This window comes from Notolepis coatsorum, assembly GCF_963971535.1.
Source record: "Notolepis coatsorum genome assembly, chromosome: 15".
Taxonomy (NCBI): Eukaryota; Metazoa; Chordata; class Actinopteri; order Aulopiformes; family Paralepididae; genus Notolepis; species Notolepis coatsorum.
The window spans coordinates 40768454-40912632 of NC_140179.1; the positions used below are offsets into that span (position 1 = coordinate 40768454).

Consider the following 144179-nt stretch of genomic DNA (forward strand, 5'->3'; position numbering starts at 1 on the left):
ACTGGCCAGGTCGGCGAAAGAATTCCCACATTTGTGACAGTCCAGCGGTTGATGACTCTTCAAATGGATCTGTAAGTCCTCTGCTTTAGCGAAGCTCAAAGGACAATGGCTGCACCGTAGAGGGGCCCTCCGACCCTCAGTGACACAAACTTTTCCAGCTCTGCCTGCCGTCTCTAGTCTTTGCCCTGCCCTCGTCTTCATCTTCATCTTGTGCTCCTTCTCTAGATGCCGCCTATAGCTGATTGAGAGCCTGAAGGATACCCCACACCTACGGCAGTTGTATGTCTGTTTGCGATCAAGCCGAGCTCTCTGATGGGAACTATTCCCATTCAAATTCACGGCAGTTTCGTCGTCGGCGTCCTTCACGCCCTCCGACGCCTCCACAGGAGATGTCCGGAAACACTGGTGTGACAACTTCCCGCGGAACGATTCAAAACCGCTCCCGCATCTCAGACAGCTGTACGCCGCCGCCTGCTCGCACGCTGTCCTCTTGTGGTTGAGAAGACTCGTTGAGAATTTGAAACTCTCGCCACACTCGGAGCACTTAAACTGCCCCCCCTCCTTGTGGACATGAAGGTGGTTGACCAGCTGGTACTGGTAGGTGAAGTTCTCCCCACAGTGAGGGCACATGTAGGTGGTCGGGTGTCCGGTGTCCGATGTGTTGGTATTTAAACAACCCGACTCTGGAAGTTTAGCAGGAGCCGGGAGGTTAACAGGGGTCTCTGCCATTCTGTCTGTTGAAAGACAATGTGAGGAAAAATTTCAGTGGCAGAACTAAGCAAAGACCAATGTAAAATGTAAATGTCTGATGTAACGAAGCATTACATTTATCTCACCGTTGACTTCAAACTGTTGAAGAATCAAGTGACCTTTTAGTGAGCTCTTCAGAGAGTCAGAATCTGAGACAGCTGTAATGCAGTCATCTACAGACAAACTGGCACTGAAGAATGAAGACACCTACAGGAGCAGAGAATCACAAACATGAAGCCATGTTAACCAGGCTACTGCTGGTATGAACAACCAGGCTACTGCTGGTGTGAACAACCAGGCTACTGCTGGTATGAACAACCAGGCTACTGCTGGTATGAACAACCAGGCTACTGCTGGTGTGAACAACCAGGCTACTGCTGGTGTGAACAACCATTTAATTTAATTTCAAACCTTTATTTATACTCGTGAAAGCACTGAGGTTTCCCTCATTTACAGTGATGACGAGTTAACAAAGGACACAAATATCATAACAGTTAATAATTACAATGAATTACAATTACTACAATGATGGATTAAAAACAATTACATGATTCAGTACATAGGTCAAGTGCAATGCCTTTAAACTCCATGAATGACGGGAATGTTCCGAGCTTTAGAGTCTTTTGCAGGGTATTCCATGTGTATGGAGCATCGTAGGAGAAGGCAGATTTTCCAAGCTCAGACCGAACTCGAGGCACCCTGAGCACAAGCCGATCATTCGAACGAGTTTGGTAGGTGACAGCACTCCAGACCAACAAAGATGTAATATAAGGTGGAAGATTGCCAATAATTGCTTTGTAGATAAAAAGATACCCATGATAACTACGTCGCAACGAGAGAGATGGCCAGCCTACCCTCTCATATTTGTCACCCGTAATAAATCTTAGGGCGGAGTGGTAGGCAGAATCCAAAGGCCTTAATGTAGACGCAGACGCATGCCTGTAAATGACATCACCATAGTCCAATATTGACAAAAAAACAGCCTGTATAATTCTTTTCCTACAGAACATAGGAAAACTAGCGCGGTTTACGGTACAAGAAACCAATCTTTTGCCGTAATTTTGTAGCTAGGTTATCTATATGGAATTTAAAAGAAAGTTTATCATCCAGCCATATACCAAGATATTTATACTCACTAACTCTTTCAATATACAAACCATTTGCTGTTGTTAGGTGTAGCATGTCATAATCTATAACCCTGGCTCTAGAAAACATCATAGACTTGGTTTTACTAGCATTAAGCACTAACTTGAGCTTAGCTAGAGCATTTTGGAGAGTGTCAAACGCAAGCTGCAGGTTCACAATAGCTTCCTGAACAGTATCCGCAATGCAGTAGACAACTGTATCATCCGCATAAAGATGAGCCTGACAACCTGCTAGTGCTGAAAGACTAGAAACAATATCATTAATATAGATTGTAAAGAGGACCGGCCCCAATACCGAACCCTGTGGTACACCCTTAGACAATGGCAGGAAATCAGATTGAAAGTTACCTGAATTCACAGATTGACACCTTGAAGATAAATAGTCCTAAAACCAAGCACAAGCGGCTTTATCCAGGCCAATGCTAGCTAGACTATTCAAAAGCAAGTGATGGTCTACTGCAGGGCTATTCAACTGGCGGCCCGCGGGCCATATCCGACCCGCGGGATGATTCTGACCGGCCCGCCAAAGATTACATGATAATAAAAAAAATTAAATTAAATTAATTTTTTTTTTTTTTTTTTTTTACTTTTTTACTTTTTTCTTTTCATGTCAACGTTAACACGCACAATTGAGCCAAAAGTCACTCAATTAATGACAGATTTCATTGATAAATTGAGGGAAAACTTTGCAAGTCGATTTGATGAATTTGACATGTCCAGAGAATTGATGCATTTTGTCAGCAACCCATTTGCCAATGTAGCTGCTATTTCCACAAAAGGACAAGAGTTCCTTGCATCACTTCACATTGATGAAGGTCTCCTGCAACTTGAAATAATTGACATGCAAGCATCATCTGCTCTGAAGCAGGCACTTGAGAATGAATACACCACAACATTTTGGATAAAGTGTATTCATGTCAAGACATTCCCCAAAATAAAAACGCTGGCAATATCTGTGCTAACAATGTTTGGCTCAACATACACCTGTGAATCCAGTTTCTCTCACATGAATGCCATTAAAACAAGCAACCGTGCCTCCTTGACAAATGAGCATTTGCATCACTGTTTGCGGGTAGCTCTCACTTCCTATGAACCCTCTTTCTCTGCCATTGCCCAGTCAAAGAAGTGCAATCGCTCTCATTAGATGTGTGTATGTAGGCTAGGCCTGTCTGCCCCCCACCCCCCTGATGTTTGAGAGTTAAGAGTGGACAATAAGTGCTAATAAGATGCTGTGATTTGCTGTTGTTGCACAGACATGAAGCACTTTTTCATAAGCTCAGCTGCACTATAAATGTGTTTTTTTGTTCAAGTGTTGATGTTAGAATGTTCAGATGCACATCATGCACTTGTTTCTTTTTTATTTTATTTTTATATTGAAATGTTGAAGAGGAGATGTTGCAGTTGTTGCACAGTCATAAATGAAGCACTTTTTGCAGGAGATGTTGCAGATGTGGCACATAAATGAAGCACTTTTTTTGGAAAGTATACTACTTTTGCAATGTAGTTAAATAAAAGTTGTGAAAATGTGGTTGCGTGTTGTGTCAAGTGTACATATATTCATAGCACGGGGAGGCGCCGTGGCAGTCCGGCCCCTGGCCCCTTGGGTTTCTGACAATGTGGCCCCCTGAACAATTTAGTTGAATAGCCCTGGTCTACTGTATCAAACGCCTTTGAGAGGTCTACAAAGAGAACTGCACAATGCTTCCCATTGTCCAGGGCTGAAATAATGTCATTAGTGACCAAAGTAACAGCTGTAATAGTACTATGATTTGCTCTGAAACCTGATTGGTGAGTACTTAGCACTGAGCAACTTGAGAAAAAGGTTTTTAATTGGTTGTTTACCAAGGTCTCCAGTGCTTTGGCTAGGCATGATAGTTTGGAGATAGGACGATAGTTATCCATCTTATCCCTATCCCCCCCTTAAGCAAGGGGAGCACCTTGGCAGATTTCCACACTTGCGGGACTATGCCAGATGCAATAGAAAGGTTAAAGATGTGTGACAATGGCTCACAAATGACAGGGGCTGCCAGTTTTATAAAAAAAAGTCTAAATTGTCCACACCAGTAGAACACTTAGGGTCTATGGATTGCAAGATATTGAGAGTTTCACTAGATGAAAATGGCTGGAAGGAAAATGTAGGTACACACGAGGCATGATCGAAGATTGGGCTAGGGTCAGAGTCAACATCCAGTGGAGCCAGCCCAGTAGACAACCTGTCAAATAAGGACCCAGCCTCAATGAAGTGTTTATTGAAAGCAAGACAAATTTCCTGAGGATCCGAGATTTTACAATCAGCCACATTAATACACAATGGCAATGTAGCCGGGTTATTTTTTGACAGGTTTACTGCACCCCAGAATTTAGCTGGGTTAGAGTAGGAATTCGAGACTAAGTCTAAAAAGTAATCAGATTTAGCCTTCCTCACAGCTGCAGTAGTTCTATTTCTAAGTTGTCTGAAGGAAAGCCAGTCTTGCGTATCCCCAGTGCGTCTAGCACGTGACCACGCAGAGTTCCGCTCAGAAAATAATGCTGACAGCTCACTTGAGAACCACGGTGCCACCCTATCCTTAATCCTAGTCCTTTTATAAGGAGCATGTTTATCTACAAAGCAATTAAATGTCTTTATAAAAGAATCCAGTGCAGTTTGCACATTATCAGACCCTGCTAAACATAGACTATTATTAGTAGCAATGTCCTCCAAAAAGGTTTGGGGGTTAAAGATTTTAAGATTTCTCCTTTGAACAATACGCGGCCTTGATTTCAGCAGTTTTGTGGATCTAACACAGACCGTAGGACAATGATCACTAATGCCTAAATCAAAAACACCACTAGCAGAGATCCTGTCACATCTGTTAGAAAATATCAAGTCAATGAGAGTGGATTTAGCATGATCTTTAGGGTTTGGTCTAGTGCTCTCAGTAATCAACTGAGTAAGGCAGAGGTTACCACTCACCTCCTTCAGGTAACTAGAAGCAGCATTTCGCCAGTCCAAGTTAAAATCACCCAGCACTAGCCTCTCTGAATTAGAATATAATGACAGTATATCCATAATTTTATCAGTAGCACTAGCCTCAGCTTTGGGAGGCCTATAGACACCAATCAAAACTAAAGAGTTACAAGGCCCCAAATCAACCTTCAGCACAAGTAATTCGAAACACTTTGGAACTGTGATGGTATTCAATACTGAAACAGACAAACAGGATTTTACATACATTGCAACACCACCCCCTCTGCCAGCTCGGTCGCTTCTATATAAATTATAGTGCTGTAAAGCTGCAGATGAGTCATTGTCAGATTTTTTTAACCAGGTTTCCGATAAAACCAGAACATCAGGATCAGCCTGAGATACTAAAATGTTCAGATGGTCTAACTTATGTTGTTGAAGGAGGCTTCGTATGTTTAAATGGATTAGGCCAAGCCCTTTCCTATCCTTGAAGGCAGATGGGCTGTTCAGACTAACTGTGGCAGAGACTGTATCATTAGGTACAGAGGTTATGGGAACAGAAACCTGAGACAAGGGGTGTACATATCTCTCATTTTTAAGATCCACCAGGTTACTCCTGACCACACCCCTCTCTTCTACATAACTGCGCCTACCACGCGACAAACCATCACATACAACAGAGATATTTTTAGGAGTAGGTCCATCAATAGGGCTTTGATCCGCCTGATCCCTGGGAGTGGCTTTAAAAACATGGACACAAGGAACTATGAGATGGATTGGACTCACCCCATTTCAGGCCACATCCACTGTTCTATGTTTTCGGACCAGTTCCCTACTCCCACTCACTGCGGATCTCAGAGAGAGCAGCCGGGCTCCATTCCAGTTGGGATGAAGGCCATCCCTAGCAAAGAGCTCCGGACGTCTCCAGAAAACATAGAAATTATCTATATAGGGAATCATAATTAGGCAACAGTAACCCTTCAGCCAGATATGAAGTTCACGGATCCTGCTGTACTTGCCATCCCCATACCTAGGGGAGGGAAAGGGACCAGAGATAATGCAGGATTTATTAGATGACTGGACTGTGGAGATCAGGGCCCTAAAGTCCTCCCTCTACTGCTACGGCTACTGCTGGTATGAACAACCAGGCTACTGCTGGTGTGAACAACCAGGCTATTGCTGGTATGAACAACCAGGCTACTGCTGGTGTGAGCAACCAGGCTACTGCTGGTATGAACAACCAGGCTACTGCTCTACTGCTGGTGTGAACAACCAGGCTACTGCTCTACTGCTGGTGTGAACTACCAGGCTACTGCTCGCACAATAATTTAGTTTTGCGGTGCTTCGGCTGTGTGTGTTTCCAATGTTATACTCAGATCACTGTATGTTAAGAAGCGCCGTTTATATCAACTCACCTGTTTAAAGTTTGGGACAGGAAGATGCTCCTCTAGCTGAGACAGGAAGTCACACACCAGAGAAACAAGAGCTGCATCAAAATCAGGATGGAATTCTGCAACAAACACCTGTTACAGAGACAGGATGACCATATTAGTACAATAGTAACAAACACCTGTTACAGAGACAGGATGACCATATTAGTACAATAGTAACAAACACCTGTTACAGAGACAGGATGACCATATTAGTACAATAGAAACAAACACTGGTTAGAGAGACAGGTGGTACAGTAGTAACAAACACCAGAGAGAGAGAGAGAGAGAGAGAGAGAGAGAGAGAGAGAGAGAGAGAGAGAGAGAGAGAGAGAGAGAGAGAGAGAGAGAGAGAGAGAGAGAGAGAGAGAGAGAGAGAGAGAGACAGACAGACAGACAGACAGATCTCACCTGGAGAAAGTGTTGTCTCTCCTCTTGGTCTGTCAGTAAGCTCTGGAGGAAGATGATGAAATCTGCTAGAGGAGCCTCTGCATCACTGACCTGCAGAACAGTGTTGTTGACAGAGAGACATTCAAGGGATATCTCACTTTAGTAGAACCTGTAAAAAGGCAGCAGTCTAAAGCAGCATTTCCCAAACTCTGGGTCGCGGACCCGTCTTTATAATAATAATAATAAATAAAATATTTTTATAAATATATATATATATATTTTTTTAAGCTGGAGATGTGTTGATTCAGTTTGGCACCACATACTTATGTGAATCTGGGGTTTCTACTCTAGCATACCTGAAAAACAAATACAGAAACAGACTAAATGCTCAGCATGACCTCAGAATAGAACTTTCAAAAACCAAGTTGGGTAAATTTGCTGCTTGAAAACTTCAACCAGCCACATACCTCTCATTAGATTTCATTGTGCCATAGATTAAATATTATACCCCTTCTAGCATGATGTCAGGTCAGTAGAATTTTTAAATAAGTCAGTACTTTAATCAGAATGTTGCGCTCAATGTTGGGGTTTAAGGTTGAGGGACGGAGGGAGGGAGTAAGAAATGGAGAGTTGAAAAAGGGGTGAGAAATAGAAAGGAGAGTAGAACATGTTTGTTAATTTAAAAGTGTTACAAAATTGTATGTACATATGTTATGAGGTGGTGAGCAACTTAACATTACACTCTGATTATTGCTGTGATGTACTTTTACAATTAAATAAATACATTTCATATACATTTGAAATTCATGGTTTGTTGTGTTCTTTATCAGTATGTAGCAGGGTGGATTATCCCTGCTTCGTGGGAACGGGTGTGCACAGTCACTGGGTAGCGGGACACAGTAGAGCTCCGTCTGACTGCACCCTCGTCTTTGGGACTGGAGCGTCAAACTGGAGGCCGGCAGTGGGAGTGGATGGGGCCCGGGATTTACCAACCTGGTCTGGTACTCTGGTCTTCCTCGCCCTTCCGGGGCGGTTAGCAGTACTCCCCAACTCGCTCTCACTTCCCCCAATACCTCTGTTAACCCTCCCACACCTAGTGACTGAATTGTAAATAAGTAACTTAGTTCCTCCCGCAAGCAGTACCCTCCCTCGGTGACATTAGAGACCTTAATAGCTGAAGAGGGGAAGTGGGGTAGGAAGGGGTTAAGTGTGTTAACGTTACCCGCACCAAAAGGGTTAATATTAGGCTCAGGAATTGACACGCACACAAGACTCCCATCTACATTCTTTATCGTTATTGAATCACTGTTCAGCTACAAATATTTAATAGCAATGGGTCAAATGGAAGGTAATTCTATTATTACTTCAATTGTACTTCAATATCTTGCAACCACTTATATCGTACACCCACACCGTATAGAACCAGGTATTGCCGACCCAAATATAATAGACCCAGATATGGTAGACTTCAATGTGTTTGACTCATTACCCACGTCTGGGCTAGTACCAATAATAATACCTCTCTAAGGCTTTACTTATATGGCAGCGTTACGTTTACCTCCAAGAAGGAAATGGTTAAGTAGATGGGAAAGTAATATTAAAGAACATACACGTTATCACACTCAAAGAAAATGAAAAAGGTGGGCCCACTTTACCAAACAAAAGTCCTACACTAATGCCGGCATGTAATGTTCATGGGGTACCCCTATGAACTGTAGTTAGCAACCATTAGCTTCGCCCGTAGGCCGTGACACACTGTGTACTGTGCGATAGGATCTTGGTCACCGAAGTGCCAGTGTACTCAACCAAGATGGCGGCCTCGCCGCACCACCACTAGTCCAAGTGGTAAGATGGCGTCGAACGCTCTCGTCCCAGGAGCTAGCAAGCTGTGTTAGGCAGGGGGGCAGTAGCGGGCTGGAGGTGCGTGCTGGGTGATGGCAACCTCTGCTGGACGGGACAAACTCCCGCGCTAGGCGCTGACAGGCTGCTGACTGCCGGTGCTGGGTTGACGCGCTTTATAATCTGGTGGCTACTTTAACTGAAGCTACTCTGTGGGTCCTAGACAGCCCTCCTGCTAGCCGAACATGCAACAACGCACGGTGCCTCTAACCACCAGTTCTCTTCAGGCAACGCTTGCCGGGGACACCTCGCTGGAGGGGGTAACGTTAACATTAGCCACTTTGATATACCGCTTTCTTCTAGGATAACTCGCTGTATCACTAGGGTTATTCCGTGGGGATATTCAACACGCTACTACGCTTATATTTCTACTATAACCCGTAATATACTCAAGTCCATTACATTCACCCGCGTGTTCCACTACGGGGCTCTACAACGACACAACCATTCAGGTTCACGTCCAACGTCGAAGAGGCTGGTTCTCTCCACTTCCGTTTCAGTTGACTTGCTTCTCCTGGGCGCCTCCCTCCTGCGCTCCGCCTGCCACCGCCGCCCCCTGCTGGCACCGCCAACTAGCCCCACAGGAAGAACTGGGTGAATTGAATATGATTCAGTTTAGTGTTTATAATCCATATTCCAGCCGGTGAGAGAAGGAGAAACTCGCGTCATTGTTCAGGAGAATATCAAGGGAAACTGGTTAACATGTCTTTGTGCACAAAGGGGAGATAAAAGGCCAAGTCAGCACTTCTGAATAATAGTTGAATATTCAGGGTGCTACAAGTAGTTTATAAATGTATGTTATGGCAATTCATGATGTATTTTTGTAAGTTTGGGTCCCGGGGAAACACCAAATTTCTCTTTTGGGTCTCGAGCTGAAAAAGTTTGGGAACCCCTGGTCTAAAGTAATCTACAAGTAAGCTGGTGACCACTACTGTCCCTGTCTGCCGTCAACACCGCCATTCCTCCCAGGTGTCAGGCTCCTCATTTACTTCCATTCATGTAATTATTTATAAGATTCAACATATCGTATAAAGCCAGCCATATGTGAAGTAATCATGAATCAACATTATTTTGGCAGAATTTATTATTACTATAACTAACTAACTAACTAACTAACTAACTAACTAGCTAACTAACTAACTAACTAACTAATATACAACCGTGGGCATGGGCAATCGTTGGAGAACTAATGGCTGGAGAACATGAGAAGTATGACTCCATATTACTAAACACTGCATGAAGTGTGCTACTACTATATACAGTGATGCGTTGCTCATGGGACGGGGTTGCACGCCGTGCAACCAAAGTTGTGAGCAGAAGCGCGTGCAGTCGTGCACGCACATGCACGGATGTGCACGTGCGTGCACACAGGAATGCGCTGCACTCGACTGATGCGCCAACTCGCAGTACCCACCTGGCTACTTTGCTGTCGTCAGGTGTTACATTCCATTCCAATTAGGCACTGTATTTAGTCTGTCCTTATGCGAGGGAACATTTATGCGCATGCGCGGGAGCGCGCGTGCACATGGCGTCATTAGCGTGCGTGCAACCAGTGTTGATATGAGCAACGCAACACTGACTATATATACACCATGTATACTATTATTATTGTTAAGAGTATACTGACATTCCACTATTATTACTATGTTCTACTCTATTGTTATTACTATTTATATTATTATCTGTCCTGCCTGTACCTCCCGTCCCCCATGTTGCTATGACACCTGAATTTCCACAAGGGGATTAACCCTTTCACTGCCACACTACAGAATGTTAACCCTTTCACTGCCGCACTACCAAACGGTTAACCCTTTCACTGCGTCAATACACAGAGGGTTAACCCTTTCACTGCCACACAAAAGCCGGTGACCGTCGGTTGTGTGATTGTAAAGGGTTAATACACTAGATTTGACTTGATTGTACAAACTACATTCATCCAGACGTTGCCAGACATGGTGAGGCTTCTGTATTTACAAACCTGTGTGATTTGAAAGGATCCTATTCTGTCCAGGAAAGTTTGCAGATCATATGGATTCTCTACATCAAACTGCTGAGTCATGACCTAGTGAATAACAACACAGTGCAATACAATACATTTAGAAGTTAGATGAGAGAACAGTCTCTTTCACGTCAAGGACCCCCAAACTGACTGAACAACATGACACTCAGAAGTCAACTACATGTCATACTGTGTTTGAACCCTCCTCAGGGACTGAACAACATGACACTCAAACATCATACTGTGTTTGAGTATTTTTTTTTATCCTCTTTCTCCGCCTGATTTTTCTGTGCTTTTTCCTCCCATCCCAATTTAGTCGTTATGCCAATTCCCCCCTCCACTACCTGGTCGTTGTGCGCATGTGCCCCCTACTGGTCGGTCAAGGGAGCCCTGAGGTCTACCACATGCTTCCTCCGACCCTTGCGGAGACAGCCAGCGGCTCTCTTTTCACCTGACAGCGCGGACTCTCATTGGTGAAGTGTAACGCGTGGGAGGTCACGCTGCCTTCACCACTTCCTTTTGCTGTGCAGGCGCCCTGACCTGACCTGTAGGAGTCGCTGTCCACAATGCCAGATTACTACCTACGACTTCCCTCCCGCTAACTCAGCCAAACGAGTTAGTATGACGGCTGGCCAAAGCCGGAGGCAATGCTGACACCTGGATTCGAGACCGGAGTCTCTCGCATTGGTGACGAGCGCAATCTCCGCTGCGCCACCCAGCCGCATGTATGAGTATTCTGATGGAGAGTCCACTGTACACCTAAAAGCAAACTCCCATTCAAATATATTGAGGGGCATTGGTCTCTGCTTTGTTAGCAGGAAAAACTAAATAATTTGGTTTGAAAGCTCGGCGTTGCTAATAAACATTTAAAATAATTTTTATAAACTGGTCAACACTGCTCAAATGCGCCTGCTCAGGCACCCAAAGCCGGAAATAAAGATTGTTGACCAGTTTATAAAGATTATTTAAAATGTTTATTAGCAACGGCGAGCTTTCAACCCCTAGCGTTTGTCTGTCCGAAATCCTCGTGCAACTGTGAGTACCTTTGAAATTTCTCTGCGATACTTGTACGACGAGTGTTTTGATAGAGAAAAGCGAGACAGAGTTAATTGTGGTATTTTTCTATGAAGGACCAGGTATAAGGGATGGTGTATCCACTCGGTGCATCACATTGATTGATTGATTGATTGAAAACTTTATTAACAGATTGCAGAATGGGTACAATACAGTACAGCTCAATACAATTGTTAAGGGGATGCAGACCAGAGAAAGACTTTCGTCTTGTTTACATCAGGGTCCCCCCACAGTCCCGAAAGGTGCTAGACTGAGCCCTAAACCCAGGCTCTTAGGTCCAGAGGTGCGTTGCTCATGGGACGGGGTTACATGCCGTGCACACAGGAATGCGCTGCACTCGACTGATGCGCCAACTCGCTAAGTACCCACTTGGGTAATTTGCATATCAATAGCGCAGGTCGTCAGGTGTGTTCAAATACGTTCTCAGATACATTCACACAAAACTTGTGAATGAAATGTGTTACATTCCATTCGTAGAGGCAATTAGGCACCGTCTTTAGTCTGTGCGGATGCGAGGGAACATTTATGCGCGGGAGCGCGCGTGCACGTGGCGTCATTAACATCGTGCAGCCAGCTTTGAAATGAGGAACGCAACACTGCTTAGGTCCCCTTGAAAATGGGGGACCCTGATGTAAACAAGACGAAAGTCTTTCTCTGGTCTGCATCCCCTTAACAATTGTATGTATTGAGCTGTACTGTACTGTACCCATTCTGCAATCTGTTAATAAACTTTTCAATCAATCAATCAAAACGATCACAACACCAGAGGGAGCTCCACAAATCATGTTAAACCCAGATTCGGCTCAAACAAGGGACTAAACACGTTTCGCTATTATGCCGCATCAATGTGGAACGCCCTACCCAAAGCTGTAAAGGAATGTGAATCACTACCCACTTTCAAAAACACTCTCAAAGAACACCTACGGGAGACTGCAATTCGAAACTGGCCCCTACAAATGTCCTAACCCAGTTGTACAGTAAATGACCAAGTATGGCTTTGTCAGTATTTCAATGTACAGTGTCCCCCCCCTACCCAACCCCCCCCCCCCACCTCCAATGTACAGCCCCCACCCACCGACCCAACCCCACCCACCCGACCTCCCCCAATGTACAGTTTCTTTTTTTTTTAAACTTTATTTTTTAGCGTTTATCGCTTTTCTGGTCAAGCATGACCGACAGTTGTAGGGTGAAACGGGAGAGAGAGCAGGGGGAGACATTCGGCAAATGACGGCGAGTCCGGGAATCGAACTCGGAGTCAACCAGATCCGTGACGCAGCACGGAGTCCCGCGACGCAGCGCGGTAACATGGTGTGCTACTGGAGAACCCCCCAATGTACAGTTTCTACGTCAAATGTATATACACTCTTTTTCTGGACACTTTTTGTATCACAAACAGTACTGTATTTGCAAATCTGATATGTCATAAATGTATAGATGTAGCAGTAGGCCTACTGTCTATCTGTATGTCATGTATGTCATATATGTTATGATGAATTGAAAATGGGGGACCCTGATGTAAACAAGACTAAAGTCTTTCTCTGGTCTGCATCCCCTTAACAATTGTATGTATTGAGCTGTACTGTACTGTACCCATTCTGCAATCTGTTAATAAACTTTTCAATCAATCAATCCCTCTCACCTTAGCTCTCAGACCCAAGAGAAGAAGAAAGCCTCTTCCTGTCGCTCCAGACCTCTGGGAGTGCTCGTGTCACCAGAGACACAAACTCCTCGAGCTTCCCATAGTGGCGCGTGCTCTCGTTCTGCACCACCTGCCACATGCACGCGCACATCAGTCTCAGGGGAGGCACGAGCCGCTGCAGGCTCGAGGCTGAGAGCGGAGGATCTGGAGAAGGTGACGAGTCGACACAAGTGATTGATTGATTGATTGATTGATTGATTGATTGATTGATTGAAAAGTGTATTAACAGATTGCAGAATGGGTACAGTACAGTACAGCTCAATACATACAATTGTTAAGAGCAGCGTTGCGTTGTTATTATGGGCTGAGCCGCCACGCAGGATAATGACGCCGCGCGCACGCGCGCCCCGCGCGCATGCGCATATGTTCCCTCGCGCACAATAATACACTTTGTTTGTATAGCCTTTCATACAGAAACTGCAGCTCAAAGTGCTTGAATGAATGAATGAAAACTTTATTTAACAGATTGCAGAATGGGTACAATACAGTACGGCTCAATACATACAATTGTTAAGGGGATGCAGACCTGAGAAAGACGTTTGTCTTGTTTCCATCAGGGTCCCCCATTTTCAATTCATATAGACATATATGACATACATGACATACAGATAGTCAGTACTGCTACATCTATACATTTATGACATACCAGATTTGCAAATACAGTACTGTTTGTGATACAGAAGGAGTCAAGAAAAGGGAGTATATACATTTGACGTAGAAACTGTACATTGGAGGTTGGGTGGGGGGGGTCGGGTACATTGGGATATTGACAACCATACTGGGTAATTTACATTGGAGGTGGTTGGGGGGGGGGGGGGGGCGGGGGGCACACTGTATAAACAAGTAACACTGTACATTGAGGGGGGGGGGGGAGGAGACACTGTACACTTCACAACACTTCACAACAGAATTAAGACAGGCATAAAATGAGCACATAAAGTGCAGACATATAAAATCAGTTTTTCACATTAGGATCTAACATCCCAACAGGCAACCTTGTTTATGGTTTGATTCAGTTTTAATATAAATAATAAAAATAAAGAGAAGATTAATTAATTATCTACTCAGTCCCGAAGTTTGTGATGTAGATATGGAATGTCCCGGGTTGCTGCTGTTTGCAGAGTGTGTTGTTGTCCGGGGGTGAGTGGTGGTGGGTGGGGGGTTGAATCAAAACAGTTGTCAATTCGGAATTGACGGCTGTTTTGATTTGGCCCTTCGTTCGCCGTCGTTCACCTTTGGACGGCGGTGCACTCTGTGGGCAGCGGCAACTTGGGACGTTCCATATTTACATCACAAAGAGTCCCAGACTGGTTGAAGACACCAGCCTATAGCGGCTATTGTTATGATAATGCGAGGTAGCGCCGCAGGTAAACACAACGATCCGAGCCGAGCGCAGCGCGTTCTCGCGAGCGCGTGCACGCGCTTCTGCTCAAATCTTTAATACTCAGTGAGGTACCACTGAGTGGTACCCCGTGCCATGAACAACGCATGCCTGGTTAAGAGGATGCAGACCTGAGAAAGACTTTCGTCTTGTTTCCATCAGGGTCCCCCATTTTCAATTCATCATATGACACACATGACATACAGATAGACAGTACTGCTACATCTATACATTTATGACATACCAGATTTTCAAATACAGTACTGTTTGTGATACTAAAAGTAAAGGGGGGAACTCAATTCAGACTGGGTTTGTAGCAGCAAGCCTGCTCATTTAGCAAACATACAATTTGCTTGGAGGTCTCGACGTTATCTGACCACCCATAGTTGTTACATTCATTGACTTTGTAACGTTAGCAAACTACCTAATGCTAGGCATGCTAACCGTTCACTGTAGTCAAATTATTTCAAAATAACAAAATGGACAATGAATTTAAACGTTTACCAGCTAATTACTGACTATGTGGGTAATAATGACATTATTACCAACACTATACTAACCCATCTTTCGGGTTGTGTCTTTACAAAGAGGTCCTCCCTGTCTGGTCTTATTTACTTCTTGTCTTGCAAGCTGTTCCTTCAGTGAAAGTTGTGACACAACCCTGGTTATTAACCATAATACTGGCCCCTAGTGGACTGGAGCTTCAGAAGACATAAAAAAGCAAGGTCAAATAAAAAAATAAGTTCTTACTGTGTTTAATACTAGGTACTGTTCTACTATGGACTTGGGGAGTGAGGTTTCACCTTTGATTTCCCCCCATTACAACCACCCATTGAAGATCAAAACTATAAGTATAATAGTCAAACTGTATTGTGTAGGTTCATAATCAATAACAGATGTTATTTAATTATTATACTGTTACAACCAATAAAGTTAAATGATTTTTACTTACATTTTACTCGTTTCCATGGTAACTACTACAATACAATCACCAGTAAGTATGGGAGGCGGTTCGGGTCAAAAAGGGTAATGTGATTAATCGTTTTCGAAAAAATTAATGGTACTATTGACGACACCGTTTTTTTTTTTATATATATATAAAAATAGCTATTTATCCTCATGCACTTTTACAGCACATTGAGAAAAGCCACATGGCAATAAGGAAATAAGCTGGGCCCCATTTAAAATGTTTGTTGTCAAGTTTTTAGAAAAGGTCTATAAAACTGGCAGCCAGCAGAGTGGTAAGACGTTTTTATGGAACGTTCATCCAACTCACTCAAAGAAGTAGAGACTTAATCTCTTGAATTGCAGTAATGTCAAAACACTTCTTCAGTTAAACACAAATGTGAAGGTTGCCCAGCCCACCCATTAGCTCAAGCTATCGAGGAGCAAGACTCTTCAACTGTCTGTTGAGGAGCTCACATCTTCCATCAACTTTCTCTGCTGACATGCAAGACATAAAAGGTACAAATACAGCTACAATATGCTGATCCATGGTATATAACCTCAAAGTTTCTCCACTGACTTAATAGTCAGTGATAAGGCGTGCATGGTGAATACTTTTAATCAGCATTTCATCAAGTCTGGTCACATTTATGACTGCTAATTCTCCCTGCTCCTCTCTCCCTATACCCACTGCAAGAGCCGGGAATTCTTTGATCTGCAAAGCCCGGAACCTGCCATTTTTACTCCCACTGTCCCCCCCAGGGCTCCTACTCCTTTACGTAGCTTTTCCCTACAGACTGCTTCAAATGGTGAGGTTTTCAGAGTTGCTCAAGCTGGACCCAAAAAAACTGCAGGTTCTGATGGTCTTGAGCCTTTTTTTTGCTTGCAGCTCCCATCATCGCGGCTCCATTAAAATATCTTCTTAATCTGTCCCTCCTCACAGCAGAGATTCCATCAGTATGGAAAGACACTATAGTGTGTGCCCTTTTCAAAGGAGATCAGGCTGACCGAAATTGTTACAGACCCATCTCAATACTCCCCTGTATTTCAAATGTCTTAGAAAAACAGGTAAATAAGCAGCTTACTGAATTTCTGAATGTTTATAATATTTTGTCTGGTTATCAGTCTGGTTTACGTTCTGGTTTTGGCTTTGTAACTGCAACTCATAAAGTCATCAATGATATTTCATCTGCCCTCGACTGTAAACAACACTGTGCAGCTATATTCATCGATTTAGCCTAAGGCCTTTGACACAGTAGATCACCCCATCCTTGTCGACAGGCTTAGAAGTATCGGGGTCTCACTCCCTGGCATGGTCTTCTACATACCTCTCCGATAGGGTGCAAAGTGTTCATTCAGATCAACTCCTGTCAAAAAGGGTGTGCCCCAGGGCTCCATATTATGTACAACACTATTTTTTTCTAAACAATTTAGCCAGCTTTGTTGGGGACTCCTCCATTCATCTTTATGCTGACAACACTATTCTGTACACCACTGGCCCCTCCCCAGATGCAGTACTTATGCTGCTACAATCTAGTTTCAACAGCATCCAACAGGCCTTCTCCTCCTTACACCTTATGCTGAAAACCTCCATGACCAAGGTCATGTAGTTCGGTAAAAAGATTTGTGTCCATTTCACCTCCCCATATAGTAAGTTGCAAGCCAAGGTCAAACCAAAAATTGGTTTTCTGTACAGAATGCGCTCTTTAACTTTTTCCTGCTAGACTCACTCTGGTTAAAATTACAATTCTTCCCATTCTATGGTGGATCTACTTGCAAAACTACTCTGCAGAAGCTTGATGTTCTCTATCACCATCCTTTTTCACTACAAATGCCTTTCAGAACTCACCACTGCACTTTATATTCCTCTATAAACTGGCCATCCTTACACACCCATCGGGAAATACTGGTTCATGTTCATCTATAAAACTCTCCTTGGTCCGTCACACCCCTACCTGTGTAGTTTGTTGAAATGTGCGCCTGCCGTCTGCAACACCTGTTCTATGTACCTGTACCTCCCCTCCCCCATGCTGCTATGATGCCTGAATTTCCCCAAGGGGATCAATAAAGGAATATCTTATCTTATCTACAAATCTCATCCTGCCGGAAATCCCCAAAACACCCTGTAATTGGTCAATCATCATTTCAGTCTGCCACAGTAAATTGGAACAATTTACAAAAAAGTCTAAAACTGGACAATTTCATCTCCAAATCAGCTTTCAAGGATACCACCATAGAGATTTATACTGACCCTTTCAACTGCTCCTAAACTAGCACCTGTATCTGCCTGCCTGCTGTTCCGTTTGAACTTTGTATTTATTTTACCCCTGCCTCCTATCCCTCAAAAGGCTGTGCCTTTTGCCAGGTCGGCATTGTAAATAAGAATGAGTTCTTAATGACATACGAGGTTAAATTAAATAAAATGTAGCAGCATTAATCTTGGACCAGCCAACATTCTTTAAATGATACATTCATTAAATCAATCAATAATTTTTTGGGGGAAAAGCTACTTTTATTCCATACCTTTCTAAAAGCTCTATGGATGTTATATATGTTATATACAAAAACAATAATACATAAATAAAAAAGTATTACTCTGCATAGAAATGTAATTCATAGCACCTTTAAGTTACACAGGTGATCCAATTCCAGAGTATTTGCCAGGGACATTTGTTACAATAAGCATGACTGAGATTTATTGCGCCATTTTCAGTCCAACAATAGCATACATGACAAGTGAACAAGTAGGAGAAAACCAACAACTCTTTTTACCCAAGCTAGTTTATTACAAAACAAAACATAATGTGTCATTAGTAATGAATTCGGAATGTTATGTCTAGGCTTATTTACATGTTTTTTCCCAACAAAATAAAAACAAAGGGATGTGATGTCACAAAACCATAAACTGATTTCTAGGCCCGACTTGTAAAATAGTTTCTACTCTGAGGAATTACAATAATTGACTAGATTTAGCCCCAATTAAACCGACCCACAATATTAGAGTAAAGTCCTACATGATCCGTCTGAAGCTTTCCGCGTCTTTCCTTAAAGGTTTTAAAACTGAATATTTGTATCGTTATTACCTGCATTGCTTTTACCCTTTTTCTTATTCTCTGCATTGCTTTTATTCTGTCTAAATTATGAAATTATGAAATGTTCATTTACATACTGCTCACCTGCACAAAATAATATTTGGGATCTTCCTTTACATTTGCTATGGAACCTAAGCGTGTCTCAGTTGCAAGGTCACTGGCAAGGACAGACTCCTCTATATTTCAGTGGACATGTCCTCTCCACCTAGAGGGACAGGGGAGAGTGGGGTAAGACGAGCCAATATTTACTGTACATACAATGGCCTCTCAGCAAGGAAGAATGACAGAAGTACAACATCGACCCATTGTGAGAATGCATCTGCTGCATAAAAGGGCATGAAAATATGACTTCTGACCGCCGATTAACTGTTCATGCCAATTGGCAAAAAAAGGGGGAGTGGCCTTTAACAAAATGGCACATAACTTAATGGATTCATGCAACATGGCTAAGCTTTGTGGAAAGCTCCATCATGGGGCAAGGACACACACATAGCCACGCCCCCTTGTGTGTGTGTATGAATGTACATGTATATTCTACCGTGAATTTGTGCTTGTTCCAAGTAAAATCTGGACATAAGAGATTATTCTATCATCCTATTTGCCAGACCTGGATGGCCGGTCTACAATAGTGAATGTTCCCAATTGACTGACTGACTCCCCATCATTGAAACATGCATGCATGAGCATCGTCGTGGTCAGGTCCGGCTTAATTAGGCTTGCCTAGTCTGGTTTCAAAACAGTCTCGTCTTCATCAAGTTTACTTTTAACAATCTGCATTTTTTAGGTGTAAGATCATGAAATCCGTTGGCCAACTGTTTAATATGATCAACTACCTTCCTCTCGCTTTCAGATCCTTTTGGCCTCCCTGTATCCCAGGCTTCAACTTACCACATGACTTCTGGCTCTTTTCACCAAACAGCCACCATTGTGAAGACATTTGCTCTAAACAGTAATTCAGAGCTAATCTTTGGGTAATTGGTTCACATGTTGTCATACCTTGGTAGTCCATTAACATGTAGGCTATATATCTTCAAACACAAGAGTCATTACATCTGTCATAAATTTTCACTTTTAACTGCAAAAAAAGAAAAGAAATTAAAAACAAAGGTTAAGAAATTAAAAACATAAAGGTTGTGGAACAACAATGTGCTGATGACTTTTCCAATGTAATTATCTCCACCAAAACCTTAAAATTAAGGTTCTTAAAATTAAAAATTAAATAAGACATTTGAAATGTATGTTACCCTAGATACTGGGGGGGGGGGGGGGTCAACTAACCCACTGGCTCCTGAATTTCCCCAAGGGGATCAATAAAGGAAAATATTATCTTATGTTACCCCACTCTCCCCTATGCTAGCATGAGCAAGACTTGATGCCAAGTCTTGGTATGTAACCATGAAAAACATGGCATATAGCATTTGTGAACATCAATAATTATTACTATCATCATCATCAGGCTTCCATCATCTGCTTGCTCTTGTAGCGTTTTTTACTGGGGTATCCGCTAGTTTCTCTTGTGTGTATTCTCTCGTGTTTCCTCAGAACACTTTTGTAAGTGAACTCCTTGCCGCAGGTGGCACACATCCACGGCTTCTCACCTGTATGAGTCAAGCGATGGGCTTTCAGGTGAGAGACCAGCTTGTAGGTATTCCCACACTCATCGCAGCTGTATGGTCTCTCACTGCTATGTTTCCTCCTATGCACCGCCAGGTTTCCTACCTGGGTAAAAGATTTATCACATTCCTGGCATTTGTAGGGTTTGTCATTGGTGTGGATCCTTAAATGGATCTTCAGGCAGTGCTTGCTGGAGAATGTCTTCTGGCACATGGGGCATGGTAACTTGTTCGTCTTTTTGTCATGGTTGCGCTGGTGATTCTTCAAGTCAAACGCATATACAAAGGTCTTTCCACAAAGGGAGCACAGATATTGGCGTTCCCCTGTATGATAGCCCATGTGTCGCTTCAACAAACTGGGGGCAAAGAATCGCTTGCCACAACGCTCACACATGTGAGGGCGTTCCCTGGTATGCCAGTGCTCATGGTTCGTCAGTTTGAACAATGTAGGGAAGCTTTTGCCACAGTGCTGGCAAGGATGGCTCTCCTTGCTCGAGTGGACCTCCATGTGTCTTCGGAAATAGCTAGCTTGGGTGAAACCCTTGTTGCAGATGGTGCAGTGGAATGGTTTCATATTGGTATGCGTAAGAATGTGTCTATGCAGACCACACTTATGGTGGTAACGCCGACCACAGTGGCCGCAGCTGTAAGGAGGAAAAGAGATGTGGGTCTTCAGATGGTTGTTTAGTTGTCCCTGTGTTCTAAAGGATTTATCACACGCTGTACAGTGGAAAGGCTTCTCTCCCGAGTGGATACGTTGGTGATCTCTTAGCTGGGACTGCTGGGGGTAGCCCTTGTCACAAACCTCACAGGTAAATTTGATAGGTGGCGGCTTAACTGGCTTTTTCTTTTTTGCACTCGTAGCGCCGGTAAAAACAGGAATTGGTGGCAAGGCTGCAAGTGGCAAATTACTGGCAATTTGTGACACCCACTGGTGCAGCGTGACTCGCCGGGTCTGGGGTTTTTGCTGACCGTCCACAGTTTCAGCACTGGTAGTATTTTGTTGGGAGATGGACATGGGTTTTATCGACACAGGGACCACCTTTATAGGGATTGATTTGAAAGGCTGTTGTGGCTGCTCCTTCATGGACGTTAGTTCTGGTTTTGGTGGTGCTCCTGTTTTCACCTCTACAATTTGCTGACTCATGTTCACTCCAGACGTTGCTGCAGTGCTACTCTCAACCATTACCGTATCACTCTTCTGCACTCTTCTGGTGTTCTCCTCTACGTTGTCACCTCTTGTATCACCGTCTCTCTCTCTTCCGTCAGATGGGGTGTCGTCCCAGTCATCCGACATGGCTCCTGTATCACCTGGGTCGCTGAGGGAGACTGGGCTAGATGGGTTCAGGGCAACTTCTAACGGTTCTGGTGATTCTAGATGTGGATTAGGATTAGGTGAGACTTCAGGAGTACAGTGGTTTGTTGATTGTGGTGGTGGGTTAGGATTAGGCAGGACTTCAGGAGTAGAGTGTTTTGGTGATTCTAGAGGTGGGTTAGGATTAGGCAGGACTTCAGGAGTAGAGTGGTTTGGTGATTGTGGTGGTGGGTTAGGATTAGGCAGGACTTCAGGAGTAGAGTGGTTTGGTGATTGTGGTGGTGGGTTAGGATTAGGCAGGACTTCAGGAGTAGAGTGGTTTGGTGATTGTGGTGGTGGGTTAGGATTAGGCAGGACTTCAGGAGTAGAGTGGTTTGGTGATTGTGGTGGTGGGTTAGGATTAGGCAGGACTTCAGGAGTAGAGTGGTTTGGTGATTGTGGTGGTGGGTTAGGATTAGGCAGGACTTCAAGAGTAGAGTGGTTTGGTGATTGTGATGGTGGGTTAGGTGGGCCTGGAGGACTTAAGCAGTAGGAAAGAGAAGAAAGCACGCAGTCGCCCACATTGACGGATACAGCTGAAACACAAAGAGACAAGACAGTCCATTAACATTAGATATAATTCAATATAAAATGTTGCAGTGCATTCCATGATTTAGCAAATATATTTATATACTTTTCCATATTTATCACATTTCCCTCTGGTTACATCACTTAAATGCATCAGAAGACTGGTGGCAGGAGGGAGGAATCCCGGGTGCATTGAATATTCAGAGATGATCACCCAGCTGATGGGGAGAAAGGGAGAAAAGAAGAGACCTGGCTGTACTGTGGTTGGACCTCACCTCAACGCCTATGGCTCCATACCTCATATGCTGGGACCACATTCTAGTACAACAGTTTCAGTTGTTGAGATTCACCTCTGAGACAATCCATTCTGATTGGCATCGGTTTAGAGAAAGAGATCATCACCAGATGCACCATTTCAGTGATCCTCTTTGCCCCGGCCATGTACATGCAGGTCAAGTCAGTGGAAGTGAAATTCAGAGGAAGTATGCCCCCCCCACGCCCCCACGAGGCAGGATTATGACCTGGATCCAACAGCATGGCATCCTGCCACTGATTCTTTGGCTCTTTCAACTTTTCAAAGCTTCGGGAGGAGGGTCATCTGCAGGTGACTGGGCCTACCTTGGAGTCAGAGCAGCATGTACAGGCAGAATAATAAGCTGAGGAAGAGGTGCGAGTGGGGATGGGGGCGGTTTGAGCCTATTGAGGTAGGCTGCAGAGGTTTGCAGGTCACTCTCTGCAAGGCCTACAGTCTTCTGGGCATCATTGGTGCTCACAAGAGGATCTACCATTGAGAATTCTGAGGGGGCCTCAAAATGGCTGTGAATCAAGAGGAGCCATCATGGGTGAGGGATGCTACAAGCTGGTGTCTGATCAACTCCAGCTGGGTTGTCTGGATGAGAGTGTCTGATGAACCCAGGGTACATCACTGATGATGTGTCCATGTGCATCAGACAATGTTCATATTAATCAAACAACTCACTATGGACCTTTTTCATGAAAAAGAATATAGCTTCTTTAGCAAACTGAGTTGGGTTGAACAAGAGAAAAACCTCAGAACAATGATACATGAAACACAGTGAACCTGCCCATACAAGCGCTCATTGTCGACAGCACAACGCAGCAATGAATAGAATACCAAAACCAAGACAAAAAGAAGATACAAAAATAAAGCATAATCTTACATGTGTTCATCAGGAGTCCTTTGGGTGTCTGGTGTCTGAGGAGGATCTTCATGGCGTCTTGATTGGGGATCAGGTGTCCACAGGCCTCCAGGACAGACGACTCAGCAGTGATCATGGTACCTAACTGAGATGGGGGAGAACATGACAAGAAATAATATCAAGAGTCTAGGGCTGTCCTCGACGAAAGAAATTTAGTCAACTAATTGATTAGTTGACACTGTTCCCTTGGCAACAATCAACAAGAAATGACTGAAGGAAGTCTGGGTATTTCAGTTCCAGGTACCTACCTGTGTGAGGTTGGGAACAAGAAGCAGTTTCTCTAGTTTGCACACCAGGCCCACAATCAGAGCCTGCAGTCCTGTATTAAACGTTGAGCCGTACTGTACTGGGAACACATCCTGCAAAGATGAATGGATGACAAAGTGCGTAAGACAAAGTGTATAAAGAGCATAACTTTACGGTAGGGATGTCCGATATTATCGGCCGATATCGGCATTAAAATGTGATATCGGAAAATATCGGTATCGGTTTAATTTTTTTTTTATATAACCTTTATTTACCCAGGCAAGCAAGTAAGAACAAATTCTGATTTTATTTATTGTCAAAAGTATGCATAATGTTGTGTTAATTCCACAACAAGAGATATGTAATGTTAATTACCTGAAATTATTCCATTTTTGGGGGGGGGGGAAACCCTGCATATATCGGTATCGGTTGATATCGGTATCGGAAATTAAGAGTTGGACAATATCGGTATATCGGTATGGGTAAAAAAGCCAATATCGAGCATCCCTACTTTACGGTGTGCAAAATGTGGCCTTACAGATCATACATAGTTATATGGGTAGACTATAGGTTGAGGTAGGTAGTTATGATGACAGTGTAAGGCAGTCATTGGCAGTGAAGGCAGTAGATAGGTATAAATTGAGTATAGGCAACGGAGTTCGGAGTTTGTTCAGTATGGGGGTGCCTAGAGTATAGTCGATGGAGACAGTATGGGGGTGCCTAGAGTATAGTCGATGGAGACAGTATGGGGGTGCCTAGAGTATAGTCGATGGACAGTATGGGGGTGCACAAGGCTAAGGTGTGTGTCACGCAGTCACAACATCATGGTTTCTCTCCCATATGACTTGACACTCGGCTGTGTACTATAGAGGAGAAATGCCTTAAAAAAGAAAGTAAACCTTGAAGAAGCGTGTCCTCTCTGCAGGCTGACTAAGCAGGGTTTGGACCAAGATCATGAAGTTGGCTTCACATTCCTCCACTTCAGTATCTTTCTCCTGAAACACAGAACCGAAAACAATGAAGGAATTAAAACTTTACACCCTTGTACATCAATCATGCTTTGAGAACGGACAAACCCAAGAGATGGCATCATTGTTAGGATGTTCAAACATAATATGGTACTGTGAGCTCCAACATGAGTGGCGGCTCCTGTGAGAATGTGGGCAGGGTTTACAAAAGCTCCTAACCCCGTCCTCACTCTCGACTCCCTCAATCCTGTAAACCAGCATTTTTGCTTTCACTTGCTTTTGTTCTGTGTTGTGATGCCTCCCTACTCTGTTTCTTTGTTCTGTGTTGTGATGCCTCCCTACTCCGTTTCTTTGTTCCGTGTTGTGATGCCTCCCTACTCTGTTTCTTTGTTTTCTGTGTTGTGATTAGGGCTGACCTTCGATTTTTTTTGGCAATCGAAGCTTCGGGCTTTTTTTTTATCTTATGTTGTGGGACTTGTACAGCACTTTGGTAAACTTTGTTGTTTTTAAATGTGCTCTATAAATAAAGTGGATTGGATTAATGAATTAAGTAGCCCTGTTGTGAAGGGCCAGATTAAACCGAATATATATATTTATTTATGTATTTGTATATTCTCTAATATTCCCTGATATCCCTTGTATATTCCTTGTACAATATGCATTGAATATCCATTCTAGCCTACTGAACATCCCATAATAGTCTCCATTCTACTATTGGTCGAGACCTTGGTGCCAGGCTGCCATACCCCTCAGACCCAGTTCAAACGTACCGCTCGACATGTACGAACAAGTCCTAGTTCCGCGTAGGAATTTGGCTACCGCACCACTAATGGGACTATTTGTTCATAGTGCGTATATATACTGCGCTACTAAAGTAGGACTTTCTTTTCAGTCCAGTTTCTTACCCTCCAATAGAGTCACAGACGTAAAGCCTCCCCGCGATGCCACGTGTGGGAGTAAGGCCAAGTTCGGCCTACCATCGGTATTGAGACATCGTGTATATTAATATTTGAATAGTCATATTTGGCACTATATCGTCGAGTTGGACGTAGTCTATTAAGCTAATAATAGTCTGTTAATATATAGTGCTTCGTGCGGTGAGAATACTACCGTAGTCAGTACCCCATCGTTTCGGGCAGAGAACTGGCTGCTTACCCAGGGTGGTTGACCCTATGTGAAGCTGCACCCGAGGAGCCCCAGAGCCGACGAGCGAGTGGACCTGTATACCGGATTATTCTACCGACGACAGCCCGCCTTCCCAGGCACGGATTATGCTTTGGATACTTTGATTATTCTATGGATAAAGACCCCCGACACTACCGTGTGTTGGAACCCCCCCCCCTGGAGAGGACGCAAGGTGAGGAGACGCTCTGCAAGACGAGGTCTCTCCACATCTCTCCCCCGTGGACCGGAGAGAGCCGGCCCACAAAGAGTCCACCTGCTTTCATCTGTGGTCCAAGGATCGCCGGCGCATTGAACGGCACTACAGTGGGTTCACCTGGGATACCCTTGGCCGGACGAGGCAGCTGGATTCTACCCCCCCCCCTCCTACTCCTGTCGGCTTACAAGCGACCGGATTAACCCCCTCTAGTGTATCCAGCCTATAATCATTAAAGTATCATTGCTGTTATTCCTTAACTATTCCAGGTCGTATATTTACCACCTGCGCCTTCAGAGATTGGACATTATCTATTGATATACCGACGAATACTCCTTGCCATAAAAGTGCATACTATTTCAATTCATAAATGTAATTAAGTGATTAAGTGCTTATTCTACACACCATCGCTGTGTAGGAAATAAAGACCCGTTTCTAATTCGTACATTTGTGTTGGATCCGTTTCATCTACGTGAGAGTGTTCATGATAATATATTTATGCCGTGTACTGGGTGGCCGAATATTAAGTACAAAGGTAGTGGTAGTAAGTATCATATCTAGTAATACAGTCAGGGAATTGTACCCCTCAGTTACAATTGGTCCTTCGAGCCGGATGGTAATTAGTGTAATATTAATATAGTGTTATTAATATTGAAATGGCCTATGATGAACACTCCACGAAACGATCCTCCTAACCAACGCCCGCAGCGCGAACGACGGCTCCCTCAGTACTTAGAGGCTTACGCTGTCAGTCAACAACCTAGTCTTCTACTAACAGTAAACGCGGTAAAACTAGAAAGTAAAAGTATGTCTAACCCCAACGCCCAGACTACCCCGACCATAGAGGCCCCTACGGGCTCTAATGTAACTGACCAAGTTCACGGTGGGGACCAGTGGGAACCAGACATGACTTCACACCCCGCCAGTACTGAAGAAGTAGTCCCCGATGAGTCCCGGGAGGAATACAACGCTACCGAGAGAGAACTCGGCACGGAAGAAGACGGGGAGAGCACCGTGGAGATAGAGCTCCAAGGCTCCGCAAGGAGTACCCCGAGGGAAGGCTCCCCTATACAACCGCCTTCTCCCAGCGAGGCAGAGAGGACCCTACAGCAGGCATTCCTCGTCAGCCTGAAAGCCTCTACTGAACGCGATAGACTCCAGGGTGAACGCGATCGATTGCAGATACAGCAACGGAGCGAAGAAGAGCACATACGCCTGGAAATAAGACGCATTCAGATGGAAGAGAATGTGGCCCGAGACCGAGCAGACAGCCAGCGAGCAGCTGCTGGTGCTCTACGGGACGCAGAGCGCGACAGACAGCAAGCGCAACTAATAGAACAGCTGATCAGACGGACAACACCCTCTCCCTCCGCCAGAGGCTCCAGGAACTCGTCTAGACACACCTCCAGGGCGGCATCCCCTAGCCGAGTAAACAACCCTGAACTTGACCAACAGACGAGGTCTATACCCCCCACAGACCACCTCCCCCCACCGGTCCAAGCGAGACCTAGCAACCGGGAAGGAGCAGCATATCCTGTGGAGAGGCTAAACCAGAGACTACAAGCACTGGATGACCTAACTGAAGACGAAGAGGAAGAGGAGGAGAACCGCGCCCGAAGACAGCACAGTACTCTACCGGACCAGGAGGTCCGGTACAGCCCAGGATATACTCCCGCGGAGCTGCGCTACAGACCCCCGACTCTATACACGGGTGAGCACAACGCACGACCCGCACCGAGGAACAGCACCTGGACAAGCGGGCCATGGTACACTGCCGGTACCAGCCCATACCAAGGAGCGGGAGGAGACTCGCCTAGGAGGCCTCTCCCCCAACGCTCGCCGATGTATCCACAGTCAGCGTCATACATTGGCACGCCTATGGTACCCGACTTCACCCAAGAGAACCGGGCCCAGTATACAGAACTCCGCATGTGTCTGGAGACCATGTTGGTGGATGTATTGGATGAACGCCACAAATACGCCATCCTACTGCAGCACTTAAAGGTGCCCCGCGCACATAATATAGCGCTCGCCTACGCGACTTCCACCACCCCATACACAGCAGCGCTGGTAGCATTGGACCAGAGGTATGGGCGCATATGGGATTACGTGATCCAGGAGATCCGACACATCGACCGCTTACCCCCAGCAATAGACAATCGAGCACTGGACGACCTGTCCATCAGAGTGCAGTCCCTGGTAGGGATGTTGGGAGCGCAAAGAGAGAAGGGGAAGTATGAACTTTACGCCAACTCAAATGTGGAAAGGATCCTGGAGAAGCTGCCGCCCGCTCGTCAGGAGCGCTTTAGGCGGCAGAGGGACCACAGAGACCCGAATGGCCCCGAACCGAACCTCCTCGATCTAGCAGACTTCCTGGCGAGAGAAGTCAGCAGCCTACGGCTAGATACATTCGGACGGAGCACCCCTGGCTCCAGAGAGGGAACCAGACGACTAAATGATGGAAGATCGGTGACTGTGATGCACCAATCGGAGTCAGTACCGAGCAGCAGGAGCCACAGTACCCCCTCCAGAACGGAGAAGTGGAAGATAGTGTGCCCCTACTGTGAGAAAGAACACTGGCTAGCGCAATGTGACTCCTTCCCCAAGCTGAACGCGGAGGAAGCAGGTCAATGGATAAAGTCCAACAAGCGCTGTTTTCGCTGTGCGCGCTCACACATGGCAGCCGAATGCCGCTTAAAGAAAAGGTGCACCAAGTGCGATGGAGCCCATCTGGACATACTTCACGACAGTAACAGACGGCGCCCTTCACCTGCACCATCCAGCCGCAAAGCGAGCGTCATGTACATCGATCCCGCCAGCAGCAGTGGAGCCCGAGTACTCCTAAAAGTAGTGCGTGTGACACTAAGCTACCAGAATAAAGTCCTGGACACTTACGCCGTCCTCGATGACGGGTCAGAGAAGACCCTGCTGCTCGCCTCCGCTGCGGCCCAGCTAGGGCTGCGGGGAAGCGAAACCCAAATGACAATTCGGACAATAAGACGAGATTTGAAGACGATAAAGGGCGAGAATGTCTCATTCTCTATCGCAGCAAGCGGCCAGCCTGAGCGACGGTACCAGATTGCAGACGCTTTCACCAGCCAAGAAATAGGACTGTCGCGGTACACATACCCCGTCGCCAAGCTGATGGAGAAATATGCACATCTGCGCAAGTTACCGATCCCGCTCATAGACAATGCTATGCCGACCCTGTTGATAGGCTCCGACCATGCAGACCTCATTGTCCCGATAGACCGGGTTCATACCGGACCCCGAGGCTGTCCTGCAGCAGTCGAGACCCGTTTGGGATGGACTCTCCAAGGCCCGCTCGCCAAATCTCTCAACCGAAGTACAGCCACTAGATGTCTCCACTCCCGAGTCACAGAGGGAGAAACCGCACTCCTGCAACACGTAGAGCGGCTATGGAGCTTGGAACAAATGCCCTTTAAGAATGGAAAGAAAGACATCGCTCTAAAGATGACATTTACGCCATTCACCTCCTCGAGACAGGGACCAAGAGAGTCCCGGTCAACGGCGTGTTGAGATACGCCACGCCACTCCTGCGGCGAGAAGGAATGCCTACTTTCCACGCCAAGACAGACGCCATAGAACGGTACCTGCTGAACACGGAGCGGCGCTTAGCCAAGAACCCCGCCCAAGAGAGTGTATACCGCGCTGAGATTGAGAAGCTCATCACAGCGGGACACGTCACAAAGATGGACATTAAAGAGGCTGACCAGACCACTGAATCGTGGTACGTGCCCCACCACAAGGTCCATCACAACGGTAAAGACCGCATAGTATTTAACTGCAGCTACCAGATCGGATCCCAAAATCTGAATAAAGAGTTACTGCCCGGTCCCACACTCGGCCCCTCCCTACTCGGCGTTCTACTCCGCTTCCGCCAGGAAAAGGTGGCCATCAGCGGGGACATTAAAGGAATGTTCCTGCAGGTGAGATTAGTAGAGGCGGACAAGCCCCTGTTACGGTTCCTATGGAGAGAGAAGCCAGGAGATGAGCACCCAGCCATCTACCAATGGGAAGTCCTCCCCTTCGGAACGACGTGCAGCCCCTGCTGTGCGACATTTGCACTACAGAAACATGTAGCAGAGGACCCAGCAGCGGACGAAGAGGTCCGACACAGCGTAAAGAACAGCTTCTACGTAGACAACTGTCTACAAAGCCTTTCAACCCAGGAAGAAGCCGAGGCTCTCCTGATTAAACTCCGCGCCTCATTGATCAAAGGCGGCTTTGATCTCAGGCAGTGGGCCAGCAGCGATCCGCAAGTACTGCGCAGCCTCTCCTCCGAGGACAAGGCAGCCAGCAGCGAGACCTGGATGGCTACAATCCCGGGAGAAGCCCAGGAGATGACCCTGGGATTGGTGTGGCGATTCAAAACAGATTCGCTTCACTACAGACACAAGCCCCTGACTACGGAGCAGGGAAGGCCGGCGGCGGCGCCGACCACCAGACGGAGTGTGTACACAACACTCGCCCGACAATATGACCCGCTAGGATGTATTCTACCGTACACCACCAGGGCAAAAATGATTGTACGAGCATTGTGGGACAAGGACCAGGGCTGGGACGACCCCATTCCCGCACACCTTGCATCCACCTGGAGAGAGTGGGAGATGGAGCTCCACTCACTCCCAGGCGTTAATATGCGCCGAAGCTACTTCCCACCCAAGGTGAGGCCAAAGACATGTAAAATGGACTTACACGTCTTCAGTGACGCCTCAGAGGTCGCATACGGATCAGTAGCCTACTTGCGGGCCCAAGACCAAGGGGGAGAGATCTACACAGCATTTGTCCTCGCCCGCTCGAGAATAGCCCCACGCAAGCAACAATCTATCCCACGTCTAGAGCTCTGCGCAGCCCTAGCCGGAGCGCACCTAGCCACGCTCATCCAACGTGAGCTCACCATACCGGTGTCTAGAACAATCCTGTGGTCAGATTCCACGACGGTACTCGCCTGGATCAAATCGGACTCATGCAAGTACAAAGTCTTCGTGGGAGTCAGAGTCACCGAGATTCAAGACTTAACCGAAGAGTTAACCGGAGAAACAGAGTGGCGCTACGTTGATACAAAACAGAACCCAGCTGACGTCATCACCCGGGGGATGCCCCTGGATGACCTCACCCGTCGCAATACAGTGACGGCCCCGCATTCCTAAGACTCCCGGAAGGACAGTGGCCCATGCCTATCCCGAGGGAAGCAAGTCCAGAGGAGGTGGAAATTAAGAAGTCTGTGTTCTGTGGATTGAGCACCGTAGCCTCCACCGACCCTAACATAAACGATTGCACGTCCATAGAGAGTGCACAACAAAGAACATTCCTGCGGTACCACCCGGAGTGCAAGTCCCCCGCTGATATGTCAGCGGCTAACTACGAGGAAGCAGAATTGCTTCTACTGCAGCGAGCCCAGAGAGACTCGTTCCCCGATGAATTGGCCTGTCTACAGGGAGGAAAGCCCGTCCCATCCGACAGCAGATTAATTCACCTGGCCCCCGAGAGCGACGCTCACACCCTCATCAGAGTGGGTGGTCGCCTACGCAGAGCCCCCAATCTACCGGATGACATTAAATACCCGATCGTATTGAACAGCCGACACAAGGTCACAGAGCTGATTATAAAGAAATACGATGAGGATGTACATCACGCAGGAGCAGAAAGAGTCTTCGCGGAAATCAGACGTCGTTACTGGATCCTACAAGGAAGAGAGGCGGTACGACGCTTCCAACGAACATGTCTAGACTGCCGCAAGTGGCGCGCGCAGCCCAGCATACCAAGGATGGCTGACCTTCCTCCATGTCGCCTCCGAATCGGTGACAATCCATTCCACTCAACGGGTATGGACTGCTTTGGCCCGCTGCACATAAAGAAAGGAAGAGGAACCGAGAAGCGGTGGGGTATTGTATTCAAATGCATGACCACCAGAGCGATACACATCGAGCTTCTCCCGACCATGAGCACAGACTCATTCCTTATGGCCTTCCGTAGATTCATATCACGGAAAGGAAGACCGTCTACCCTATTGTCCGATCATGGGACAAACTTTAAAGGCGGCGAAAGAGAGCTGAGAGAGAGCTTCCAAGCTATGGGCCCAGAACTTAAGACCCACCTCGCTCCAGCACAGGTTGATTTCCAATTCAACCCCCCAAACGCACCCCACTTCGGTGGCACTTGGGAACGAGAAGTGCGCTCCATAAAGACAGCCCTGTACGCAGTACTTGGGGCCCAGACTGTGGCGGAAGAAGTCCTAATGACAGTCCTCACGGAGATTGAGGGAGTACTTAACTCGAAGCCCCTCGGATATGTCTCCAGTGATGTGGCGGATATCGACCCAGTTACCCCCAACACACTCCTGATGGGGCGGCTAGATCCCACATTACCCCAGACAATGTACCGGCCTGAAGAAGCGAACGGCCGACGAATGTGGAGGTACAGCCAAGTATTAGCCGACAAGTTTTGGAACAGTTTCCTACTGCACTACCTACCGTCTCTACAGACCCGCCAGAAGTGGGTAAAGGAGAGAGACAATTTGACAGAAGGAACAGTCGTCATGATTATTGATCAATCACTGCCCAGAGCTGTGTGGCCGGCCGGCCGCGTAAGCAAAGTGATCACCGGTGCCGACGGCAAGGTCCGAGCAGCTGAAGTGCTCGTCCAGGGTCGCACTTACACCCGTCCCGTGGCAAGGCTCATAGAACTGCCTCGACTCCCAGACACAATCGATGATGACCATGACCCTACAACCCTATGACTTTGTGAAGTTGACTGACCCCTACAGCAAACCCTTATGTGTAAATAGACAACGCGATTAATCTGTCTCCGTTTAACTGATTAGGTCTGGGACCTATTCAGGGGGTGGCTGTTGTGAAGGGCCAGATTAAACCGAATATATATATTTATTTATGTATATATATTTAATTGTATTTGTATATTCTCTAATATTCCCTGATATCCCTTGTATATTCCTTGTACAATATGCATTGAATATCCATTCTAGCCTACTGAACATCCCATAATAGTCTCCATTCTACTATTGGTCGAGACCTTGGTGCCAGGCTGCCATACCCCTCAGACCCAGTTCAAACGTACCGCTCGACATGTACGAACAAGTCCTAGTTCCGCGTAGGAATTTGGCTACCGCACCACTAATGGGACTATTTGTTCATAGTGCGTATATATACTGCGCTACTAAAGTAGGACTTTCTTTTCAGTCCAGTTTCTTACCCTCCAATAGAGTCACAGACGTAAAGCCTCCCCGCGATGCCACGTGTGGGAGTAAGGCCAAGTTCGGCCTACCATCGGTATTGAGACATCGTGTATATTAATATTTGAATAGTCATATTTGGCACTATATCGTCGAGTTGGACGTAGTCTATTAAGCTAATAATAGTCTGTTAATATATAGTGCTCCGTGCGGTGAGAATACTACCGTAGTCAGTACCCCATCGTTTCGGGCAGAGAACTGGCTGCTTACCCAGGGTGGTTGACCCTATGTGAAGCTGCACCCGAGGAGCCCCAGAGCCGACGAGCGAGTGGACCTGTATACCGGATTATTCTACCGACGACAGCCCGCCTTCCCAGGCACGGATTATGCTTTGGATACTTTGATTATTCTATGGATAAAGACCCCCGACACTACCGTGTGTTGGAACCCCCCCCCCCTGGAGAGGACGCAAGGTGAGGAGACGCTCTGCAAGACGAGGTCTCTCCACATCTCTCCCCCGTGGACCGGAGAGAGCCGGCCCACAAAGAGTCCACCTGCTTTCATCTGTGGTCCAAGGATCGCCGGCGCATTGAACGGCACTACAGTGGGTTCACCTGGGATACCCTTGGCCGGACGAGGCAGCTGGATTCTACCCCCCCCCCCCTCCTACTCCTGTCGGCTTACAAGCGACCGGATTAACCCCCTCTAGTGTATCCAGCCTATAATCATTAAAGTATCATTGCTGTTATTCCTTAACTATTCCAGGTCGTATATTTACCACCTGCGCCTTCAGAGATTGGACATTATCTATTGATATACCGACGAATACTCCTTGCCATAAAAGTGCATACTATTTCAATTCATAAATGTAATTAAGTGATTAAGTGCTTATTCTACACACCATCGCTGTGTAGGAAATAAAGACCTGTTTCTAATTCGTACATTTGTGTTGGATCCGTTTCATCTACGTGAGAGTGTTCATGATAATATATTTATGCCGTGTACTGGGTGGCCGAATATTAAGTACAAAGGTAGTGGTAGTAAGTATCATATCTAGTAATACAGTCAGGGAATTGTACCCCTCAGTTACAAGCCCCTTTCGTGACTGACAGCCAACACGGCTGTGTGATTTAATTCAAGGTGGATCGCTGTTGTCGTTTGAACAACTTCAGATTTCATGGGAACTACCAATCCCCCAAATCAAGAATGTTTAAGATGAATGAAGTAAGATTTTGATTATTTGAAATATGGCCTGTGTAGACTAAACTATGCACAGAATTATGTCAGTCTACAAGGTCCGGCAATGTAGACCTTGTAGACTCCACTACAGACCAATTATCAGTGAATGTTCATGCATTTTTAAGAAGGGCTACTTCCACAAAAAAACAAAACTCACCAAAACATCTCAGTAGCACCTTATCTAAATGTTCTATTTCATATATGGAGATTCATATTTATTTATGTATTGCATGCATTTCTACATTTTATTTCCTATTTTGTTTATTCATCCCAGTATCTTTCTTTCTTATGTGTGGAATTCTACAAGGCATTTACATTCACATTTACATTTAGTCATTTAGCTGACGCTTTTATCCAAAGCGACTTACAAGTTCTGTACGACAAGTCATCAGGAAGGGCACAACTCTATCAGCTGAGTAACAATATTCATCAAAGTGTTGCGTGTTACAGTGTAGGTTAGTTTATAAGGACAAGTGCATGACAGTAAGGTTAGTTAGGGTTAGATTTTTTTAATTTAATTTTTTTAAATTTTATTTCAGATAATGGTTGAAGAAGTGAGTCTTTAGTCGACGGCCAAAGATTGGACGGGATTCGGCTGTCCTAACTGGGGTGGGTAGTTCATTCCACCATTGTGGGGCAAGGACTGAGAATAGGCGTGTAGGTGGTGTATATGTGTTTGAGGATGATATCCTTCAAACAGGCAATAGTGATGATATAATTTGGGCAGTGCTGAGCTGGGTTACTTTCCTCCAGTGTATTTGTCCCCCGGACCCACCCAATGGCCCCATGCACACACACACAGAAGTATAAAAAAAAAAAAAAAAAAAAAAAAAAAAAAATTAATTATTTATTTTTTAGCTTCGATTTTTTAATGTTCGAAGCTTGTGCCATCGAACGAAGCTTTGAAGTATTTAACACTTTAAGTGCCGAAAACGTGTTTAGGCGTCTTTCCTAGCCATGCTAAAGTTGCAGAGGACGCCCTAACTCGTCTTTAATATCAATATTTCAAAAATCTGTGATCGGAATCATATTTCCCCTCTGCAGCCTTCACACACAGTTCTGAGCTCCTCTCAATCCTCTAGCGGTTCAAGAGCGCCATCTGGTGGCCGATCGGCAGAAGCGCCAAACAGGAAGTCATGTGGATGAAGTGGTGATCACCCATATTACTTCCGGGCACTCGCTATAGGTCCCGGGACTCGAGCTCGACACAATACATAGCGATCCGTTGCCAATAACTCGATAAACATGATGATTTGGACGTATATACTATTATACAACCTGGAAATGGACCGGGTATTTCGACATCCCATAATGGAAAACTGTCTACCCCACGCTGATCGCCCAACAGCCCGAGGAGACTGGGGTGAGTTTTAGCGTGTAATATTACCGTGTTCGATACTAACTGATCTGATGAACATATGACCCACATTAGATGAATGGTATAACGCTGCCCACGGAATTATAAACGCCCCCTCGCCCATCCGGTCAACATCAGATGACGTGTAGTAACTTCCAGAAGTCCGTCCAGTTGGAATTTTTTATATCGTGCCGATTGCTATCAAACTGTATTTCATCATCAATATAATGCATTTGGGGCTATAAATCACGTTCTGGAGAAAGCTGCAGAAAGAGATGAAAACATACTTATACCTTAGACCATATTTTAGTATGAATATGTGAATAAAAAAGTTTAACGTTGCTACACCATGAACAATACATATAGGACCTTGAATGGGCCCTAATAATGGCAATCTAGCAATATAATTTAAAAAGTTATAGCCCTGCAAAGAAGGGGAACTTCTCCATGTTAAATAGAGCTGGCAACGGATGGTATATCATGAATTTAGCCTTAGGCAATCAAAGTGTTAAGACAGCCCTAGTTGTGATGCCTCCCTACTCTGTTTCTTTGTTCCGTGTTGTGATGCCTCCCTACTCGTTTATTTGTTCTGTGTTGTGATGCCTCCCTACTCTGTTTATTTGTTCTCTGTGTTGTGATGCCTCCCTACTCTGTTTATTTGTTCTGTGTTGTGATGCCTCCCTACTCTGTTTCTTTGTTCTGTGTTGTGATGCCTCCCTACTCTGTTTATTTGTTCTCTGTGTTGTGATGCCTCCCTACTCTGTTTCTTTGTTCTGTGTTGTGATGCCTGCCTACTGTTTTTGTTCTGTGATGCCTACCTACTGTTTCTTTGTTCTGTGTTGTGATGCCTCCCTACTGTTTCTTTGTTCTGTGTTGTGATGCCTCCCTACTGTTTCTTTGTTCTGTGTTGTGATGTCTCCCTACTGTTTCTTTGTTCTGTGTTGTGATGTCTCCCTACTCTGTGTTTCTCTGCAGGAGATTGCTGGGCGGAGTTGGAAGGCCTGTCCTCCTAATAAATGTACACTTGGGCTTATGACTGTGCACAGGGAGACAGTGTGCACAGAGAGACAGTGTGCACAGGGAGACAGTGTGCACAGGGAGACAGTGTGCACAGGGAGACAGTGTGTGCAGGGAGACAGTGTGTGCAGGGAGACAGTGTGCACAGAGAGACAGTGTGTGCAGGGAGACAGTGTGTGCAGGGAGACAGTGTGCACAGAGAGACAGTGTGCACAGGGAGACAGTGTGCACAGGGAGACAGTGTGTGCAGGGAGACAGTGTGTGCAGGGAGACAGTGTGCACAGAGAGACAGTGTGTGCAGGGAGACAGTGTGTGCAGGGAGACAGTGTGCACAGAGAGACAGTGTGCACAGGGAGACAGTGCACAGGGAGACAGTGCACAGGTTTCTTTGTTCTGTGTTGTGATGTCTCCCTACTCTGTGTTTCTCTGCAGGAGATTGCTGGGCGGAGTTGGAAGGCCTGTCCTCCTAATAAATGTACACTTGGGCTTATGACTGTGCACAGGGAGACAGTGTGCACAGGGAGACAGTGTGCACAGGGAGACAGTGTGCACAGAGAGACAGTGTGCACAGGGAGACAGTGTGCACAGGGAGACAGTGTGCACAGGGAGACAGTGTGCACAGGGAGACAGTGTGTGCAGGGAGACAGTGTGTGCAGGGAGACAGTGTGCACAGAGAGACAGTGTGCACAGGGAGACAGTGTGCACAGGGAGACAGTGTGCGCAGAGAGACAGTGTGTGCAGGGAGACAGTGTGTGCAGGGAGACAGTGTGTGCAGGGAGACAGTGTGTGCAGGGAGACAGTGCACAGGGAGACAGTGCACAGGGAGACAGTGTGCACAGAGAGACAGTGTGTGCAGGGAGACAGTGTGCACAGAGAGACCCTCTGGAATCCCTGAAAAGATAATCACCTTGATAAGTTTGTTATATGACCATTTTGAATGCAGTGTGATCATTGACAACAAGACACCCTCAGAACGCCAATACTGTTTTAGGACTAAGATTAGACTTTATAACAGTAATGTCAGATCTGGCTTGATGCATGGCTCAGAATGCTGGCGTGGTGGTAAAGGAGACATGATCAATGTGTCCACAGCGGGTGCCTGAGGAAAACCTGCATCTTCTGGCCCAACAAAATATAAAATAATGAGCTGCACCGCAAGACTGGCTGCAATAGTGAGGTCCTTGAAATAAAACTGGCTGCAATAGTGAGTTCCTTGAAATAAAACTGGTTGCAATATTGTGGTCCTTGAAATAAAACGGGTTGCAATAGTGAGGTCCTTGAAATAAAACTGGGTGCAATAGTGAGGTCCTTGAAATAAAACGGGTTGCAATAGTGTGGTCCTTGAAATAAAACTGGCTGCAATAGTGTGGTCCTTGTGGTCCTCAGATGGTTACCCACTCAGAATGGTCCAGGACAGGATATCAAAGGTAGCATTAAGATGGACACCACCTGGCAAGCGAAAGCCTGGAAGACCAAAGAACACCTGGGCCCTCATTTATCAACAATGCGTAGAAAGTGTTCTATTTTCATTCCTACGCACGGAATTTAGAATGTGTGTATGCACAGAAAAATCAGGATTTATCAAACGTGCGTACACAGGTTCTACGCACACTGTGTTGATAAATACCATTTGTTCTACGCTCCGCACTCGTGCACGATTTTAAGTATTTGCATATAGAACCGCCCGTAATTAACCATATACGGTAATGAAACACCCCCATGAAATGTGGAAAAGTGGACTAAGCCGAGCGAAGCGTGTTATGGGAGAAATACGCGACAGGCTGACAGACGTGTACACGTACGGTGATGTCGGATATGATATCTATTAACTTCCTAAAGACCATTGCTGCCTGGGCAGCGCAAACACTAATAAAGACCGTTAACCACTGTTTGCCATTGGTGTCATTAATAACCATGCTGGAATATGACTGTCTTTTTTCGTTTCGTTCGATTAATACCCAGGGATTAAAGTTATCAGTCAATTTGATTCCAAATCGCGACGGATCTTCCGTACATTTTCTACCTGCATGGTTTAATATGATTTGTAGAGGCATACAATCTATTTTGATGTCGGTATTAGGTATAGCCTATATAAATTATATATGCATAGCCTACATTATGCAACAGTAATTTGCGCATAACGCAGCATGGCACAGACATGTCACACGGAGCCCCACGAAGCCTGCAGTAAACTAACTTCAAGTTTCAAGTTTCTTTAATAGTTGTCATACAGAAGTACAGAATACTTTCATACAAAATGCTTCTTACTGTTACGCTCCAGAGACTGTGCTAGACAAGATAGTATCAAATAACATAGTATAGCATGTAATTTAGAAGAAGAAAATGAGGTCACAGTGTTCGGTATAGACATATGTACAATGTTCTGAGTTACCATATAATATACAATACTATGCAGTGTACTAATGTACAGTACTATATAGTGCAAAGCAGAAATGGGATGAGGTACAATTTAGGTACAATTTACAGTAAGGTGTACGAGTTGTAGTGCAATCCTTCATCAATAAATATAAAGTGTGGGGAGTGGGTGCTACAGTGTGTTTGTTTAAAGTGGGTGTGTGCTATAAAGTGTGTGGAGTGGGTGCTACAGTGTGTTTGTTTAAAGTGAGTGTGTGCGTGTGGATGTGTGTGCTATGTGCGTTTGGTGGTTGTTGTTGTGTAGTGTTCATTGTTCGTTTAGCAGCCTGATGGCCTGGGGATAGAAGCTTCTTCTGAGTCTTTCTGTGCTCACCTTGAGACTCCGGTATCGCTTGCCTGACCGCAGCAGTTCAAAGAGGCAGTTGTTCGGGTGACTGGAGTCTTTAATGATTCTCTTAGCCTTGCCCTTGCAACGCTTGTTGTAAATGTTCTGGAGGGTGGGGAGCCCCCCTCCAATTGTGCGTTCGGCTGAACGTGTCACTCTTTGTAGTCTGCTTCGGTCTTGTGCAGTGCTATTCCCAAACCAGGAGGTGATGTTGCCGGTCAAGATGCTCTCTATTGTACATGAGTAGAAGTTCTTAAGGATCTTCTGACTGACTTGGAACTTCCTTAGGCGCCTGAGGAAGTAGAGGCGTTGTCGTGCCTTCTTCACAACACTGTCAATGTGTGTGGTCCATGTCAAGTCCTCGGATATGTAGGCTCCGAGGTACTTAAAGCTGTTGACTCTCTCAACCGGTGCCCCGTCGATGCTGAGGGGGCTGTAGTCCTTGACCCCCGACCTCCTGAAGTCCACAATAATCTCCTTTGTTTTGCTGACGTTCAGGGAGAGGCTGTTTTCCTGGCACCATCCCGCCAGGACCTTGACCTCTTCCAGGTAGGCCCTCTCGTCGTTGGCAGAGATCAGGCCCACCACCACTGTGTCGTCAGCAAATTTGATGATTGTATTGCTACTCCGCTGAGCCACACAGTCGTGTGTGTACAGGGAGTAGAGGAGGGGACTCAGAACACAGCCCTGGGGGGCCCCTATGTTGAGGGTGATGGATGAGGAGGTGCAGTTGCCTGCTCTCACGACCTGGGGTCTGCCAGTCAGGAAGTCCAAGACCCACTGGCAGAGGTCATAGTTCAAGCCCAGGTCCCTGAGCTTGGCTATGAGTATGGAGGGGACTATGGTATTGAATGCCGAGCTGTAGTCGATGAATAGCATTCTCACATAGTTCCCCTGCCTCTTGTCCAGGTGTGATGCTGCTGTGTGCAGCACATGGGCTATGGCGTCCTCCGTGGACCTGTTGGGGCGGTATGCAAATTGCAGGGGGTCCATGTTGATGGGGAGGGAGGAGCAGATGTAGCCCTTTACTAGCTTCTCAAAGCACTTCATGGCTATGGAGGTGAGAGCTACAGGGCGGTAGTCGTTGAGGCAAGCAGGCTTGGATTTTTTGGGTACAGGGATAATAGTGGACTTCTTCAGGCAGGTGGGGATGACAGCCTGTTCTAAGGACAGGTTAAATATGTCAGTGAATACTGGGGCCAGTTGGTCGGCACAGACTTTTAGGACACGGCCGGGGATGCCGTCCGGACCTGCTGCCTTCCTGATATTCACTTTTTTAAAGGTCCGCCTCACCTCATGCTCTGTTACCCTGAACACTGCGCCTCCATCAGCAGCCGACCCCCCCCCCCCCCCCCCATTGCCGTGGCTTGTGAGCTGGTGTTGTTATTACCAGCATCAAACCTCGCATAGAAGGTATTGAGGTCATTTGCTAAGGAGATGTCACTGTTCAGTTTGAGGGAGGCGCCTTTGTAGTCTGTCATCGTTTTGAGCCCCTGCCACATAGCTCTAGAGTCAGCTTGTTCAAACTGGAGTTCAATTTTATCCCTGTAGCGCCGTTTGGCCTCTGACACTGTCCTCCTTACGTTGTATCGCGCCACCTTGTGGTCATTCATGTTGCCTGCCACTAGGCCGTCGTTGTATGCTTTGGTGCGCTCTCTCAGAGCTTCACGGACGGATTTGTCTACCCAGGGTTTTTGATTTGGGTAAACTCTCATTTTGGTAGTGGGGATTGTTTCTTCCACCAAAGTACAAACATAGTCCAGCACTGTCTCCGTGTAGACATTAATGTTATGTGTCGCGGAACACATTCCAGTCTGTGCAGTGAAACGCAGACTGGAGCGTCTCCTCTGACGTCAAATCCCATTTCTGCACCTCTCGCGAGACTACAGGAGTACTTTTGATTCTCTGTTTGTACATTGGTGAAAGAAAGATGGACGCGTGATCTGATTTACCAAAGCCACTATCAGAATGAGCCTTGTAGCCACCTTTAAATTGCGTGTAACAGTGATCTAGGATGTTACCGCCTCTGGTGTTGCAAGTCACATGCTGATAGAAGTCAGGTAATACCTTTCTCAGATTGGCGCTATTGAAATCACCCAGCACCAAAATGGCGGCGTTAACGTTCGCCGCTTGTATTCTATTTACCTCGTCGTGGAGTCTGGAGAGCGCAACGTTGTTGCTGGCTTGCGGTGGAATATACACTCCTACAAGGATGATCGCCGTTAACTCCCTCGGGAGGAAGAAAGGACGACACTTGATGGTTATATATTCCACTTGATCGTTAATATAACTGTTGTCCTTGCATCTTTACGCGTATGAAAACATTTAATAATATTTATAGGCTATAGGCCCTCATTTGGCCATAGCCTATTCTCAAATGGCTAAATCTCGCTGACGGACCCAATGTATAGCCTATACAGGGATTAAAGAAAAAAAATATCTCCTGACTGAACTTTTTTTCATGCCAAGTCATATTCTTATTTTAACCTCCTATATATATTTATTTAATAGCGTTAGCGTTTTAAGGGAACTAGATCATTTTGAACATCTTTTCTATTGCCAGTTTGCTTTTACGTAATATCAATGCCGTTTTCAATTCATTAAATGAAACTGATTGCAAGGGTTGACTAACTTTGTCTATCGTCTATAGCTCAAATTCAGTATTGTGTATAGTTCAAATTATGTATTGTGTATAGTTCAAATTATGTATTGTGTATAGTTCAAATTCAGTATCGTCTATAGTTCAAATTATGTATAGTTCAAATTATGTATTGTGTATAGGGCAAATACAGTAAAACGATAGCATTTTAAAACTCTGTCCTGTAACATTTTATATGTTTAAAGAGAATGTAGCATATATCAGCCTATGATTTATGGTAAAGTCGATTCCCTTCTTCAGATGACTTTGGTATCTCTCATAAGAAGACAGGCACATGCTCATGCTCCTCAGTGCAGGGCTGATTTCCATTTTGGAGGCATTTTTTCTCTGTTGCCTTCATGTGGGACTTGATAATGGCTAAGCCTTCATAATTATGTCTCAATGTTCAGCCTGGCCCGGTCTTTTTCAATTATGTCATCCATGATGTTAAATGATCCTTCGACAAGAGGGCCAGTGAACAATGACAGAAGGGCCTTTACCAACTTCAAGTCAAGTCAAGAGTTTTATTTGTCACAGCATACAAGTATACAATGAAATGCGGGTGGTCTTGCCTGCAACGATGTGCAATACAGTAGTAACAACATATAATAGAATCCAATAAAACAACATTGTGCAATAAACAAGTAACATAGTAGGGCATATCGGTATTTGTACAGAAGTTATTTACAGAGCATGAAGGACATGCTAGGTCCTGTGGTAGTGCAATACACTGTTAGCTACGGATGAGGCACTGGGTCTTTCTGTACATTGCTATTTTATACCATCTCAGGTTATACTATACTATTTTTAAAGTGACCTTTCCTTAGTGGCCATAAGTGTGGGCGTGTGCAGCATGAGTGTGTGCTTGCTCATGTTAAAGTGGCTGCTAGTGTGTGAGCGTGTACAGTGTGTGTGCTCATGTGTGCTTGTGTGTGGAGAGTTCAGTGTTCAAGGCTCTGATGGCCTGGGGGAAGAAGCTGAGCCGAAGCCTCTCTGTCCTAGTAGCTGGGGTTCACAGGCGTCTGCCTGACCTCAGCAGCATGAACAGGCTGTTGTTGGGGTGGTCTGGGTCTTTCATTCCCTAAGATGGGGAATATCATCCCTCCTTCTGGCGTCTTCATGGCCAAGATCTTACTCCACCAGTCAACATCGATTCGTTCAGTATTCTCCTCAAAGTGTTTGGCCTGTGCTCCTAAATCTGGTAGGCTCGCACCTCTTCATTCAGTTGACCAAGCTCCTCAGATTTCACTGCATTTGGCAAGGACTTGGCTAAGGTGTTGAATGCAAATTATGTATTGTGTATAGTTCAAATGTAGCCGGTGTAGTGGCTCTGACTCCAGGAGTGGAGAAGAAGGATTTTAAGGCTGTAGCGGGTGTAGTGGCTCTGACTCCAGGAGTGGAGGATTTTAAGGCTGTAGCAGGTGTAGTGGCTCTGAATCCAGGAGTGGAGGATTTTGAGGCTGTAGCAGGTGTAGTGGCTCTGACTCCAGGAGTGGAGAAGGCATAATGCAGGATATGCGTTTTCTGACATGCGTTTTTCAGTATAGTTCAAATTCAGTATTGTATATACTGGTAGTTCAAATTATGTATTGTGTATAGTTCAAATGATGTATTGTGTATAATTCAAATTCAGTATTATTGTATAGTTCAAATGATGTATTGTGTATAGTTCAAATGTAGCAGGTGTAGTGGCTCTGACTCCAGGAGTGGAGAAGAAGGAGTGTAGTGGCTCTGACTCCAGGAGTGGAGGATTTTAAGGCTGTAGCAGGTGTAGTGGCTCTGACTCCAGGAGTGGAGGAGGCATAATGCAGGATATGCGTTTTCTGACATGCGTTTTTCAGTATAGTTCAAATTCAGTATTGTATATACTGGTAGTTCAAATTATGTATTGTGTATAGTTCAAATTATGTATTGTGTATAATTCAAATTCAGTATTATTGTATAGTTCAAATGATGTATTTTCTATAGTTCAAATGATGTATTGTGTATAGGGCAAATACAGTAAAACAATAGCATTTAAAAACTGTCCTGTAACATTTAGGACAATAGGAGCATGGGGGAGAAATGGGGGACCCTGATGTAAACAAGACAAACGTCTTTCTCTGGTCTGCATCCCCTTAACAATTGTGTGTATTGAGCTGAACTGTATTGTACCCATTCTGCAATCTGTTAATAACATTTTCAATCAATCAATCAAGCACTCGTGTTTTCTGACATGCGTTTCTACTACTGGATCTACTGCCTGTTCATGGTCTATGTATGCTGAAGGTCGGTCAGTTTAAAAGAATAAAAGTGATTAAATCTATTACTTGTGTCCTGTAACAAATATGTTTAAAGAGAATGTATGTTTAAAGAGAATGTAGCGTATATCAGCTTATGATTTATGGTAAAGTCTATTCCCGCGGGGATGAGTCATCTCCGTCAAAACATCTCCTGACTGAACTTTTTTTTCAGGCAAAGTCATTCTTATTTTAACCTCCACTGTATATTTTTATTGAATAGTGTTAGCTAAAAGGAAAAGACAGCCCGTATCAGGGTCTGACGGCACTACAATTACATTTTCATATCATAACAACAGGCTGAGACTCACCGGTAGAGCCGCCGCTAACGCTTCGATAAGCTTTGTGGTCCGGGCATAAATGTGTCCATAAATCCATTTAGTTAGATCTCATCCAACACTGTCTGAATGCATCTTGCGATTATTATACATTTCCGACGACGAACTATTAGCGCAATCCGGTCTCTCAAGTTGCTGCGTCCTGCCGATTGCTCGCAAATGACTATGCTTGGCGCGGCCGCGGTAGGAAAAAAATTCCCTTTTTCATGATATTTGACACCTCTGATATGCTCAGATTAAAACCCGTCACGACTCCGAATCAAATGATGGAACTCGGAATCAAATTGACGGATATCCGTCTCAAGACGGAACGCTTTAATGCCTGCCTATATCATATTCCTATATGTCTCCAAGGAATTGTAGGGCTCGGGGAAGAAAGGGAACCCCTGCTATAGCCTATCCTTTATAATGTTATAGGCTATTTTATTTACAGTAGTCTATTTATGATTTGTTTCCATAGCCGGTCTCAGTTATGCTGTGGCTGAGATGGGTCGGGATTAATGAAGCTGATTGCTTCTCGGCTATACGAATTAAAGCCACGATTGAAAATAATGTACATCCTTCTTGACAATAGCATATACTATAATAATATGAGAGCATACAAGAACAATGAATCTCACTGCCATGTAGCCTACGCCATGTATAGCCTGCCTATGTGATCAATAAAAACACGAACTTGAATTCCATCATCCATCATATTTATATGTTGTGTCTGTCCACTATGTTTGTTACTTTGTTCTTTTTTCCCCCTATGTAAAGCAACCTTGGGTCTCTTGAAAGGCGCTATATAAAATGAAGCTATTATTATTATCACGTCTGTGCGGGAGCTCACTAATAGACTGTGTTAGTCTCAGTGAAGTTTCAACGGAGGTCATCTATTCTAACCAACAAATTGAAGTAGAAAGCATTTCGTTGTGACCAATCTTATTTGGAAACATGACACAAAATAATAGTATTTAGCTTTTTATTTTAAACAATATTTAATCGCATTTGGAGGTGGGTGTTCTGCGTCTGCCTGCACCCCCCCCCCCCCCGTGCCAAACAAGCAGGCCAACCTCTTGTTCGCGCGTGAGCCCGTTATAATTACACTGTCGCTATTTTACAATTAACTATAATAAATTACGGGTCATACAGAACACGCCAGTGTTCGGAAGCTTATTTCCGCGTTGTAGTCTTCATATTCTACCGCTGGGCGCCAGGTACGCATGCTCTGAGCTGTGCGTATACACACAAAGTCAAGCACACGTTCAAATTGATAAGTCCCACACTTTGCTTAGAAATGATCGTACGCACGGATTACGCACATATCTGCGTATGCACCATTGATAAATGAGGGCCCTGGTGTAGAACAGTCGAAGGTGAGCTGAGAGAAATGTATCTTACATGGGGCAAGAAGACACAGACAAAAGTAGCTAAAGACCTAGCTGAATGGCGTTGAATCACTGAAGCCTATTTCCCAAACAGGAAGAAGAGGATTAAGTTAAGTAAGTAGGCTGGGTAGCCCATTCTCTCTCTGACCATAACTCTCTCCCTGCTAGAGGGTTTTCTATTGGTTTTGTTCACCACTCTACAACTCCCCACATTCTCACTCATCCACACATGCTTTACACAACTGATCTGCTAAACTCACACATCCCACAAGGTACTTTGGTTGTTAACTTTACTTAAATACTTTAACTGATCATTTTGGCGTGTGGTCTGCCTCCTTTGTTACAATCCAGAGCCATGTAACAGTATTGTTCTTGTCAGTTCGTTTAAGTAAGTGTATAAACGGCATTTCCCCCCCACATAACCCGGAGTCGGGTCCCTCCTTGTGTTGCAGCTTCTCGAGCCGACCGTAGCACACAGCTCGCAAGAAACTGATAAGACAGCTCCACTGTGCTTCACCCTGCATCTGTGTCACGCTGCATTCTAGGGATGGGCACGAGTAATGTTTTCCCAGATCGAGTACTCTCATTAATTACTCGAGTAGTGCTCAATTACTTGTTTAGGAAAAACTATTTTTAGAACACATCTTAAAGAGCATGGCAGCAGCAATAACAATGCACAGCAATATGCTTAATGCGTATTGAATTCAGTTGAAATAGCGTGTACTTAAGTAATTGATTACACCCATCCTTATTGCATCCCTATGAGGCTGAAGGGTTAGGCACATACCATGTCATTCTGGGTTCGAATCCAGTCTGAGACCTACATCGCAGCCAGGTCATCCCCACTCTCTTCCCAACATGTTTCGTGTTTCATTTGCTATCAAATATGAAGCAGAAATGCCCTAAAAGGTTGCCATTCTTACCCCCAGGGATGAAGAGACCTCCATCTTATTGATGAGAGTCTGAATGGTCTGAGAGTCTGGGTTGTCTTCTTCACGCAGCAACTCCAGAATAACCTACAGTACAGTGAATGATATGAGACATGAATTAGAACCAGAGCAGAAGGACCTGCTTTCAAATACAGTAGATCCTCCTTTATCCATATATAGTTGAGGAGAGCTTCACCAAGCAGGATTATGCAGCTAGACATAAATTAAAAGAATATATATATTAACTAACATTTTGTTCATGAATCACATTCCTAATATTCGAGTTTTGGCTTACTGGCTGATGAAATAGACAAACTTACCAGCCACCACTCACACGACCTTCATGCCAAATCTCAGCCTCCTAGGGCAAAAACTGTGGCCGTTACAGGGTGGGGACACTTTTGTGGCCCAACCAACCAAGATCTGTAGTGCTGCTGGTCGCAGCAAAAAATAATGCTCACCTGCGCTCTGAGCCCCAGAAGGAGCTGGGTGGTCTGTCTGAGGCTCAGGAGCTCAGGAACACTTTCAGTCACCAGAGTCACAAACTCCTCCACCTTGCTGTACAGCTTGATGTTCCTCTGGAGGATCACCTGCCATATGTAGGAGTAGGTGAGCTGAAGAGGAGACACCAACAGGCTCAAGGAGGCCAGGGGAAGAGAGCCCCCTGCTGGGAAACACACAACTCAACATTACACAACTTTAAAAAAGGCATGGATCTGTGCTATGCATTTTTACATCATTTCTTTTAAATTGTATCCAATATATCAGTAATGTGCACTTTGCATCAGTATTATGCAGAATTGGTAATCGAATTAGGCTTAGGGCATGCAACAGCAACTGTAAAGTAGGGAGTGTGCCTGTCTGTCTGTCTGTAGTCTGGTCATGGGGGAGAAGCTTGAGTGACTTCAGATGGGTAACAGGTTATAAACCTGCTTTATTAACGCAGTGACCAAACTGTTGTTAACGTTACGTTGCTCAAACTAGGAACATGACTCGGCATCTGGGATGGTATGGAGACGCCAGCCTCACACCAAGCACATCATTAGGATTGCCACCTGTCCCGTATTTTACCCGGGATTGGACTTCACTTGTGCCGTATAGTCACTGCTACAATACTCTGTAATCACCAGAGGGCACTTAACCCAATACATTTTTTGCCCCCTCGGTTTAAGCTTCATGTATCTATAGAAAAATAGGAAAGAAACTAAATTATTGGCAGAGATACATGTGACTATCGTTTAGCTGTTGTTTCAAGACAATGGATAGCACTGTTATGTTCATACGAGTCATAAGTAAGAGATTATGCTCATACGAGTCATATAAGTAAGCGATTCTGTTCTTACGAGTCACATAAATAGATTCTACTCTGACAACTAAGCTGACTTAGTAAATGCATAGTTAGTAAATAGTCTAAGGTGTAGGTTCAACATGTTGACTGTTGTACCCGTTAACACATTTCCATGGACACAGTTAACTTTCCATGGACTTTTTGTGTGGGAACCCAAATGGTTTGTGTTATTTCATGTCTGACTGGTAGGCATGCAACTGAGAAGCATGCACTTTACAATAAACCTATACCACAAAAAAGTGGTGTATTATGTCATTATGCGACTGTATTTATACATTGTTATCATTTGGATTATTCGTGTGGATTTGATGAATTTTCACTAAGTAGTTTGAACTACTTTTTCTAAGTAGTGTTAGTTAACCTATATTTATCTCGCAGGTAGCTTTGCTGTAGTTCAACTCCTTCCAATGTCAGGCAAGTAGCTTGTAAAATTGTGCGTTCAGAGTAGCTTCCCCAACACTGACTAATGTGTACTTTGATTTTGAAACAGTAGCCTTATAGATGAATGAATGAATGAATGAATGAATGAAAACTTTATTTAACAGATTGCAGAATGGGTACAATACAGTACGGCTCAATACATACAATTGTTAAGGGGATGCAGACCTGAGAAAGACGTTTGTCTTGTTTCCATCAGGGTCCCCCATTTTCAATTCATATAGACATTTATGACATACACAACATACATGACATTTATGGCATAGGGACATATAGGTATTTAGTACTGATACATTTGTGACAAACGGTATTCCAATATACAGTACTGTTACCCCTAGATCCTGACAGAGTATATACATATGATGGGGAGGGGACTGTACATTAGGGGGGGGGGGGGGTGGGTGGGAGAGAAATATACATACGGCGGGGAGGGAATATATACATGCGGTGGGGAGGAGACTGTCTATTAGGAGGTGGTGGGGGTTTTGGGCATTTACGGTGGCCAGTTTCGAATTGCAGCCTCCCGTAGGTGCTCTTTAAGAGCGGTTTTGAATGTGGGCAGGGATTCACATTCCTTTACAGCTTTGGGTAGGGCGTTCCACATTGTTGTGGCATAATTGCGAAACGTGTTTAGTCCCTTGTTTGAGCCGAATCTGGGTTTAACATGATTTGTTGAGCTTCCTCTGGTGTAGTGGTTGTGGTATTCACTGACCTTTGGGAAGTATTTTGACATGTACATGGGCACCCCGGTCGTATAGTGTATCTTGTAGACCAGGCCCATTGCAAGTTGCTGTACTCTGTCGTCTACTCTAAGCCATCCTAGGTTGTCAAAGTGGGCAGGGGTGAGGTGGGTTCTGGGGTTCAGGTCAAGTAGTAGTCTGACCAGTTTGTTTTGTGATGTTTGTAATTTTGTTTTAAGCGCCTTTGAGGTGCTTTGGTACCATGACATGAGGTGCACGCATAGTCATAGTACCCTTGAATGAGTGCTCCTGCCAGAGTCTTCAGGGTATTCTTGTTTACCAGAGAGGAGATCTGGTACAGGAATCTAGTTCGTTGGTTGACTTTTTTTATTACATTGGATGCCATTTTGTCACAGGAAAGATTTGCCTCTAGGATGGAACCCAGGTAGGTAATTTCGTCTTTCCTTGTGACAATATTGTCACCCACACTGTAACTGAGAAGCCGTCGGTCTTGTTGAGTTTGTTATTTGAACCAAAGAGAATGGACTCTGTTTTGCCCATGTGTAATGATAGTTTGTTATCAGCGAGCCATATGCAGATTTTGCCTAGTTCCGAGCTGAGGGTTTTTTCAACCTGCAACTTGTTCTTGTCAGAGACCAGCAGGGCTGAGTCGTCCGCAAACAGGAACAAGTTGCAGTCACAGTCTGACGACATGTCATTTGCATAAATTAGGAAGAGTAGCAGTACTGTCTATCTGTATGTCGTGTGTCATAAATATGTTATGATGCATTGAAAATGGCGGCCCCTGATGTAAACAAGACGAAAGTCTTTCTCTGGTCTGCATCCCCTTGTGTATTGAGCTGTACTGTACCCATTCTGCAATCTGTTAATAAAGTTTTCAATCAATCAATCGGTTGTTGTTATTTAGCCTTTTCGATGGTTGAATACAAAAAATGCCCTCAGTCTCTTCCAAGTTCCAACCTGGCACAGGGTTTGCACCACACCTAGGCGACACCATACCATACATGAAACTAGATTACCTTTACGGGAAAGCTTTACGTAAAGTTTGGGCATGGCCAGGCAGTTGGCTAACCGTTAGCTAATATTAACTGGCTACCGTTACCTAATGTTAGCCTTTGGCTAATTTAGCAACTTACCTCCTGCCTCCATGTCTTTATAATTTGCGAGAAGAAATTAATGCACAAATTGACTTATTCTTTTTTTAAATTCTCAACACCAAGTAATATATAATTAGTTAAAAGTCAAGGTAGCATTAGGACCGTCAAGCCCTGCAGATTGAAATAAAGGGTTTCCGGGTTCAGGTTGTTGTTAGGAAAATAAAAGTCTACACTTCCGGTTAATTTTATACCCTAAAATAAAAGCACGCAGTTATTCCTAGTGTAGATTTCAACTAGGGTTGTCAATATATATATAAAACAAACAATAGGGAGTTGCCACCCAGATAAAATTGTACTGTACATTTATAAAGATGTTAAATTAATGAAAATGTGATTTCCACATTTGTATTAGCATTATTATTTTTTATTAGTAAGTAAGTAAGTAAGTAAAGTTTATTTATATAGCACTTTTCACAGAGACAGCTCACAAAGTTATTTTGTATCTATACTGTGGTCCCGACACTATTTTATTACTATAATTTTTTTTACAATAAATGTTTATAATATGTAGTTATAGATCATACCTGAAAAATACTTCTGGATAATATAGGTTACACAGCTGACAGCTTAAATGTGTTGCTGAATTGGTTAGTAGAAGTAAGTCCCTGTTCCTTCAGATAAACAGTTCATGTTCACAGGTGTTAGGTGAATGTGTATATATACTCAGACATACTGTATAATAACAATACTTTCCTGTGTTTTGTGGAGTAATGAAGTTAATTACAAGATGATGAGCTATTATCCACACTAACCTCGTGTAATGCTAACCAACAACGAATAAGCTAAGCACAGTCTCACCTGTACTAATGCTGCTTCCTATGCATTGTGTTTGAAAATACAGCTATTACCATGTTGACAGGTTTCTTCTGTGGTTTTATTATCGATGTTCTCTGAATCAGTGCTTCCCAGACATTTTCACATAAAGGACCCCTTAAAGGTGCTGTAAAGTGGTTGTTGTTCAAATAAGTGTTAAAATAATAGCTCTACATTCCGATAGCTATCAATGATATATATAGTGTTTAGTCAGTACCATGGGTATCCCAGTCCTTCAGGGAGACTCTGCAGTAAGCACAAAATAAATGTTCTGGTATTCTGGTGGGTATGTTCCCACCTTATCCAACCAGGAGAGAGAACCCTAGATATTTTTACTTATTTCAAGAAGTCTAAATTTGTCTACTGCACTGGACGATTATTTTACTTGTTTCAGGCACATCATTTTCTTAAAAACAAAAATATTACTTGCAGTGTGGAGTTCTCTCTCCTGATTGAATAAAGTGGGAACAGGATACCAGAACATTTATTTTGTGTTTACTGCAGAGCGGAGGCACTTTATCCAATCAGGAGAGAGAACTCTACCCCCTTACTCTCCTTTGCAACTCTGCATCAATTCACATAGACTATATCCACAATGGAAATAAATTTAGAGAACATACATTAATTTAATTAGATATAGATATATGAAAGCACCCTCCTGATTGTGCCCCTCCAGAATTCTGGCTTGCAGGACTCCCTTGGCAGTCCCTCTAGTCTTGGGTAGATCTGTAAAGCAGAGACTCATTCACATGTGTGATGTGTCTTTCAATTTGATTACATTTTTTTTTTTTTTTAACTTGACCCCACTGTATAAAATGAGATATTGTGCTCCTCCCGGATTAGTAATTCAGCAGTGCACAAATACCACATTCTCAACACCCCCCCGTCAATGTGTGATTGGCTGTTTTAGTTTAATTAAAGTCGCAGATTTACCTAACATACAAACATAGACAAAATTAGAACATTATTTTTGGTCCATAACCCAGCCCTACTTTAACATTATGTATAATTTGTGTGGCAATTTTAACCCCAATGTTACTTCTGCCCCTATGTCCTTAATGTCCCCATGTTGTTTATCTCTATATCCTTATGTCTATATGATCTCTGTCCCTATGTTGTTTATGATCGCCATTTTCTTTATTATCTCTCCCTATGCCATGTTCTTTGTCCTTATTTACTGCTCTTTGTGGTCACTATGTCCCTACATTATTAATGTCCATGTTCCTATGTTGTCATGTCCCCAATGCCATGTTCTTTATGTCCCTATGCCATGTTATTCATGTCCCTATTTTCTTTCTCTATGCCATGTCCCCATGTTCTTTATGTCCATGTTCTCTATGCAATGTTATCCATGTCCCCATGTTCTCTATGCCATGTTATCCATGTCCCCATGTTCTTTATGTCCATGTTCTCTATGCCATGTTATTCATGTCCCTATTCTCTTTGCCATGGCCTCTATGCCATATTATCCATGTTCTTTATGCCATGTTCTTTATGTCCATATGTTCTCTATGCCATGTTATTCATGTCCCTATGCTTTCTCTATGCCATGTTATCCATGTCCCCATGTTCTCTATGCCATGTTATTTATGTCCTTGTTCTCTATGCCATGTTCTTTATGTCCATATGTTCTCTATGCCATGTTATCCATGTCCCTATGTTCTCTGTCATGTTCTTTATGTCCATATGGAGTTCTCTATGCCATAATGTTCATGGGCCTCTGCTCCCCTAGTTCTTTGGTGAAGGAACACAGGGTCAAAGTCACATAGAGATGATCCAATTCCAGAGTATTTTTCAGGGTGACTTGTTAGAATAAGAATGACTTTAAAGTGACACCATTTAACATTCAAATGTGAGACAACATTGTGATGAAAACAGGAAGAAAACCAATAGTTCTTTATTCAAGCTCAGGTGAAATGCTATTTCATTCACAGGCTTACTTAGTTTACATGGTTTTTCACAACAAAATAAGAACAATGGGATGTACATCACTAAACCGTACCATCTCACACCAATGTTGTTTGTGACTGTAACCCTTTCAAGGTAAGGCCTGATTTTAAAAGGTAAACTGTTTCAGAGATATTCTGTTACAAGAATATATTTGACAAGATTTTGCCTCAATTAAGTTGACCCACAATCAAGAATATTTATTATGTTGTATATTGCTAATAGTGTAACCGATGCATAACCAGTGTAACCGATGCATAACCATTAGTTTACTTAAGAGTCCCAATGTTTCCTATGATTCAGACCAACATGTTGTCTTGGAACTAGCCCCAGTGTATACCGTTTTATTTCAAGACACTGCTGCTCGTCTGAAGCTTCCTTGTTCACACAGAACCTGGCCTGAACCACGGGACTCTGTAAGTAAGCTAATGGTTATGCATCAATTACTACTGGCAAGTATTTCATACCACTAACTGTAAAGAAAATAATTAACTATCCCTTTAAAGTCCAACATGATATGTTCTTTCTCTGAAGCTTTCTTTCGTCTTTTCTTCAGCAAATCAATCTAGAATTTTAGGTTGGATTGAAAATATGATTTACCCTTGTATGGTGCACCTACGAGATCATATTAACAGTTTTAACACCTTAATTGAAATGTCTATTTACAAAATCTGCACAAAATAATGATTTGGATCTTCCTTTACATTTACTATGGAGCCTAAGAGTGTCTCAGTTGAAAGGTCTTCGGCAAAGAGGGACCTCTATATTTCAGTACTTCTTGGACTCGCACATTTTCTTCTTAAATGGAAATGTACAGGAGACGTCTCCTCTACATGTAGAGGGATATGCTGGCGTAGGACCTGCCACCAAGTCTTGTACATGTAACCATGTACATTCACTTTATCATTTCTGAACATCAACAATCATCATCATCATCTCCATCATCATCATCATCAGGCTTCCTTTTGAGGGAGGGCTTCTGCTTGCTCTTGTAGCGTCGCTTCCTGGGGTATCCACTAGTCTCTCTGGTGTGTATTCGCTCGTGTTTCCTCAGAACCCCTTGGTAAGTGAACCCCTTCCCACAGGTGGCACATGTCCACGGCTTCTCAGCCATATGAGTCAACCGATGGGCTTTCAGGTGAGAGACCAGCTTGTAGGTATTCCCACACTCATCGCAGCTGTATGGTCTCTCACTGCTATGTTTCCTCCTATGCACCGCCAGGTTTCCTACCTGGGTAAAAGATTTACCACATTCCTGGCATTTGTAGGGTCTGTCATTGGTGTGGATCCTTAAATGGATCTTCAGGCAGTGCTTGCTGGAGAATGTCTTCTGGCACATGGGGCATGGTAACTTGTTCTTCTTTTTGTCATGGTTGCGCTGGTGATTCTTCAAGTCATACAAGTATACAAAGGTTCTTCCACAAAGGGAGCACAGATATTGGCGTTCCCCTGTATGATAGCCCATGTGTCGCTTCAACAAACTGGGGGCAAAGAATCGCCTCCCACAACGCTCACACATGTGAGGGCGTTCCCTGGTATGCCAGCGCTCATGGTTTGTCAGTTTGAACAATGTAGGGAAGCTTTTGCCACAGTGCTGGCAAGGATGGCTCTCCTTGCTCGAGTGGACCTCCATGTGTCTTCGGAAATAGCTAGCTTGGGTGAAACCCTTGTTGCAGATGGTGCAGTGGAATGGTTTCATATTGGTATGCGTAAGAATGTGTCTCTGCAGACTCCACTTATGGTGGTAACGCCGACCACAGTGACAGCAGCTGTAAGGACGCCAAGAGATGTGGGTCTTCAGATGGTTGTTTAGAAAGCTGTGTGTTCTAAAGGATTTATCACACGCTGTACAGCGGAAAGGCTTCTCTCCCGAGTGGATACGTTGGTGATCTCTTAGCTGGGAATGGTGGGGGTAGCTCTTGTCACAAACCACACAGGTAAATTTGTTAGGTGGCGGCTTAACTGGCTTTTTCTTTTTTGCACTCTGCTTAGCGCCGTACCCCACTATCATGTCGCTAACAGGAATTGGTGGCAAGGCTGCAAGTGGCAAATTACTGGCAATTTGTGACACCCACTGGTGCAGCGTGACTCGCCGGGTCTGGGGTTTTTGCTGACCGTCCACAGTTTCAGCACTGGTAGTATTTGGTTGGGAGATGGACATGGGTTTTATCGACACAGGGACCACCTTTATAAGGATTGATTTGAAAGGCTGTTTTGGCTGCTCCTTCATGGACATTAGTTCTGGTTTTGGTGGTGCTCCTGTTTTCACCTCTACAATTTGCTGACTCATGTTCACTCCAGACGTTGCTGCAGTGCTACTCTCAACCATTACTGTATCAATCTTCTGCACTCTTCTGGTGTTCTCCTCTACGTCGTCACCTCTTGTATCACCGTCTCTCTCTCTTCCGTCAGATGGGGTGTCGTCCCAGTCATCCGACATGGCTCCTGTATCACCTGGGTCGCTGAGGGAGACTGGGCTAGATGGGTTCAGGGCAACTTCTAACGGTTCTGGTGATTCTAGATGTGGATTAGGATTAGGTGGGACTTCAGGAGTGGAGTGTTTTGGTGATTCTAGAGGTGGGTTAGGATTAGGCAGGACTTCAGGAGTGGATTGTTTTGGTGATTGTGGTGGTGGGTTAGGATTAGGCAGGACTTCAGGAGTGGATTGTTTTGGTGATTGTGGTGGTGGGTTAGGATTAGGCAGGACTTCAGGAGCGGATTGTTTTGGTGATTGTGGTGGTGGGTTAGGATTAGGCAGGACTTCAGGAGCGGATTGTTTTGGTGATTGTGGTGGTGGGTTAGGATTAGGCAGGACTTCAGGAGTAGAGTGGTTTGTTGATTGTGGTGGTGGGTTAGGATTAGGCAGGACCTCAGGAGTAGAGTGGTTTGGTGATTGTGGTGGTGGGTTAGGATTAGGCAGGACTTCAGGAGTAGAGTGGTTTGTTGATTGTGGTGGTGGGTTAGGATTAGGCAGGACCTCAGGAGTAGAGTGGTTTGGTGACTGTGGTGGTGGGTTAGGATTAGGCAGGACTTCAGGAGTAGAGTGGTTTGTTGATTGTGATGGTGGGTTAGGTGGGGCTGGATGACTGAAGCGGTAGGAAAGAGAAGAAAGCACGCAGTCGCCCACATTGGCTGATACAGCTGCAACACAAAGAGACAAGAGAAAGACGGTACATTAACATTATATGTACTTAAATGTACCATATTTAGCACATTTAAGTACATCAGTACAAGTACATCAGGAAATGTATGTATCAACCATTCCATCTTCCAAAACGGTGGCATCCAGGGACAGACTGGATGATGACCATGAATAGAGTGGCGACAACTGCAGAGACAGCATACAGCCACCAGGGTGGGAAGGGTGAGGAGGAGCGCAGGAGGAGCCAGGCCCAGAGTCACCCCACAGTACCCGGAACGTCAGACCCAATCAGAGTATCGAAACACTGGACGTGTTTGCCAAGTCCAGCAAGGAGAGGCGCCAGTTTGATAACGACATTGAGGTTGTCAATCCTCGAGGCAATGGTAAAGGGTAACATTGGAGACCAAAAGCTCCAAACTATGACAGCAATCACTCTCAGCCTGACGGAGAGGCAGACAAGTCCCCCTAATGCAAATAAAACCAAGATGTTAGTTGTTGGCCCCCATAATCAGAGAGGCCTGTTTGAGGACATCTCCCTCAAATTTTATACTCGTCATGTCTCTCAGAGCTCCACCATAAAAAAACTTTGAATAATTTTTTATTCCTCCCTCTCATTTAATGCACATATTAACACTTTTGAGTGCCAACCACGGCATAATTCGTTATTTCATGCCAACCGTTGAGTGGCAGAAACGAGATATGCCGTTTTTTTTAATAGTTATTTATTTTATTAGCGATTTCCATTCATATTTCATCAATCTAGCCTCACGTTACCAATGGCACTCTCTCTGAGCTCGAATTGGGAAAATACCGCCCCCTATCGTCTCTCCGGATGGTACTGCACCCCATTGGATTGGACTGAATGAAACGCATGGGAAAAAACGAGTCCGGATTCCACATTTTACTTGTCAGGCATGTAATCCGAGCCTATTGCAGTTATTGCCCACCATCAGAACAGCGTGGAATTATGTCTTTCGACCACCCAGCGTTGGATGAATAAACGCAATCGATATTTGGAATGGTGATCAGGAATTGGAATAATCTTTTTGGAGAACATCTGATCTGAGGTAAGGAATCTATTTGACCAGTCTTGGGATAATCAGAGCTGTTTTCACCTATATATCAACGTGTCCCGTATGTCTGTATGTGTGTGTGTGTGTATGCGATCAGGAAATAAGATAATCGATTTTTCAGCCCGCTTCTATAGCGTGCATAAGTACACATATACTATCGATAATCTAGCGTTTATTTGAAAACGATTCATAAATAGGCCGAAAAATGACAATGTGTTTTGTGTATTCCAGCAAAGGGCGATTCATGTGGAATCTTTATTTGTTTCTGAAACTTTCAAAAAACGAGCGTTTTTCAAAATGGTATAAAACGGAAATGAACCGATTAAAAAACAATCCATTTCGACAATGTTGACTGCAAACAAGTCATTGATAAGCGACGGGCAGATTAGACACATCGCCATAATTTAAGATATAGTTTATGCGTTCACAAATGTGAGCGCTCTGTCATTGAATAGAGTGTTGGCACTCAACAGGGTATCTAGGACTGGCACGGCTGGCACGGAAAGTGTTAAAAGTGTCACCAAAATTGCCTTCTTCCATCTCCGTAATATCGCCAAAATTCACCCTATTTTAACTCTGGCCGACGCTGAAACCCTAATTACTGTAATGCGCTTTTTTTCAGGCCTACCTAATTCAAGCGTCAATAATCTCCAACTTGTGCAAAATGCGGCTGCACGGATACTAACTAAAACTAGAAGATTTGATAATATCACAAAAATTTTGTCCTCCCTACAATGGCTTCCCATTCAGGCCAGATCTGACTTTAATAGTGCTACTCCTCACTTACAAAATTTTAAATGGGCTGATCTCACCTGGTCGGGGATAGACCCTTAGTTTAATCTGTCTAGTTCAGTTAGGATGTCTTACTTGCTCCCATATGGGAGATTTTCTAACCCGTCTCTCTGAGTGGATATATCGATATACAGATTCCAGTGACCGTTCTACCTCATACTGGACATGAGCACCACTGGTCCCATGGATCAGCTTCATACCGTCTTCTGTCCGACCTACAACGTCAAACCATACCTGCTCTACCTCAACCTGTTCTGACTAATTCTCCTGCCCCCCCTGAGCCATCGTCTTGCATCTCATCCTGTATACTAGTGTTTGTAGTCCTCTGCCTCTTTGTTCTATTTACTACTTTCATTTAATAATATTCTATTGCTACTATGTATGCATATATAAATATAACATGCTTATTACATGTATCTATTGCTCCTATGTCCGCTCACTGCAAACACGGTAACTCTCTAACCCCTGTTCCTGTCTCCCTGTGAGTGGATGTCTCGTGGTGATGGCCAAGGTGGTGGATGTCTCGTGGTGATGACCATGGTGGTGTGATCTTCTCTACATCGCTCCCATACTTCAAATGGATCAAAGCAGAATACATACATTCATCCAAATGGAATGACTGATATTTTGAGCTCCGAACCTCGACATTTAGCCTTCATCTTATTTTCATACCAGCGCCTGTTTCCCTATGCTTTTTCTTTCGTTATTGTTCTTAGCTCTATTTTATTACCATTTTTCAAAATAATTCTTATGTATCATAGTTGCTATTGCATGTACATATCGCTGCTGTCGGGACAAAACCTCATAACTCAATTTTTTTAATATTTTTTTTTAATATAAATCAACTCTGTAGATCATCCTCCATATGTGTGTGTGGGTTTTACAAAGTTTAAACAATGGGAAAGCATTAAACCGATCATCTGTCTAAACCTCCTAACTCTATTCACCCTCAAATCTGTGTTCGTTTTTTTCATCTGCTGAAAAGTTGGGTTTTTGGAGTTATGAGGTTTTGTCCCGACAGCAGCGATATGTGTTTTATTACATGTACATACATACATACCACTATTCGCCTGTTTTATTCTCCACCCATATATCATCCATAGCAATACTATATCATCACCGACATCCAGTTGGGGGATCCCCTTTGAACAGCCCATCTGAGGTTTATCTCCTCCACATGGCCTGTGGTGCTTTTTTCCTATTGCTAGGTTTTTAGTGAGTTGTTCCTCATCTTCATTGGGGAATGTCTGGGAGTGTCGCATATTTGGATTTTATGATGTTTTTTTTGTTCTTGATTTATTGTGATGTTTCTTCTTGACTTGTTCAAGAAGACTTGTACAGCCCATGGGGGCATTACCTTGTGATTTTGGGCTTTACAAATACATTTGATTTGATTTATGGATGACATGGTGGTAACTACAACATCAGCACCAGGGTGCAGATGGATCCTCCAGGGCCTAGAGAAGGGCATCATATGGGCAGAATTAAGGTCCCTGGTGCTCAAGAAAGGGACGGTGGCAGAGACGTTTCACTTCTCCTTGGGAAAAAGCCCAATTCCATCGGACTCAGACAAAAACATCAGAAGCCTGGGTAAGACCTTTTACTGCACCCTTAACTCTTTGGGCGCCATACCCGAGATAAGTCGGTTTATCTCGCCATGCGTTGAGAGCCATACCCGAGATTTCTCGGGTTTTGATCCTTTTCCTTTGATCCCCGTTCTAAACATCCAGCCGGAGCTCCCTGGCACAACGTTGGAATTGCAATGACGATCGAAATCCGCCAGCTGGCAGTATCGCCTACCTTATGAACATGCATGGGCCAGCTATTGTGTGTTAGTACCAGCCCCCACAGCCCCCAAACAACTAGGTACTCTTTGCGAGCAGCAGTGAGCAGGACACGTTCGACAATCGCGATTGCCAGTAGTGACGATAAGGTGCGTTTGTTGGACTAAGCACTACTGGTCAAACATAAAACAACTATAATCAAACCGACCGATGAGGAAACCAATTCGGCTCCGTGGGATAGTCTGGCCCGAGCACACAATAGTAACCTGGCTGCAATGCAATGGCGAGCGAACTATTGGATATTATGAAAAAGACAAAATGGATTATATGGATGATGATTATGGACGATAAGGTGCGTTTGTTGGACTAAGCACTACTGGTAAAACGTAAAACAACTATAATCAAACCGACCGATGAGGAAACCTATTCGGCTCCGTCTATAGTCTGGCCCAAGCAGATGAAGAAGACGGATGAGGGCTACCTAACGTTATATGTATTGATCCTGTTCTGATTCAAGACACTTTTTCTCACTCAAAGTGAGAAATGGATTACCTCTAAACCAAAAGGTAACGTCTATTTTACGTGTACTTTAATAATAATAATAATAATAATAATAATAATTAATTTGATTTATATAGCGCTTCTCAATGACCCGAAGTCGCTGACAGTAGTTATAGGAACATAGTAAAAACAAAGAAACAGAAAAGGAACAAGAGACCATGGGGGAAAGAGGGGAAAGCAGCATGAGATAACACAAAAAAAGACAAAGCGACAGGAACAGACATCAATCAGGTTGGGGGGGGGGGGGGGGGGGGGGGGGGGGGGGGGGGTTATGGGTGCGGGGGGTTGAAGGCTAGGGAGAACAGGTGGGTTTTGAGGCGAGATTTGAAGGTGGAGAGTGTAGGGGAGTCTCTGATGGACTGAGGGAGGGAGTTCCAGAGTCGGGGTGCAGTGCGAGAGAAGGCCCGATCACCAACGTTTTTGAGTTTGGATGTCGGGACAGTGAGGGAGGCAGTGGAGGAGGACCGGAGGGAACGGGTGGGGTGGTAGGGGAGAAGGAGATCAGTAAGGTAGGGGGGGGGCAGGCTATGGAGGGCTTTGAAGGTGAGGAGTAGTGTTTTGAAGTTTATGCGTTGTTTGATCGGGAGCCAGTGGAGAGAGTGGAGGACAGGGGTGATGTGTTCACGGGACCGGGTGTTAGTGAGGAGGCAAGCGGCTGAGTTTTGGACCATCTGCAGTTTGTGAAGGGAGCGGGAGGTGATGCCAGTGAGGAGGGAGTTGCAGTAGTCCAGGCGGGAGGAGATGAAGGCGTGTATGAGGGCTTCAGCGGCGGGGGGGAGAGGCAGTGACGAATTTTAGCAATGTTGCAGAGGTGGAAGTAAGAGGTTTTGACAATGTAGCAAACGTGGGGGTCAAATGAGAGGGTGGGGTCAAAGAGAACACCAAGGTTTCGGACTAGGGGGGATGGGGTGATGGTGGAGTCATTGGAAACTCCATCATAAAACATGCATTTATATGATCGCAGAATCGGATATACGACCCCCCCCCCCCCCCCCCCGGCTTTGTGAAGAAACAAGGTCATGTGTTTACCTTTGACCTGGCAATAATATAGGTTTCAAGTGAGCAGCCGCGAAATTTGCGCATACACTGCACAAAACACACTTTTTTTTTTTTTGGATCTTTTTCCCCCTCCTTTTTCCTCCGATTTTCTCCCATCCCAATGTTAGTCGCTATGCCAATTCCCAATCCCCTTCCTGGTCGCTGCGCACTTACCCCCCACAGTCGGTCTGGGAGAGTGGAGGCTATCACGTGCTTCCTCCGACACACGTCTAGCCAATCAACCGCTTCTTTTCACCTGGCAGCGCGGACTCTCACTGAGAGGGTGTAACGTGTGGAAGGATCACACTACCCCCCTTAGATCCTATCTGTGCTGAGCAGGCGCCCCGACCGAACTGTATGAGTCGCTGTTTACAACGACCCGGACCCACCCCGCCAGCTTTCCCACCCTCTAATACAGCCAATTGTATTAGTGTGAACGGCCAGCCAAGCTGGTGCCAACGCCGGAGCTGTGAGCTGGATTCGAACAGGCGAATCCAGCGTCTCCGGTGTTGGTGACGAACGCAATCTCCGCTACGCCACCTGACCGCCCCCGCACAAAACACACTTTATCTCACAATCTAGAAAACCAGCCTGGATTTTTGTGAAACGAGGCAATGTTTAGCTTGGAATTGTGAACGAACGATGGTATGTAGAAACAAACTATTTTTTACATGTTGGACTAGAAATAGTGTCTGTCAAATGAGCCATACTATTGTCTCCATAGCTATAATATACAATAGATCCACAAAGATCGTGAAAATGGTGAAGAAAAGCTGGCACCAGCCAGTATAGATGGGGAAAGTCGATGGCGCTCAAAGAGTTAAGAGGACACTGCTTTCATCCAGAAGACCAACCGGGACCTAGAGTCATGGCTGGTAGTAGCAGTGGAGAACCCAGGGCTGGATCTACCAGCTTGGGATCCTCCAATGGAGCAGAATTGTGGGGATGTGGCAGCAAGGTACATGGATGAAATTGGAGCAAGCAATGGGATCAACCTGGACTGAGCTCTGGCAAACTGAGACATCATGTGAAGTTCCAGTTCATCTATGATGTTGTTCCTAGACCCTTCTGCTGGGGCAAGGCTGATTCACCATTTGAATGAATGAACACATTTTATTTGTATAGATTGAACTGTTCACAGGGAAGAGGAAGGTGGGAGAGGAAAGGGACAAAGAAAATGAATCAAATATCTGTGTCCCCCTAAAAAATGTAAAGGGGGTCATCTTGACCCCTCCCAAGTCATCCTGGCTCAAACACTAACGGTAGGACCTTATCTTTTCTTCTTTGCAACCAGATTTTGAGAATGAAGGTGGTGACATTTCTCCATCTCAGCCTCATGTCTAGGTTGGCTTCTGTACCTCATGCTTGAGAGATTGATGTTTCTACAGAGCTTCACATTAAATGCTTGCTCTCCCTTGAGTAGTGTTGAGTGGCAGACTGCTGCACTGCTTGCAAGTAACCTTCCCTGGTTGGTCAGTTATACAATAGCAATCAGTGTTAGTGTGTTTCCTAGTGTGTTGACGTCTTTACAGCATCTCGCTCCACTCAACAAAACTGCTAACATTATCGATAGCCAATGAAAATCTGTTATGCAAGAATAGCAGGTCTGATAAATGTTGCTTTCGCGTTTTGCTTAGACCAGGTGGAAAAATAATCAAAACATACATAAAGCTCAATATTATATAAAAAATTAAAAAAAGATTTTTACTTCTTTTTAATTAATATTTTTGTATCATGATTTTAGGTCAGAAAAACCGTAAATCCGGTTTAAAACGGAGAAATCACATCCCTGATTATGCCCCTTGTACTTGAGAAGAGGAACACCCGAGCACATTCTCAGCTGTTCCCTGAAAGCCATGGGAGAAGACCGCTATCATTGGCACCACAACCAGGTGCTGAAGGTGACACATGTGCACTGTGTGCAGTGCCATCACCTAGAGCAAAAGTACCTCCAACCAGTGAGACAGGTCATTATGTTTGTAAAAGCGGGGGAGAAACCGCAGCCGCAGCCAAGAACATCAGCAGGGCACAGCTGGGAACAGCCAAGGACAGAGTTGAAGGTGGACCTAGGGTGGCAGCTCAAATGATTTCACAGACCATCACAGTGACCAATTTCAGGGCAGATGTGGTCCTGGTGTCTGGCAAGTGGTCATGCTTGTTCCCTGGGAAGACCAGGTGGAGGGGGCCAATGACTGGAAATGATGAGGACTTGGCGAATGAGTGCCGCAGGGAGGGGTGGTGTGCATGGTGCGTGCCTATTGAGGTAGGCCACAGAGGGTTTGCGGGTCACTCTCTGCAAGGCCCACAGTCTTCTGGGCATCACTGGTTGGGCATCACAGATGGCTGTGAATCAAGAAGAGCCATGGGTGATGGATTCTACAAGTCTTGGAGTCTGATCAGCCCCAGCTGGGTTGCTTGGATGAGTGTGTCCAGGGAACAAAATAAGCACCCGCCAAGCGCCAAATGCGTGTAGATTTAAGGTTTGGCGAGTAAAAATGAGGTCTGCCCGCCACCTGGCGTGTATTTCATATCGATACTCTTATTTTGAAAATCCTGTGCGGGTCTCATTTCCGCCCCAAGCGCAGCTCCAGTCATAATATCTATGGCTCCGGCAGCTAGCAACGTTCGGTTCATATGATACTCTTATTTTGAAAAACCCCGTAGCAACTCCGCGCGTCATATCCGCCAAGTCTGTGCTTCTGAAAGCAGAGCAGCGCTACACAGCAGTGCGCCTACACGACCCGAAATAAGTCTGTGGTGTTTTTTCTCACAACGGGTCAAATGCATCTACATGCTTTGCACAGTCGCCATTCCTTTATGCCCACATCGCCCGAAATTAACGTTTATGTACCATTACAATCACTACAACTTTAACGTAAGCTAACAAGGTAATCCTGATCAGAGGCAGAGGTGCAGAGCCATAGAGAACAGCAGACGGTGTGGACTGGGGAAAGGGAAATGGGGGCACTCTCCCTTTCCCTGTGTGTGTGCGCGTTTGGAAAGACGATGAAGTCACTAGTCAGGACTCAGGACAGGAGTATATTATAGTAAACTGAGGATTACTGAGGATGGACATATAATGTTGATATTCAAATATAAAAAAGTTTCGAGAGGAGTGGAAGTTTGAAGACAGACTAGACTACAATATGATGCGGGGGTGGTGAGTTGAAACAGTGTGCGTGAATGAATGAATGAAAACTTTATTTAACAGATTGCAGAATGGGTACAATACAGTACGGCTCAATACACACAATTGTTAAGGGGATGCAGACCAGAGAAAGACGTTTGTCTTGTTTACATCAGGGTCCCCCATTGTGTGTGTGTGTGTCCCAACCGACCCCACTTCTATTATGTTTCAATAAATTATTTGCATTTAAAACTATTAACGCTGACTCATTCCTTCAGTCCACTCAAAATTATGCTAATATTCCGTATGTTGTTTATGATATTAATTGAAAATAGCATATGAGAGTATTATAGTAATAACAACACATGGCGATATACTAAAAAGCTATAGTAAAAAATCTGCCTGGCTGGTAGTTTTTAAAATCTACCAGCCAAATGGCTGGTAAGTCAAAAAGTTAAGTTTGTTCCCCGAGTGTGTCCCAGGGTATATCACTGATGGTGTGTCCATGTGCATCAGACAATGTTCATTAACCAAACAACTCAAGTCTCAACACTTTGGATGCCACAGGTCCCGTGGTTTAAAAGCAAGCTTATGCCACCACCCACTTCAATGATAGAGCACTCGCATTTGTGAACGCATTTACTATAGCTTAAATTATGTGTCTAATCTGGCCGTCGCTTATCAATGACTTGTTTGCAGTCAACATTGTCGAAACGGATTGTTTTTTTTTATCGGTTCATTTCAGTTTTTATACCATTTTGAAAAACACTAGTTTTATGAAAGTTCCAGAAGATTTCAGAAGATTCTGTGATAAACGCCCTTTACTGTAATACACAAAACACGTTGTAATTCTTCGGCCTATTTATGAATCGTTTTCAAATAAACGCTAGATTATCGATAGTATATGTGTACTTATGCACGTTATAGAAGCGGGCTGAAAAATCTAATCTCTTATTTCCTGATCTCACTCACACACACACAAACCCCCACACACACACACAAACACACCCACACCCCCACACACACACACAGGGCCCACGTTGATATCTCTGTGAAAAAAGGTCTGATTATCCTAAGACTGGTCAAATAGATTCCTTACCTCAGCTCAGATGTTCTCCAAAAAGATTATTCCAATTCCTGATTGCCATTCCAAATATCGATCACGTTTATTGATCCAACGCTGGGTGGTCGAAACACAGATTCCACGCTGTTCTGATGGTCCAGAATGAATCCGATCGTCTCGGGTGACTTGTCTCAGAAGTAAAATGAGGAAGCGGGATTTCCCCCCTCCCCATGCTTTTCATTCAGTCTAATCCAATGGGGTGCAGTACCACAGGGAGAGACGATAGGGGGCGGTATTTTCCCAATGGAGCTCAGAGAGAGTTCCAGTGGTAACAGGAGGCTAGATTGAAATATGAATGGAAATCGCTAATAAAAAAGAAAACGATTAAAAACGAGATCTCTCGTCTCTCTGGCACTCAGCGGTCGGCATGAACTAACGAGAAATCTCGTAGCTGGCACTCAAAGTGTTAAACTTGCACTATGGAGCTTTTTTTTTTTTTTTATATCTACTTTTTCTCCCATTTTCTATTTTTCTCCCATCCCAATTTCATATCGTACAATTCTACCCTCCCCTGTCTCGAACGCTGTTTGGCCATGCCTCCCACAAGCCGGCTGTAATGTGGACGAAGCCATACATTGCACGAGTCCCCTCCGGTACTCGAGGTAGCAGCAGTCACATCTTTTCACCTGTACAGCGCGATCTTTCAGCGTCGGGGGTCTGCGCTTTGGAGGGACGCCGCCCCCGTCGCTTCCTGATTCTACTGCGCAGGCGCACCAACCGACCTGTAGGAGTCGCTGTCCACAACGTCCGATCCCCACCCATCAGCTTCCCACCCCCTAATACTGCCAAATGTATTAGTATGAACGACCAGCCAAACTGAATGCAATGCGGAGAGCTGGGCTCGAACCCAGCGTCTCCTGCATTGGTGGTGAGCGCCTTGCCCACTGCACCACCTAGCCGCCTCACTATGGAGCTTTTTCATGAAGAAATATAGCTTCTTTAACAAACTATATAATGGAGTCGAGCGACTTGGGTTGAACAAGAGAAACCCCCCCCCGAACAATCATACAGGAAACACAGTGAATTTACCCATACGACCTCTTCTGATTGAGCACATCCAGTGCTGCGAAATCCTTCACATGTCTAGAGCATGAACTGTAAATGAAACCAATGTAAAACAGTGCTCAAAGCTACCTTGCTTGATTAAATGTGTTTTTTTTCAATCAAAGTTTTATTTCATCCACCGTGGTTAAAAGGAGCACTTGACCCAAAAATGATCATTGTATATCAATACCCTGTGATGCCTTGGGGGAAATTGTGTCGCTGTCGACAGCACCACACAGCAATGAATAGAATACAAACACCATAACGAAAAGAAGATACAAAAAATAAAGCTTAATCTTACGACTGTTAATCAGGAGTCCTTTAGGTGTCTGGTGTCTGAGGAGGATCTTCAGGGCGTCTTGATTGGGAAACAAACAGGCCTCCAGGACGGATGACTCAGAGTCAGCACTGATCATTTTACCTAGCTGAGATGGAGAGATTATGACAAGAAATTATATTATTTCCTGTCCTCAACAAAAGACATGTAGTTAACTAATTGATTTGTTGATTTTAGGGCTGCACAATTAATACAAAATGGACCAAAATCATAAAATGGGCTAGTGCAATTTACAATTTATCGCTGTATTGGCCCTAATATAAAGACAATGTTTCCCCCCGCAAATTACACCTGAAAAAGTGACACTTTCTTGTCTGATCTAGCACTTACTTGGATGTAACAGGCAACACTGGCCAGTACACCATTTATCTGCCATTTATTTGTGAAGGATAAATCTACCGGTTCTGTGTGTTTGCAGAAGAGTTGCCCAAGTCTTTTGGATTACATACAAGTTCTGTTTAGAGGATTGCCCATTTAGCGAAAGGTAAGTAATTTAAAAGGTCCCCTCCACTCAGAAACACGTGTCTTCTACAGTCAACTCCTCTTGGAGGCATGACTTTGACTATACAGTGTGCTATTTGTAAATGGACTGCATTTATATAGTGCAGAACTTTCACCAGAGGCCCTTTTAACATTCTTCCACTGGAGGGGAAGAGCGTCTCTGTACTTCCGCAAATTCTGAGTGAAGCCTCAGACGTAAGATGCAACTAATCCTGCAAACCTACAGTATCATGGTCGCTATTGCCCAGCTGGCCACACTGTCATCCAGGAAATACTAACTGCTAATGTGAAACTAATATTATAAGTTGATGCATCTAGTGATCTGTGCATGAAAAAAGATTTCAGCGAATGGAGAAAATAAACCTAAATTACATCACAGACAGTTTCGTGAAAGTCCGCCATTTCCCAAATCTTGACATTTCCCATAACTTGCAGTGCCAGTGTCGTGTCAAATATGGATCACCTTGGGATATATATATATATTTTTTATACACTTTTTCTCCTCCTGTTTTTGTGTTTTTCTCCCCTCCCAATTTAGTCGTTATGCCAATTCCCCCCTCCCCTTCCTGGTCGTTGCTCGCATGTGCCCCCCACTGGTCGGTCTAGGAAACCCTGAAGTCTAGCAGATGCTTCCTCCGAGACATAGGAGACAGCCAGCAGCATCTTTTCACCTGCCAGCGCGGACTCTCATTGGTGAGGTGTAACGTGTGGGAGGTCACACTACCCTCACCATCTCCCTCGCTGTGCAGGCACCCTGACCGACCTGTAGGAGTCGCTGTTTACAACGACCAGAATACCACCCCACCGGCTTCCCTCCCGCTGACTCTGCCAATTGAACCAGTATGACCGCCGGATTCGATAGGCAACGCTGACAGCCGGATTCGATACCAGTGTCTCTCGCGTTGGTGACGAGCACTTAGTCCGCTGCGCCACCCAGGCCTCGGGATATATATATAACTTTATATAAAAAAAATCTAAGAACCAGAATATGGAGAAATCACATAAAATCGAATTAAAACATATCCTGCGGTTGACGTTTTCAGATTCCATGACTGAAGGAAGTCTGGGTATTTAAGTTACAGGTACCTACCTGTGTGAGGTTGGGAACAGGAAGCAGTTTCTCTAGTTTGCACACCAGGCCCACAATCAGAGCCTGCAGTCCTGTATTAAACGTTGAGCCGTACTGTACTGGGAACACATCCTGCAAAAACAGACGGAAGACAGTTTGAAAGTGTATAAAGAGCATAACTTTAAATGTTTTCACCTTTCTCCCATCCCCAAAATGAGTCGTTATGCCAAGCGACCACATGCCTCCTCCGATACATGTGGAGCCGCCAGGAGTTTCACTGGGAGAGGGTAACATTGTGCAGAGGTTCACGCCATCTCACCCAGATCACCTCCCAGCTGAACAGACCGACCAGTCGCTCATACCAGGACTCATACCCCACCGGTTTCCCACCCGCAAACACTGACATCGTGTTTATAGGGACGACTGACCCAAGCCGGAGGTACCGCCGCCAGGAATTGAACCTGGGTCTCTGTGGTTATAGGAGAGTGCTTAGACCTCTACACTACCCAGCCACCTCTAGATCATAATTTGATCACATGGAAAACATGACCTTTAAAAAGGTAAAATCTATAATGCTGTCAAACAGCAGCCTCTAGGCAAAAGAGCCCCTCTTGGTATTGCATTTTTTGTTTTGGTCTGACATGTGGATTGGACTTGAATGGGGTTAGGGGAAAATAGAAATTCACATTAGGCAGCATGATTCACATTGTTTTAAATAGTTAGCATTGAAGAAGAAAATGTCTGGGTATATTCACACACTCAACTCGGGGGTGGTCCCCACCTCCCTAAAACAAGCCAGAGTCACGCCCCTCGTAAAAATACCAACCGTGAACCCCACCGTCATAGGAAACTATCATCCTGTCTCTCTTCTCTCCTTCCTTTCTAAAACACTTGAACGTGCTGTATCCAACCAACTTACTGCTTATCTCTTACAGAATGACCTCCTAGACCCTAATCAGTCTGGCTTCTGGACTGGCCACTCCACAGAAACGGCCCTCATTGCGGTCACAGAGGCACTTCACTTAGCAAAAGCGAAAGGCCTCTCCTCTGTCCTGATTATCCTAGATCTATCTGCAGCCTTCGACACAGTCAACAATCAGATCCTCCTCGCGGCCCTCGCAGGAATGGGAGTGGCTGGCTCTGCGCTGACATAGCTGACATCATACCTCAATGACCGCTCCTACCAAGTGTCATGGAGAGGGACCCTGTCGGCCACTCGCCCCCCAGGGCTCGGTCCTAGGACCCCTTCTCTTCTCCCTCTACACTAAATCACTGGGTAACATTATCACGTCTCATGGCTTCTCGTATCATTGTTATGCCGATGATACTCAACTCTTCCTCTCCTTCCCTCCCTCAGATATCCACGTCTCTGAGCGGATCTCAGCCCGTCTGTCCAACATCTCCGCCTGGATGACGACCAACCACCTCAAACTGAATCTAAGCAAACCAGAATTGCTCCACCTGCCGGCCAAATCCTCCCCCCTGACCGACCTTTCCATCACAGTCGAGAATGCAGCTGTGACCGCCTCCCCGACCGCCAAGAACCTTGGTGTTGTCCTCGACGACCAGTTGAACTTCTCTGCTCACATCGCAGCGACAACCAGAACCTGCAGATTCCTCCTGAGCAATGTCAGAAGGATCCGCCCCTTCCTGACAAAAGAAGGCACCCAACTCCTCATCCAATCAACAGTCATCTCCCGCCTCGACTACTGCAACGCACTGCTCGCTGGCCTCCCGGCCACTGCCACCAAGCCTCTTCAACTCATTCAGAACGCAGCGGCCCGCCTGATCTCAAACCTACCGAAGTCGGCCCATGTCACCCCACTTCTTAGGGACCTGCACTGGCTCCCCATTGCTGCACGTATCCGCTTCAAGGCCCTCGACCTAGGATACCGTGCGGCAAAGGGAACCGCTCCCGCCTACCTCCGGTCAATGGTCTCTAACTACACACCCTCAAGACCCCTACGCTCTGCATCTTCTGGCCGCCTCAGACCTACTCCTATCCAAGCCCCGGGAGGGTCATCAAAGAGATGCCGCCTATTCTCAGTCCTTGCCCCACAATGGTGGAATGAACTACCCACCCCAGTTAGGACAGCCGAAACCCGTCCAATCTTCCGCCGTCGACTTAAGACGCACTTCTTCAAGAGACAAGAACAAACTGCAAGGTGTTGTCAACCTTAGCTCAAATTATCGGCAGAAAACAAAGATCCCTAATGCAGTTTTACAATGCCCAAGTGCTCAAGAAAGCACACAAAATTATTGATGACCCCACACATGTCCTTCATGTGTGTTTTGACCTGCTGCCCTCAGGAAAGCGCTTTAGACAGCCTGCCTGCAAAACAAAGGAAATTTGGGTTTGTACCAGAGGCCATTCGACTGGTGAATGGCCACAGTACAAGGAAAGGTCAGTTTACAAACGTGCACCCTTTGACCCCTTGATTTTAATATTTGACGAAAGTACACTTTTTATACCGACCAAATCTATTTATTTATTTATCTATTGGACTGACAGATCAACAATGTAGGGATCCCATTCTGGCAGTGTCATGTCATTTATGCTTTGAAATGTCATGTATGTCTCTTGTCCCTGTTTTGTCCTGTTCTGTCTTGAATGTATAGGAATGCAATGTGATATCATGCCTTAAATTGCCCCTTGCGGGACTAATAACGTTTTTTTTAATTGAATTGAATAGAATTATCTGAAATAATAATAATAATAATAACTTTATTTGTATAGCACTTTTCATACAGAGGTTGCAGTTCAAAGTGCTTCACAACAGTAAAAAATACAGGCATAAGCGAGCATAAAAAGATAGACGGGTAGAATCACAGTGTTTCACATTAGGATCTAGCATCCCAATAGGCTCTCCGCTTACAGTTTTCAGTAACACAAATAGTAAAAATAGTTTAAAATGATTCAGTTTAAAAATAGTCAAAAAATTATAAAATAGAACGGACATAAAAAATACAGGCATGAGCGAGCATAGCAAGATATGGCAAATCACAGTGTTTCACATTAGGATCTAGCATCCTAATAGGCTCTCTATTCAGTAATACTCCTGTAGTTCATGAACAAATAATCACAGTGTTTCACATTTGGATCTAGCAAATAATAAGAATAAAATGATTCAGTTTAAAAATAGTCATAAATAATCCTGTATGCATCGTTGTTTAGTGTGTATGTGTGTTTATTGTGTTGTGTGTGTGTGTGTGTGTGTGGTTGTACTTCAGCTACTACTACTCTACAACTACCACTCCAGGACACAGTTAACCTAGATCTACAACGCTACTCTACAACTACCACTCCAGGACACAGTTAACCTAGATCTACTACCACTACAGCTACTACTACTCTACAACTACTACTCCAGGACACAGTTAACCTAGATCTACTACTACTCTACAACTACTACTCCAGGACACAGTTAACCTAGATCTACCAGGACACAGTTAACCTAGATCTACAACTACAACGCTACAACTACTACTACTCTACTCCAGGACACAGTTAACCTAGATCTACTCTACAACTACCACTCCAGGACACAGTTAACCTAGATCTACTACTACTCTACCCCAGGACACAGTTAACCTAGATCTACCAGGACACAGTTAACCTAGATCTACAACTACAACGCTACTACAACTCGGTGTGTGTGTGTCTGTGTGTGACTGTGTGTGTGTGTGTGTGTGTGTGTGTATGTCGGTGTGTGTGTCTGTGTGTGTGTGTGTGTGTATGTGTGTATGTCGGTGTGTGTGTGTGTTTGTGTGTGATTGTGTGTGTGTGTGTGTGTGACTGTGTGTGTGTGACTGTGTGTGTGTGCGTCACAACCCGCAGTGTTTCACATTTGGATCTAGCAATAAATAAGAATAGTTTAAAATGATTCAGTTTAAAAATAGTCATCAGTAAGAAGTAAAAAGTGCAATAACCGACACATGAATTTGATAGGCAGTGTAAAAGAGTAGGCAGGGTAAGAATAAATACAAGTTGTGTCAGGATATCCCTGATGTTTCCTCTTGCCACTAGGTGGTAGCAGATATCTATCAGTGAAATGCCTGAGCAAAGAGATAGGTTTTAAGCTGTCTTTTAAAGATGTCTAGCAAGTTGGCTTCCCTGATGTTTTGGGGTAGTTTGTTCCATAGTTTTGGGGCATAGTTGATAAAGGCTGCATTACCGATCCTCTTTTGACTGCTTCTGGGAGCCTCTAGTAGTCCAGCAGCTGATGATCGCAGTGTTCTTGCTGGTGTGTAATTTATTAGAGTGTTGGCGATGTAGCTAGGTCCCTGTCCATTTAGAGCTTTGTATGTAAGGAGAAGGACCTTAAAGTCAATTCTAAATGTTACAGGAAGCCAGTGTAAAGCGGCTAGGACTGGACTAATGTGCTCTCTCCTTTTGGTTCTAGTTAGCAGTCGGGCTGCAGAGTTTTGGATTAGCTGAAGCCTCTCTGTGGTTTTCTTAGGGAGACCTGTGAAAAGTGCATTACAGTAGTCTAACCGGCTAGATATGAATGCATGAATTAGCTTCTCAGCATCGTTCTGATTAATAAATGGTCGTACTTTTGCTATATTTCTGAGATGGAAGAACGATGTTTTCGTCACTTTGCTAATATGAGAATTGAAGTTCAGTTCTGAATCTATGATAACCCCAAGACTAGTGACCTCAGATTTGATCCAAGGGGTTAGTCCCCCCAGGTTCTTTATTAATGTTTCTTTTTTAGTTTTGGAGCCGATAATTAGAATTTCAGTTTTGTTCTCGTTTAGTTTCAGGAAGTTCTTACTCATCCATTTATTTATTGACAGTAAGCAGTCTGTAATGGAGCTAATCGCTGTATCATTTGGTTCAGCAGATATGTACAGTTGTGTATCATCCGCATAGCTATGGAAATCTACATTATGTTCTCTGATGATATCACCCAGCGGTAACATGTAAAGGGAGAAGAGTAAAGGACCTAAGCAACTCCCTTGTGCAACTCCATAGTTGTTGTCGTATATATCAGACATGTGATCTCCTAGTTTAACATAGAATTTCCTCCCTCTGATGTATGTTTTAAACCAGCCCAGCACATGGTCTGAGAAACCGACATGGTTTTCAAGACGATCGATTAGAATATCGTGATCGATTGTATCAAATGCTGCACTGAGATCCAACAGGATAAGGATGGAGATCTTATTCTCGTCAGAGTTTAGTCTGAGGTCACTGATTATTTTTGTGAGGGCAGTTTCAGTGCTGTGATATTTTCTGAATCCTGACTGAAATTCTTCTAAGATGTTGTTTTCTTCAAGAAAGGAATTTATTTGAACTGAAACTATCTTTTCAAGTACTTTACTAATGAATGGTAGGTTGGATATTGGACGATAATTTGCCATTTCATTACTATCCAAGTTAGGTTTTTTTAGTAATGGCTTTACAACTGCTGTTTTAAAGGCATCCGGGAAAATACCAGTCCTAAGGGAAGTGTTTATGATATCTAGCACAGGGCTTGAAACACTATTAAATACCCGTTTGAAGAAAGCTGTAGGTATAGGGTCAATGTCTGAGGTGGAGGAGTTACATTCTGAGACAGTTTTGCAGAGTACATCTAATGTGATGCATGTGAAACTTCTCATGGTTACATTGCACGGTTTGCCGCAATCAACTTTATTTCCATCATGAGTAATGCTGGCCCTGATCAAGGTTATTTTGTTGTTAAAGAATAGTGCAAGTTCTTCACACTTAACCGTTGATGACTGAGGAGGTGTAGGGGCAGTGTTGAGTAGTACATTAATAGTGGAAAAGAGGATTCTGGAGTTTCCAGCATTTTCTGTAATGATTTTAGAGAAGTAATCTTTCCTTGCTAAGCGGATGGTTTTATTATAAGCAGTTAAAGCATCTTTGTATATATCACAGCATATGGTGGTTTTTGTTTTTCTCCATTTTCGCTCCGCTGCACGACATTTCCTTTTTTCTTTGTTGACCGTATTATAGTTTAACCAGGGCGAGGCTCTAGTTTTCTTCTTTTTCGTTTTTAATGGGGCGACAGAATTTAATATAGATGACATTGCATCATTGAGATTTTCTACCATTTCATTTAGAGAGCTGTCATGATTGTGTGGTTCATGTAGTCTGATAAGATCAATGAACTTTGATTCAGCTTTGTCGTTTAGGAGCCTCTTTTTAACTATGATTTCTTTTTTTGTTTTAGTAAGGGTTATTTGAGTATCAAAAAATATACAGTGATGGTCGGAGAGAGGTAATTCAGTTATTGAGATATTTGTTATGCTTAGCCCAGTTGTTGTTATAACTAAGTCTAGTGTATTCCCAAGCCGGTGAGTTGCATTTGTTATATGCTGTATTAGGTCAAAGCTATCCAGTAGATTTTTTAGTTCCATAGTTTTGGAGTCTGTTTTCTTATTAAAATGGATGTTCAGGTCTCCATTTAGGATCACCTTATCATATCCGGTAACACATAGTGAGATCAGTTCAGAGAGCTCCTGTATAAATATTGGTGAGTGTCTAGGCGGGCGGTATATTGTGACAATAATAGTTGATTCTGTTTTTAGTTCAATGGCAAGATATTCCATTGACATGAACTCGCCTAGTTCTGTGATTCTAAACAAGAGTTTTGAGGAGAAGATTGCTGCAACTCCTCCGCCCCTTTTATTTTTTCTGGGTATTTGAAAAAAGTTATAGTCTGGTGGACAAGCTTCTATCATTATTGATGTAGCTGTGTCATTATTTAGCCATGTCTCTACTAGGCAGATGCAATCTAAGTTATTTTCTTTAATCAGATCATTTACTAAGAATGTTTTATTATTCAGTGATCTGACATTTAGGAAAGCTAATTTTATTTGTTGGACTTCTTTAGAGGAGGTCTGCTTTGGTTTGACCGTGATGGCCCTGAGGTTAATAGCAGGTAAACGCATTGGTGGCGTATATTTTTCACCATGCCATTGGCTAGTTATGATTACTTGTATGTTTTTAGAGATGGCATGGTAATTGTGCTATACTGTACCGTACTGACTGCACTGTGCTTTCGGGGACATTTGATCAGACGAGATGGCCTTGTGTGATATGGGGGGGGGGGACGGGGATGGGACGTCTTGTGCTGTACTTCGTGGTGAGATTGTGTCCTTCATGACTATCTCTCGTGCTGGTGTGAGCTTAATATTCTTGGAGGCCATCAAGGCATGACGCATGTTTGCTGATAGGAGCTTTGAACCTAAGCGATTTGGGAAGAAGCCATTTCTTTGAAAACGTTCTGGGTTATTCCAGAAAACATTGAAGTTGTCAATGAATTTCAGGCCGTGTACGAGACATGCAGCCCCTAACCATGAATTAAAATTTAGGAGTCGACTGAATGCTTCCTGTCCTCTGCGAAAGCATGCAATTGGTCCACTGATGGACACATCAGTGTTTGTGTACACAGACTGATGTTTGTCTAGTGTGTTCATTAAACGTGTGAAATCGTCTTTCAAAGTCTCTGTGCCAGTCTTCTTTCGCAGGATGTCAAACGATCCAGAGTGAATGACAATTTTTGTTATTCCTGGTCTGATTAGTGTTGGAAGTTTTTCGGCTAGCTCTTTCACAGTTGTATTGTCTAGACAGATATTTTCTGTGTTTGCCATCTCCACATACCTTGTTATGGAATCTCCAATCAGTATGCAGTCTATTTTCTGTGTGAGGTTAGCATTTTTCTTTCCAACAGTTTTGGGGCCGTTTGTTTTTGGGCTAGGCCTAGTCTGCTGGTTCTTTCCACAGTCCTGTGGCCTTGGTGAAGCCTCGTTAGCCTTCATGTTAACGCTGGTCCCGTACCTTCGGCGTTGGCTACCGCGACGTTCTCGGCGCATGATAGTCTCTTCGCTGTTAGCCGTTCGCTCGGTCTGGGTCGTGTTTGCCAGCCGTGTCGCTAGTGGCTCTGTTTTCCTCGTCGTCTCGTCGTTAGCGTGTGCTTCGCTAGCATTAGCGTGAGCTCCGGCATGCCAGCTGTTTGCTTCGCTAGTGTTAGCGTGAGCTCCGGTATTCTTGCTATTAGCGTCGTTAGCGTGAGCTCCGTTACGCTCGCTGTTTTCTTCGTTAGCGTTGTTAGCTACGCTTCTATGTCTCTTTGCCTTGGGTGTTGATATGCGTGTTTCCGAGAGTAGGTTGAAACTATTTCCTGGCGGTACCGGGGGTGAGGTCCTGGATCGTTTATTTCTCCTTTTATCCTTGTCGGTGATCCACTGCTTTGGTCTAGCTCCTTGGTTGTGCCAAGGACCGTCTTTTGGGTGGTGCTGTTCTGTAGTTACTAGCATAGGCCAGTTCTCAATCATGGTATTGTTGGCTATATTTGTAGTAGCTTCATAAATAGAGTCAATGAGTTGCTCATCCTGCTGTATTTGGTACAGGGTAGAAACCCGAGCCTCCAGCTCTACAATCCTCTTTCTCATCTCCAAGCAATTAGTACATTCTGTGGGAGAGCCGAGTCCCGGCATCTTCCTTTATTTCTTTTCAGGTTAGGCTAAGCTGAAGCTAAGCTAGGTACTTAGCTGGTGGTGGTGGTGGTGATGATGATGATGATGGTGGTGGTGGTGGTGATGGTGGTGGTGGTGGTGGTGGCATGGGGCAGTTCCGTTGCCCTGGAGCTGTGCTATTACTCACACTGTCGTCTTCCGTCTCGTTAAAACTCAAAATAACAAGGAAAACCTTCCTCGTCTTTCATAAATATCCTTGCCTTCCGACATAGTCCTTTGTGTGTAGCTGATAAGACGGCTCGCTATTCCTCCCACGGAGAATCTTGCTACTCCTTTCGACTGTGGTAAAAAATCTGAATAGATAAGAAGATTCACAGTTCTGGAGAAGTACCATAGGAATTGGGAGTTAACGTACAGAGTAATTAAAGTTGAAAGGGCTGTAATAAATCATTATAATAGCGATAGGCAAAAGCAGCGGAGCGGAGCGACAGTAAAAGCAGCTTGCTTTGCTGAAGCAGCTATTTTGTTGTATAATATAAAAAGAAAAAAAATAACTCTAACCCTAACTAACCTTACTGTCATGCACTTGTCCTAATAAACGAACCTACACTGTAACACGCAACACTTTGATGAACATTGTTACTCAGCTGATAGAGTTGTGCCTTTCCTGATGACTTGTCGTACAGAACTTGTAAGTCGCTTTGGATAAAAGCGTCAGCTAAATGACTAAATGTAAAATGTAGGCAGCTTGATTCACATTGTTAGCATTGAAGAATCTCTCCCTCTCTAATAACAAACAGCCCAGAGCCCCTCTCCTAGCTGAAACCTGCCCACTTTATCAACCAAAAACACACTTGGTTCACGCCCCTTTCCAAGATGGCTGCACGTTTGTGAGTTGTGAGTTTGTCTCTGTTTTTACCTTGTCTAATGTCGGCTAAACTGGATTAAATTCCCAATAATTTTGTCTGGAAGAAACAGTGGTCTACATGCTGCATGAAAATCAACCTCTGAGATGGACTACGTGCTTACTCCTAAACTCCTGCTTGCTGCTAATGTAGCTGAGTCACTGTAAACAGAGTTAGGCTACCAGCTACCAGCCACCACCACCACCAGGCCAGCCCCAGGCTACTAGCTACCAGCCACCATCACCAGGCCAGCCCCAGGCTACCAGCTACCAGCCACCATCACCAGGTCAGCACCAGGCTACCAGCTACCATCCACCATCACCAGGCCAGCCCCAGGCTACCAGCTACCAGTCACCAGGCCAGCCCCAGGCTACTAGCTACCAGCCACCACCACCAGGCCAGCCCCAGGCTACTAGCTACCAGCCACCACCACCAGGCCAGCCCCAGGCTACTAGCTACCAGCCACCACCACCAGGCCAGCCCCAGGATACCAGCTACCAGCCACCACCACCAGGCCAGCCCCAGGAAACCAGCTACCAGCCACCACCACCAGGCCAGCCCCAGGATACCAGCTACCAGCCACCACCGCCAGGCCAGCCCCAGGATACCAGCTACCAGCCACCACCGCCAGGCCAGCCCCAGGATACCAGCTACCAGCCACCACCGCCAGGCCAGCCCCAGGATACCAGCTACCAGCCACCACCGCCAGGCCAACCCCAGGCTACCGGCTACCAGGCCAGCCCCAGGTGTAGTGAATCCACAGCCTAGCCGCCACCTGGCCACAGCAATAGCCTAGCCACCACCAGGCTACACCAACAGCCTAGCCACCACCAGAGCCAGCTAGTTTGCCATTGCTGTTGCTAGCTAGCTGCTTGGCAATCAATAACATGTCACCACCAGGTTACCTTGGAACGACCGCAACGCTGCTAGTATTCTTCCTATTTTTAAACTGTACTGGAATATATCCACACACCCAGAAGAGCTGCACATATGGAAAACCGGAGAAACACACTGGGTATGGACATGCTGTACTTTTCAGTTTCCTGATTAACCATGACAGAACCAGTAACAAACGCAAGTCCAAGTTTTACACACAGTCTATTAATGCAAGCAAACTTATCATCATACTCTGCTTTCACCAACATCCTGGCCCCTGTGACAACGCAGAGACTGTGTTAAACAGCGCTGCCAACACAATCACCAGTGCTAGCATTCCAACACACAGTAGTACCCTGCAATTCACCTGGCCAATCCAATTAAATAATAGTCAGACAATTCTGAACAGCTGCCAGCCAATCCTAAAACATTGGCTCAACATCCTCCACCTACCCCCACCTGTATTCCGCTTGCTCACCGGCACTGGTGGACAAGCATCAGCTCCGCAGCAGTGTCCGGCTACCAGCGTCTTAGAAACCCCCGGGCCCCCAAGTACTGGCAACCCAGCGGCCAACACTGAGCTGTCACCCCACATCTCCACTGCCAGAGGAGACCCTGAGGTAGCACCTAGAGGTAGAAACCATGTACTGAGAAAGCACCGCAAGACTAAACTATTTGGTACCCTAAACCAGGCCAGAACTGTATGGGACCCCCTATGCAAACCAAAGGGTTTCTTTTGTGGTCACCTCAACATTCGTAGTGTTGGTAATAAACGCGAACAGCTAGAGCACCTCCTACTTGATTCTAACTTACATTGCTTAGGTCTGAGTGAGACATGGCTAAAGAAGTCATCCCCTGAAGCCCTAGTATCCATGCCAGGCTACAATGTATTTAGGAATGACAGGAAGACTGGGAAAGGAGGTGGGGGAGTCCTACTGTACATCAGAGACACAATTGCCTGTAAAAAACTGGAATGGTCCACTGACTTTGAATGTGTTGGTGTAGAATCTGTTGGTGTGGAAATCACTCTCGCTGAACAAATGTCATTTACCCTGATATGTCTCTACAGAAAACCAGATGCAAAAGTTGAGTTTTACGACCAGTTAAAACATGTCCTAAAATCATGCAACAAGGAAACAATAATCATAGGTGACTTCAATGTCAACTGGGACAGTAAACAGGCTAGAAAGAACTTAAAACAATCCATGGATGCCCACAGCTTTGAACAAATAATCAAACAGCCAACTAGAATTACCAAAACCTCCCAGACCAAAATAGATCTAGTTTTCACCAACCAACCGGATAGAATCACTAAGACCAACAACATGTTGACCGGTATATCTGACCAAAATTTCATCTGTTTCACCAGGAAACTCAATAAAACTCGCTTTCTAAAAACATCCAAAAAATCTGCCACCTCATCAAACTACATCCCAAAAAACCTGCAACAGAGCTTTGAGGATGCAGTGAAAAAGCTTGACTGGCAGGAGATACTATCCTCCAATACCACAGAGAAAAACTGCACTCTCTTCACAACAAAAATCAAGGAGACGATGGCCTCCTTCTCTAGGAAGGGGAGCCAAAAAGTCAAAAAACAAACCCACCTCCCATGGCTAGATCACAGCTGCAGACAGCAATTGAAAGACAGGGACTCACTCCTCAAACAGAGCTTAAAGTCTGGACTGTCTATCGACAGAGAGATTCACGCATGCTAGGAACAAGGTCACACAGACCCTCAGAAAGGCCAGAGCAAACTTCTTTATTAGTATAATTGAAGCAGGAAAAGGGAACGGCAAAAAAATCTGGCAAACCTTGAATAAACTCCTAGGCAAACACCAGAATCGGGAAAAAGACCCCCTAGAACTGAATGTGAATGACATACTAGTTAAAGACCCCACAGTACTGGCATGCACCCTCAACGAACACTTCTTAAATAGTGTTCTAGACAGCACCAAACACTTTGCCCCCTCCAGTATCCTACCAAACCCAGTAACCAACACCCAGCCCCTCTTTGAACTGGAGGAGATAACAGAGCCTGAAGTGAAAAAGATCATTCTGGCTCTGAAAGGCTCCAAAGCCAAGGACGCCTACGGGCTCGACACTGATTTCCTCAAAACATACTCTGATGCACTCATTAAACCCATCACTCTACTAGTGAATCAATCAATCACCTCCAGGGAAGTTCCATCATCCTGGAAGATGGCCATGGTGACCCCTATCTTTAAATCTGGCAACAAGGCACTGGTGACCAATTATAGGCCCATCAGTATACTTCCTGTCATATCCAAAGTTGCAGAGAAGTGGGTGTCGAATCTCATGACTAAACATCTCGACTTGGGCCCCACCCCACTTAACCCAATGCAGTTTGGATTCCATGCCCTTCACTCAACAGAGTCAGCCAACTGTCTGTTTGTTGAAAAGGTCAAGAGTGCACTAGATAGCAACAAGTATGTTGGTGCTGTCTTCTTAGACCTTAGCAAGGCTTTCGACTGTGTCAACCATAATATCCTCCTAACCAAACTAACTCACTTCAATTTCTCAGCTGCTACAATAGAATGGTTTAGATCCTACTTATCAAACCGAAAACAATGTGTCACGGTCAATGGCGCCAAGTCCCCATATCTAGACAACCCTGTAGGTGTCCCTCAGGGATCAATCCTTGGGCCCCTGCTATTCTCCCTGTATATCAATGACCTGCCAAATGTGTGTCCCGAACTCAATGTACAGATGTATGCCGATGATGCAGTCATCTACACACAGGGCAAGGACATAGAGTTGATTACATCCAGGCTCACATGCGCACTAGACAAGGTACAATGCTGGCTAAACAGCACCTGTCTCCTACTTAATGCGAAAAAGACTGTGTGCATGTTCTTTAGCAAGCGTCCAGAAACCATCAAGCGGTCCAATGTGTTCCTGAGGAAGGAGGGAAGGAAGGAAGAACTAGAACTTGTTTCCCACTTCAAATTCCTTGGGGTCATCTTGGACTCAAACCTGACCTTTAAGAAACACAAAGAAAGTGAGGAACACCATCAACTTCAACATTTCCAACTTCAAACAAATACGGCCCTCCCTAACACTTGAAGCCGCAAAGACATACCTACACTATATGGTCTTCTCTCACATTGAATATTGCCTTCTAAACTGGTCATTTACTGGGGCCACAGCCATGAAACCCATAGAACAACTCTACAACAGAGCATTGAAGGTATATGACAGGAAACAGTACTCATACCACCACTGTAAAATCCTGGATAAGCATCAAATTTTAAATTTTGAAAACCTCAGACGTTATAAAAGTTCCTGCTTTGTATATAAATGCCTGCACAGATTAGCCCCTCCCCCTCTCAAGGAGTTTATCCACGAGAAAAGGAACACTGGATTAGCCACTAGATCAAACACCAGAGGGGATTGTGAGGTCCATTTTAGAAAGACCGCCTTCAGCAAAAATTGTCTATCGATAAAGGGAAGTGGAACATGGAACAGCCTTCCGGTCCCCTTAAGGGAATGTCCCACCCTGTCCACCTTTAAGGGCCAACTCAGGAAATGGCTGTTAGACAGCCAAATATGCACTCATTAGGGATGTTAGTGATGTTGTACTGACTGAATGTCATGTTAGTGTGGTCATGTCAGTGATGTCAGTTTTTATGAATGAACGTTGTATGGTCCGTTTTGTGTTTGTTTTATGTTAGGACTACGGGTGGAAATTAGCCCTGTGCTATTCCCGGCATATTTACGTCCTTATCATGCTGTGATGTTATGCATACACATGTAAATGATGTTCATTAATTTGCATTGTCCTTAATAAACAAATCTTAATAAAGGAGAAATGCATAGAAAAAAATTAAGTAAACCTTGAAGAAGCGTGTCCTCTCCGCAGGGTTTCTAAGTAGGGTCTGGACCAACACCATGAAGTTGGTTTCCGATTCCTCCACTTCAGTATCGCTCCTCTGAAACACAGCATTGAAATAAGATTTTACTGCTACACAATAGAGCAGAGTCATGAAAAGAATATACACACAAAACTGTAACAACGGCCTGTAAACTGTTAGGGATTACATACGTTAAGTATGGACAGAGACCTGAATAACAACATCATGGGTGACCAGAGGCCCCTCGCATCCACATTTCAATTGTTGCCATCTGGGCAACGATACCACCGCCCCTCCATTTACTAAAGATAGATCCAAGTTTTCATTTGTTCCACAAGGTTCTTTAACGGGCAATACACTAGCACTCTATCCCCCTTGACCTTTGACCTACTCCTTATATAGAAGGATAATAACAAGTAGATAATCCATATATATATGCATGCGTAAATGGCACTGTTGTGTGTTGGGAAGCATTTGAAAAGTTGAGTAGTCTCTCTAAATTAAAAAGGAATTTCACAGTAACATTGTAAATTGTAATGGAAACACTGCAGGCGTTCTATTATATCATCTGTTTTGCATGTGTCAATAATGTAGGCATAGGCCTAAGTGTTTATTTGCATATTGAGCGTGGAAGCGAGATCCAATCACAAGTCATCACTCGAGACTCATGTGGAGACTAATAGAATAGAATAGGTAGAGAGCTGTCCACCTGAGATCAGACCTTAATGCCAGGTAGAAACAGCCTCAACATCGCAGGTCATCCCCCACTCTCTTTCCTACATGTTTTGTGTTTCATTTGCTATCAAATATGAAGCAGAAATGCCCTAAAACAAATCTAAAAGAAAAAAGAAAGGTTGCCATTCTTACCCCCAGGGATGCAGAGACCTTCAGCTTATTGATGAGAGTCTGAATGGTCTGAGAGTCTGGCTTGTCTTCTTTACGCAGCAACTCCAGAATAACCTGTAGTGAATGACACGAGACATGACTTAGAACCAGAGCAGAACAACCTGCTTTCAAATACATTAGATCCTCCTTTATCCAGATATAGTTGAGGAGAGCTTCACCAAGCAGGATTATGCAGCTAGGCAGATAATTTAAAAAAATTAATATTTTGATCATGAATCACATTCCTAAACCTTAACCCTTTTATTTACTGTATATAAGAAATATTGTCAAATACAAGCAGGAAAACTCTTAAAGGGGAACTATTTTACTATTTCTTTCACTATTTGGGCACTTTTACACAATTCCTGTGAGTCTATGGAACACCTCTGTAATTTTTTTTTTTTTAATTCATTGTTTTGCATTTCTAATCAACTACTCAAAAACAGCATTCTACCTCAAGATCTTAAGCCGTTTTGAGGCTGGGAGGCCACGTGGTGCTGCAAGGGGCCAACCGTGCACATTATTATGCAGCTGAGACATCTGACATCACAGATCAGCACATTTTCAGATGACTCAGTTCAGTGAGGGTGAATATTGAGAGAGGAGAATTGGAAGAATGCGCCAATATGAGAATTAGAGACATAGATCATATTAATATAAGTCCACATAGCTATGAAACAATGCTAAACACTGAAAAAGGCCATTTATAAGATAGTTCCCCTTTAACAATATAGAAAGAGTGATGTGGGGCTGGTATGGGCACTGATTACTTCATCGGATTTTGATGAATAAAGTCCAGATTTTTTTATTAGGCAATTAAGCTTGATGGTGACGCTTGTTTCAGGGGATGACATCAGCAAATGTAATTGTTGTCAAAAATGTAAGTTGATGAAGTGAGTTTCTGTAATCGTTCAGCAGAAACTCTGCACGATGGAAACAAGGTACAGATTAAAAGATCTATTTTGGAATTGTAAAAACTATTTGATTTAAATTAAATAATTCAATATGGGTTTTTCAGGTCATTTTCCCATTGTGTGGGTAAACCACATGATTTATACAATCTACGAGAAGGAAGAAGGGAGATGTTTGTTACATTTATCTGATACATTTATTTTAATTGGTAACTTATGCACATATAGTGCTGTGACAAACTGTCAAAAAGGGCTTTCGTTTTTGAGATACCCCTACCAGAGGTAGAACAAAACACCAGCATGTTTTTCCTCATCTCTAAGGTCTCCCATATATGAAATGGATTCTTGTATAAAAATATTTTACTGCAAAACTTGTTAAATTGATAGATTGTTATACACCCCCAAAAGGAAAAAAGAACCAAAATATAGCCTGGCCGTATGGGAGTTGAGACATATACACTCATGTAGATTAATAATACAAGCTCCAATAGCTTTCAAATTTGACATGGTAGCAGTCAGACAGTTGCTTAACCTAATAGAAAAACCTGGATGTGAATATCTTTACGCATGTAGGAAATATATACCCATGTACACATACTTAAAATAAGCGGAAATGTAAACAATTTATATCTATGCAGAATGTTCTTATTTACTTTGTAGTAGCTCTGCCATGGATCGTCATAGAAACACAGATGATGGCTTTTTCGGAAAGGTGTGGTTGTGCTGAATCCAGCAATGCCACATGTGTAAATATAGCATGCATGGTCAGGGAGTTATCAGTAAATGTATGAAGTGTGCTAAATGAAAGAAAATTAAACATTGACATAATGAAGTCTTCAGTCCAAAGCCCATTATCAGTGGTGAGAAGCATGTTGACAAATTCAATGTTAATGCAAAGTAAAGTCACTTGAGGTAATGTTCTGGTCTATAATGTTAATATATTTATGATACATTTAATAAATTATACATTTTATGATACTTCATATGGAAACAAAGATCCAATTGAATCAGGTTGAAATAGAAATAGAACACCTTTATTTCAATCTACTGCGTTCCCCCCTGCTGTATTCACTGTACACACATGACTGTGTGGCCAGGTTCAGCTCCAACTCCATAGTGAAGTTTGCGGACGACACATGGTGGTGGGGCTGATCTCTAACAATGACGAGAAGGCCTATCGGGAGGAGGTTGATGAACTGGCACGCTGGTGCCGGGATAACAGCCTACTCCCGAACAGAGCCGATTGTGGATTTTAGGAGAATACAGCAGGTGACACACATGCCACTGCGGATAAATGGGGCTATCCTGGACAGGGTGAGCAGTTTCAATTACCTGGGAGTCCACATCACAAAGGACATATGGTCAACACACATAGATTCTGTGGTGAAAAAGGCGAAACAGCACCTCTATCACCTGAGACAGTTAAGGAAGTTCAGAGTATCGGGGAAGATACTCCATTCCTTCTATTCCGGGGCTGTAGAGAGCATTCTGACTGGAAACATCACTGCCTGGTTTGGAAACAGCACGGCACAGGACAGGAAGGCCCTCCAGAGAGTGGTGCGTTCAGCAGAGCGTACTACAGGATTGCACTACCACCCCTGCAGGACTTATATAACAGGAGGTGCAAATCCAGAGCCTGCAGAATAATGAAAGACCCCCACCACCCCAACAACAGCCTGTTCAAGCTGCTGCGGTCAGGCAAGCGCCTACGTACACACGCTACGAGCACAGAGAGACTCCGGCTCAGCTTCTTCCCCCAGGCCATCAGAACACTGAACTCTCCACTCACAAGTACACATGAGCACACTAGGGGTGGGAATCACCAGTTTCATCATGATACGATACGATATCGATTCTTTGGACAACGATACGATATTTGCCGATATCACAAAGTCTCTCACGATACAATACGATTAGATTAGATTCAGGTGCTTGCAATCGATATGAGATGATATCATATGCCCATTTAACACAATCGGTAACATTTAGATCAACTAAAAAAAGGTAACGAAAATATCATTTGACATTTGTATTTTTGAGCTCTTCCAGACATTTAAAGGAAAATCAATCTATTGTTTTTAATACAAATAGACCTCCTGTTCACTGTAAAGTGCCACGTTTTGATATATTGAGCTTTAAAGGGGAACTATCTTATAAATGGCCTTTTTGAGTGTTTAGCATTGTTTCCTAGCTATGTGAACTTATATTAATATGATCTATGTCTCAAAATTCTCATATTGGCGCATTCTTCCAATTCTCCTCTCACAATATTCACCCTCACTGAACTGAGTCATTTGAAAATGTGCCTATATGTGATGTCAGAAAGACACCGCTGCATGTTAATGTTCAGGCGAAGACGACGCTGCGCAGTGGTTTAGGAGCCCAGGCTCAAAACAGCTCGAGATCTTGAGGTAGAAAAATGCTGTTTTTGAGGACTTGATTAGAAATACAAAACAATGAATAAAAAAAATATATATATTACAGAGGTGTTCCATAGACTCACAGGAATTGTGTAAAAGTGCCCAAATAGTGAAAGAAATAGTAAAATAGTTCCCCTTTAAACTTTAAGCTCCATTTTTTGGAACTCAAAACTCACAACCTAAAACCCCTCCCTACCTCCCTCTCCCAAACCGTTCCTACAACAATTTGTTGATGTTGCATGATCATGTATAGGCCTACATTTATTATGTATTATATTGTTTATGTTTAAATAACATTTAAACATCAAACTCCTCTGACCTCATCTGGTCTTTCCTAAGACGCGCGCACACACACACACAGAAAGGGAGAATGCTATGCTGTAACGTCTACACACACGGAGCTACAGCTGTTGTTCTTGGGCGGATATGAGACTCGCCACAGGATTTTCAAAATAAGAGTATCGATATGAATCGATCTTATTACATTGCATCGATCCGATTCGATCGTTGATAATTACATCGATGTATCGATCTGGATCGATGTATCGTCCCACCCCTAGAGCACACACACACATGCTGCAACCGCTTTAAACAATCACTTTAAACAAAATGTCACTTTAAAGGAATGAAGAATATAAAGGTCAGAACAGATGTGGTTCTTGTATAGTATAGTTTAGATATAGTAAGTAATACATAATGACGGAGTTAAAATTGTATATTGTATAGTAGTACATAGGAACCAGTGCCTTCTCAGGAATTTAGCATGTCTATTTTTATCATGCACATCTTATGTCTTACCTGTTTCTTTTTCTATGTCCATTTTATTATTGTATTATTGCACAATCGTTGCGGGCATGACCACCGGCATTTCACTGTATGCCCTGGTATGTATGTGACAAATAAACCTCTTGATTCTTGATTCTAGCAACACATCACAGTCACTCATCCACATTATCATCAGTGACAAATGGATCATATTTGGGTAGCCCACTGAAAGACATTGGCATTTGCTGGCATCATTGCAGTTTCCATCTTTACAGTACAGGTGGGTGATGTCTCGAACTTCCTTAGGTGCCGGTGCTTTCTGGAACATAACAGGTTCAATGGTCCCATCTTCTCTGAGCCAGGTTGCGATACCTCAAGCTGCTTGTGGTATCGCAACCTGTGAGGGCGTGGCATGCAGGTAAACACTCACAAAGTGCTGCTCCAAGCTTCTGATCGATGGATCTTTCCTTTGGGCCATGTCCAGAGTGCATGAACACTGTTGAGGATCCATACATCCCTTTGCTTGAATAGTACACAAGCAAAACCAGTACATCTGTTATCATCACATTTGACAATGAGACGAGAATGTGACTGTGCAAAGTGTATTGCATGTAACACCAATCTTGTGCAAGGTGTTGTCAACCTTAGCTAAAAAATTATCGGCAGAACACAAAGATCCCTAATGCAGTTTTACAATGCCCAAGTGCTCAAGAAAGCACACAAAATAATTGATGACCCCACACATGTCCTTCATGTGTGTTTTGACCTGCTGCCCTCAGGAAAGCGCTTTAGACAGCCTGCAAAACAAACAGAAGGAAATTTGGGTTTGTACCAGAGGCCATTCGACTGGTGAATGACCACAGTACAAGGAAAGGTCAGTTTACAAACGTGCACCCTTTGACCCCTTGATTTTAATATTTTTGACGAAAGTGCACTTTTTATACCGACCAAATTTATTTATTTATTTATCTATTGGACTGACAGATCAACAATGTAGGGATCCCATTCTGGCAGTGTCATGTCTTTTATACTTTGAAGTGTAATGTATGTCTCTTGTCCCCGTTTTGTCCTGTTTTGTCTTGAATGTATAGAAATGCAGCCATTTGTGAGATAATGCTCAAATTGCCCCTTGCGGGACTAATAAAGTTTTTTAATTGAATTTGAATTGAATTGTGTCAGCCTCCTCCTGGTCACTATAAAGATATGATCTGGTGAGTGTGTCTGGAAAAGGATCGCAACGTTAATGGGAAAGGAAGGCATCAACTGCGTTTTTTATAGTTTTACAGATACCATAAACACTCAAAGACCTTGAAAGGCAAATAAGAGACACCATCCAGCAGACCAACACATATTATCACAGGACAATCAAGTGTTCCTAACTACAGGAAATACCTGCGGATCAGTGGGAACAAGGCTGCTCTATGTAGCTTTTTCAGCAACATAACCAATACAGGGCCACAGAGAATCCCTTCAGAGAACACAGTATGCCCTCCTCCTGTATGGCCCAAAAACAATGGAGAATGGACGTCCTTGCAACAACCTGGATGAGCAGAGGTACACACTAGCATCTACCACAGATTCATCAGCTGCAAATCTACCCCCAACAGAAGATGCCTTCCAGCAACATGTGTTGAGAGCCTTATACCAAACAGTAATTACAGTAAAAACAGTAAAATTATAGTTGACTTCCGGCGCGGGGAGGCAGTCCACCCTCCTCTGTACATAAACGGCCAGCAGGTGGAGAGGGTGGACAGCTTCAAATTCCTCGGCATCACCATATGTGATCATTTAAAATGGGAAGTTAACACCAGCCTCATAATTAGCAAAGCCCACCAGAGGCTCCACTCCCTGCGCCAGCTTAAAAAGTTTGGCGTGTCCAGGGAGGCGATGCTCAGTTTTTATAGAGCCACTGTAGAGAGTGTCCTTACCTTCTCATTGACTGTGTGGTACGGAAACACCACCGTCCATGATAGGGGACATTTAGAACGTACTGTACGCACAGCGTCAAAAATCATCGGCTGTGAGCTCCCCTCTGTGGCCTCCATTTATGCCACACAAATCCGGCGGAAAGGGGAAAAGGTGATCAGGGACCCTTCTCACCCTGCTTACGACCTCTTTAACCCCCTTCCCTCTGGCAGAAGACTCCAAAGTCTCAGGTGCAGGACATCCCGTTTTAAAAACAGTACATATCCCGAGGCTGTCAGTCACCTGAACTCGAGTACAAATGTACAGGCACTTTTCACAACAAGGGCTAGCACCAGCCAACATGCACTTTAAGGCAATATGCACTTTAAAACTGGTACACTGAGCAATTTATTTTAGGTATTGTAGCATTTTTTCTTTTTAATTGTTTGTGTAAAACTCTTTATTGTGGGGATTGTACTCTTGTGTTTTTATATTGTATTCTTGTGTTTTTATATTGTACTCTTGTGTTTTTATATTGTATTCTTGTGTTTTTATATTGTATGTTTTTAACATTGTCTGTACTGTACGTGGCACCAAGACAAATCCCAATCAACAGTGTTGAAATGGCAATAACGTTTCTATCCATCTATCTATCTAATGTGGCGTCACAGCCATCTGGCCAAGCCTCTTCTCTGGAACCCAGTTGGTAGAGGGTGGAGGCTCAGCGAAGATGGGACCATTGAACCTGTTATGTTCCAGAAAGCACCGGCACCTAAGTAAGTTCGAGACATCACCCACCTGTACTGTAAAGATGGAAACGGCAATGATGTCAGCAAATGCCAATGTCTTTCAGTGGGCTTGACTTGCACTGAGTTTAGCTCTTGCTTTCCCTGACTGCCCAAATATGATCCATTTTGTCACTGATGATAATGTGGATGAGTGACGGTGATGTGTTGCTAGAATCAAGAATCAAGAGGTTTATTTGTCACATACATACCAGGGCATACAGTGAAATGTGGGTGGTCATGCCTGCATCTGTCATAATCTGGACTTTTTGAACATTCATCCTCTGGCACCATCGTGTGCTCATCGGCGGTACCACGCCGTTCTGGACTATTTGTTATTGTCATCGTTCATTTTCATTCTATCACATGTCATAGCCTCTGCCTGGCTCACAGCCTGGGCCCTATTCCCCGTACCTGGTTCAACTAAGTCGATCAAAAGTCCCATTATCCAGATTCAATTAACCCGATGTTTGAATCCGTGCTTTCCCTGTTCCTCGAACCCTGATTCAGTCTCATTAATTCGAACCATACTTGATACTCAGGATAATTGCGCACGGCCGCCTCACCTGAAAAGACAGCAAGTATCGATCGCAGAAATCCTGATTTTCTAACGGCATTGATTGATTGATTGATTTAAAACTTTATTAAAAGATTGCAGAATGGGTACAATACAGTACGGCTCAATAGCTTCGCAGACAAGTTAAATGCATAATCTATAGGCTAATGTCAAGTCCCTCATTACCCCAATCAATCAGATTATATTTCTTTAAATGTGCTGCTGGCAGTAGGCTTAATGGAATGAATAATCAAATGAGATCTTGCTAGCGAAAATAATTAGTTCAACTCTTTCAGAATAAGGATAAAAACAAGCCCAAATAGTATATCTAATTGATACTAATTATATTATGAGGATATCTGTACTGTATGTGCTTAGGTATTATATATTATTATATGTACTATATAAATACATGGTTCCCAAAGAGAGGCTTGGAGGGAGGCTTGCAGTTACACTATTCAGGTTTTAATGACTTCCGGTTTGAGAACGAGATGTAGCGGTCACGTTTGGACAACGCTCCGCTCCCGTTAACGTTAATTTCACTTCAAAACCTTATTTGTACAACACTAATGTGTTTAAACCTCATCGTATATATTAAATAAGACCTTCTACTAATTATATCAACAGAAAGAAAGATTCAACATGGGACCAAAGAAAGAGAAAGAACCTGGAAAGAGACACGGAGTAGACAATATAACGGCCCCGGCTGTGACTTGCTCCGCGAGGGAGATAGCAGCGGACAATATAACGGTCCCGGCGATGACTTGCTCCGTGAGGGAGATAGCAGCGGACAATATAACGGTCCCGGCGATGACTTGCCCCATGAGGGAGATAGCAGAGGACAATATAACGGTCCCGGCGGGGACGAGCTTCGTGAAAGGGATAGCAGTGGAAATTGAGAAGAAAATATCCGACAATACCACCGCTCCTGCCAACGCTCCTGCAACCTCAACCGATACAGACATGGAGAATACACCACCCGATTTCGAGTCTCTGACTAATCTGATAAAGGACCTGATGGATAAAGCGGACGTCAAGGCTGACGATTTTAGGTTATATATCGAGGATAAATTCGAAGAGTTTAAAACGGCGGCTGCAACACAAACCGAGCGTATTACAGCAGTTGAAAACACTGTGGATGAATATACACTGAAAGTGGATGAGAACAAGAATGCTCTTCATGGAGAAATAATGGAGCTAGCGAGGGAGATGCAACAGGGGGACAAAGAGCTTTTGCAGAAGATACATGACAACGAAGAGAAATCAATGGAGAGGCTGCTCGATTCCGAACGTCACTATCGTAGATTTAATATCCGTATTGTGGGATTGGATGAATCAGTCAAATGCACAGACGACACATTTCCAGCAGTGTTAGCTGAAATTCTGGGTAAAGAAATCCTCCCCACAATACCGTTAGTGGATCATTGTAACAGAATCGGTACCCGGGACCCCAGCGGCAACAAGGTGAGAGTTATCATTGCTACTCTGCGTAAAACAGAAATAAGAGACACGATCATCAGAGAGGCACGTAAGCAATGGGGGAAACTGAAATATAAAGATAAACCAGTGTCGTTCTACGAAGATTTGTGCAGGGAGGCTATAATCCGACGAGCCCCTTACAAGGAAGTGATGCAGAAGCTCTATAAGAAAAAACTCCAGCCCAGCCTACGCTACCCAGCGTTTCTTTCCATTGTGGGGGAAAATGGGAAAAGAATCGGGATACGCTCGCCTGAAGACGCCGAAGATTACATGAAGGAAACACAACATGATACCAGCCCCTCGGGGCCGGGCACATCATCGGCCCGTCTCAGATGACAAGCTTATTCATCTCTTTTTCTTATTTTTTTTATTTTTATTTGGATGACTTTGCCATGGCTCAGACTTCAAAAGCGGCAGCAAAAAGCCTGTTGACAACATTGAGGTACAAATAGTTTAATACGAAACGATAGGCACTATCTTTATAGATTTCTGGTTTTTGTGCAGGCAATATTCTGACGTTGACATTTTGGAACACTCTGGATTCTTCTTTCGATCGTTCAGTGTCATACTGGAATATACTGGAATACACTGGAATGACATAACTCTTGGGTAGGAAGAATAATCTGGAACATAACATCAGTTTATACAAGTCATGATCAGTGGCTAACTTTCTAGAATACACTGTACTCCTACAATGAAGGCCTGTGAACAATAACATTCGGTATGTATATGCACATGAACCAGATATGGAAGTTCAATAAACCCTCATAACGGTTTAATGCCCACACTTGTCGGGGGACGAACTGCATACAAGGATTTAAAAACCTCATTTTCATCTAAAGGTATAAGCTTGACAAAGTTATTTTAATATTTTAAGCAATTGCTCCATTACTTTAGGGATTTATATAATTGAGTTCTAAAAATCTCTTTTTTTTCTCTTTTTTCTGTAAGGTTCCAACATATACGTGTTAGTAGAAGGTTCAAATAAATATGCCAATTGAGGTATATTTTTCATTTTACATTTTATTTTTATTACATTAAAGGGAAGGCGCTAGACCACGAGTGACATTCTATTAAATTAGAATGAAAGTTTTAGATCCTATGGCAATTAGCATAGGAAAGTTAAGGTTAAAAGGCTCACTTTGGGCTAACCGGTGGTGTAAGGGAGGGAGTTATACGCGAAGGTTGTGTCTAAGGAACACAGCCCTGTACGACTCTCTGAGGGAGGGGGATTTAGGGGTTTATTTGTATATATGTATGTTTTTAAGCTCGGCTCTCAACGGGACCTCAATAGTTGGATGTATATCCATGGTGAATTCGCACTCCAGAAGCATTACCAACAATTACACAACAACATGTATAGATTATGGCTAGTTTGAATATAATGATCTGGAATACTGGGGGAATAAATAATCAACATAAACGCAAAAGCGTGCTCACACTGATGAAAAACAAACAGGTTGACGTGGCTCTTCTAAGCGAAATGCACATTTTAGTGGAAGACAAAGCTACGTTAGCGGACAACATATATCATAACATTAGTCACTCTTCCTTTGGAACGAGATCCCGTGGAGTTGCTATAGTCGTGAAACGGAAGTTGAATATTGAATTGAAGGAAGTATGGTCTGATACAGATGGTCGGATAACCATAGCTAAAATTGTATACAGGAATAGGAAAATAGCGTTGGTAGCAGCGTTTCCGTTAGCCTGTAATTACCGGTATTTGACCGGCAAAATATGTTGAAGTCCGAATATTTAAATCTCTCCGGTCATAATGTCCGGTGAAAATAATTCCTCTAAGCACAATTTTATTATTTGAATTGTATTAAAATAGGCTAAAATTAAATAGCCTATGCGATGAACGAAACAATCATTACATTTGTTTCATTGTTGCTTCACTCTGATACATTTTTTCTCTTTCTTTTTTTGAGCCTGTCTGGCCACCATAACGACAAACAGGTATACGAGCGAGAGAGAGAGAGATGGCCAAACAAGCTACTTAACAAATATTTCATGAAACCAAGCACTAGCAGGTCTAATAATAATGACATTGACAACGAAGATGAGTCTTCTGAAGTCACAGAGACCGCCGATGCTCCCGCGGAAAAGAAACAGAAATGTCGAGCGTTCAGGCGGCGGCCCGAGTGGAAAGTTAAATTTTCCTGGCTGAGGTACGACATTATAGTCTAGTAGTCTAGCCTCTATGATGTACGAGAGATAACATTGATTGAACGTACACAAAGTACACTATTGATTGAACCACAAAGAGCATCCCCAGTCTGCTGCTACCGTTGCGAGCCTCGCAGACGTCCACCTGTTCCAATGGGGATCTATCAAAGTCGAACCAACCAGACGACCCGCTGTTCTCGCAGGTACAAAACGGATAGGCACAGCGAGAGACGGGGTGAGCGAGTGTTGACATTTTTTAATCATATGCAACTGTTGGTTGACTGCCGTGTCACATAGTAATGCATATTATTGATTATAACTAAATGTAGGCTATGAAATCAACAAATGCGTTACGAGCATGTGGCTCGTCCTCTCTGCATGTGGCGACGAGCTAGCAAACGAGGCAATGTGATGATCAACTACAGTTTGCTGTGTGTGAAGTTGAACATTATGATATGTGACGTGTCTGATACAACGAGGTGAAGCGATGTCGACTGTGTGTGTGATGTGTGACAGCTGCTGCAGCCGCGAGCCTGCGGGGCGGGAGCTTGATGCTGGATTAGCGTATCGCACTAACTTGGGAGGCGATGGATAGTAATTTGATTCTGCAAATCAATTTCTCATTCTTCGCTTGATGTAATTAATACAAATGTCCAATATAACGGAATTCGTTAGCTCATAAAAATGTGATTATAACAGACTGCTGTTTAAAACTCTGACCGGAATTTCTCGAATATGTCCGGGGATAGAAATCTTGCAGGACACCCAGACCGGCACGAATATGTTCTAACGGAAACGCTGGTTGGTAGCGGTATATGCCCCAAATTTGTACGAAGCTAACTTCTACGCTACACTTACCAGAACAATGTTAAACCTTCCTGAATACTCATTTATAATTGGCGCAGATTTTAATGCCATTTGGGATCCTGGGGTGGATAAATCTTATCCCACCTTTTCCAATGACCAGAAAAATTCATCTAATGCGTTAAAGGATTGGTCTAAGAAGAATACAGGTGTAAATGATCTATGGCGATCACTCAACCCTACGACCAGAAAGTACTCTTGTCGATCTGCAAGACATAACGCACTTTCCAGAATAGATTATGTTTTTGCATCCCAGAGACTATTTGATAACTATGACGTGGAAATGGTACCCAATGCAGATCACTGGGTCTCATTCTCGAACGAAGTTACGACAAAATATTTAGTCTTAGCCAGATTTCGGCCTATTTAAGACATACTAGGGCTGGGAGTGGGAGTCTTCAAATTTTCCTGAGATCTTATTTGAGAGCAGATCTAAGAGTGCTGAGGAGCACACTTAAATATGCTCTCAGCCCACGATCAAATCTCATGATTGATTGACTAATTTAAAATGTTATTATAACTTGACAGACTGTGTTCTCATAGTGATTCCTTCACGTCAACGCTACAGGCCTCCTTGGAATTAATTACTTAATCATAATTAAAATAAATATGACAATATTTGTACGATAAGAAATTACGAATTTGATGTCGGAAAAATAAATAATATGGATTCATCTGATCACAGGGCAGCTGGATTAACCATATCTGAACCAGTTTATTTTGGACAAATAATTACTCAGATATTCAAACACAATTATGCAATTATTGTGAAATGATTGAAAATAATAATAATTTAATGCCTTCTGTGGAATTTGTATTTCTTATTTGTTACACATCTGTTTTAATGATTAATTATATACATTTGAAAGAATGCAGGTCAACATGCAATGTATCCCATTGATTGGTATACAATGGGTCAGACCTTTGTTTGATTGATTGATTGAAAACTTTATTAACAGATTGCAGAATGGGTACAGTACAGTACAGCTCAATTACATAAGGGGATGCAGACCAGAGAAAGAATTTAGTCTTGTTTACATCAGGGTCCCCCATTTTCAATTCATCATAACATATATGACACACATGACACAGATAGACAGTACTGCTACATCTATACATTTATGACATACCAGATTTGCAAATACAGTACTGTTTGTGATACAAAAAGAGTCCAGAAAAGAGAGTACATTTGACGTAGAAACTGTTGGAGGAGGTTGGGTAGGGATGGGTGGGGGATAGACTTACACTGTACAAGCAAAACTGTACATTGGAATATTGACAAAACCATACTTGGTCATTTACTGTACATTGGAGGGGGTTGATATAGCTATAAACCTGCATTCCTTCGAATATATCATTAATCAATTAAACTTATATTGAAATACACTAGCCTATACACCAACACTGAAATGACAGTGGATAAATAAATAAGAACTAAAGCTAATCGGTGGAAATAGACTGCATTAATATTCCATAACAAGTCTTGTGTGCGCCTACGAATGAACAGTAGCCTATAGGCTTATGGAATAATAAGCCATACTGCGTTCATTCATTACGCCCGCCGTAGGCTATATATATTATGTCATTCATTCATTCATATACAGTACTGCGCGCGCGCGCGTGTGTCTGTGTGTGCGCGCGCGCTGCGTCAGGTGTGTACCGCAAGCTGTATATGATGCCAATACATTAATCTAATCTAGTTTTGATGGGCGCAAGCGTGATTACGAAACCTAGCCACATTTCTCGGAGACGCTCTCTGATTGGCACTGACTGACGCTAGGTTTCGTAATCACGCGGCTCGCAAAGCACTTCCGCCATTCCATTTCACACAGCTGCGTCACCAGTTGCCTTATAAGGAACTATGGAGGCGGTGTTTTGTATGCAAATGAGCTGAACGGGAACGCGCTTTGGAGTTTACGACAGAATGCCATTCTCCAAGCAGATATCAGATCACTGTTATTTACTCCTAAAAGGATCATTTGGTATACTGTCATCCCGAGCCCCAAGATGGCGATTTCACTCGATATTGCTGAATAACAAGGAATTCATTACACAACTCAAAGAAGCTCTTTCAGTATTCCTACTGGAGAATGCAAAATCGGTGCCGGACCCCAGAATATTATGGATGTCGGTAAAGGAATTGATCAAGGATTTTACCGGGTGCTTTTCCTCCAAAATACGCAAGAATCGTTGCTCAAAACTGGCAGGGCTGGAAACGCTTTACTCTACGTTATTTTCTTCCTTACAATACAACTACTCGGTTCGACTGGAAACTCAAATTAATGTGTTAAAAAAAGAGATTAATGCCATTTATAAACAACAATCTGAAGTACAAATACGTAGCACAAGACAACAGCATTACTCTCAAGGTTCTAAACCAAGTCACCTACTAGCTATGCGATTAAGAGTCAACGCAAAATGTGCAGATATAACTACAATTAAAGCACAACAAGGACTTGTGACAGACCCTAAAAAAATCAACGAGACATTCAAAGAGTTCTACTCCAACTTGTATAAATCAGAAACGACCTTCGATCAAAACAAAATGGACACATATCTTAATCAAATTAACCTCCCTAAACTATCAGAGGATGACACTAAACAGTTAGAAACACCCATCACACTAGATGAACTCAGGGAGGCCATATCTGAAATGCAAAGTGGTAGGGCTCCTGGAAGAGACGGTATCCCACCAGAAATGTACCTTTCATGTTGGGACGTAATTGGACCCCTATTACTTAATATGATTTTATAGTCAATCAAGGAGGGGAACTTCCATAAGAACGACAATATTGCACTCATAACAGTCCTCCTTAAAAAAGACAAAGACCCCACCGACTGCGGTAGTTCTAGACCCTTAAGCTTCCTCGGAACCGATATCAAACTGTACTCTAAGGTATTAGCCATCAGACTTCAAAAGCATATGACGTCTTTAGTTCATCCGGATCAGACTGGCTTCATAAGAGGCCGCTATATCTAATTTTATGTTGTTATGTTTATGTTTAAAAAATAATAAAAAAAATAAAATATAAAAAAAAAGAGAATGCAGAAGAAGATTGGACAAGCCTCATATACGAATACTACATATCTATGCCGTTATACACAGAACGCGATCACGGACGACGGTGTTGACAATACCAGTGAACATTCTTGTTAAAGTAGTTTGGAGATCTGATGCAAACCTTGAATTATTGTAAACATTCAGTGTTTTTGAGCAACAGCAAGTGTTATTAAGGAGCAGTTATTGTGTGCTTTGGTTAATAAACTTGCACGAGAACCAAAAAAAAAAAAAATGTGCATGATAAAAATAGACATGCTAAATTCCTGAGAAGGCACTGGTTCGGTTCCTATGTACACTACTATACAATATACAATTTTAACTCCGTCATTATGTATTATTTACTATATCTAAACTATACTATACAATAACCACATCTGTTCTTTCCTTAAAGTGACTTTTATATTCTTCATTACTTTAAAGTGACTTTTCCATTTAGTTTAAAGTGATTGTTTAAAGCGGTTGCAGCATGTGTGTTGTGTGTGTTGTGTGTGTGCTCATGTGTACTTGTGAGTGGAGAGTTCAGTTTGGGGGATGGAAACATATAAGCTTTGCTTCTTCCATCTCCTTTTCAAACAGTGTATAGTTTTGGCTGTTTTATTTTTAAACTTTTGGGGGGGGGGGGGGTTCCTCTTTTCCCATTTCATTTATTTTCAAATGTTGTTTTGCCGGACAATGGTAAATGTAGCCAAACTAACACTGTGGTTTGAAATAAAACGATTGAATCTTGAATCTTGAATCTTGAATCAGTGTTCAGTGTTCTGATGGCCTGGGGGAAGAAGCTGAGCCGGAGTCTCTCTCTCTGTGCTCGTAGCGTGTGTATGTAGGCTCTTGCCGCGTCTCTACAATTCGTAGCCGCATTTCTGCAGACCCCTCTCTGATTGGTTGAGGTCATTTCTGCAGACCCCTCTCTGATTGGCCGAGCGCGCGCATGCGCATGAGCCGCGACAAGCTCCTCTAGCCAGGAGTCGAAACTCTGTTAAGCTCCAGAGAGAGAGGCTGAAAACCCACGGTTGTTGCCCGACGGATGGGAGCCGAATCCCGGATCAGAGATTTCTGATGAATAGCCCCAAAACATGGAGGTTGCGAACTCAATTTATACGCATGGAAGGGGTGGACGGTATAAACGGTATACGGTATAAACGGTATTAATTTGCTCTACGGTATGGATTTTGACTATACCGTTTAACCGGTAGAGCAGCTCTAAAATAGCAATGACGTCATGTAACCACAGCGCGACTATTTCAATCGCATTTGCCCCTAAAAATAGATAGAATTAGTCATAGATAATAGATATGTGCAAACTGGAAAAAGTTATTTAGGAGGCTTCGCGCAGTGGGCGTGTCAACACGCAATTGTCATTTCATAATAAACACATATCACCGCGGCGCACAGCAAGTTTCAATTTCAGTTCCTGGCATTTTTAACCAGTGGAGAAAGGTAAGATATTTCCCTATCGTTTTTCTTATATGAATTATTCTACGTTAATAAAACATACCTGGTGATCAACTACAGTTTGCTGTAAACATTAGATATGTGTGTAGTGTTATGATAACGACGGCAGCAGCGGGAGCCGGGAGGAAGGCGTGCAGCAGTGGATTTGCGAATAGCATGCAGCTGCAGAGCCGCAGAGCCAGTGGCTCTTTCAGGTCTGGTCACAGGCCCGTCAAACAGCGCCCCCCCACCCTTGCGCCGTCTCTAAGCATTTTGTGTGTCAATTTGTTGACACATGTGTCAATTTGTTGACACAATTGTCAATTCTTAAAGCTGAGGATGAGTGGCACTTTTGTCTCAATTCTTATTCAATTCAATTCGCTCTGCAGCTACATATGCTTCTAGCAAAATCCAGCCCCGCTGTTTGCAATGGGAGCAGGAGTCTCGACTCGGGACTTATTTTATTTGGAATATAATGACTTTATACGCAAAAGTAGCCTAGTTTTAAGTTAAAATATTATAAATCTACATGCCTTGAGGATGTCATTCTTTATATAGCCTGCCTATCAGGCAAAAAAAATTATTCTAACAGAAACACTGATACCGTGATATATACCGTTACCGTCTATGCTTCAAATTATACCGTGATATACATTTTAGACCATACCGTCCACCCCTACATGGAAGTATTGATTACGCCATAACGAATCATTAAAAAAATATACCGTTAACTGGAATATGTTGTGTGTGCCTTTACACATATGTTGGATAGGATTATGTAATTGGTTTGTCATTAAAAACCAATAATAATCGCTCGCCGGCTTCGCTGACCAGAGCTCTCAGATTCAAAGTTTTAATTGCAGCCTGGAACATACATGTTTCGGAACCAATGTGTAACTAGACAGTTACAATATAACATTTATATTAATTAACCCAGTTAATGCCTTAAGAGAGAGTCTGGTGGTCAAGTGCTACGGAAATGTTGCGTCTTACTAATAACAGATTTGCGTATAACGTTATTTCGCGTGACTTCGCGGTTTATTCATAACGTTATGCACATTTCACAACACAGCCAGCTGTCAGAAACTGTACATTGTAACGTTGTTATTTCGCGGCCTGCCCATTTGATGTTCCCAAATCATATTCAGAAAGTATCACAGAGACTTCTATTGACCAAGGAATTAGTTATTATTAGTAAGACACAACATTTCCGTAGCAATTGACCACCAGACTCTTTCTCTTAAGGCATTAACAAGGTTAATTAATATAAATGTTATATTGTAACTGTCTAGTTACACATTGGTTCCGAAACATGTATGTTCCAGGCTGCAATTAAAACTTTGAATCGGAGAGAGCTCTGGTCAGCGAAGCCGGCGAGCGATTATTATTTTTAATTTTTTTTTTATCCACCTTTTCTCCCATTTTCTATATTTTCTCCCATCCCAATTTCGTATCATCCAATTCAACCCTCCCCTGTCACGAACGCTGTTTCTTGCCTCCCACAAGCCGGCTGCAATGTGGACTAAGTCATACATAGCACAAGTCCCCTCCGGTACTTGAGGTAACAGCAGTCGCATCTTTTCACCTGCGCAGCTCGATCTCTCAGTGGTGAGGAGTAACGCGTGGGAGGCTCACGCTGCCCCAGACACTTCCTGATTCCACTGCGCAGGCGCACCAACCGACCTGTAGGAGTCGCTGTCCACAACGCCCGATCCCCACCCATCAGTTTCCCACCCCCTAATACGGCCAATGTGTATTAGTACGGACGACCAGCTAAACTGAAAGCAAATGTGGAGCGCTGGGCTCGAACAGGCGAGCCCAGCGTCTCCAGATTTCGTGGCGAGCGCCTTGCCCACTACGCCACGTAGCCGCCCTGCGATTATTATTGGTTTTTAATGACAAACCAATTACATAATCCTATCCAACATATGTGTAAAGGCACACACAACATATTCCAGTTAACGGTATATTTTTTTAATGATTCGTTATGGCGTAATCAATACTTCCATGCGTATAAATTGCGTTCGCGACCTCCATGTTTTGGGGCTATTCATCAGAAAACTCGGATCCGGGATTCGGCTCCCATCTGTCGGGCAACAACTGTGGGTTTTCAGCCTCTCTCTCTGGAGCTTAACGGAGTTTCGACTCCTGGCTAGAGGAGCTTGTCGCGGCTCATGCGCATGCGCGCGCTCGGCCAATCAGAGAGGGGTCTGCAGAAATGGTCTCAACCATTCAGAGAGGGGTCTGCAGAAATGCGGCTACGAATTGTAGAGACGCGCTCTTGCCTGACCGCAGGAGCTTGTACAGGCTGCTGTTCTGCAAGCTCTGGATTTGCACCTCCTGTTATATAAGTCCTGCAGGGGTGGTAGTGCAATAACCGTAGTACACTCTGCTGAGCGCACCACTCTCTGGAGGGCCTTCCTGTCCTGTGCCGTGCTGTTTCCAAACCAGGCAGTGATGTTTCCAGTCAGAATGCTCTCTACAGCCACGGAATAGAAGGAATGGAGTATCTTCCCTGATACTTTGAACTTCCTTAACTGTCTCAAGTGATAGAGGCACTGTTTCGCCTTTTTCACCACAGAATCTATGTCAGGGCTGTACTCTAAGCTTTTTCACTAGGGGCACACTTGCCCCTAAATGAGAAATTTAGGGGCAAAAAATATTTTTTTTAGGGGCAAATTTTTAAATAACAATTTTACCATTATTAAAAAAATATGTTCCTCCTGCCTCATTACTGTGGTCCTTTTATTTAACATTTAAGTGCGTTTGTTTTCAGGTTTGTATCTTTTATAATGAACCAACTGAGAAAGTGTGTAAATCACTAATAGAACAAAAACAACAAACTGTGTGTGTGTGTGCGCGCGCGCTTGTGTAGTGCTCCTTGAATGAGATCACCACAACACACACACACCATTGCATTAATCAGGAGGACAAGAAACTCTGCATACATTTGTTTCACAATGAAAAGTGCTTTAGAAATCAAATGAATTATTATTGTAAATAACCCCATGAAAGGTTTATTATTTGTATGGGTAATTACCTGCTTCATATTTGTGATGTTACTGGTTTCAGTGTGTGCCTAAAGTGATCAATGTGTTGGGCCGTTTATAGAGATCTATGCCAATTAATGTTTATGTATATCCGGGACTTTTTTTAATAAGAATTGAGAGGTATTTGTATATGTGACCTTTATTTTGAAAACCGTGTTGCGACGCAACCTTATTTACATTTGCGCTTTTGACAGTGAAATGTTCAGTCCAACTTAGCTCGAAGGAAAGACTAATCAAAAAGGTTTAATTGACCCGTATGAGGCTCTTACGGTAGGACTTTGATTGTTTATAGAAGTGGAATGTAATACTATGCTAAACGAGAAATAAACAGTGATTTTACCAGCAGTAAAGTTGCAAGCCACTTTCATTTCATATACGGGGAACCGTGACAATTATTAGTATTATCTTATTTGCATATTGTCTCATTATTAGATAGATAGATAGATAGGTTGATATTTTATAAATTAAGTAGACAGTATTTCACATCCTAATAGTGGGCTACTACTACTCACCTAATGCATGGCTGAACCTGAACGTTAGAAGTGTCCGTGTCCCCGTCAATCAATCATCACATCATCACATCATCACTCCATTGTTCTTGCAGAGCAAAATTAGCGTCTTAAATGTATTGAAAGGAGGTGCTTCTTTGGCGATGCAATAGCCCATATTGAAAGGAAGAGAGGCCACATTCAGTTTCGTTTTGCTAGGAATTATGGGATTTGGTGTTGGATGTATAGACTACACAGACAGGGACCTGGGCCCTCATTCATCAACGTGACGTAGAAAATGTTCTATTTCCATACTTAAGCACAGAATTTAGAATGTGTGCACGCACAAAAAAAACAGGATTCATCACACGTGCGTACACAGGTCCTACGCACACCTGTCATGATAAATATCACCTTGGTCCTACGCCGAGGCTCGTGCACACTTTCACGTATTTGCATACCAGAACCGCCCCGATTAACCATATACGGTAATGAAACACCCCCATGAAATGTGGAAAAGTGGACTAACCCAAGCGAACTCTGAGAGACTTCACTTGAGAGCGAGATTGATCACGAGGTCCAACCGAACTTGAACGTATAATCTTCGGTGCGCCGGGAGCCAAGGATGTTGACTGACCCAGTCCTGCTACAGAACCAGCACATTGACAGAAATAAATGACAAGAGATGACCCGACATTAAGCACTGTAATGACTGAAATTAAATCAATTTCAGCACGCCAACTCTGCGCTCTACAATGCCTATTGTGTGCGCTCGTCATGAGCCCGTGGTTCTGATCAGAGTCATTATGGCTTCAGTGGATAACCCTGATCTACATTGTGATGTTTTAGATACCCCAGTAATAACATTACAATTGAATTAAATACAATTAGGCCTGAATGAGACTCCGGCCACCGGCACATTATCAGCCAAAATGCGCGTTTATTGATGGAGCAAACTCTGAGAGATTGTTCACAGAGGCGCTGCCGAACCAAGATATAATATGATGTGTATAATATAATGTGTGTAGAGGCATATGATACAATCCATTTTGTTGTTGGTATTAGGTAGCCTATGAATTACATATAATAGCAGCCAGCCTACATCATGCAACAGTAACTTGCGCATATATAACACACAGCCCTGCGAAGCCTGCATACAGTAAACTAACTTGATCATTAATCTAGCTGTTGTATCTTTACGCTTATGAAAACATTAAATAATATGTATAGGCTATAGGCCGCCTATATTCTCAAATGGCTTAATGGCTATCCGAGTCCTCGATATCCTCGCGGACGGACCAGTATGTATATGATCATATCATATTCATATCATAGTTTACTCTATCAGCCTACCAGCATGTAATACGTTCTTTGTTAGAACTCAACTCGTTATTATTTTGCGCATAGATTGCAGAAATACGGGAACGTTTTGATTTAGGCTTTGACATTGTAAAACTAAATAAGTGAAATTCTGTAATATCACCCACACGATATATGCTCTGTGTCCAGAGCATGTATGCTTTTCATTCATAAGACACATTTATTGCAAGGGTTTTGTATACACATATACACTCAACAAATAACCTCTGTCTGTTCTAATTGCAATGCGTTTTTATATCGTGGGTGTTCATATGACTTGTATTCTGCTTACAGCTTCGGGGTTCCACTTATTACGTTTAACAATGGCAAAGCCTTTTAAATATAATCAAAACGTTCCCGTATTTCTGCAATATATGCGCAAAATAATAACGAGTTGAGTTACGCAGAGCACAGTCAGTGCTTATTTCCGCGTTGTGAAAATATTCTACCACCGGCGCCACCTACGCATGGTCCGACCTGTGCTTAAATATACGCACAAAGTCAAGCACAAGTTCAAATAGATAAATCCCACACTTTGCTTAGGAATGGTCGTACGCACGGCTTAAGCACATATCTGTGCGTAAGTCAAGTTGATACATGAGGGCCCTGGTCTTTAATCGCACGATAGACTACAAGTACCAAGTATATAGCGTGACCCAGATTCACTCCACACGCAAATCTTTTTTTTCACTCAGGCTATCGGTGATCGCAGTAAGTTCATTCATTGCCGACAGATTCTTTCATAGCACCACGACATTGTGTCGCACTGTACAGCCTTGGTTGTAGGCTAATGTTTTTTTTTTTTTTTTTTTTAATGTATCCAATTTGTATGGATTCATTTAGGAGTGAAATGCAAATGAAGGGTTGAAATCACAACTCGCAACGTTGCTCCCAAATAATATTTCCAACTCGCAACGGCCAAATTAAGGGGCAATTTGCGACCATCTCGTCGCAGTGTACAGCCCTGTATGTGTGTTGACCATGTCATGTCCTCTGTGATGTGGACTCCCAGGTACTTGAAACTGCTCACCCTGTCCAGGATAGGCCCATTTATCCACAGTGGCGTGTGTGTCACCTGCTGTATTCTCCTAAAATCCACAATCAGCTCTTTGGTTTTACCAATGTTCAGGAGTAGGCTGTTATCCCGGCACCAGCGTGCCAGTTCATCAACCTCCTCCCGATAGGCCTTCTCATCATTGTTAGAGATCAGCCCCACCACCATGTGTCGTCCGCAAACTTCACTATGGAGTTGGAGCTGAACCTGGCCACACAGTCATGTGTGTACAGTGAATACAGCAGGGGGCTCAGAACGCAGTAGATTGAAATAAAGGTGTTCTATTTCTATTTCAACCCGATTCAATTGGATCTTTGTTTCCATATGAAGTATCATAAAATGTATCATATGAAATGTATAATTTATTAAATGTATCATAAATATATTAACATTATAGACCAGAACATTACCTCAAGTGACTTTACTTTGCATTAATATTGAATTTGTCAACATGCTTCTCACCACTGATAATGGGCTTTGGACTGAAGACTTCATTATGTCAATGTTTAATTTTCTTTCATTTAGGACACCTCCTACATTTACTGATGTAACTCCCTGACCATGCATGCTATATTTACACATGTGGTATTGCTGGATTCAGCACAACCACACCTTTCCGAAGAAGCCCTCATCTGTGTTTCTATGACAATCCATGGCAGAGCTACTACAAAGTAAATGAGAACATTCGGCATAGATATACATTTTTTACATTTCCGCTTATTTTAAGTATGTGTACATACATATTTCCTACATGCATAAAGATATTCACATCCAGGTTTTTCTATTAGGTTAAGCAACTGTCTGACTGCTAGCATGTCAAATTTCAAAGCTCTTGGAGCTTGTATTATTAATCTACATTAATTATATGTCTCAACTCCCATACGGCCAGGCTATATTTTGGTTCTTTTTTCCTTTGGGGGTGTATAACGATAAGTACAAGTTTTGCAGTAAAATATTTGTATACAAGAATCCATTTCATATATGGGAGACCTTGGAGATGAGGAAAAACATTATTGTGTTTTGTTCTACCCCCGGTAGGGGTATCTCAACATTTTGGGGGCATTGTCACTAGGCATTCCTGTATTTAGGGGCTATAAACCAAAAACACTTACATTCACTGCTAAACACACTGACACCAATGGACAGAAAAAAGCATTGCTCACCCGCGCTCTGAGTGCCAGGATGAGCTGAGCCGTCTGTCTGTAGTGTCTGAGGCTCAGGAGCTCAGGAACACTTTCAGTCACCAGAGTCACAAACTCCTCCACCCTGCTGTACAGCTTGACGTTCCTCTGGAGGATCACCTGCCATATGTAGGAGTAGGTGAGCTGAAGAGGAGACACCAACAGGCTCAAGGAAGCCAGGGGAAGAGGGCGCCCTGCTGGGAAACACACCAAACAGACAACTTACAACTCAACATACTTTAAAAAGGTATGGGTCTGTGCAATGGTAGATTTGAATTTTTTATTTTTACATTTTTATTTCATCAATATATATATACAAATGTGGACTTTGCAGCAGTATTATACAGAATTTGTGATAAACAGTTTGAGAAGTGCCTTTGAGCAAGGCACTGAACCACAAGCAACTCTAGGGGGCATGCAACAACAGCTTTAAGTGGGGATGGGGTTGTCTGTCTGTCTATTCCAGGGTTGCCACATGTACGATAATTATCATATTTGTATGATAAATGTTCCCCCTGTATGATCAATAATTTCAAAAGTCACATGAAGTATGATCATGTCATCATAAGTCTCCGGCCAAACAAATGTGACTGGGATTATCACAGAATATTAACAGATTGCAGAATGGGTACAATACAGTACGGCTCAATACACACAATTGTTAAGGGGATGCAGACCAGAGAAAGACTTTCGTCTTACTTTACATCAGGGGGGGACCTTTTCAATTCATCGTAACATTTATGACATACATGGCATACAGATAAACAGTACTGTTACATCCAGACATCTATGATATACAAGATATACAAATATGCAGTACTGTTTAAGAGACAGAGTTTCTAAAAGAGAGTATACATTTGAGGGGGAAGAAACTGTACATTGGAGGGGGTTGGGTGGGGGTTGGATGTTTACAGGGGCCAGTTTCTAATTGCAGCCTCCTGTAGTGCTCTTTGAGAGCGGTTATGAAGGAGGGTAGGGATTAGGGCTGGGCGATATGGCCTCTAAATGATATCGTGATATTTTTTGCCATATCGCGATACACGATATATATCGCGATATTTTGACATTTCCTCTAAAGCACTTAAAAATGCTTGATTTAACCCTTTGATGCATACAGTCACACCAATATGATGATTATAATAAGTCCCTGCAACATATGTTTGCATTATCAAACCATGAAGATGCTTTAAAAAATAATTTAATGGAAATGTACTAAGAGTAGTCTACTGACACACTAATACAAAAAATTCTTTACATCTAAGACCATTTATATAAAAACTCTTGGGTGCCTTTTTTTTGCACAGTACTGTGTTTTCTATCCACTTTAGCCAAACACACACATATATGTATATATATATATATACACACACTACTGTGAGAAAATAATAATCACACACAAAGGTATAATGGCTTATAGCAGACTTAATGATTTTAGAATATTTCAGATAATGAAATTAAATGTTTATATCATCAACTATCCAGTTAGTATTTATACTGTCTGTAACGTTTGGCTACTTTAAATCATTGAATGTAGAGAGAGAGAGAGAGCGAGAGAGAGAGAGAGAGAGAGAGAGAGAGAGAGAGAGAGAGAGAGGGGGCGAGAATGAACAAGAGAGCCAGCCCCCCCCCCCCCCTCGGGTTTTGTTCTAGGTTCGCGTTTTGATCGTCTAAGCTGCCGTAGGTGATGACGTCACACTCGAATGTAAACAGGAAGAGATGGAGATGGAGACACACGGAGATGGAAATTGGATGATATACAGAAACGAATAACCAATAAATATGAAGTTATGTTTAAACTTCTGTTGTCAAGCGTTGTCAATATAACCCACCCCCTTTCCTCACGAATGGAACTAGTCTTGTGGAGTCTGCTTTGACCATTTTCCAGGGTTAGCAGCTATCGCTAGTTAGCTTAGCATAATCCTAATGGATACCTTGGTTAGCAGCTACCGTTAGCTCATTGCTCGTGTCAATTAAATTGCATGTTATTAAAGGTCCGCGCTGGTCTGTCTAATGAAATTACAACCGCAACATTATATCGCACTGTACATCCCTGACTACACTAACGTTAGCCTATAGCTCCGCCGTCCCTTCTCGAGGAAAGCACTGCAAGTGTTTCTCGGCCGCGGGCGGCGCCATATAAACTAATACTCGAAGTTCGCGATATAGTACAGTACTACATCTCGGGTAGAACAATCCGCGATACATCGAGTATACTCGATATATCGCCCACCCCTAGTAGGGATTCAAATTTTTTACAGCTGTGGGTAGGGCGTTCCACATTAATGTGGCATAATTGCGAAACGTGTTTAGTCCCTTGTTTGAGCCGAATCTAGGGTGAACATGATTTGTGGAACTCCCTCTGATGTTGTGGTATTCACTGACCTTTGGGAAGTATTTCGACATGTACATGGGTACCTTAGTGGTGTAGTGAATCTTGTAGACCAGGTCCATTGCAAGTTGCTGTACTCTGTTGTCTACTCTAAGCCATCCTAGGTTGTCAAAATGGGCAGGGGTGAGGTGGGTTTTAGGAGTAAGGTCAAGCAGTAGTCTGACCAGTTTGTTTTGTGATGTTTGTAATCTTGTTTTTAGTGCCTTTGATGTGCTTTGGCACCATGAGGACGTGCAAGCATAGTTGTAGTACCCTTGAATGAGTGCTCCTGTTAACACATTCATGGCCAACCACGTATATATACGTGATTCGGCGCCATGCTTAAAGGGCCAACCACAGTCGTATATATACATGATAAGCTTGTTTTTGCTTTTATTGCATTTTAATAACCTACTCAATGTCACGGAGCGGCACTGCAGATATACCCTACTCTTGAGATTCGGAAAAGTGCATTACCGGCCAGATCCTGGCAGTGGCGCTGTCTCGAGAATGCAGTGTTCCCTGTTACAGACCGGTGTCACTTTTTTTTTCATCATCTGTGGACTTTTCTGTTCGCCTAAAACTATGCCTGTAGCCTGTAGCCCGGAATACTTTTCGCGACGCGGAATTCAGTATGCAGTAAAGGAATATAGCATCAGCCAATGGACATATCGATCTACCAGATGGCATTCAATAACTGGGAAATCCTTTTTGGGATCCAACCGGCCACAGGTGAGAGCTATTTTACGTAAATGTCATGCTGATCAGGCCTTGTTATCATAGCCAACCAGCTGTGTATGATGCTTAGGGATGGGTACCGAATTCGGTACTTTTGAGGCACCGAACCGAAACACGTCGGTACTACCGAGTATCGAATCAAGTGAGAAACCGAAAAAAAAAAAAAATTGTATTCTTTTTTTTTTACTTTTTTTTTCTTCATGTCAACGTTCACACGCACAATATATGCTTACCTAGGATTTGACTTGATTCAACAACAAAGCAGTCGGAGCAATGACAAGCCGAAAACTGTCGAAATTGTAGTTATTTGAAGTTTGGATTTTTTTTTTTACGACTGAGGTAGGTAAATTAAATTTCTTGAGACTAAAGTACCGAAAAAAGGTACCGTTGGGTACCGGTATCGGTTCAAATGTGAAAGGTACCCATCCCTAATGATGCTACAATAACGAATGCGGTTATTGGTAATCAATAATCAGAAACGACGTGCCCCCCCCCCCCCCCCCCCTTTCATGCATTCATGGTGGACCATGATACCGATCATATGCATTTTGATTTTTAACTCTAGCTTGTGTATGGCCGAAACGCCAATCGATTTAACGTTATTAGCTATTAGCCTTATAATTAGCCTTGCAGGAAATAGCCTGCCCTAGACCAATCCCATATAACGCTTATATTCATGACGCTATAAAATGGGAACGTATTGATGACATTTTTTTTCTTTAAGGCATATTGAAGGGAAGGTTTATACTATAGTGTCAATTGACAATGAGAACATAGCAATAATTTAAAATATAGATTTAGCTCTACAAACACCCTCACGCATAGTTAAACATTGTTATGATAAACTGGCTTTATAGAGTGGGCCTGTCTAATCCCTGTGGCCGTCAATGTGTTAAGAGTCTTCAGGGTATTCTTGTTTACCAGAGAGGTGATCCGGTACAAGAATCTTGTTCGTTGGTTGACTTTTTTTTATTACATTGGTTGCCATTTTGTCATAAGAAAGATTTGCCTCTAGGATGGAACCCAGGTATGTAATTTCATCTTTCCTTGTGACAATATTGTCACCCACTGTAACAGAGTGTAACTGTTGGTCTTGCTGAGTTTGTTATTTTATCCGAAGAGAATGGACTCTGTTTTACCCAGGTGTAATGATAGTTTGTTATCAGCGAGCCAGGTGCAGATTCTGCCGAGTTCAGAGCTGAGGGCTTTTTCAACCTGCAACTTGTCCTTGTCAGAGACCAGCAGGGCTGAGTCGTCCCATTATTGCTGGATTATGAATAGTCCCAAAAGTGATTTACCTTGGAATACTCCTTTGCCAACTTGCTGTACTTTGCTTGCAGGTCTGCAGCCATTATTGCTGGATTATGAATAGTCCCAATTTTAGCCACGGTAACGTTAAGCTAAAACTAGCTCTTCAGGCTTCAGCTAATGCTAAATAACACCAGCAAGCAAAACACATCAGAGCTCCCCATCACACTGCTCTGTCGGGACGATGGCATTTAAGAAAGTATCTGCTGTTAAAATGACAAACAGCATTGACACTTTAATTCACGGTCGATTAAAAACACGTTTGTTTTATAATGCTCACTCTCAGCAGGAGGATACCGCACGTGATAAATTACGTCATATGGTATCGGAGCATAGAATTGAAGCGTACTCGCCGATACCAGCATTTTAGGCTGTATCGGAGGCATTTCCGATACTGGTATCGGTATCGGAACAACTCTAAACTATCACTGATCGGAACAACTCTATATTATCACTGATAAACTAAAACCAATTGCTTTTAGCTTGTCAATCAGAATGGAGTGATTGACAGTAGGGCTGGGCGATATGGAAAAAAATCATATCGCGATAACGATATGATAATTTTATTTTATTTCTCGATAATTATCGAATTGTTATAAGTATAAAAAGATTTTTTTTTTTTTTTTTTTTTAAACAACAGATGTATGTTTATTTTGCAGCAATTCTTTGTCATTGCCGCCATCTTTAGTGTTACATCCCCTCACACTCCAGTTCTCAGGCTGCAGCTGGTTTAAAAGCTAAAGTAAACCGGCTTCTCTGCTGGCTGTGGCTCCAGAGGAGTTGAACAGTTCTGGCTCTGCTAGTTTATTTTCGATCTTTTGGCGCTTTTTTGGTGGACAAACCACCGCACATGTGCACTGTGACTCGTGACTGGAGTCTAGTTCTGCTAGCACACATAGCCTACTGTGTACAGACGGTTTCAAAATGTATTTTAAATTAGAAAGCAAACAAAATAAATGGACAAGAGAAAAAGAAATCTGAATTTGGTCAGTATTGTCATTTGGACAAGCAAAGCCATTACTTTAAGTTGCAGGCAAGAAAGACAAGTCTGTCCACTGTCTCTGGTTTTAAAACTGCCCTGTTGCAGGTTTAAAAAAAAAAAAAAAAAAAAAAAAAAAACGATTTTTTTTAAATTTCGATATTTGATATCGATTATTAAAATATAACGCGATATTTATCGTTATCGTTATATCGCCCAGCCCTAATTGACAGTGTCGAAAGCCTTTTGGAAGTCCAGCATGACCATGCCGCAGTATTTGCCCGCGTCCACCTCTTGTTTGATGTGGTCGTTCAAATTGAGAAGGCATGCGTCAGTGGAGTGGGATGTTCTGAAGCCAGATTGGAATTCGTAGATTCGATTTTTTTCCACAAGGTACTTTTCAAGCTGTTCATAGACTATTTTTCCCATGACTTTCGAGATGGAGGTAACAATAGAAACAGGGCGGTAGTTGCCTGGGTCTAATTTGCTGCCTTTTTTGTGCAGGGGGGGTCACTCTCGAAATTTTGAAGTCTTTGGGGACGTGTCCCTGTTTTATGAAGAGGTTTATTATGTGTGTGATGACTGGGGTGATGGCGGCTGCTAAGTCTCTAAGGAATTTGGAGGGGATGTTGTCATGGCCAGTGGCCTTGTTAGGTTGGAGGGCGCTCAGTTTTTTTAGTACCTCAACTGTTAACTTGTTACCATTTCAAGTCGTCTTTGCGGACCCCTAGGTTTTTGTAGTAGGCTAGGATGTGTTCTACCCCAAAATGCCGAGTGGGAGGGTAGTTTATTAATATATTATTATTAGTGTTGTGGCTATGTTTGTAAAGAAAACGTGTTAAGTATTTGGCCACATCCAGCTTGTCTGGAGTGTTTTCTGTCTTTATGTTTGTAAATCTGGTTTTTAGTTTTTTGCTGCAGCCTCACATTGCGTGGCTTTGTTTTGACAGACTGCCTCACATTCATCATTACATTGGCTGCTCATTTGAAGAGAGTTTGTATGAGAGATAGTTTACTGCTATTCTGGGCTATTGTTCAAAAACGTGCAAAAATGAAACATTTATCCTGTGGATTGGGTTGACTAATACATTGTTTCATTATTACAATGTTGAATACCAACATTTTAAACCCAAGAGAGACATGGGCTGGTTACTTAACATGAATGCACTGTTGTCACTGCTTTTTGCTGTGGCACAAACAACATTTATGCCAATCATATTGGTTGTTTATGTTTATAAGATTGTTTCATAATAATTGACAGGACTTATTATTAATTATTTTATTTTAGTTACATTAGTTACTTATTCACGTCCCATTTGCCTAGCTAATTTTAGTTCTTCCTAGCTGTCATTGTTTATAGGGGGAGACATTTGTGTAACAGACGTAACAAACTAGATTCTTGTACCGGATCTCCTCTCTGGTAAACAAGAATACCCTGAAGACTCTGGCAGGAGCACACTCATTCAAGGGTACTACGACTATGCGTGCACCTCATGGTACCAAAGCACCTCAAAGGCGCTTAAAACAAGATTACAAACATCACAAAACAAACTGGTCAGACTACTACTTGACCGTCCTTACCCCCAGAACCCACCTCACCCCTGCCCACTTTGACAACCTAGGATGGCTTAGAGTAGACGACAGAGTACAGCAACTTGCAATGGGCCTGGTCTACAAGATACACTATACGACTAAGGTACCCATGTACATGTCAAAATACTTCCCAAAGGTCAGTGAATACCACAACCACTACACCAGAGGAAGCTCAAAAAATCATGTTAAACCCAGATTCGACTCAAACAAGGGACTAAACACGTTTCGCAATTATGCCACATCAATGTGGAATGCCCTACCCAAAGCTGTAAAGGAATGTGAATCCCTACCCACATTCAAAACCGCTCTTAAAGAGCACCTACTGGAGGCTGCAATTCGAAACTGGCCACCGTAAATGCCCAAAACCCCCACCACCTCCTAATAGACAGTCTCCTCCCCACCGCATGTATATATTCCCTCCCCGCCGTATATATATTTCTCTCCCACCCACCCCCTCCTAATGTACAGTCCCCTCCCCATCATACTCTGTCAGGATCTAGGGGTAACAGTACTGTATATTTGAATACCGTTTAAGTCACAAATGTATCAGTACTAAATACCTATATGTCCCTATGCCATAAATGTCATGTATGTTGTGTATGTCATAAATGTCTATATGAATTGAAAATGGGGGACCCTGATGTAAACAAGACAAACGTCTCTCAGGTCTGCATCCCCTTAACAATTGTGTGTATTGAGCCGTACTGTATTGTACCCATTCTGCAATCTGTTAAATAAAGTTTGCATTCATTCATTCACGTTCGTCTCAAGGAGGTACTATCATAATATTTTACCATCGTCTGAAATTACAAATGTACGCCTATTTGTTATTTTAAACCTCTGGGACGATAATGTAACATAATTTAACATCTGGTCTAGAAGCTTGAGTGTCTTCAGATGGGCAACAACAGGTTATTAAATATTATTTAATACAGTGATGACAACAGTTAGCGTTACGTTGCTCAAACCGAACATGACTCGGCAGGGAGGAGCGTCCGCCGTCCAGAATCAACACACCCAGCACACCACTGTCCAACGAGCCCCGTTCACTAATGCAACATAAAACGGGATCCCGAATGAACATAATTATCATGTTGCCGTATCAGGATAGGTTCTTGTAAAGTGTGGGTTCATTGGCACCCTGTCTGAGCAATCTATTTTAAGTGTTAGCTAGCGTTAACGTTAACTGGTCAGCGTTGTTAGCTAACTTTAGCCTTTGGCTAGCTTAGCAACTTACCTCCAACCTGCAATTCTTTAACGTTACTCATTTCCTTAAAGTGGTTTACAAGAGGAAATCAATGCACATATTGAATTAAGACGTTTCACTCCAAACACGTAAGTTATAACCAGCACATAGCTAATGGTAGTTAGCATTATAACCATCAAGCCGTGCAGATTGAAAAGAAGCGCTTCCGGGTAGTTGTTAGGAAAATAAAGGTCCCAGTACTTCCGTCTGACTTTAAACCGCAAAATAAAAGCATGTATTATTTTCGTGTAGAAATTCAGCCTAATTATATTTCTGTTAATTTATCTAATAATAATAATTAATTTAATTTATATAGCGCTTCTCAATAACCCGAAGTCGTTATCTATAAAAAAAATATATATGTTAATTTCACATTTGTATTAGCATTATTATGTTGCAATATTATATTTGTACTGTGGTCCATCTAGTCTTGGGTAGATCTGTATGGATTCAAAGAGCCCAGTTACATTTACAAGATGTATGATGATGTGTCGTTCAATTTGGTGACTTTGTTTTAGGGTGCAAGCCAGGGTTAAACCATATAGTATTGATGGTTTGTTAATCAGCTTCCACCACCTCAAGGATTATAAATCTTTATGCAATTCGGCATGCTGATGACCAGCAAAGGTTACGCAATGACACAAAACAAAACTCATTGTTTGATTGATTGATTGATTGAACATTTTATTAACAGATTGCAGAATGGGTACAATACAGTACAGCTCAATACACACAATATGGTGGCGCTATAGACCTGGGGCATGATGTACCACTGTGATTTGCAGCTGCTCTGTGAAGTTCAAACTATCAGTATTTACGGCCATTACTGGCCCCTGTAAATGTCCTAACCCAACCCCCTCCAATGTACAGTAAATGACCAAGTATGGTTTTAACTTTTGTCAATATTCCAATGTACAGTTTTGCTTGTACAGTTGTACAGTGTTCCTCACCCACCCCTCCTACCCAACCCCCCATCCCACCCACCCACCCAACCACCTCCAATGTACAGCCCTCCCCCCACCCACCCAACCCCACCCCACCTACCCAACCTCCTCCAATGTGCAGTTTTTACGTCAAATGTATATACTCTCTTTTCTGGACTCTTTTTGTATCACAAACAGTACTGTATTTGCAAATCTGGTATGTCATAAATGTATAGATGTAGCAGTACATCTATACATTTGTCGTGTATGTCATATATGTTATGATGAATTGAAAATGGGGGACCCTGATGTAAACAAGACGAAAGTCTTTCTCTGGTCTGCATCCCCTTAACAATTGTATGTATTGAGCTGTACTGTACTGTACCCATTCTGCAATCTGTTAATAAAGTTTTCAATCAATCAATCCATCAATCAATCAAAAAATTCCTTCATGCTGATCGGGGTGTGTGTGTGTGTGTGGCGTGTTCCGTTGGTTGCGATCAAGGCACGGAGGGGCGCCCCCCTTCATGCATCCATGATGAAACATAATACCGATAATCTAAATTTGATTTGAGAACAGTAGCTAGTCCAGGGAAGAAACGATAACGCGTTTACTAGAATACACGTTGCCGGCCATTACGAAGCATTTCCACCCTGAAACTACACTCATATTCACGACGGTATTAAACGGAAATGTATGGATGGTAAAATGATCTGTTTTTTGCATCTTGATCGGAAGAAACTCAATGAAAATCGACTATATTATTAGATCCATAGCTATAATATATAATATAGCTTTAGGCCTGCAAACACAGCCACGTATCCCCATGTTAAAAGGCGCTGGCCTTTCAACAGTAACAGTAAACAGCGCCATCTGGCACTGAAAGTGTTAATATGCGTCTTTGTTTACGGTTTGATTATCACTGATACAAAGTAAAATAGTGCAGTACAATAAAATAGTTAGTCAAATAGAATAAAATAATGCAATAATGCATTGCAATAAAATAGTTATCATCGTATCTTTTCGGGAGGCCGGTAAGGAGTGCATTACAGTAGTCGAGTCGGCTTGAGATAAAGGCATGGATCTGGTTTTCAGCGTCCTTTTGATTTATAAATGGCCGTACTTTAGCTATGTTTCTAAGGTGGAAGAATTATGTTTTTGTCAACTTGCTGATTGTGATTTACAGCTTAGGTTTGAGTCTACCATAACACCAAGTGTTGTAAATTCCCCACTATTTGTTATGCTGTGTATTGTTATTTCCATTTAGGCACTTCTTTGATGGCCCAGGGGCCCTATTATTTATAGTCAAGCATCTCTCTGGACAGCCCAGGGGTCCTAATGGGTTTAAATACAGCGGCCATCTTGCCGCCCATGTGTTCCATTGCTGTCTGCTTTCCTAGTGAGAGAGTGCGTTCATGAAATAAGTAAGTCACCAATAGCCTACATATATAGTGCCTATGGTAATGATAGATACATGTCATATGTAGCCTGCCTTTTACTTGTGTTATGTTTGGTCCATGCGGCCAATGCTAATATGCTAGATAGCATCTTTTCAGTTGTGGGCATTCTGCCAATTACTTGTGTTATGTTTGGTCCATGCGGCCAATGCTAATATGCTAGATAGCATCTTTCAGTTGTGTGCATTCCGCCGTTTACTTGTGTTATGTTTGGTCCATGCGGCCAATGCTAATATGCTAGATAGCATCCTTTCAGTTGTGGGCATTCTGCCAATTACTTGTGTTATGTTTGGTCCATGCGGCCAATGCTAATATGCTAGATAGCATCTTTCAGTTGTGTGCATTCTGCCGATTACTTGTGTTATGTTTGGTCCATGCGGCCAATGCTAATATGCTAGATAGCATCTTTGGCTGTGTGTGTTCAGGTTATGATTAATAAGTATGTACCTCTGTTAATTATTGTGTGTTCTGCTTATCTGTTGCAGAACACCACTCACTCAATCTTTGATTGCTCCATCCAGCCCTACGACCTGGATGGAAAGCACTCTTGAGATATTACTCAACAACAGAATCCTTAATAAAATACGAAAGGACTGTTCTCTGTGTCTGCGTCCGCTCTCTGACCGGGGTGTGCCGTTCTGGATGAAGTGGCTCCAGCAAACCTTGCAAACAAACATTATATCTTCAATATTGGTCCTTCGAGCCGGAGAACTTCACCCACAACAGCGCCATGGACACGCAGAGCACAGCAGCAGATGAAAATGGAAGATGAGGAGGAAGGCTGCGACAGCTTCCAGCACACCTGCAAGGCTATCTGGTTAGCTTACCACAGTCCCTCATGCCTAATACTGCACCGCCTCTACCAGATGACAGCGAAGGTGCCACCGCACAGCAGCTGCGGTCACTCAGCCTGCAGACCGAGTTTGCAGCTACAGGTGACCAGCTCCACACTGCGCTCGGGCCCCCTCCCTGCCTCTCATTGCCGGGAGCAGTAGATCAGACTCGACACGGGGACCTATCACCGTATGCTAACACCCGGCCTGACCAGCGGGAAGTGTGTGTGGGGCTCACATCGCCATCCCCATCAGAGCAGAGCCACCACAGTCGGAGCCTAACAGGTGGCACCTCTGACGCAAGAGGACCTTGCTCTACCATGCCCCTACGCCTTCCACCACCATTGTCACATCGTAGTCTGAGCGTCCCACCCAACCGCTGCCACTAATACCGCTGCTGTGCCCAACAACTGCAACGTTACAGTCTCAAGCCACAACCTGTACACCGGGCCAAAGGCAGCAAGCCTATATGTCGACTCAGTCTCTACCGCCGGCAGTAACCTCCGCACCGCTGTTCGGGGCAGCTCCGAGTCCCCCAGCCCCCACCGCGATGAGTCTGGTCATGCCACAGTCTGACTTCCAGGTGATGCAAGCAGTGGGTCACGTGGGCCAGCAAATGCCAACGGTACCAAGTCACCAGCCTACCTACCGGTCAAACCAGCCTGTGTCATCAATGGTGAGGAGCAGGCATGGCAGCACACCAGCGGCCGCACAGACCCGGTATGAGTTTACGCCGATGAGATCTGCATATCCAGCGTATCAATATACCACAGCTACGCCTGCACAGCCTAACTATCAACTCCAGACTGCAACAGCGCTCTACCCTGCACAACGGTTGCCCACTGCAACTGCTCTCCAGCCAGTGGGCCAACATACAGCAGGTGCACCTCAGCAGTCTACCCATCAACTACCCTCCTGGACAGCGGCATGTTCACCATACACAACCGCTGTTGCAGCAGCGAGGGCATATCAGCCTCCACCAATCATCACTGCTCAGCAAGTGTACCAAACATTGCCGCACCAACTGAGCCACCATCCACAACCAGTGTATCAGCCTCAGCCTGCTCCATTGATTCAGCCAGCCTATCAGCTGGTGCATCCAACACCCGGTCCAGCACCCTATTATCATGTAGCAGTTCCACCGGTCCAGTATGTCCGTCAGGCCCAGTACACAGGACTACAGGATCCATACGCTCTCCAGCCTCCCAGGCAGCCAGTCCCTGTACCTAAACTGCCTAACCTGGTCCATGACAGCGAGAGAGTTCACAGACCTTAAGATGGCGCTGGACCACCTGCTCGATGCCCACACTGAACTTTCTGAGCACTACAAGTACCGTGTACTTATGGAGCAGCTGGTTCTAGATGAGGCTAAGCTGATAGCCCAGTCCTGCAGGCATTATGCGCAACCCTACACCGCCGCCATGCAGGCCTTGCAGCGGCAATATGGACAGCCATATCAGCTTGCACAAAGCGAGATTGCCACACTACTGAACGCTCCTGATCTCAAAGCAGGAGATACCAAAGCTTTCCAGAGCTTCGCCCTTAGCGTCGACTTGCTAGTGGGAATGCTCACATCACTGGAAGGACCTAACGGGATGGAAGTCAGGTCGACCGGCCATGTGGACCGGCTCCTGTGTAAGCTCCCTACGCAAGTGAGAGATGGCTTTGTGGAGCACCTACAGGCTCGAGGTCGCCTCGACACAACCAGCCTAAACCCGTACGACCTTCGAGACCTCGCCGACTGGCTCAGGGTAAAGGCCGACGCTCAAAGACTGTCGGAGAGAATGGCACAGCGCCATCGGATGGAAGGGACACAGTTCCCTAAGAGACAAGCAAGTTCCCCTACCCAGACCTCGCAACCAGCCTTTCTACGTTTATCATGGCTCCGACAAGCCTGAACAAGACAGCTGTCAGCCTGCTGAGACACCTCGATCAGAAGCCAAGAAGCAGAAGTTCAAGAGGATGTGTCTCTTCTGTAGGAGTGCCGAGCACTACCTATCGCAGTGTCCAGACATTGTCCAATGCTCGCCAGGAAAGGTTGAGGAGTGGATAGCAAATGGCAAACGTTGTCGTCATTGCGGTCGTACCAGCCACGAGCAAGATGCCTGCACCTTGAGGAAAGCATGCAGTGAGTGCCAGGAGGTCCACCTCAGAGTTCTCCACGCCATTGCCAAGCCAGGCCCCCGCTTCTACCTCATCACACCGAAGGAGGGCGCCTCTCTCTCCAACTCCAGACGAGGAGGAAAGGTGTACCTTAAGGTGGTACCAATCGTCATTACTAACGGAAGCAAGTCACTGCACACTTATGCGATCCTAGACGATGGAGCTGAACGCACGATAATACTGCCAGCTGCAGCTCGACACCTGGACCTTAAAGGCGAAGCGGAGTCCCTCGCACTGCGGACGATTCGCCAGGACGTGGCTCGCCTCACTGGCAAGTCTGTAGATTTCCATGTGGCCTCCCTGACTCATCCTTCTGAACAGCACCTGGTGAAGGGTGCCTTCACAGCGGGTCGATTAGCCCTGTCAGAGCAGTCTTACCCTGTGACTGCACTTCAGGAACGCTATCGCCACCTGAGGGGGCTCCCATTGCAGGACTTCAGTTAAGTGCATCCACTACTGCTAATTGGTGCAGACTGCACCCATCTGATCACATCCCAAGAACCCATCAGATTCGGCCCCAAAGGTGGACCCGCAGCAGTCCACACAGCGCTCGGCTGGGCACTCCAAGGCCCAGATGGTCTTGCGTCGCATGCTACTTCATGCTACTTTACCTCTCTCAAGTCTGCACCGGACGACCTCTATCAACACGTTGAACGTCTCTGGCAGCTTGATGTGCTTCCATTTAGAAGCGAAAAGCTAGCAGTAAGGTCCCGTCTGGACCACGAGGCTGTGGGCATCCTGGAAGCACGCACTGAGAGGGTGAAGGTTGGTGACACACTCCGATACGCCACGCCTCTGCTCCGCGTAAAGGACGCGCCGCCACTGAAAGCCACTGCCGAAGCAGTCATGCCAATACTCCGTAGCACCGAGCGATGACTGGTAAAGGATCCAGCCAAGGCTAAAATCTATGGAGCAGAGATCCAGAAGCTCATCGATGGAGGATGTGTTACCAAGCTGGGTAAAGAAGAGGTGACCAAGTCTGACGAGTCATGGTTCATCCCCCATCACCTTGTCCACCATAATGGGAAGGATCGTCTGGTCTTCGACTGCTCCTTCACCTGTCGCGGCCTCTCCCTCAACGATCAACCTCTTCCAGGCCCAACCCTCGGACCATCGCTCATCGGGGTCCTCCTGCGATTCCGGCAGTACACCGTCGCCATTAGTGGGGACATCCGAGCGATGTTCCATCAAGTTCAGCTGCTACCTGAGGACCAGCCACTGCTGCGGTTTGTCTGGCGAAACCTGCAAAGGGAGGAGCAACCGGATGTGTACCAATGGCAAGTCTTGCCGTTTGGGACCACAAGCAGCCGCTGCTGCGCAACATTTGCACTGCAGAAGCATGTCAAAGATCATGTGGAGGGAAACGAGGATATCCTGCAGTCCATAGAGAAGTCGTTCTATGTGGACAACTGTCTCCAGAGCCTTTCAACGCCAGAGGCTGCCAAGCACCTTGTGGACAAGATGCGGCAGTGTCTAGCCTTGGGAGGATTTTAGATCCGGCAGTGGGCGAGTAACGTCCCATCCGCGGTCTCCCATCTGCCCTCCACCGCTAGATCGGACAGCACAGAGCTATGGCTTGTAGAGAAGAACACTGACACCCAGGAGCCGGCCCTGGGCCTACGGTGGCATTGTCCAACTGATCAACTTGGCTACAAGTCCAAGCCTTTGGAGAGTGAGATTCCCACCATGCGCTATGTATACAGGGTGCTAGCCCGCCAATATGACCCTCTTGGAGCCATCATTCCCTACACAACACGGGCCAAGGTTATAGTCCAGAGACTGTGGGCTAAGAAGAGGGACTGGGATGACCCAAATCTCCCTCCTGACATCCTTGAGGCCTGGTTACGCTGGGAAAGGGAACTCCCTGACTTGGCGAACATCTCCCTACCGCAAAGCTACGCACCGCTGGAGGCCGCCACAGAAGCCACAGACTACACTCTCCACATCTTCTCTGACGCCTCTGAACAGGCGTATGGCTCGGTAGCCTACCTCACAATGAAGAGTAATGACAGAGTCCACGTCTCATTTGTTATGGCAAGGTCTAGGGTGGCCCGAAAGCGTCAGCAGTCGATGCCACGGTTAGAGCTCTGTGCAGCGCTGGCAGGAGCCCAGTTGTGCTCCCTGATTCATCGGGAGCTCACCCTAAGCATCTCCCAGACCTTTCTCTGGACTGACTCTACCACAGTCTTAACCTGGCTGACATCAGAGTCCTGCAGGTTCAAGGTGTTCATGGGAACCATGGTCTCCAAGATCCAAGACCTGACAGCCCTGCACACCTGGCGCTACGTGGACACAGCCAACAATCCAGCCGATGATCTCACCCGCGGCAAAACCTTAGCTGAACTGGCGGCACCAGTCGGTGGATTCAAGGACCATCATTCCTCCGTGGTCCACCCGACAGATGGCCATTGCTTCCCACCTCTACAGACCCAGAAGATGCGGCCGAGCTCAAGCAGAGTATCTTCTGTGGCCTCACACAGATTAATCCGGCATCCCAAACACCCGATGTCTCGCAGTTCAGCAGCTGGACGGACCTGGTCAAAGCCACCCAGCAGTTTCTTTACGGGGCGGCGGCCGACTCCTCTCTACCTTACCCTGACCTGCACAACGCCAAAGTCTTCTTGTTGAAGGCCAGCCAGGCGGACTGCTTCCCCGAGGAACTTAAGTGTCTCAGAGCCGGAAACCCAGTACTGCCCAGTAGTAAGCTCGGTACGCTCTCACCAGAGATGGATCATACAATGGGTCTTCCTCTACCGACATCCACCCCATAGTTCTCCACCCTGGCCATGCAGTGACAAAACTCCTCATCAAGGATGTGGATGCACGCCTACTCCACCCAGGGCCCGATCGGGTCTTTGCAGAAGTCAGGCGCCAGTACTGGGTCCTGCGGGGGAGACAGGCCATCAAACATCATCAAAGGACCTGCCCAGAATGTAGGAAGTGGAGAGGGAAGCCGGTGGTTCCAATGATGGCCGACTTACCTCCTGCCCACTTGCGGATCCTTAAGCCGCCATTCTTCTCGACAGGAATCGACTGCTTCGGGCCATATACCATCAAGGTTGGGCGGGGCACCAGAAAATGTTGGGGAGTCATCTTTAAATGCCTGACCACTCGCTGTGTCCACTTAGATCTGCTGAGTAGTATCGACACCGATGCCTTCCTCTTGGCTTTGAGACGATTCATCGCCCGGAGAGGCACCCCCTTTGAGATTCTCTCGGATCAGGGGACGAACTTCCGAGGTGCAGAAAGGGAACTGAGGGAGGCATTCGCCTCGATGGAGCCACAGCTGCAGGAGATACTTGCCAAGAAAAGGATCAAGTTTCAGTTCAACCCACCAGCAGCTCCCCACTTTGGTGGTGCCTGGGAACGTGAGATACAATCCGTCAAGAAGGCTCTGCAGGTGGTGATCGGTACTCAGCCTCTCCAAGAAGAAGTCCTGCTCACTGTTATGGTCGAAGTGGAAGGCATCCTCAATGCCAAACCTTTAGGATCCGGACCCTGTGACACCAAACATGTTGCTGATGGGGCGGCGGGACGCCTCCCTGTCACAAGTGTCCTACGCTCCGGACCTACTCACCAGGAGACGGTGGCGGCATTGCCAAATGATGGTGGACCACTTCTGGGTGCAATTCCTCAGAAGCTACTTAACATCCCTTCAAGTCCGCCAGAAGTGGCGACAACACACTGATGGTCTCCTCTAGGACACCGTCGTGATGATTGTCGACCCTCAGCTGCCACGTGCTCACTGGCCCGTTGGGAAAGTTGTCAGACTAAATGCAAGTGCAGATGGATGCATCCGGTCGGCTGAGGTCCGAGTTGGAGACAAGACGTACCTACGACCGGTAGCACGCCTTGTCCAGCCGCCGACTGTGGCACACGATGTCGACAATCCATAGACCTCGGTAGCCACTTAGGGAATTTGACTGTTTACATAATAGCTATGCTATTCTTGGAGCGGCTGTTGTAAATTCCCCACTATTTGTTATGCTGTGTATTGTTATTTCCATTTAGGCACTTCTTTGATGGCCCAGGGGCCCTATTATTTATAGTCAAGCATCTCTCTGGACAGCCCAGGGGTCCTAATGGGTTTAAATACAGTGGCCATCTTGCCGCCCATGTGTTCCATTGCTGTCTGCTTTCCCAGTGAGAGAGTGCGTTCATGAAATAAGTAAGTCACCAATAGCCTACATATATAGTGCCTATGGTAATGATAGATACATGTCATATGTAGCCTGCCTTTTACTTGTGTTATGTTTGGTCCATGCGCCAATGCTAATATGCTAGATAGCATCTTTTCAGTTGTGGGCATTCTGCCAATTACTTGTGTTATGTTTGGTCCATGCGGCCAATGCTAATATGCTAGATAGCATCTTTCAGTTGTGTGCATTCCGCCGTTTACTTGTGTTATGTTTGGTCCATGCGGCCAATGCTAATATGCTAGATAGCATCCTTTCAGTTGTGGGCATTCTGCCAATTACTTGTGTTATGTTTGGTCCATGCGGCCAATGCTAATATGCTAGATAGCATCTTTCAGTTGTGTGCATTCTGCCGATTACTTGTGTTATGTTTGGTCCATGCGGCCAATGCTAATATGCTAGATAGCATCTTTGGCTGTGTGTGTTCAGGTTATGATTAATAAGTATGTACCTCTGTTAATTATTGTGTGTTCTGCTTATCTGTTGCAGAACACCACTCACTCAATCTTTGATTGCTCCATCCAGCCCTACGACCTGGATGGAAAGCACTCTTGAGATATTACTCAACAACAGAATCCTTAATAAAATACGAAAGGACTGTTCTCTGTGTCTGCGTCCGCTCTCTGACCGGGGTGTGCCGTTCTGGATGAAGTGGCTCCAGCAAACCTTGCAAACAAACATTATATCTTCAATACCAAGACTTAACTCACTCAAATACAGTTAGCAGCTGGATAGACTACAGATGGAAATTAGCTCCTGATAAATCTGGTGCAAACATATTTTCATGTAATTGTCAAAAGAAAAAAAAAATATTATTATAATATATATATATATTTTTTTTAAAGTAGATTCAGGGCTTTTCAGAAAACATTCGGGTCCTGGGTTCGAACCCCAGCAGGGGGCCTTTCTGTGTGGAGTTTGCATGTTCTCCCTGTGTTCACGTGGGTTTCCTCCAGGTAGCCTACTCTGGTTTCCTCCCACACCATAAAGACATGCATGGTAGGCACGGACTACAGATGAAAACGTAAGGTTATGTATATAACCAAGTTCTATGAGTTATGGTGACGCTCAGCATCATACTGCACTGTACTTCACTTCGTGCACGCGCACTGAATAAAAAATTCCACCATGTACCTTTACATCCCAATATTCGTCTGGCCACACCCCCATCCGCTTACCTTCATAAGCAGGTGTGTGTGGTCACCTACTCGCCTCCTTCCCAAACTTTCACCACAAGGCGAGATCAAGGGCCGCAGCGGCGTCTGATGCTGAGCGTCACCATAACTCATAGAACTTGGTTATATACATAACCTTACGTTCTATTTCGTTATGGCTTTCGCTCAGTGTTACAAAGGGTCAGATTAAACCGAATATATATATTTATTACTTGAGATATATTGTATAATATTTGTATATCGTCTGATATCCCTTTCTATTCTTTGTATATATACACGGAATATCCCTTTACCTAGGTACAGGCCAGACCATAATATTCGTTCTCCTATTGGACAGCGACCCCTAGGCGCCAACGGCCATACCCCCAATGGCAAGTTCAAAGCCACCGCCAAGACATGTCTCAACATGTCCAGGTTTGCGCAGTAATACGAGACAGAACTGAGGTTGGCACTAGATTATTCACCTTACGTATAAATACGTCGCAGGTGGATACAACAGCACTTAGACCAAAACGTTGAAGCCTTCACCACGATACAACGTGCTGTGAAGTGGGCCTCTTTGCCCCAAAATAGAGCCTTGAGAACCGTGTGCGAATAGATAGCTGTCAGAGTTTAACGCTGTATCGTCGAGTTCGACTTATTCTATTGTGAAGTAATAGTCTATTATTTATAGTGTATCGTGCGGCTACCGTTCTACAGTGACCAGCATTACCACCGGTTCGTCGTACTCTAGCTAGTGCACTTATCCAGGCTGGGCGGCCTAAACTCGTGCCGCCATCCGAGGAGTCCTAGACGAGAACCGTTGGATATGTACACCAGAGAACCTACACCGGCGAATGCAGAGCCTTTTCCGGCTGGATTATATTGCTTTGGTACTGTGGCTGCTGGAGCAGAGAACCGTCTACCCCACTGCTGTGTGGGATCTACCCTGTGAGGAGCACCATCGAGCCCGCCTCTAGGACCACAGAGGCTGGCTAGCTTTCATCCATGCTGTCGTGCATACTGGAGTATAGCTGTTGCTTTGTCTACGGACCAAGGGATTACTGCACTGGCTCCTGTATCTGGAGCCTCGTTATTCCGCGTTGATCCAGACTTTGCTCCCGAACATTCCTCTACCCTGCTGGCTTACAACCGGAGGGAACCCCTTAGTATCTCCAGCTGACTACGAGTGTGCCTTATGTAATTCTTATGCTACAGGTGGCGTCAGTTATACCCATCTTACTATGCTCATGGACTTACGCTCTTGACTTACTTAAGTGTTCTTCGCCTTACAAGCACAATCATAATTCTCAATCTGTAACCTATCGTTGCTGCTCTAATAATAAATACCTCTAAATAGAACTTTCTTTGTCAAGCCGTATTCTTGTGTGGGTGTTCACCAGATATACCGTGTACTGTATGGCCAGTAATTAAAGTACATAACTAAGTAGTGGTTTAATGATACCATACTCTCAATACAGTCAGGGAATTGTACCCCTCAGTTACAATTGGTCCTTCGAGCCCGATGAATATCAGTGTAATATCTAAATATAATATTGATATTAACCATGGCCAGCGGTGAACACTCCACAAACGGCTCTCCTAAGCTAGAACGCCCGCAGCGCAGACGTCAGCCACCTCCTTACCTAGAGGACTACGCTGCCAGTCTAATACCTAGCTTTATACAGACGTTAAATGCGGGAAAAGCGGATAGTAAAAGCATGTCAAATCCTAACGACCAGGCGACCTTGCCAGTAGAGACCCTAGTGGGTTCTAACGTAACTGACCAAGCTCACGGGGGGGACCAGGAGGGACATGACTATACCCCCAGACAATGTCAACGGGACGGTCCCCAGAGAGCTCCAGGATAAAGAAAGCGCTCCAGGGACGGAACCCGACCCACTACCTGAAGAGAAGCGCGTCCACGAGATAGACCTCGGGGCGCGCCAAGAGAACAGATCTCCAACGAGCACTGTCAGAAGCCGATCACCTCCATCAGTGTCTTCCCCCAGCGAAGCGGACAAGATGCTGGCGCAGGCATTCATCGCCACCCTGGCAGCCTCCACTGAACGCGATCGACTCCAAGCACAGACGCTTAGCGAGCGCGAACATTCTTCCATGGAACAAGAGCGCCTCCGGGCGCAACAACTAAGTGAGCGCGAACACTCTACCATGGAAAGAGAACGCCTGCAGGCTCAACAACTGAGTGAGCGCGAACAATCTGCAGACCAACGAGAGCGCCTTCACGCGCAACTCCAAGCGCAAGCCCTTAGTGAACGCGAACACTCTGCAACCCAGCGAGAGCGCTTCCAGGCGCAGCAAAGGAGTGAAGACGACCGCATACGCCTGGAGACCAGACGCCTCCAGACGGAAGAGAATATTGAAAGAGACCGCGCCGATGCCCAGCGCGCAGCCGCCGATGCACAGCGCGACGCCGCCAATGCACAGCGCGACGCAGCCCAAGCCCAGCGCGAAGCAGAGCGCGACATCGCTCACATCAAGCGCGAAGCAGAGCGCGACCGGCTACAGGCGCAGATAATGGAGCAATTGATTGCCAGGGCGACACCCCCTCTCTCCGCATGGAGCTCCAGGGCATCATCACGACAAGGGTCTAGGGCACCTTCCCCTACCCGACCAAGTGACCCGGAGCCCGGCCAACAGAAAGAGCCTATCCACGTCTCCGAACCCCCTCCCCGACCGGTCCAATGCGAGACCCAGCAACCGGGAAGAACCGGTCTATGCCGCAGAGAGACTGAATAGACGACTTCAAGACCTAGAAGACCTAGCAGAGGAAGAGGAAGAGGAGGAAGGTCAAGCCCACCAGCAGCAACGTACTCCACAGGACCAGGAGGTCCAGTACAGCCCAGACTTCACCCCAGAGGCACTGCGTTACAGACCCCCGACTCAACTCAAGGGTGAGTTTGACGCACAGCCAGCCCCGAGGAACAGCACCTGGGTACCCGGGCCTTGGTACCCACCAAGTACCAGCCCACGACAACACATACGGGGAGACTCGCCCAGGAGGCCTCTCCCCCAACGCTCACCGATGTGCCAGCCATCCATGGCATCGCACCTTGGCACACCGACGTTCCCGGATTTTACGCAAGAGGACAGAGCACAGTACACGGAATTACGGATGTGCTTAGAGACTATGATGTCCGACGTCCCTGATGCATATTCCAACTCAAGTACCCCATACACCGCGGCTCTAGTAGCCCTCGACCAGCGTTATGGACGCATATGGGACTACGTGATACAAGAAATAAGGAATATTGACCGTCTCCCCCCAGCCACAGACAATCGATCATTGGATGACCTCTCTATCAAGGTACAATCCCTGGTAGGGATGCTGGGGTCCCAAAAGGAAAAAGGTAGACATGAACTGTATGCTAACTCTAATGTAGAAAGGATATTAGAGAAGCTCCCTCCAGCCCGCCAAGAGCGCTTTAGGCGGCAGAGAGACCACCGTGATCCCGACGGTCCCGAGCCATCCCTCCTAGACCTGTCCGACTTCCTCGCGAGAGAAGTCAGCAGCCTACGACTGGATACGTTCGTGCGGAGTGGACCAAGCCCCAGAGATGGACCTCGGAGATCCAACGATAACCGCCGGCTGGTGACTGTCATGCACCAAGCCGAATCAGTACCGCGGAACAAGAACCACAACACCCCCTCGACGAAAGAGAAGTGGAAGATTGTATGCCAGTACTGCGAGAAAGAACATTGGCTGTCACAATGTGACACTTTCAAGAAGATGACCGCCGACGAGGTGAGTCAATGGATCAAAGCCAACCGCCGCTGTTACCGCTGTGCGCGCAGCCATATGGCAGCCGAGTGCCGCTTGAAGAAGAGGTGCAGCAGGTGTGACGGCGCCCACTTGGACGTCTTGCATGACAGCAACAGGAAGAAACTCGCACCCCCAAGCAGCACCAGAGTAAACGTCATGTATATCGACCCCGCCAGCAGCGGGAGCTCCCGAGTGCTCTTGAAAGTGGTCCGAGTGATATTAAGCTACGAGGACAAGGTCCTGGACACTTACGCCGTCCTTGACGATGGGTCAGAGAAGACTCTCCTCCTCGCATCCGCTGCAGCCCAGCTGGGTCTGCGGGGGAGCGAAGAAACGATGACAATTCGTACTATAAGAAGAGACCTGAAGACAATAAAGGGTGAAAACGTCTCCTTCACTATCGCAGCAAGCAAGAGAGGCAGTATAGGATCACTAACGCTTTCACCAGCCAAGACATAGGCCTGTCACGGTACACCTACCCCATCCCCAAGCTGATGGAAAAATACGTGCACCTACGTCAACTACCTATACCGCTCATCGACGGCGCCACCCCGACCCTGCTCATAGGATCCGACCACGCACACCTCATCGTCCCAACGGACCGGGTCCACATCGGGCCCAGAGGCTGTCCAGCAGCAGTCGAGACCCGCCTAGGATGGACACTACAAGGCCCCCTCTCCAGGTCTCCCAACCGACCAGCAGCCACTCGCTGCCTCCACTCCAGAATGACAGAAGAAGACACCACCCTCTTACAGCACGTCGAGAGGCTATGGACACTAGAGACAATGCCCTTTAAGAACGAAAAGAAACACATTCGTTCAAAGGAAGACACTTATGCCATAGCCCTCCTCGAGCAGAGGACAAAGAGAGTCGAGGTCAATGGAGTGATGAGATACGCAACTCCACTCTTGAGGCGAGAGGGTATGCCCACCTTCCACGCCTCAAAAGAAGCGACGGAGCGATATCTACTGAACACCGAGCGGCGTCTAGCCAGAGACCCCGCTCAAGCCACTGTGTACCGCGCTGAGATTGACAAGCTAATCACAGCGGGACACATAAAGAAAATTGACATTCAAGAGGCCGATCAGACGACCGAATCATGGTATGTGCCCCACCACAAGGTCCACCACAACGGCAAGGATCGTATTGTGTTTAACTGCAGCTACCAGATCGGATTACAGAATCTGAATAAAGAACTCTTGCCCGGTCCAACACTCGGCCCCTCTCTACTAGGCGTGTTGCTACGTTTCCGCCAAAACAAGGTGGCCATCAGCGGCGACATCAAAGGGATGTTCCTGCAGGTGCGACTAGTGGAAGAGGACAAGCCCCTGCTGCGGTTCTTATGGAGAGAGAGGATCGGGGATGAGCAACCATCCATCTACCAATGGGAGGTCCTCCCTTTCGGAACCACATGCAGCCCATGCTGTGCTACGTTCGCACTGCAAAAACACGTCGCAGAGGACCCAGCAGCTGACGAGGAGGTCCGACAAAGTGTAGAGAAGAGTTTCTACGTGGACAACTGTCTGCAAAGCGTCTCGACGCCAGAAGAGGCCGAGGCCCTCCTACTCAAGCTCCGCGCCTCCCTGATCAAAGGCGGCTTTGATCTCCGGCAGTGGGCCAGCAGCGACCCTCAAGTACTGCGCAGCCTCTCCCCAGAGAACAAGGCAGCAAGCAGCGAGACCTGGATGGCGACCATCCCAGGTGAAGCCCAATAAATGACATTAGGACTAGTCTGGCGCTTCAAAACAGACTCGCTCCATTACAGACACACACCCCTGACCAAGGAGCAGGGAAGGTCGATTTCACTACCGACCACCAGACGGAGTGTATACAGAACACTCGCCAGACAATATGACCCGTTGGGATGTATTCTACCTTACACCACCAGGGCAAAAATGATTGTGCGAGAGCTGTGGGACAAGGACCAGGGCTGGGACGACCCCATACCCGACCACCTTGCTTCCATATGGAGAGAGTGGGAAACAGAACTCAACTCGCTCCCAGGTGTCAACATACGCCGCAGCTACTTCCCACCCACAGTGCGGCTGGAGACGTGCCAGATGGACCTGCACGTCTTCAGCGACGCCTCCGAAGTAGCCTACGGTTCGGTGGCCTACTTGCGGGCCCGAGAGGAGGGAGGAGAAATACATACCGCCTTCATCCTGGCTCGTTCAAGGATAGCCCCCCGCAAGCAACAATCGATCCCGCGTCTAGAGCTCTGCGCAGCTCTAGTAGGAGCGCAACTCGCCACGTTAATCCAACGTCAACTCACCATCCCGGTGCAAAGAACAATCCTGTGGTCAGACTCCATGACCGTACTCACATGGATCCAGTCCGATTCGTGTAGATACAAGGTCTTCGTGGGAGTCAGAATCACAGAGATCCAAGAGCTAACAGAATCAGCATGCTGGAGGTACGTGGACACAAAACAGAACCCAGCAGATGTCATCACACGGGGAATGTCCCTGGATGACCTACAGCGAGCCCAAAGAGACTCGTTCCCCGACGAGCTAGACTGTCTGCAGGGATCAAAGCCAGTCCCGTCAGACAGCAGACTGCTCCACTTGGCCCCTGAGCGCGACGCCCATGATCTCATCAGAGTGGGTGGTCGTCTGAGAAGGGCCCCGGACTTAACGGATGACGTCAAGTTCCCTATAGTTCTCAACAGCCGACACAAGGTCACAGAGCTCATCATAAAGAAATACGACGAGGATGTACACCACGCTGGGGCAGAGAGAGTCTTCGCTGAGATCAGACGTCGCTATTGGATACTGCAAGGAAGAGAAGCAGTACGACGCTTCCAGCGGACCTGTCTAGACTGTCGCAAGTGGCGAGCACAGCCCAGTATACCCAGGATGGCTGACCTACCCCCCTGTCGCCTCCGACTCGGCGACAAGCCCTTTCACTCCACCGGTATGGACTGCTTCGGCCCGCTGTATGTGAAGAAAGGAAGAGGGACGGAGAAGAGGTGGGGTATTGTATTCAAATGCATGACCACCCGAGCGATACACATAGAACTCCTTCCAACCATGAGTACGGACTCATTCCTTATGGCCTTCCGGAGATTCACAGCGCGGAAACTTAACTTAAGACCCACCTCGCTCCCTCTCAGATTGATTTCCAGTTTAACCCCCCGAACGCCCCTCACTTCGGGGGAACCTGGGAACGAGAAGTACGTTCAATAAAGACAGCCCTGTACGCCGTGCTTGGGGCCCAGACCGTGGCTGAAGAAGTCCTCACGACAGTCCTCACCGAGATCGAGGGAGTATTGAACTCAAAGCCCCTCGGTTACGTCTCAAGTGATGTAGCAGATGTCGACCCAGTTACCCCCAACACTCTCTTGATGGGGCGGCTGGACCCCGCGCTCCCACAGACAGTGTACAGACCTGAGGAAGCGAACGGCCGAAGAATGTGGAGGTACAGTCAAGTATTGGCTGACAAGTTTTGGAACAGTTTCCTCCTCCACTATCTACCGTCTCTACAGACCCGCCAGAAATGGGTAAAAGAAAGAGACAATTTGACGGAGGGCACAGTCGTCATGATCATAGACCAGTCACTACCCCGAGCTATGTGGCCGGCCGGCCGCGTAAGCAAAGTGATCACTGGTGCCGACGGAAAGGTCAGAGCGGCAGAAGTTCTCGTCCAGGGACGGACATACACCCGACCCGTGGCGAGGCTGATAGAGTTGCCAAGGCTCCCTGACTCCCTTGATGACGACCATGACCCACTGACTTTGTGAATTGCCCTACTCCTCACAACGGACATTGAGTAGTGGACAAGACGGTTAATCTGTCTCTGCTTATCTAATTAGGTGCGGACTAATTAGGAGGCGGCTGTTACAAAGGGTCAGATTAAACCGAATATATATATTTATTACTTGAGATATATTGTATAATATTTGTATATCGTCTGATATCCCTTGTATATTCTTTGTATATATACACGGAATATCCCTTTACCTAGGTACAGGCCAGACCATAATATTCGTTCTCCTATTGGACAGCGACCCCTAGGCGCCAACGGCCATACCCCCAATGGCAAGTTCAAAGCCACCGCCAAGACATGTCTCAACATGTCCAGGTTTGCGCAGTAATACGAGACAGAACTGAGGTTGGCACTAGATTATTCACCTTACGTATAAATACGTTGCAGGTGGATACAACAGCACTTAGACCAAAACGTTGAAGCCTTCACCACGATACAACGTGCTGTGAAGTGGGCCTCTTTGCCCCAAAATAGAGCCTTGAGAACCGCGTGCGAATAGATAGCTAAAGTGTCAGAGTTTAACGCTGTATCGTCGAGTTCGACTTATTCTATTGTGAAGTAATAGTCTATTATTTATAGTGTATCGTGCGGCTACCGTTCTACAGTGACCAGCATTACCACCGGTTCGTCGTACTCTAGCTAGTGCACTTATCCAGGCTGGGCGGCCTAAACTCGTGCCGCCATCCGAGGAGTCCTAGACGAGAACCGTTGGATATGTACACCAGAGAACCTACACCGGCGAATGCAGAGCCTTTTCCGGCTGGATTATATTGCTTTGGTACTGTGGCTGCTGGAGCAGAGAACCGTCTACCCCACTGCTGTGTGGGATCTACCCTGTGAGGAGCACCATCGAGCCCGCCTCTAGGACCACAGAGGCTGGCTAGCTTTCATCCATGCTGTCGTGCATACTGGAGTATAGCTGTTGCTTTGTCTACGGACCAAGGGATTACTGCACTGGCTCCTGTATCTGGAGCCTCGTTATTCCGCGTTGATCCAGACTTTGCTCCAGAACATTCCTCTACCCTGCTGGCTTACAACCGGAGGGAACCCCTTAGTATCTCCAGCTGACTACGAGTGTGCCTTATGTAATTCTTATGCTACAGGTGGCGTCAGTTATACCCATCTTACTATGCTCATGGACTTACGCTCTTGACTTACTTAAGTGTTCTTCGCCTTACAAGCGCAATCATAATTCTCAATCTGTAACCTATCGTTGCTGCTCTAATAATAAATACCTCTAAATAGAACTTTCTTTGTCAAGCCGTATTCTTGTGTGGGTGTTCACCAGATATACCGTGTACTGTATGGCCAGTAATTAAAGTACATAACTAAGTAGTGGTTTAATGATACCATACTCTCAATACAGTCAGGGAATTGTACCCCTCAGTTACACTCAGCATCATACTGCACAAGGGAGGCTGAGTGAGAGCCATAGCCCGACAAATATACCCTGCTGAGGCCCCCCACAACCATCAGACCGGGGAGGACCGAGCCCCCCCCGACCCTCCCTAATGGAGGATACCCCCCCTATTGGAGGCTTACGGGAGGGAGACGGATCCGACCGTGCGAAGAGGAACTCAAGCAACTCAACGCACAGGGTGAGCAGACCGTGGCTTGACCCCACGACTACACACACGCACAACCCGCATGCCACCAGGGAACGAACGGAAGGAACAACCTTGTTACTGCCCCCAAAATCACGGGGTCAAGAGCAAACCAGACCCCGTGGCAAGGCCATAGCAGCGGAGCGCGAAGGAAGACCCAGACCCACTCAAGGGACTGGATCCCCTGGAAAAAGGGGGCCCGGAGAGGTCAATGACGCCAGGCATCAAGACCCCACCAGGCGGTCACTTAGTGACACCGCCCCCCACATCGCCAGCGTATTCGGATAAGGCCCCTCCAAGAGCGGGCCCTTTCCCCCCAATAGCACACCGCCTGGCACACTGACTCTGTAACACAGGCAGTCAGCATGGCCGTAAGCACTCAAAAGGTTAACCAACGGAAGCAGGCAGCGCACCGGGGAAACCATGCAGCAGGCTGTAACCTGAGCCTGGAGCACTGCGGACGAGACAGGCGCCAAAGGAGTCAGCTGAAAACAGCCCCCCCGGCGGAAGGGGCGTATGCTGGCGTTGTTGATCATCATGACAAAGCCTCCATTAAAAAACACACTGGTGCTCCAACACACCAGGGAATCAACTACCCTCTCGGTACAGACGGTGGTTGTTCCTATAACCCCTCAAGAAAAAAACTCCAAAACACACCTGCGGGTATACACCAGCTATACCGCAGTACAAGTGTTTCAGTTTCCAAAAAGGGTTATCCCAGGCCTACGGTATCAACGAAACTTTACTTCGGACCGGGTCCGGCGGCCCGGGAGGCACACAGGATTACCAGGGGGAGTCCAGAAACCACCCCAATAGCCCCCTCTTCGCCATGCGTGAGAGAGGAGCGAAAGAAGGAGAACCAGCCCCTCACAATAGTGCCAGGTACAAAAGAGTACCCAACAAAGGGTCTCCATAACGCCTAACCCTGTGACACCCGGACCGACCCGGCATTTTCCCCCCGAAAAAAGCCCAAGTCCCTCAGGGTACCAGAACAGCAGATCTGCATCCCCGGCGGACAACGGGTTAACTGACCTGGACCAGCGTGACCAGAACCAGTCCCGTGCCCTAACCACGCCGACATGCCTACTCCAGGAGAAGGGGCAGATATGCGTGTTGATCTAAAACATGAAAAGAGGGCGCCACCCAGACGGCCCGGTTCGAACCGTGCACGGTGGCCCACCCCCAGGGCGTGAGACCCCTCTACCTATGTTCTGATCTATTCCGTTAACATCCCCCAGATATGAACGAGAATCCGTCGAGACCCAGTAACAGGCTCTCGGAAGAGGAAAAACCCCCATCCCAGTTGCTTTATAAAAACGCTGTTTTAACAACAAGCAACTAAGGCGTACTAGCCACCCGCATGATTCTCAACAGAAACACCCCGAGCTAGCACTATGCATGCGTCGGGACACAAAACACATCAATGAACAGTCTAACCAGACCCCACATTGATCCCTCAAGGCGCCTGGGAGAACGACAAGAAGGGTGTGGTGCTTCACATACTCCACACTCTTTTATTAAAAAAGAAAGAAACACCGACTGACATGAATCCCACTTGACGCAGCCGAGGATAAAAACTGTTCACATTTTTATATCCCGTCATCCCTACCACAGAGGATAGACGGAACTCCCCAGAGAGACTTCCCACGTGAGCCATAGATTGAAAAAACCATGGTAACCGTGAGTCAGGTGACCAATCGACTCAAGGTACGCATATATCGAGCGTAGTGGAACCGTAATTCCTACGATCTATCCCGACATTTTGACAATAACAGACCTTACATACGGGTCTAACTCACGGAAGCCATCGTCAATAGCAACGTGCGTAGTGTGCTATGACGGGGGGAAACCCAAGACTCAACGCCTGTTAATAGGTGAAGAGTCTGGGAAACCCTTCCCGCCCCCCCCCCTCCCTGCCAAGCCGCCTAACAGCTTGGCCCTGACTGGACTAACAAGAGAGGAAATAAACCCCCTGACCAATCAGAAGAGGGAAGGAGGGGTTTATCCGGTACCCCCTCACAAGCCCAACCCTTGCATACAACAACAACTTAGTCACATGATACCTTTAGTAGCAATGCTAACGAATAGCGCAAGCTAATACAATGCACGCTAACCACAGATAATCTGTGAACAGGGTTTATAACAAGACCAAGTCGCGTGTGTGTGTGAATCCTACACCCGCATCCATGTTGTAACACAGAAAAACATTGATAGAGAGAGAGAGAACGGCAAAGCCGTGGTACGTTTTCATACGAGCATTACTGCAAACCCAACACAGTGTTGTAGCTCAATATCACTGTGTAAGCAACAGAGCACACAACTATCCTCTACCTTTATGTGGAAATTCAGGCCGAGGCAGAAAAACCCCTTTTTCACAGAGTGTAGGCTGCAGGCCTTGCTTAAGCTCTTGTAACCCTCCTATCAACCCATACTAGCGAAGATTCACACGTTGCAACCCCATCATATGTTTGGTGAATAAACACACAGTTTGTTAACAAAAAATACAGTCCCCCTTTAGAGGGGACTCTTTATTTTACGAACAAAATCATATAGTGGGGCCGGGAAGGGAAACAGAGGGGGACCACAGGGGGAAAAAGTCACTGGGTCCTAGCGACGCCTGCCACGAGCCGCTCGGGATTTGCCACCCCGTGGAGCCCCGGAGGGATGGTAAATGATCGGCGGCTGGTCTCGACGATCCCTACCGTCGCCTCCGGGCGTAGATGGGCCGGCTGTCGTGGCGGAGGCGCCCTCTCTCCTCCTGGCCTTCTTCATCGAAGGTCCAGCAGTGGCGGTAGTGGCAGAGGTGGCCACGGCGGAGGATGCTCGACGACGTGGCAGCCGTCTGACTCCACCGGCGACATCGGGAGGGGGAAAATGAGGTTGGAGCACGGAGCGCTCCTCCTGCATCTCTCTGCACGTCGAGGTCATCAACTGCAGGGCCGTCCCGAACAGTCCAGCATTGGAGAGGGATGCCGTCAGAAGTGGAACTCTCTTCTTCTCCGGCACACGAGCCTGCTCCAGCCAAAGGTGGCGCTGGGTCAGAGTTGCCAGGGCGCGCACTTTCCCAGCGGCTATAGCCTGCGGCTGAGTCAGATGCAGGATGGCTCCTGCCGACTGGGCGAGCTGGTCATGTTGTACATCACTCAGCTCCGTGCCGCCCGTCAATATCCCGGACATGAATCTCGCCAGCTGCGCGATGTTAGACGCGGCAGCTAGAGAGTGTGTTCCGGCGATAAATGACTGGTCGCTCCAATATGCCAACCGCCTCGCCGATTTCCCTTGGGGAACCGGCTTCCGTAACGGTTCCCACACCATCTCCGGACAAAGGAGCGTGGCCATCGGCCTATCAAGCCGTGGCACGCCCTCCTTCATACCGTCGACCAAACCCGCCACCCGCGTGACTGGCACGTAGGCAGGAGTAAGGCCTATGATGTGGACACACCTGGCCCTGACGGACATAGGCTGCCATTGAGGGGAAAAATGAGTAGACCACGTCCACCCCTCTCACCGGGCGACGTTGCCATAGATGTCCTATGAGATCATCAGGGACAGGAACAGGCAGTGGCTGCGGTAGCGGCACGCCGTTTGCGACTGCCGCCGCCGCCATGAGCTTGGGAAACAAAGCGCGCAGTTCCCCCTGCAGACTTTCCTCCACCGAGCCCGCATCCCTCACATACAGCAGGCTACTACTGGTCAAGGAGCCACACTCCGATGTGGCTGATAGCAGGGCATCCCGCCGACGAGTCAGAGGTTCTTCCCCAACGTCTTCAAACGAGGCACCCCAAGGAGACATCTCACCCCCCTCCAGTGTTACCTGGACGGGCGGGAGACATGTCTCCACCGGGCCTTCAAATAAGAACCCGTCCGCCTCTATCATGTAGTCCTCTGTTTCCATCGGGCATGCAGAGACCGACGCATCCTCACCTGGCTCCAGCAACTCACCAAAACCGGGCCGTTCGCGTCTGCAAGCCACCATCTTGCGACGGGAGCGAGCCGACGCAAAAAGTTTGCGTCTCAAATCCCCCGCAACCAAGGGAACCGGCCGCCCAACAGCGGACGATTCCCCCGAAGCAGAGGAACCAGAGCCGGAACCAGGCCATTGCACAGGAGACGGCACTGGTGCACCGGTTCCTTGGAGAGGAAAACTACCCATCGGGCGCCTACCGGGCGTGGCTGCCGACCACGAGAGAGGTCTCAGCCCCGCTCCAAGACACACGACGGAGGCGGAAATGGAGAACCGCTGGTGAAGAGTAGCGTTGCAAGCGCGACTCTCCGAAGTAGACATTATGACTTAGTTTTTTTCTATCTAAATATATGAGAGAAGAAAAAAACAAGCAACAATGTAAACACGTCTCAACTTTCTTCAGCTAACAACCTTGTCAAGTGTGGGATCTACCGAAGGCACTTCCTTGTGGTGAAAGTGAAGAAGGAGGCGAGTAGGTGACCACACCTGCTTATGAAGGTAAGCGGATGGGGGTGTGGCCAGACGAATATTGGGATGTAAAGGTACATGGTGGAATTTTTTATTCAGTGCGCGTGCACGAAGTGAAGTACAGTGCAGTATGATGCTGAGCGAAAGCCATAACGAAATAGAACTAGCTCATTGGCTAATTCTGGCACATTTACATTGATGTGGAAACTGAATATGTTGATTAATGTACACTGTCCCTGGGTACAAAATAAAAAATAACAACTTAACTTAACTGATGACGCCAGGGCACCTGATCTGCGATGCAAAGCTATTACCATTTTTTTTAACTGCCGCTTAAAATTCAAAAACCCCTGCCTTATCAGAGAGATACGTGTATAATAGCAGGCTTTGTTCACGGGACCACAGCTGCATGAACCACAGACAGGGTGTCCGCGGATCCTTAAAAAGTCTTAAAAAGTCTTAAATTGGTTTATCAATAATTAAGGCCTTAGTTTGTCTTAAAATGTCTTAAATCCATTTTCAGAGGTCTTAAAAATGCCATAGAAAGGAAAGATAAAATGCCATGTCATGTTTTATTATGAAATCTGGGGAAGTACGGTTAACGGGAGATAAAGTCGGGAGTTTTTATTGACCGCGTTGTAGCATCACGCAGACCGGAATGGGGCGGAACCAACACGGGTCCTTATGTTGGCCGGGAACAATTTCAGTGGAGTCTAGCTAACGTTAGCAAGGCGAAGCGGAAGCGATAACGTTACGTTTAGTTTAGCATTTGCACTCGTTAATATGGGAAAGTGCCAATTCAACGAGAACTGGCTCGACAATCCACTGTTTGCGCCATGGTTGGTCCCAGTCAAAGACCATTACGAGGCCTGCTGCAACAACAACAAAAGAGCAGTCGAGTCGCACATGCTGAGCAGCGCTAAGCGTACCTCTGCAAAAACGGCGCCTGCAAACTACTATTTCGAATTTCTTTTCGGCCCCGCCATCTCAGGTAGGACTATAACATCTGCACCAACAGAAGTCTGGATAACATGCGGCTCCACGCCAACACTTGAAGCTGAGGTCTTAACTTGAAAATAATCTATTCACGGATGTAAACAAGGACACGTTTGTGTTTATGTTCGATGAGAGTCACCCACTATGTATTTTTTCCTCCCACCCACCCCCTCCTAATGTACAGTATCCTCCCATCATATGTATGTTAGGATCTATGGGTAACGGTACTGTATATTTGCATATCTTATATGTCACAAATGTAACAGTACTATATACCTGTATGTCCCTATGCCATAAATGTCATGTATGTTGAGTGTCATAAATGTCACTATGAATTGAAAATGGGGGACCCTGATGTAAACAAGACTAAAGTCTTTCTCTGGTCTGCATCATCTTAACAATTGTGTGTATTGAGCCGTACTGTATTGTACCCATTCTGCAATCTGTTAAACAAAGTTTTCATTCATTCAACCAAACCACAAAAACAAAACGACTGGATGAATAAATGAAAAACTTTATTAACAGATAACAGATCAATACACACAATTGTTAAGGGGATGCAGACCAGAGAGACTTTCGTCTTGTTTACATCAGGGTCCCCCATTTTCAATTCATAGTAACTGTACTGTTACATTTGTGACATATGCAAATATACAGTACTGTTACCCAGAGATCCTAACAGAAAATATATACATATGATGGGGAGGAGACTGTACATTAGGGGGGGGGGGGGGGGGGGGCGTTGGACATTTACGGTGCCCAGTTTCTAATTGCAGCCTCCCGTAGGTGCTCTTTAAGAGCGGTTTTGAATGTGGGCAGGGGTAAAGTGGGTTTTAGGAGTGAGGTTAAGCAGTAGTCTGACCAGTTTGTTTTGTGATGTTTGTAATCTTGTTTTTAGGGCCTTTGAGGTGCTTTGGTACCATGAGGTGCAAGCATAGTCGTAGTACCCTTGAATGAGTGCTCCTGTTAGAGTCTTCAGGGTATTCTTGTTTACCAGAGAGGAGATCCGGCACAAGAATCTAGTTTGTTGGTTGACTTTTTTGATACCCTGGGGAGGGTGGTAATAGTTATGTGTTCTGACGGGTATCAGTCCCATTGGTGATAATCATGTGTTCTTACAGGTATCAGTCCTATGGTAGTATGTGTTCTGACGGAAATGTGGCTGTTGCACTTGCTGCTTGGCCCCTGGTATATTTTGTATAGCTATATTTGCTATTTATGTTTGGTCACCCCTTTGTTGAAATTCATCCAATCCAGTTACTCCTTTAAGTTCAAGATTTTTAAGTTTCCAAGTTATTTTTTAATAAACATCTTTGGACCAACGTGTCCCTAAACTTAAACTAATTGGTGTCGTTGCATGATTTTTGCCATTTTGTTATTGTGAAATTGGTATTAAATTTAATTCTGAGTGGCATTAAAAAGTCTTAAAAAGCCTTAAATCTGACTGGGCTAAACCTGCAGATACCCTGCACAGACGAAGCTATAGGGGTGATCTATTCATAGTCCATTCATTTTCCTAGAGCTGCAGGAGGTTCTGGAGATTCGGGAGCAGCCAGAAAATACATCATGCGTGAGAGGTCTATGGGTCACATTTGCAATGTACTGTACCTGGAGCTGCCATGTTGGAGGGTTACAGTAGATGGCACTAGAAATAAAGGGATGGTGTCCAGTGCTCTTTGGGTGCACTCTGCTGACAACATTTTGGGTACACTTGTATGGATGGCGGCCATTTAAAAAAATAAAGCATTCGTTTATGGTCTTAATTAACACTTTAACTGCCGGAAGACGCTTTTAGGCGTCCTTCCCCGCCATGCTCAAGATGCCGAAGACGCCGTAACTCGTCTTTGATATCAATATTTCAAAAATCTGTGATCGGAATCATATTTCCTTTCCGGGGCCCTGAGACACAAGTGTGATCTCCTCTCAATCCTCTAGCGGTTCAAGACCGCCATCTGGTGGCCGATCGGCAGATCGAAAAAACGGATGTTACCTTTAACCCGGTAGGACTCACTCCATATGGGGTCCGGGCACTCGCTAGTGTTAGAGAGACTCAGTCTTCACACAGTGAACATCGATCGCTGCAAATAACTCGAAAAAACAACATGATTTGGACGTATATATTATTATACAACCTGGAAATGGACCGGATATTTCTATATCCCATAATAGGAAAATGTCTGTTCCACGCTCATCGCCCAACGGCGCGAGGAAGATACGGTAAGATTCAGCGTTATTTTTCAATGTGTACGATACTAACTGCTATGATGAACATTTGACCCACATTAGATGAATGGTATAACGCTGCCCACGGAATTATACGCCCCCTCGGCCATTCGGTCAACATCAGATTACGTGTAGTAACTTCCAGAAGTCCGTCCAGTTGGATTTTTTTATATCGCGCCGATTGCTATCAAACTGTATTTGATCATCAATATAATGCATTTGGGGCTATAAATCACGTTCTGGAGAAAGCTGCAGAAAGAGATGAAAACATACTTATACTTTAGATCATATTTTAGTATGAATATGTGAATGAAAAAGTTTAACGTTCATACACCCTGAACAATACATATAGGACATTGAATGGGCCCTAATAATGGCAATTTAGCAATAGAATTAAAAAAGTTATAGCCCTGCAAAGAAGGGGAACTTCTACATAGACAAATAGAGCTGGCAACCTATGGTATATCATGAATTTAGCCTTAGGCAATCAAAGTGTTAAAGATATTTTCAATAATTGCAGGATTCTAATTATCACCCATAAAGTAAGCTATTATTGACGCCGTCCCTTTACGAATAAAGGGTTACTCCCAATAATCCGCTTTGAGCACAACAAACAAATGCCCTTCAGCTCCATTGTCCTGAAGTGATGGCAGACATATGGAAGATATCTCCAAATCTCACACTGAAACTACCTTGATTGATTGATTGATTGAAAACTTTATTAACAGATTGCAGAATGGGTACAATACAGTACAGCTCAATACACACAATTGTTA

The 144179-nt window shown here is 44.9% G+C and overlaps 2 protein-coding genes across 2 annotated transcripts; both read right to left on the bottom strand.

The window, feature by feature from the left end:
* Positions 1–18433: 18433 nt before the first annotated feature.
* LOC311241565 (uncharacterized protein) lies at positions 18434–47254 on the bottom strand. The gene is made up of 5 exons (XM_084330424.1): positions 47194–47254; positions 24609–24704; positions 23712–23822; positions 23425–23548; positions 18434–22251 (listed from the first exon to the last, which is right to left on the bottom strand). Exons 1-5 carry the CDS (start codon positions 47215–47217, stop codon positions 20201–20203), a joined length of 2406 nt encoding a protein of 801 aa, XP_084186550.1. The 5' UTR covers positions 47218–47254; the 3' UTR covers positions 18434–20200.
* A 6317-nt stretch (positions 47255–53571) lies between these two features.
* LOC311242021 (uncharacterized protein) lies at positions 53572–115894 on the bottom strand (the record flags this gene model as incomplete). The annotated part of the gene is made up of 7 exons (XM_084330977.1): positions 53572–56744; positions 67589–67712; positions 69216–69326; positions 83260–83355; positions 84145–84237; positions 107623–107834; positions 115864–115894. 7 exons carry the CDS (start codon positions 115892–115894, stop codon positions 54520–54522), a joined length of 2892 nt encoding a protein of 963 aa, XP_084187103.1. The 3' UTR covers positions 53572–54519.
* Between the last annotated feature and the right edge of the window lie 28285 nt (positions 115895–144179).

Bases quoted from the DNA above. Each gene is read 5' to 3' on its own strand.
- LOC311241565 (XM_084330424.1), bottom strand. From the start codon at position 47,217: ATGGAGGTCTCTTCATCCCTGGGG. The intron at 24,705-47,193 runs GTAAGAATGGCA...TCTGTGTTTCAG, and splicing joins AGGTCTCTTCATCCCTGGGG to GAGAAAGATACTGAAGTGGA. The intron at 22,252-23,424 runs GTAAGATTATGC...TTTGTGTTTCAG, and splicing joins AGGACTCCTGATGAACACAT to CTGTATCCGTCAATGTGGGC.